General features: G+C 33.3%; 2 protein-coding genes and 1 non-coding gene across 7 annotated transcripts; 2 read left to right on the top strand and 1 right to left on the bottom strand.

The window, feature by feature from the left end:
• The first annotated feature begins 31,786 nt into the window (after positions 1-31,786).
• LOC110673705 (uncharacterized) lies at positions 31,787-84,166 on the top strand. Of its 2 annotated transcripts, none has more exons than XM_021836862.2 (21): positions 31,787-32,179; positions 32,271-32,355; positions 32,518-32,557; positions 32,642-32,890; positions 37,513-37,612; positions 37,695-37,769; positions 55,535-55,633; positions 55,987-56,103; positions 56,229-56,344; positions 56,482-56,581; positions 65,863-66,221; positions 67,132-67,462; positions 68,706-68,920; positions 69,233-69,451; positions 72,026-72,212; positions 73,239-73,489; positions 74,044-74,136; positions 74,272-74,373; positions 74,761-75,118; positions 82,899-83,036; positions 83,112-84,166. In XM_021836862.2, the coding sequence occupies exons 1-21, from the start codon at positions 32,048-32,050 to the stop codon at positions 83,721-83,723; spliced, it is 3,978 nt and encodes a 1,325-aa protein (XP_021692554.2). In that variant the 5' UTR covers positions 31,787-32,047; the 3' UTR covers positions 83,724-84,166. The 2 variants fall into 2 exon arrangements, with proteins under 2 accessions (XP_021692554.2, XP_057989197.1); XM_058133214.1 differs by having other exon boundaries at positions 32,157-32,185; positions 32,269-32,355.
• A 4,083-nt stretch (positions 84,167-88,249) lies between these two features.
• Positions 88,250-89,888, bottom strand: LOC110673701 (bifunctional dTDP-4-dehydrorhamnose 3,5-epimerase/dTDP-4-dehydrorhamnose reductase-like). 4 transcript variants are annotated; one of them, XM_058133217.1, is made up of 3 exons: positions 89,788-89,888; positions 88,968-89,442; positions 88,250-88,787 (listed from the first exon to the last, which is right to left on the bottom strand). In XM_058133217.1, the coding sequence occupies exons 2-3, from the start codon at positions 89,433-89,435 to the stop codon at positions 88,344-88,346; spliced, it is 912 nt and encodes a 303-aa protein (XP_057989200.1). In that variant the 5' UTR covers positions 89,436-89,442; positions 89,788-89,888; the 3' UTR covers positions 88,250-88,343. The 4 variants fall into 4 exon arrangements, with proteins under 4 accessions (XP_057989200.1, XP_057989198.1, XP_057989202.1 ...); XM_058133215.1 differs by having other exon boundaries at positions 88,968-89,439; positions 89,788-89,882; XM_058133219.1 differs by having other exon boundaries at positions 88,968-89,439; positions 89,736-89,881.
• A 21,300-nt stretch (positions 89,889-111,188) lies between these two features.
• Positions 111,189-111,293, top strand: LOC131173505 (small nucleolar RNA R71). Its single transcript, XR_009143821.1, has one exon. It is a non-coding gene; the product is annotated as a small nucleolar RNA R71 (small nucleolar RNA).
• The last annotated feature ends 32,886 nt before the right edge of the window (positions 111,294-144,179 follow it).

The raw sequence follows: 144,179 nt of genomic DNA on the forward strand, positions 1-144,179 counted from the left end.
ATGATGAAAAATTATATGACTGTAAGATGTAATAGGAGGCATGGAGCTGAATTATTAATTTCATGGCATGATCTTGAAAAAAAAATAATAATATGTTTTTTTGAGAAATTAATTTAATTAAATTTAAGTAAAATTTTGTTTTCTTTAAATTTAATATGGGTAGTTCTTAAATGGACCTAATTAAGTTTAATTAGGCCCTATGGGCCTAAGAAAACCTAGTTAGGAATTTTAAATAGGACCCATTTTGTAACATCCTCACTTTAGATAGTCCGTACAATTTACTGTTCCAATGACCAATGTCAGTCCGGGCAGCTAGAATGTTTGAAATTATAAATAGACCAGGGTGAGGAGTTATCAAGCAACTAAATAATGCTCATAAAAATCAAGAAAAAATTTTAGAAACCAAATACACTAAGGTTAAACAAGCCGAAACACCAGGGATGGGTAACCCGAAAGGGAAGTGACGGTGAAGGCTGTTAGCAACTCTAGACCTAGGGGAAAAATTCTAAAATAATTTTTGGGACTCCAGAGAAGGGTCATTGAGGTTCTTACGGCATTAGAATGCCAAGAAAATACATAGAAAAATTTTTCTATCAGTATACACAAATTTGGTTTGTTAGGCCAAACGGAGGGCATTTTGGTCATTTCGTCTTCAGAGATGATTTTTGGCCAACTTGTCCAATTAAATAAATAATTTATATAACATAAAATATGAATAAATGTTGTTAAAAATTTAATTGAAATTAAATAGACAAGAAAAGGGTGAAAAAATGAAAGAAATTAGAATTATGACATCATAATGATGTCATTAAAAGTCTCCCACCCAATCAAGTGTTGACACATGGTATAAATGTGTTTAAAAAGACAAAATGGGCTGAAAATGAACAAAAAAATTAGATCTTTCTCTCCCTTTCTTCTTCCTTGCGTGAACCTTCTCCATAACCACCATTTTCAAGCTTTTTCAAAGCTTGATTTTACAAACTTCTACCCAATAAAACCCTAACCTATCAACATAAAAATTTGTTCTTACATCCTAGTGAAGCTTTTGAGAACAAAAATAAGTAAAGTGGAAGAGTTCTTACAAACTTGAAGGGTGACTCCATTAGAGGTTAGTGACCTAAACCTTGAATTTCACTTTAATTTCATGTTTAAGAACTATAAATGTGTGCAAATGACAAAGAAATTTGATGAAATACCATTGGTATGCTAACCCTAAATTTTGGCAGCCATGGTTAGGGTAATATGGTGATGATTTTTGGGGAGCTAACATGCTAGTATGGCTGCCCTTAATGTGTATCTCATAAGTGAATTGATAAATGCAATGATAATGCATGGTTTTGTAATGTTGAGTTAGGGTTTGGGTTGAAAAATGAGACTTTGATCATGTGATGATGGAAGTAGGTTTTAATGGTCAATTAGTGACCATTTGGTTTGGTTTGAATCAAAAATGAAGTGAATTGTGTTGTGGGATTTGAGATGGTGTGGCTGCCCTTGGTGACCTGCAGAATAGGACATGAGTCTAGTAGGTTTGGGCAGCAATAACTTGAATTATAGAGGTCCAATTGGTGCAAGGCCAATTGGACATGAAACTAGACACATAATGGCACAACTTTAATGAAGAAACCATGCCCAGAAAACCAAACCAACTTGACCAAAAGTTTGCCCTAATCCGGGTGACTTGCAGTCTGCCTGGGCAAAATGACTAAATGAACAGTGTTTGGTCATTTGGCCATAACTCAATGTAGAAAGGTCTAATTGACCTGAAATTTTACCAACAATAAGCTGAGATATAGACCAAAAACTTTCATGAAGAAAGCTGACCCAAATTATGACCATAACCTAGTCAAATTGCCAACCAAACTTAGGTTACCAAATCTGGCAGAACCAGTTTTGCCCAGAATTTTGGAATCTGTCTAATCCGGCCAATTATGGTGTTTAGGCCATAACTTGAGCTACAAAACTCCAAATGGAGTGATTCAGAAAAGGAAATTCAACTAGACAAAATAAGGAACAACTTTCATGTTGATCATTTTACCAAATTCCCACTACAAAAATGACTAATGGAACAGTAAAATAATGTATAAAAACTAAAAATTCTGCTCAATTAACTTTAAACTTAGAAATGGTATTGGCAACCAATACCAACAAAATTTGAATGCAAAATGTGATATGTTGAGAGTATTAAAATCAATGTACCTATTGTCTATGCAAAAGTCAACATTTTGGTTAACTAATGAAGTGAATAGTAACACCAAACTTGAAATTCAAAAATTGTAAAACTTAAAAATGTAATATGTCCTAGTATACCTAGCAAGATTGGTTTGGATAGCTTGATATGCCAATAGGGTTCTGTTAGCAGTACTGCATATGGCTTCATGCCATTCTGTATTTCATGGCTTTCCATGCCATTCTGTGACATAATAGCCTTTGGCTATGATATTGAGTTGTTATACGCGAGTTTAATCCCCAATAATTATTACAGCTTATTAGTTGTTCTGTTGCACACCGAGAGACACAATGTGACCGATGGTGTGATGGTCCGAGGTACTTAGTACCCAGTACCAGTTTACTCGTTTATCCAGTCCAGTCGACTAGTATGGGTTACTCGGGCAATGTTAATAAATCTTATCAAACTTAAATCGAATAATACTGCAATAATATCAGAAATTAAGTCTACCAAAAAATGTAAACATACATTATGCATATTTTATTTTATTTTATTTTATTTTATTTTATATTGTCACAACTAAGCAGAATTGCTTAGCGCGTCGCTTTTGCCATGCGCAGGTACTGGAGACATAGCTGGGGAGTCCAGCAGGCCTCATATAGGATGAGCCTTCATATCTGCACTCAGAGTTCAGAGTCACCTCACATTGCATTGCATTTGGTAGGACATTAGGCTACTTTTGATATTTTGATATTTTGATATTTTGTATTTTGTAACCTTCTGTAATGTATATTATAAATTCATGTAATTATGCTTTTGATGTAAGTATCTATGAAATATGTTCAGTAATAAATTGAGCATTTCTCATTGAGTTGACTGTGTTTTGAATTGAATTAAATTTTGAGATACTGAAGTGAATTGAGAAATTGTTGAGAATATATTGGAGGTTGATTGAGAATAATATGATGATATTATTGGAAGTGTTTTTAACAGGTTCAGAAGAACTGTTTTTCCGATTTATAGCCGGCACTTTGCCGGATTTTCTATAAAATTTGCGGAAAAATTTAGATTTATCAAAAATTATAAATAAATGAATTAAAAGGGATTAATTGAAATTGAAACATGAATTAGTGTTCCGACACACTGAGTGGCATAACTTGCTCGGCTACACTGTAGACGGGTAAGGGGTGTCACACATTTAATTTATTTTCTAAAAATTAAAATAAGAAAATATCTTTTTCTCTATCCCTCTCCCATACAAACTCTCTCTCCCCCCTTGGCCCCACTCTCTTCCCCACTCCCTATTGGTGTCGCCCCCTTTCCCTCTCTTTCTATTGGTTGAAACACCTCACCAATATCCCAGTCTCACCCAAATTCTTCAATCCCAGTTGTTTAAGTTATCTGAACCTTATCATACTAGGACTCCAAACCCTATTACATCTATCTCTCAAAACCCTATAAATACCCTACTGGATGAGAAGGAAAAAAAAAAAAAAAAAAAGAGTGGGGAAGCAAAAAGAAAGGAGGAGAAAAAAAAGAGAAAAAAAGAGAAATATTCAGAAAATTCAGAGCTATTTAGAGATATTTTAGAGCTATAGAAAATTTAGAGATATTCAAAACTCTATTAGTTCTTTCTTATTTTTTTCTTTTCTTCAAGAAGATTTTCATGTAAGATTTCTTGAAAGTTAGTTTTTATTGTTTTCTTTTCAAGATCTATGCCACGTGATATTTAATTCTATGTTCTTTGTCTTTTAATTTATCTTGCATGTTCATGTGGATCATGTAATCATATTTAATTTGAGGGGATACACAACTCTGCACATATTTAGTTTTCCATCTCTCATATTTTTATTATTTTTTATTATTTTCTGAATCTGTAAAAATTTTAGGAAAATTATATTCATATTCTGCGCAAAATTTTATTAATTTTAGGATCAAGAATTACTAAAAAACTTTTATATTTTATAAGTTATGGCTATTTAAATTTAGGATTCTTGCAAAACCCGATTCACAGAATATCCAATTTGTGAAGCCCATATCTCCCTTGTTTTTTAATATTTTTGTGTGAATCTAGTGTCTAAAATTAGGTTCAAAATCTTGTGAATCTTTTCCAATTAGGTTTTCATTCATATCTATTGTGGTTGATGAGTTATGAATTTTACAAAAAAAGTAGTGTGATTTTGCCACTAAGAAAACTTATGATTTGTGTAGACCATTGGGCTAGGGTTTTGCTTGATCTATAAATTTTGCGCTCTTGTATGATGTTTTATCTGTCTTCTATAATTTTTTTATGATTTTTAGGCATGTCTAACTATTTTTTAAAAAATTAAATTTCTTACAACCGTCAATCTACCACAATCTAAGAATTGTATGTTTATGTATGTTCTTGTGTGTTCTTGGGTTCTAATTGATATTTCATCTATTTTTCTATGTAATTTTATTTCAAGAGGTGTTATAAAGTGTTTGGATAATATTAAAAGACTTAGACCATTAGGTAGTTGTAACTGATTAAGAATTTTAACCCCTTTAGGAGACTAGAGCTAGAATCCAATGTGAATTATTATTAGTATTTTCTTATTTTCTTTATTTCCTTTATTTTTTTTAGTTTCTTTATTTTTTATTACAAACAAAATTGATAAGTAGTCCTAAGGTAAGTACCAAAGAGGGCATTGACGTGGAGCTTACATGGAGCTAAACGGGAGTAAGCCAGGGATATCATTGCCATACTAAAAGAGAATGCTCATTTTTAAGGGTAGTTTGCCCCAATGACAACTACAATTACCAATAAGTAAGTAGCTCTAAATTCATAAAATAATTATTGGTATGAAAATAGAGTAATAATAGGATTTTTATTTGGTAAATTAAAATTAACTTCGTTTTTAATTTAACTGACTTTTGCATGTAATTAATTTAAATAAATACTTAGTAAATTAAAATTAATCTTGTTTGTAAATTAAATTAACCTTAAATTAACCTTGGCATGTAAAATAAATATAATTTAATACTTGATAATTGTAAAATAAATTTACATGTTAGAAATCTTTATTAGGTTGTGATTGTTTTGGCCTTATATGATATTAAAATAAATTACACATATACATAATTAATTTAGTTTAATTATCCTTTGGGTAACTTGGTAAAAAATTAATTAATTAGGTTAAATAGAAACTTAGAGTTATTTGAAATTGAATTTATTTGTAAATTAAATTCTCAATAATAAATTAATTTTAGTCATCTGGTAAATATCCTTTAAATAATTAGCAAACCCATAGATAGGAATTACTTGTGCATGAAAATTGTTTGTAAACAACAACCCTTTTGTGAATTACTTGCATGTGTAGGATTAGAATTCTATTTTTAGGAATAATAAATAAGACTTTTAGAAACATTAGTAGAGGACTAGCACTCAAATTAACTAGGTTAGACCAGGCGTAAGGGGTGCCTAACACCTTCCCCATACGTACCCACTATCCCAAGCTTAGACATTGGGCTATGGTAATGACGATTGTGGAAACTCTGCAAGGAGTAAGTTGCCATCCATAACTCTCGGAAGAAATACTGAATATATCCTGGTTATTACTCGGGTGGTGACTCCTGTCTATCTATGCCTTTGTGGCATAAATCCTTAATACCGTGGTAGTGTTATGGGAAGATAGTACTTACCAGTGGTTTGATTCTATTAAGATTGTATGAAGTGCATGTCTAGGAAATGTTGTTTAAGGAGGTGATACTTAAGTGAGACCATTATAACTCCACCATCTTTCCTAGGTATTATCTAGTGCATTTATATAATTCTAGTGGATGATATTTCGCCTCATGCCTTACTACCCCCAATCTCACAGTTTGGCGCCTCCACTGGGGACTAAATGGATAGTTACTCTAATATGTTTCTATTAGTCTAATATTATTCCTTTGTTAAACTTTTTGCATTCCAATACACGATCACACAGATCACCCTTACCCTTTTTAGCCCCACTAGTACTAGCCAAGGAGACCATGGTTCCACTCGAGCTATGACGAATTGGTGAATGCTAACACCCCATGCTTATACCTTCGAGTATATAAGAGCCACAGCTCCAACTGTTGTGCTTAATGGACAAGCTCTTGCATGGTTGACCCTTTTCCTACCCGATGAAGCCCATGAGCCATAGATTTTAGCCCTAGGCACCCCGTATATTTTTATTGTTCTGGATTTATAACCTTACTATTCAAACCATAAGTTCTAGTGGTAGTTGAGATGAACCTAGGTCTATGCATAAACCCAATACATGTATAGACCCAAGTCCATTTCAAAACCTGTGTTAAGCAAGAGGTTGCTTACTTATGGTTAAACTTTAAGGATATAAATCCCTTGTTGTGAGGGGAGGTCGTCCTGGACTACCCTCTGTTAGTGTGTCCAGTGTATCGTAGCCTAGGATAGAATTTTTTTTCTTACCCTACACATGATAGTTGGTGGTATAAGGGGGAGAAGATTCAGTTCTAGAGATGTTCTTTTAGGTTTTGATTCAGTCTTTGGTTGGACTTTAGTTCAGTTAATATGGTTTGATTTTGGTTCAGTTTTGGTTCTATTAGTATAGTTCGGTTTTGGTTTTGTAAAGGTAAATGTAAAAAAAAAAAATGGTTCATTCATGCATTGCATTCATGTACATAGCATGTTTAGGTTAACCCTTAAATCTTTTTTTTTTTTTAGCAAACATAGCCTCAAAACACACCAAAGAGACTTCCGATTAGGTGACTTGGGTTAGGAAAGGGAAGAGACTGGTAAGGATTTTACCTGTACTACTTGAAATGGAAGAAACTATAGCCATGCTTAATGAAAGTTACTAAAGTTTAAATTGTGTCTCGCAAGATTTTTCCAATTCAACTAACCCTTATCCATAGTTTTTTAGCGTTTCAAAGCTCAAGACCTCCTAGATCTCGTAGTACCTAGACTACCACCAAATCCACTCTCACGTAACTATGATATCAACCAATATTGCCATTTTCACTAAACCCACGATCATGACATCGACTGATGCTTTCAACTTAAACATGATGTTTAAAACCTAATTGATGCCAAAAAGATAACCGACCTAAAAAACTGACCAAACACCTATACTACTCCTATGCCTAACTAAATTTTCCACCTCCACCAGGTCTCTATATGATCTTCACCACCCCAAATAACCTTGATAGATTATTGACTTTATCTAACCCATCTAAAAGCCTAATAAACCTCAATCTATAATGGTTGTTGACATTTGTGACGATTTTAGCTTTGATGAGGGTCCTTTGGCTGTCTGGACCAATTCTGATGAGGAGGTAGTTGTATTACAATTAGATGGTTCAATTCCACTAGTATCTGGTTTTCAAGTTGTTAGAATCTATAAAAACTAGATGGATCCAAAAGTGGCTACTATGAAGAAAGGGATGAAGTTTTTTCCTAGCATGGGACTAGAAAATATGTGGATGGCATGGTAACTTTTCCTGAGATGAAGGGGCAGATCGTGAGTTATGGTTTGGGCTATGAGCCAACTAAAGAAGAAGAAGAGCCAAAGCCTCCTAAGTTCTTGAAAGAGAAGGCAATTACTTAGACATATGGTTAGGGGTTACCACATATGAAATAGCTAGAGCAAAAAATCAATACCATTGATATAAAGACTGCATGGAAAGCCAAGCACCTAAAGCTACACCCCTAAGTTTGAGTCTGTCTTTGGTAATGCTTACAGTAATGATACTGATGTTTCTATTTCTGATGTACTTAATGAAGATTTCGAGGAAAAAATTACCAATATGACTAGTCCTTTTGCTTATTTGTTTGATGTTTATTCTAACAGACATATGTATGGCATTCATAATCATTTAGAATCTACTTCTATTAATGCATCAAAATCAATCTCTATTAATTTAGGTAAACCAAATAATCCTAAAGACATTAAGTTAGCTAAAGATTTAACCTAAGAAGAAAGAGATAAATATATAGCCTTATTAACAAAGTACCAATAAGTATTTACCTAATCTTATAAAGATATGTCGAGAATTGACCAAGACATAGTATAACACAAGATCCCTACAGATCTGAATATAAGGCCTACATCTATGGCCTAGAAGCATTGATAGATGTCAGGGCAAAGAAAGAAGAGGTAATTGGAGATTCGATGCTAGTGGTCTCTTATATTAAAGTTGAATGGGAATTGAAGGAAGGAAAATTGAGGCCATACTTGGGATATATAAAGAAACTATTAGCTAATTTTTGATAAGGTGAATATAAAGCACATACCTTGAGCTTAGAATCAGATGACCGATTCCCAAGCCACATTGGTGTCCTTATAGGAAAAGGGTGATCAAAAGTTGACTTAGTTAGTTATCCTAACCATGAATAAAATTCCATGCTTTAAAGGATTAGTAGTAGCACATGTGGACCTAGAGGGTGAAGGAGGTATCTGGAAGTGAGGGAATACCCGCAATCAGCCAACAAAAGAGATAGAGTAATAATTTGTAGATTAACCACTCAGTTCACTTTGGCTGGGGGGCAACTTTACAAAATGTTCTTAAAAGGACTCTTGCTCTTCTATATGATAGAGAAATAGGATGAGCTGATAATGGAAGAAGTACATGCAGGAAGGTGTGGTCCCCATATGAATGGAAAGGTTTTGGCTAGAAAAGTTCTAAGGTTGGGTTACTACTGGTTTACTTATGCCAAGTTGGTCAAGAAATGACATGAATGTTAGATCCATGCAAACTTGAACCATCTACCGGTAAGTGAGCTCTACAGTATAACTTACCATAGCCATTTTCTGTTTGAGGCATAGACATTATCGGAAGATTTCTCCCATGCCTTCTAATGGCCATAGATTTATAATGGTGGGAACTACTTTACTAAATGGGTTGAGACTGAATCCTACAGAGTAGTGGGTGCTTTGACAAAAATGTTTGAAACATATAAGGATTGGCCCAAAAAAAAACTCCTTTATGTTCTTTAATGTTATTGCACTGCTACAAGAACATCCATGGGGGCAACCCCTTTCTCTTTAGTGTATGAGACTGAAGCAGTGCTACCCATTGAGCTAGAGATCAAATTCTTGAGAGTGATGCTAAAAGCTAAGATCTTGAAAAATGAGTGGGCCCAGAAGAGATATAAAGAACTAGTTTTGATTGATGAAAAGAGGATACAAGCTTTGTATCATATAAAGGCTTATCAAAGAAAGATAGCCAAGGCCTTTAGCAAGAAGGTGAAGACAAGAAAGATCAAAGAGGGAGATATGATTTTGAAACAAGCCCGACCTATCCCTTTTGATCCAAGAGGAAAGTTTAAACCAAACTAGGATGGTCCATGCATAGTCAAAAAGATCTTGCTTGGAGGTGCTATAAGAATATCAGACCTAGATGGGAATGAATTTCAAGTATCAGTCAACTTAGACAGGATCAAATGGTACTTTGTGTGAGATAAACTCGCTAGGCTGAAAACCTATAAAAGGCAGTCTAGGCAAAAGTAAAGGTCAAAAAACAAAAAGAAAAAAAGAAGAAGAAAAGGAAAAAAACTACTAGATTGAAAACCTACAAAAGACAGTCTAGGCAAAAGGAGAGATGAGAGAAAATCTTGATGAAAAACCTAAAAAGGCTATTTGACAAGTTATAAAGCTTATTTCTAACTTTGAAAGGATAGAAATTTCGCAAAACTAAATGTAAGAGGGAGTAATGGTGTACTTGAATAAATAAAGAAGTTTTTATTGTATTAACCAGGAATAGGTTTTATGATTGCGAATGTTTGTGTCTTGAGGGATACATCAAATGATTAAGCAATCGAACTGCATTGTTTAGATTTAATCTATGTCTTGTGAGCATGACAGAATAGGTGCTTGATATGAATGCCTTGGCAATTTTCTAATTTCAAAAAAAAAAAAAAAGAGCTCGCTAGGTGGAAACCTAAAAGGGCCGCTTAGGCAAAAGTTAGAGAAAAGCCACTGAGATGAAAACCCAAAAGGGCATTTCAGGCAAAAGTTAGGACACAAAGAATAGAGTTCATAGAAAAGAAATGAGTCAAGGCAAAATAAGATTTTAAAACAGCTTTAGAATAATGAAGCATGGGAGGAGAGAAGAAAAAGAAAAATCAGAGAAAAATTGTATTGTGACCTTAAGGAAGTCTTTTTTGGTGAACAGTTCTTCTCAAAAATTTTAAGGTTATAAGAAAGTTTTTACAAAAAGAGGTCCCTCAGAAGACTAAGTTTTTTTTAGAATCTCTAGCAAAATCAGCATGCCCATGATAGGAAGTAGCATACAAGAAGCACAAAAATCAGAGAGAGTTTTGAGACTCAATCATCCCAATTTTTTCAAATCATGAATTAGATATTTTTTGGTAAGTTCTTAGATGTTGTTTAGGGTGCATGACATAGTTGTGTAAAGCATAAAAGAACATGCATTAATAAGTCACTTGTAGGTGTTTAAGGTGTAGAAGAACATGCATCACCACAGTTTCAAGCGTCGAACTACAAGAACATGCATCACCATAGTTTCAAGTATCGAACTACAGGGGTGGATTCTTCCTCAGGATAGCGAGGGGAATACATAGGTAGTTTAGAACCGTGGTCCTAAATACAAACCCACAACATTTCAAGACAGATATTTTTTTGTAAGTCCTTAGACGTTGTTTAGGAAATATGGCATAGTTGTATAAGGCGTTGAAGAACATGCATTAACATGTCAATTGTAGGTGTGTAAGGCATAGAAGAATATGCATCACCACAGTTTCAAATGTTGAACTACGAGGGGGTTTGATTTTTTCTCAAGATAACGAGGGGGATACGTAGACAGTTGAAGACCGCGATCCTAAATACGAACTCACAACATTTCTTGATAGATTTTTTTAGTAAATCCTTAGACATTGTTTAGGGCATATGGCATAGTTGTGTAAGGCGTAGAAGAACACGCATCAACATGTCACATATAGGTGCGTAATAGTAGAAGAACATGCATCACCACGGCTTCAAGTGTCAAATTACAAGTGGGTCTGATTCTTCCTCAGGATAGCGAAAGGGATACGTACAACCGTGGTCCTAAATACAAATCCACAAAATTTCAAATCACACAATTGCCATTGTCATGAGACCATAGCTAGTCTCTTGACGCAGAGTGTATCGATAGAGCAAGATAAACTCAATTTTCACATGACACAGTTATCACGGTTATGAGACCGTAGCTAGTCTCATAACATAGAGTATGTCCACCGAGCAAAACGTATAGATCCTTATAGCTAACGTTTCATAGTTATTAGAAGATTGAGTTTCACTTTGACGAAACTTGAGCAATGCTTTCGCATTGATTTCAACTTTTGCCAAAGTGGGGGATAAACTGTAGACCCTTATTTTGTGATGAGTATGCGCATGGAGGCTGTAGGAAACTCGATGATAAAAATTATATGACTGTAAGATGTAATATGAGGCATGGAGCTGAATTATTAATTCCGTGACATGATCTTGAAAAAGAAAATAATAATATGTTTTTTTAAGAAATTAATTTAATTAAATTTAAATAAATTTTATTTTGTTTAAATTTAATATGAGTAATTCTTAAATGGACCTAATTAAGTTTAATTGGGCCCCATGGGCCTAAGAAAACCTAGTTAGGAATTTTAAATAAGACTCATTTAATTTATTTTCTAAAAATTAAAATAAGAAAATATTTTTTTCTCTATCCCTCTCCCCCTTGGCCCCACTCTCTTCCTCACTCCCTATTAGTGCTGCCCCCTTTCCCTCTCTTCCTATTGATTGAAATACCTCACCCATATCCCAGTTTCACCCAAATTTCTTAATCCCACTTATTTAAGTTATCTGAACCTTATCACACTAGGACTCCAAACCCTATCACACCTCTCTCTCAAAACCCTATAAATACCCTACTGGAGGAGAAAGACAAAAAAAAAAAAAAAAAAAAAAAAAAAAAGGGGGGGGGGAAGAAAAAAGAAAGAGGAAAAAAAAAAGAAACGAGGATAAAAAAAAAAGAGAAAAAAAGATAACTATTCAGAAAATTCAGAGCTATTTAGAGATATTTTAGAGCTATAGGAAATTTAGAGATATTCAAAACTCTTTTAGTTCTTTCTTTTTTTTTTCTTTTCTTGAAGAAGATTTTCATGCAAGATTTCTTGAAAGTTGGTTTTTGTTGTTTTCTTTTCAAGATTTATGCCATGTAATATTTAATTTTATGTTCTTTATCTTTTAATTTATCTTGCACGTTCATGTAGATCATGTAATCATGTTTAATTTGAGATGATACACAACTATGTACATATTCAGTTTTCTGTCTCTCATGTTTTTATTTTTATTTTTTTTGTTATTTTCTGAATCTGCAAAAATGTTAGAAAAATTATATTCATATTCTGCACGAAATTTTATTAATTTTAGGGTCAAGAATCACTGAAAAAGCTTCTATATTTTATAAGTTATGGCTATTTGAATTTAGGATTCTTGTAAAACCCAATTTGCAGAATACCCAATTTGTGAAGCCCATATCTCCCTTGTTTCTTAATATTTTTGTGTGAATCTAGTATCTAAAATTAAGTTCAAAATCTTGTGAATCTTTTCCAATTAGGTTTGCATTCATATCTATTGTGGTTGATGAGTTATGAAATTTACAAAAAAGTAGTGTGATTCTGTCACTAGGAAAACTTACGATTTGTATAAACCATTCGGCTAGGATTTTGCTTGATCTATAAATTTTGTGGTCTTGTATGATGTTTTATCTGTCTTCTATAATTTTTTTTATGATTTTTAGGCATGTCTAACTATTTTTTAAAAAATTAAATTTCTTACTACTGTCAATCTGCCAAAATATGAGAATTGCATGTTTATACATGTTCTTGGGTGTTCTTGAGTTCTAATTGATATTTGATCTATTTTTTTATGTAATTTTAATTCAAGAGGTGTTATAAAGTGTTTGGATCATGTTAGAAAACTTAGACCACTAGGTAGTTGTAACTTATTAGGAATTTTAACCCCTTTAGAATACTAGAGTTAGAATTTAATGTGAATTGTTATTAGTATTTTCTTATTCTCTTTATTTCCTTTATTGTCTTTAGTTTCTTTATTTTTTATTACAAAAAAAATTGGTAAGTAGCCCTAAGGTAAGTACCAAAGAGGGCATTGGCGTGGAGCTTACATTGAGCTAAATGGGAGTAAGCCAGAGATATCATTGTCATACTAGAGAAGAAAACCCTTTTTAAGGGTAGCTTGCCCCAATGGCAACTGTAATTACCAACAAGTAAGTAGCTCTAAATTCGTAAAATAATTATTGGCATGAAAATATAGTAATAATAGGATTTTTATTTAGTAAATTAAAATTAACTTTGTTTTCAATTTAACTGACTTTTGCATGTAATTAATTTAAATAAATACTTGGTAAATTAAAATTAATCTTGTTTATAAATTGAACTAACCTTAGCATGTAAAATAAATATAATTTAATACTTGGTAATTGTAAAATAAATTTACATGTTAGAAATATTTATTAGGTTGTGATTGTTTGAGCTTTATGTGATATTAGAATAAATTACACATGTATATAATTAATTTAGTTTAATTATCCTTTGGATAACTTGGTAAAAAATTAATTAATTTGGTTAAATAGAAACTTAGGGTTATTTAAAATTGAATTTGTTTGTAAATTAAATTTTTAATAATAAATTAATTTTAGTCATCTGGTAAATATCATTTAAATAATTAGCAACCATATAGATAAGAATTACTTGTGCATTAAAATTATTTATAAATAACAGCCCTTTTGTGAATTACTTGCGTGTGTAGGATTAGAATTGTATTTTTAGGAATAATAAATAAGACTTCTAGAAACATTAGTAAAGAACTGACACTTGAATTAATGAGATTAGACCAGGCGTAAGGGGTGCCTAACACCCTCTCTTTACGTACCCACTATCCCGAGCCTAGACATTAGGCTATGGTAATGACGGTTGTGGAAACTCTGCAAGGAGTGAGTTGCCATTCATGACCCTAGGAAGAAATACTGAATATGTCCCTGTTATTACCCGAGTGGTGACTCTTGTCTATCTATGCCTTCGTGGCATAAATCCTTAGTACCGTGGTAGTGTTATGGAAAAACGATACTTACCAGTGGTTTGATTCTATTAGGATTGTATGAAGTGCAAGTCTAGAAAACGCTGTCTAAGGAGGTGATATTTAAGTGAGACCATTGTGACTCTATCATCTTTCCTAGGCATTACCTAGTGCATTTTATATAATTTTAGTGGATAATATTTCGCCTCATGCCCTACTACCCCCAATCTCACAGGTGCTACTTCTATGGTGTTGTGATACTGCAAAGAGGCAGTGTTAGTCCTTAAGGATGGAAGCACTCAAGCACATGCGAAGGAAGAAAATAAACTTAAAAGATAGAACTCTATAGTGAGGAAGAAGTGGGTAGAGAGCAAAAGAAGAAATAAAAGATGGGGAGGTGAGCGGTAGCTGGCGTGCAAAGAAGAAATGAAAGGCAAAGACCGAAAGAAGAGGAGATGGGGAGGTGGGTGGTTGGGAGAAGAGAAGAAGAGACGTAGGGTTTTGTGAAATGATGTTTATAGATTAGGGAATGGATGACTGAGATTATTTCAAGAATGGATGGCTAGGATTAAAGAGGTTTAGTAAAACTTAAAGAAAAAAAAAAAAGATTAGGCTGAAGATCGAAACTAAGTACTCTAAGGCTTTGGACACGCAATTCACCACTGAACTACAACAAAGGAGAGTGTTTTATTTCTCTTCAAATTTTATTTATATCAATTTGGTTTGGTTTTACCAAATTTATTTCCCTCAAAATTAAACCAAATCGAATAAATCGAAATATGTAAAAATAAAAATGAATTGAATCAAACCACATAAAATTGAACTGAATTATCGAATTAGGGTGGTTAAGTTCAATTTATTCAGTTAAAATTGAATGATGCTCACCCCTACTCATAATGGATTAAATGTTAACATTACGGAGACTAAGTCAACAATTACCCTCTTTAGGTATAAATTATCTTTTAACTTTCTACTAAACACATCCGTTTTTTTATCTACAAAACAATTGCATTTACAAGGCCCCATCGGTATTCTAGTACAAGATAGACAAAAGCTTATTAGGAGTGGCAATGAGCCAATTACAAGCAAAAGCCTTCATGAAAAAGGATTTAGCTACAAAGTAAGCTACTCTTTTAGCCCATCTCCTAACAAGAGAGAAAATCACTTGATCAAAACTAGGAATGAAGGATCTTATGGCTAGAATAGAAGACTTGATTTCCCATCTATCACATCCATGGGAAAAAGATACAGTATCAAATTACAAAGTCGAGTACATTTCTAGAATTATGGACCTACATCCCCCGACTCTTACTAACTTAATAACTTGTAGGAGAGCTGAAGCTTCCCCAGCCAAAGGAGAAGAGGTACTAAGGAAGGAGGTTGCTCCATCCTTAGTAGTTTAATTTTATTTTATTTGTATTATAAAACTATTTTACTTGAATGCTTATTAATTATTATAAGCTTTTACAAGCCCATGCAAATGATGCGTGTGTTTTTTTTTCTTAATAATATAATTAAAAAATACGTCGGATTCTGTTTTATAATAATATAAACTATTAGACTTACATCTTAAAAACAAAACTACATCAATAATTATTAAAATTATTTAATCAATTTAATTTAAATAAAATTTTAATCATTCACTGAGTATATTGCATATTAGTTATGTAGAACAACTAATACTAGTAATAAAATATTTATTATTTTTATTATAATACATTAAATAAAATATAATATGATAATAAAAATTTTTAATTATAGAGTCCACATATAAAAAGACAATAGCAATATTGGTTAAAAAATTAAATAAATTAATTCATTTAAAAAAATCTAACACTATTCTTATGGTAATAGGTTTAGTATATAAAAAAATGTTGTTTTTAAATTTTTTTAATTATTAAAAAATAAATTAAATATTTTAAAATTAAATGAGAATTTAAGAGCAAAATAAATTTGCACATTTAATAGAATAACAATTATAAATAAATATTCTAAAAAGTCTATAAATATCATTTTTAATATTTTTAAATAATAATAAAATTATATTATTATCATAAAAGAATAATAATATCAATCAAAATTTTAATATTTTAAAATAATGCTTATAGAAAAAAATAAAAATAAAAAAAGTGGAAGAAATATTGTTAAAATAAATCAATAATTTATTGTTATTATAATTTCCCTGCAATAAGATGAAAGTCTGATTCAGGGACAAATGCAGGATTGTATATTGAGGGGGCTAAAAATTATTTATATATTTATTATTAATAAAAATTTCTAAATTATACATTTTTAGTATAATTAGTTTTGATAGAAATTTAAATTTGAGACCTCACATGGTCATAGAAATGATTCTAATATCACTAAACTAAAATTTATATTGATTCTAAATTGCACTTTTATCAAACAATATTCATTCTTCATTATTTTTTATAAATTATATATTTAATTAATTTAAATAATTAGAAAAAAAAAACTTAATAAAAAAGTTATATACTATGCACATATGCACCCTGTACACCCAATATAAAATCTAAAATGCTAAGTGAAATAATTTGATATGAAGACATAAGAATATAAAACAAGATATAAGAAGTTTAAAGGCTCCTCAAAAAAAAATTTAAGATTAACCGTAATAACCGTAATAATTTGGCAACCCTCGCCTCGTACACCATGCGTGGGCAGCAAGGAAGGCGCACCATGTATCTAATTTTTATTTTGGAAAAATTTTGAGGGGACGCCCTAGTCTTATTTATTGATGTATAAAGCAAAATTCATTATATCATAAGATAAAAGTTATTTTAAATTAGTTTAATAAGGATAATAATAATAAATTTAAATTTAATTAAATAGTTAAATAATTCAAAATATTTATTAAATTCATGATAAAAGAAAAATAAAATAGTAGAAAAATAATTTGAACTTTTATTTTAATACTTAAGTGGTTTAAAAATTAAAAAAAGTAAAAAATTTGAAAAATTTTAATTAATATGTAACACCCCTGATTTTTTATATATTATTATTGGGCTTCGTGTAGGTATTCTCAATTCGCGGAAATTCGGCGGTTAATGGGATGCGTGAATTCCGGCGAACAGACCATTCTGGAAAAGTCTCCGAATTGGATCGAGGTTTTGGCTACCCCACCATTGTCGGGCATCGGCGCGTTCGAAGTCGGAATCGGCAAAGGTAAACCCGAACCTTGCTTTTTCGTAATTTTCTAGTGCTTAAATAGGATTGAAAATCCATAAAATATTCGTGGTAGCTTAGAAAATTACGATTCTTTTTGCAATAACTTAGTAATATTTCTAAGGACAGCGGGGCAGAGTTTTATAATTTTTAGAGCTTATTTGAGCAGTTTTTGCAAAAATGATCAATTACAAGGACTAAATTGAAATTTTACATATTGTGATGAATGATTGATTTGATGGGCCCAGGAGGGGCTGTGTGATGTGATTGAGTTGTGGATATATGGATTGTGGATATAGAAGTGTGTTTTGAGCCCTTTTGCAGGTTGGGTAGGTCCTAGGTATAGGGAGACTCTGCGGATTTTAAACACGACTTAGGGCGTATTGGTCTTTTCTTTGTTTGTATTGAGTCATTTGTATTAAATAATTGTAATATAATTGTCGGGTGGCCGAATGACCTTCTTCCTTCGCCCGGCCATACGGTGATTGCCGTCAAGTGCAGTGAGTAAAATATTAATTTTAATTGTAATTTCGATATTATTATATGTCGGCATGCCCATGCATCACTTATATGCATATAATTATGTAGTTAAACTCTAGGCACGATTTATGTTGCATTGATAAGCGTTAAAGTGCCATGAATGTTGTTGCGGTAATTTGGAGGCGGTGTGCGTGCGTTGGCGTGCGTGTGATGTGGTGTGGACTATGGATAGGGCGGGTAGTCACGGCTTGAGTTCTTCATGGGACCGATCCTTGAGGGGTAGTCACGGCTTGAGTTCTTATTTGGGACCCTCGATTTGGTTATTAAGTGGAAGTCAGAAATGAGTTCTTGGCACGGGTTGGATTTAAGAGAGTGTATAGGGATCGGCTCCATATATTATGATTGATGTTACGAGTGCGTGAGTGCTCCAAATTTACCTTTTGATGTTATGATGTGAAAATGTTGTTGATGTTGCATTTCACTCTACGAGTGCATTAGTTTTAGATAGTTATAGAGATTATGGTTAAAATTGATATTTTACTCTACAGTCGACGCTCACTCTGTTCAAAAATTTTCTGAGCCACGGGAGGATATTTTATTGCAGGTTAACACGCTTTTCTACTTAGCGGGTTGTTTATCAATATTTGTGTAATTTTATTTACTCCTAGAATTTTCGCATGTGTTAGAAGTATTTATAGATTATGATGCAGTAATATTATTATCATGTTGGACACATAAGCGTATAATGATATGCATGTTTGATGGATTGGATGAGGCTGAGCTCCCATTTATTATTATGAGGATATGAGTATGTGGAGGGTGGTGAGCTCCCAATTGAGTATTTATTGTGTTTACAGTCGGGTGAGTCGAAAACTCCCGTTGGAAAGTCCATTTATGGCGGACTCTGTCCGTTTGTTTTCTTGATCTTGGCCCAAATGGGCCTTAGAGTTGGGTTAATGAGCAGTTAGGCTTACTACGGGCCTCGGGGCTTTAGGTGCCCTAGGTCCTAGTCTTGGGTCCGCCCATAGGTTGGGTCGTGACAAATGTGGTATCGAGCTTAGGCTCAGTTCATAGGAAAAATTATCTAAGTGTTGGGAAGAGTCTACTAGGAGTCACATGCGGAGTATAGGATTACATTTCGTCTTTTCTGTAATTCTTTGTTTCTAGATTCTACATTATACCTCGGAAATATAAGATTACCTCGGTTAGTGTCTTGATTTTCGTGGAGTACAGAAATGTGAAATAGAGTTAGTAGACATGTGAGATCTATCATGAGGATCGTACTCCAAGAAATGTTATATTTTTGTCGTATGGGTTTAAATGGTGTGCCCATTTCGTAAGACACGAGTACATAAAAGTGAGTCTTAAAGAAATGCAGTTGCCTAGATAAGGATGAGGATACCACTCTTGGCGGTCATCGGTAGATGACCCGGTCGAGAATAAGTTTGTGATAATAGAAGATTCGGAGAGATAAGAAATTAGGAGACCTGATGCATGGGGCGTATCGTAGTAACTATACAATGTTCTCGATATGCGCTCTGTAAGCTGCAGATTCTGATGCAAACATGAGATTATTGTGTAAGCTGCGTGCATCCCGTGGTGCTCCATAATGAGGTGTTTGAGATGGCTTGTTTTGAGTACGATTATGCGAGCGAGTTCTATATTTGCGAGGAGTTGGGAACTCTGGCTAAGAGTCTAGAGTTAGAATATTGAAAGGTCACGGTTGGGTGATAACTAGAGTCGGTGACTCGATTACTGACATGAGCTAGAGTTACATCAAGAGTTGCCATCAGACCAGAGGTTTCGGACTAGTTGCAAAGTAAAGGTGACACTTATAGAGTGAGAATAGTATACCTTGTGTGTATCAGTATGGAATAAAGTACAACTCTACTACCTAGAGAAGGTCGAAACTATGAATTGATGATTTATAGAGCTATGATATGATAAAAGAGTCATTAACTTGACATGGTTACGGCAAGGTGGTAGATGTAGTACCTTTGTTGCGACAAGTTAGGATATAGTCCTATCTTTTGAGAATGGATCGAAGGTTATTCGATAATGATGACTTATGGAATAGTGTCCCAGATGGGATTGTAGAGTGTGGTAGAGAGTAGTTGGCTCGGGTATCCTGGAGAGGATACAAGTTCCATTATAGGAATCATATATAATCAGATCACGATGGATGTAAATCCTTTGAATTGGATGACGGGTTTGGGTGCCCGAAATCTTAAGTTTTGGAATTGAGTAAACATGGAAAATAATAATAATAATAATAATAATAATAATAAATAAAATTTCTGCAGAATCAGTTCTCGAGGGAGTAAGGGTATTATGTAAGCTAAAGGATAAGAATAGAGATCATACAATAAAAGTATGACTGTAATTTGCTGAGTTCCTTTCTAATTTCAAATTATTCAAAACAATAGTATAATCTAATTATAATAGTGTTAAGAGTAATAAATTAGCGAAGATAAATCACGAAGGCCAATGGATAAAGAAAGTGCAGAATGAAAGTTTGGGCAATTGATTGCGGATGCAATATAATCTAAATGCTAGTGGAAGTACTAGCTAGAGTGGTCAAAGGACCAAATCTGAGTAGCAGGACATATGATAACGCGATAGAGACTCTGAAGATATAGTTAGCAAATGCGGCTATTATGTTAGGAAGAAGAATGGAACCGAGGATAGAATAGTCAAGTTCTATTTTGGGTAAGACAAAGGAAATAAATGAAAGGACAACCTAAAGCGCGCATAATAAAAGGAACAAAGTTAAGATATAGGATAGGCTAAGTGTTATTCTTGGCAAGGAGAGTGACAAGGATGGAAAACCCAAAATGAGACCACATTAGTGAGAAAAGTGATGGAGGTATGGAATACAATAATAATGAGTAAATGTTAGAAGGTGTCCGATGGTATTGCGGACTACCTAAATAGGTAGAGAAAGAGAAGTTAGTAAGCAGTAAGTTTAATAAAAGTCGATCTAAGGGATCAAATAGGTATGATGAGAGGAAAGAATGATAGATAATGACACATAGGTTTTAGGTTAGACTTTTGAGATAGTGAGAAGGTAGTTAGAGGTTCGTTATGAATGTCAGGCAAACATTTTTAGTGTGATCAACAGAATCACTTTGTAGTGAAGCAATAACGACAGGACAATAGTAGGGTAGAACGAAAAGTGACAAGTCTGGATGGTTATAAATCACTAGAAAGTTCAAGGATCAAATTAATGACCCTAGATAAGGGTGGAATTAGTGTTGGAAGAATTTATTAGTGAGAGAAATCTTTCAGGAATCAACAAAAGTTAAGGGCACAATAAAAACGATGATAGATATGAATCATAGGTCGAGTATAAGTAAAGTTAATAAATTATAAAATATTATGTCAAGAAGGAAAATGGTACGGTAAAGGGTTCATGTAGATGATACCTTATAGGTAGAGCATAATTGTGCTAGGAGATGATGAAATTTGGAGAGAAAGACCAAGAAACTTAGGTGAAACGTTATAATATGACAATCGGGTGTAGTTGAATATAAAAGGATATTTTCTTTCTTTTCAAGTTTAGCTTGTCTTTTGGTTCTAGAAGGTTATATAAGGATCAGAAACTGAGTCAAGGAGACCTAGTTATTGAGAGTTTAGTAGGCACAAATTCATACATAATTTCCTGATATGAGAATGACAGTAAGTGCATACCTAGTATTAAGTATGAAAGAATGAGCAGTAATGAGGAGTTAAATTGAGTTAGCTACTAAGGCTTGCAATTGTTTTAAACTATGAGTGGAGGAAGTACTATTTATGGTTGAGATTCAATAGATGAAATTGTTCTTTGATGGGTAATTTGAGGTTGAAGTTTAGAAAGCTATGGGCGTATATATGATTATATTAAGGAGAATGAACACGTGAAGTATCTTGTTTGGAATTAAGGCATGACACATATTTCCTACAGTAGTGTTAGTTCGGATGGAACTTATAGTTTATGGGGCTCATATTCATCCGGGATAAGCAATTTCCTACTAAGGTGATAGGGAATGATAATGTTACGATAGTTAAGTTGGAAAAAGGGGATACAAGAAAAAAAAATTTTCTATGGGTAATTATAAGTGTTACATAAGGTGAAGAATGTCTTTGGTAGGAGTAAATCATAGGGTTAGAATTCTTGAAGTAATGAAACTAGTATTCAAGATAAGACTAAGAAATAAAAAGAAAGTTAAAGTTGATGATGGGATAGACATCTTTGAAGGAAAAGGTGTAAGGATGAGATAGGACTAAAATTAAGGAATAAGTATGCAATGAGTTGAAATGATACCAACAATACCAAAAATAGGAAAAGGGAAGTGGATAAGATGCAAAGGCGGAAGAGAGCTCGATAAGTCGGTTATAATGATGAGGATAAGGAGTGTCTAACCACTTGCCCCTGTGTTAACACTACCTATGAGCGGTGAAGGATACATCGTGTCTTGTGGCGCCTCGAGTTGGCCTAGGGTGTGTTTTGATGCGGAATGGAAAAGTAGTGGCTTATGCTTCAAGGCGGTGAAGAGGCATGCGAGAACTATCCCACCCATGATTTGGAAATGGCGGTGTAGTCTTTGCACTAAAAATCGGAGACACTACTGTATGGTGAAGTGTGCGAGATATACACCGACCATAAGAGTTTGAAGTACATCTTCCAACATAGGATTTAAACTTGAGGCAGAGGAGATGGATGGAGCTTACGGAAGACTATGATTGCCCCATCGGTACCACCACAGGAAGGCCAATGTAGTAGCAGATGCTTTAAGCGAGAAAATCTTACAGCGGTTTGGCGCACATTTGAGAGAAGAGAGGCGTTGATTCGGGAGGTACATGAGTTGATGGATCAAGGTTTAATCCTAGATCTTTCGGATGAGTGGGTATTGTTGGCTCACTTTTCGGTGAGGCCGGACTTGAGGGACGAGTTAGAGTTTCCCGGCACGAGACCAACAATTGATGAAGATTATAGAAAGAGTACTGCAAGGTGAAGGTGGTGAGTTGGATTTGCCAATGATGGCGCCCTAGTGCAAGGTTCTAGGATATGTGTGCCCGATGTGGACAATCACAGGAATGAAATCATGCGAGAGGCACACTATACCCTGTACAGTGTCCACCCAGGTTCCACCAAGATGTACCATGATGTGAAAGATAGCTATTGGTGGAATGGCATGAAGAAAGACATAGCGGACTTTGTGTCCAAGTGCTTGACTTGTCGGAAGGTGAAGTTTGAACACTAGAGACCGTCGGGAAGCTGCAAGAGCTCCCTATCCCCGAGAATGGAAGTGGGAAATGATCACTATGGATTTTGTGGTGGGTTGCCTCGTACCACGCGAGTATATGATTCGATTTGGTTAATTTTAGACCGATTGACCAAATCTGCTCAGTTCTTACCTGTGAAGACTACATACTACGTAGCACAGTATGCGGCTCTACATTAGAAATAGTCAGATTGCATGGAGTTAGGCTTCCATAATATCGGCAGAGGCCTGATTCACTTCCGGTTTTGGAGAAAGTTGCGGGAGGCACTTGGCACCTGATTGAACTTTAGTGCGGCTTTCCACCCTCGACAGACGGACGGTCAGAAAGGACAATCCAAACAACGGAAGACATGCTTCGCATGAGTGTTTTGGATTTTGGAGGTCAATGGGATCAGCTAGCTTTGGTGGAGTTTGCCTACAACAACAGTTATCACTACAGCATAGGAATTGCACCCTATGAGGCACCATATGGAAGAAAGTGTAGGTCTCCTCTGTTTTGGGCGAGAAATGGGAAGCGAAGGTGCATGATGTAAACCTAGTGCGGTACACTTGAGAGATAGTTCCTTTAATCGAGGAGAACGAGCTTGACTTTCGATGGCGGAAGAGTTATGCGGACCCAGACGGAGGATGTGGAGTTTGCGATGGCGACTATGTATTCTGAAGGTTTCTCCAATGAAGGAGTCATGAGATTTGGAAAGAAGGGCAAGTTGGCACCTCGGTATATTGGACCTTTTGAGGTTCTTGATAGAGTTGGGCGATTGCCTCTGGTTGGAGCTACCACCCAACCTCTCTCACGTTCATCCGTGTTTCACATCTCCATGCTCGGAAATACATTCCCGATCCTTCTCATGTCTTTGATAGGATGTGATAGAGCTAAAGAGAACTTGACATTTGAGGAGCGACTGTAGCCATAGTGGACTACCAAGTGAGGCAGTGAGATCAAAAGCAGTCCCTATGGTTAAGGTTTTGTGGAGAGTCGATCGGTGGAAGAGTGCACAGGAGTTAGAGCGGGACATGCGTAGCAAGTACCCTTATTCAATGTATAATCATGTGCTTTATTACGCCTTGTGTAAAATTCGAGGCGAATTTTCTATAAGGAAGAATGTAACACCCACGATTTTTATATATTATTATTGGGCTTCGTGTAGGTATCCTCAATTCGCGGAAATTCGGCGGTTAATGGGATGCGTGAATTCCGGCGAACAGAACCGACTATCGGAAAAGTCTCGAATTGGATCGAGGTTTTGGCTACCCCACCATTGTCGGGCATCGGCGCGTTCGAAGTCGGAATCGGCAAAGGTAAACCCGAACCTTGCTTTTCGTAATTTTCTAGTGCTTAAATAGGATTGAAAATCCATAAAATATTCGTGGTAGCTTAGAAAATTACGATTCTTTTTGCAATAACTTAGTAATATTTCTAAGGGCAAGCGAGTTTTATAATTTTAGAGCTTATTTGAGCGGTTTTGCAAAAATGATCAATTATAAGGACTAAATTGAAATTTTACATATTGTGATGAATGATTGATTTGATGGGCGGGAGGGGTGTGTGATGTGATTGAGTTGTGGATATATGGATTGTGGATATAGAAGTGTGTTTTGAGCCCTTTTGCGGGTTGGGTAGGTCCTAGGTATAGGGAGACTCTGCCGGATTTTAAACACGACTTAGGGCGTATTGGTCTTTTCTTTGTTTGTATTGAGTCATTTGTATTAAATAATTGTAATATAATTGTCGGTGGCCGGGACGACCTTCTTCCTTCGCCCGGCCGCCCACGGTGATTGCCGTCAAGTGCGTGAGTAAAATATTAATTTTAATTGTAATTTCGATATTATTATATGTCGGCATGCCCATGCATCACTTATATGCATATAATTATGTAGTTAAACTCTAGGCACGATTTATGTTGCATTGATAAGCTGTTAAAGTGCCATGAATGTTGTTGCGGTAATTTGGAGGCGGTGTGCGTGCGTTGGCGTGCGTGTGATGTGGTGTGGACTATGGATAGGGCGGGTAGTCACGGCTTGAGTTCTTCATTTGGGACCCGATCCTTGAGGGGTAGTCACGGCTTGAGTTCTTATTTGGGACCCTCGATTTGGTTATTAAGTGGAAGTCAGAGCTAAGTTCTTGGCACGAGTTGGATTTAAGAGAGTTGTATAGGGATCAGCTCCCATATATTATGATTGATGTTACAGGGTGCGTGAGTGCTCCAAATTTACCTTTTTGATGTTATGATGTGAAAATGTTGTTGATGTTGCATTTCACTCTACATGGTGCATTAGTTTTAGATAGTTATAGAGATTATGGTTAAAATTGATATTTTACTCTCTGAGTCGAGCAGCTCACTCTGTTCAAAAATTTTTACAGCCACGGGAGGATATTTTATTGCAGGTTAACACCTTTTCTACTTAGCGGGTTGTTTATCAATATTTGTGTAATTTTATTTACTCCTAGAATTTCCGCATGTGTTAGAAGTATTTATTGATTATGATGCAGTAATATTATTATCATGTTGGACCTGTAAACGTATAATGATATGCATGTTTGATGGATTGGATGAGGGAGCTGAGCTCCCATTTATTATTATGAGGATATGAGTATGTGGAGGGTGAGCTGAGCTCCCCAATTGAGTATTTATTGTGTTTACAGGTCGGGTGAGTCGAAAACTCCCCGTTGGAAAGTCCATTTTATGGCCGGACTCTGTCCGTTTGTTTTCTTGATACTGGGCCCAAATGGGCCTTAGGGTTGGGTTAATGAACAGTTAGGCTTACTACGGGCCTCGGGGGCTTTAGGCTGGCCCAGGTCCTAGTGCCGGTCCGGCCCATAGGTTGGGTCGTGACATAATAAAACAAAACACCCTAAATAAAATTTGAATGAAACTCATGAAGCGTTTTTTTTTTTAATTCAAAAGAATCAAATAATTAAAAAGAAAAATAAAAGTGTGGTAGCATTTTTAAATATTTCAATATATATCATGTAAAAAATAAAAAATAAAATCTTAATTTTTAGTAATAAAAAAAATTTGAAAAATAAAGAAATTGCAAAATAAGGAACAATAACTGAGCAAAATAATCACAGCACTGTTAAAACATTGGATTACAATTTATTAAAAAAAATTACTTTAATGAAAATAATAATAATATACATGTATATGTATCTAACACGCGCATAGAAAAAATTTAGGGAAAATATTCTTGCAATGCAGAGCGTGTGGATAAAATAAAATCAACACGTGTATATAAGCTGAAATAGGACTAAAACCCTAAAGGAAAAAGGGGTAAATAAATACTTTTACTGTTCTTAGCACAACAAAAGTGAGCTTTTTTGTATAATATAATAATTATTTTTAGTTTTAGGTGAAATTACTAAAAAAATCTTGTACGTTTAAAATTTTTTTAATTTTATCCTATATCTTAAAAATTTTCTAATTAAATTTCATATTTTCAAATGTTATATAATTCTACTCATCATTATTATGTCTGTTAAGTGACTAACAGATACGTTACGTCACGCTATGTCAATTGTCACGTCATGTTAATAATAGGGTAAACGTGTATAACATTGAAAAGTATAAAATTTAATTGATAATTTTTAAAATATAGGATAGAATTAAAAAAATTTTGAAAGTACAAGACTTTTTTGATAATTTTTTCTAATTTATTAATTATAAATATATTTATATAGATTATTAAGTAAAATATATAAATTTAATTACTAGTTAGATTTGGTTAGAATGATTTTAATAGGTATTTTATACGTTGTTATTCCTAATAAAATTTAAAGATGAAAAAATAATTTTCTTTAAATATTTACTATAATAATTATATATAATTAATTAAATTATATACAACAATAATAATAATTAAATCTCTTAAACTATTTAAAGTTGGTAATTTATCCTAAAATTACTCATAATATATTTTAATTTATACAAAATTAAAATGAATGGCAAAAAAGGATTATAATCTTCAAATATTAATGTGAAATTGATTTCAAAGATAAATGAATAATGAAAAAGGATTCATATAGCTAACTTTAACTAGTTTGAGAGACTTAATTGTTATTTTTGTATATAATTTATTAATTATATATAATTTTTATAGTAAATATTTAAAAATTATTTTTTGGTTTTTAGTTTATGATAAGGATAGTAATGTATAAAATACATATTAAAATCATCATATTCGAATCCAATTACTTTCTTAAATACCTAAACCTATCCTAAAATTGATATGTATTGCCTAAATAATATTCGAAATCATTTAAATTTATATATTTTATTTAATCATCTACATGAAATATATTTATAATTAATAATTTATATTTTAAAATTTAATAATTGTAATTAATAAATTTGAGGAAATTACCAAAAAAATCCTATATTTTTAATTTTTTTTTCAATTCTACTCTATACTTTTAAATTTATCAATTAAACCCTATACTTTTGAATGTTGCACAATTTTACCCTACTAATGTGCCATGTGGCATTTGATGTTGCATAACATGGCAGCTGACATGGTATCTCTGTTAGTCATTTAACGGAAATAGATACCATGGGGTAGAATTATGCAACATTTGAAAGTGTAGGATTTAATTGGTAATTTTTAAAATATAGGATAGAATTGAAAAAATTTTAAAAGTACAAGATTTTTTTATAATTTCTCCAGGTATATATCAATAACTATCCCTGAACTTATATGGTTGTAACACTATAGTCCTTCAACTTTAAAACGTAACATAAAACTCCCTAAACTTTCAAATTTTACACAGTAAAATCCCTCTAACTTTCAATTATTGATTTTTCAGTTAAAAACTGATGTGAACAGCTCTCGCATGGCTCTTAGTCAACATTTCTCTCTCCTCTCTTATTCAAATTGTAAAATTATTCTCTCTGTACCTGAAAAATCATTCTGTTTACAGTGAGAAAAATGATTCAATTTACACATAACTTGAGAGAAAAAAGAGAAATATTGACTAAGCTCCACGCTAGAACTGTTTAGGTCAGTGTCTAATTGAAAAATTGACAATTAGAGGTTAGAGAGATTTTACTGTGCAAAATTTGAAAGTTGAAGGGGTTTTATGTTACATTTTTAAGTTGATGGACTATAATATTATACTAGATAAGTTCATGGACGATTGTCAAAATTTATCATAATTTCTCCTTAGTTTTATGTTCGTTAAAGTTTGATTAAATATTTACACTTATTTGACTTTTAATGAATTTTTTAATTTTTTTGCCTTACCTCACTTAATCTGACATAATATATAGTGCTGAAAAAAGGATCGTCAAACAAATAATCCCTTGAAATAAATGAGATTTAATCCAAAACCTCAATCAAATGCAAGATTCAATTCAGAATAAGAGATAAATTAAAGTAAACTCAACTTTATTGAAGAGAAAATATTAATGAACAAAGTCTAAAATCTATAAAATATAAAGAATACATGGCCGATATAGAGTTGTAAATTTTAATCTAAGTAAGAATTAATTTAAAAAACATAAACTAAATTGGAATAAAGTTTAAAGTCCTAAATGAACTGGGAATTGCAAATAAAACTATATAGGAAGTTAAAAATATAGAATAAAGAAGAATCCAAGCAAAATAGGAAAATAAAGCACTTGGAACGTGTCTTTTTGATCATGACATGATCTGTGCTCGTAATTTGGATGTGTCACATGGCTAGTCTGTGTGAGCTTTTGGATTGATTGGCCCACTTAACCCTTGCACATGGCTTAGCTATGTAATAGATTTCATTCACATTGTTGGGCTGTGTGTCCTTCTGTTTGATGCGAAGAACCAAAGGCGATCACCGAGATGATAGAAGCAGACCACTAAGCACAACAACACATAGGAGCTTAACCTAGAAAGATGGCACATACACCATCATACCACACCCCCTAATAAAGAGACCCACTCTTCGTAGCAACTACTTTGGCTGAAGGGACTAAAGATGGAGATGTCCAAAGAATTCAGAAACAGGCATGGCAGAGCTCAGCTTCTTGGCTTCTCGTTCTCCTGTAGCCACATGGAATTGAAGACCCAGACAGTTCCCTTCCTTAAGAGTACCAGCCAAACGAGATGACCCATAGATCAACAACTAAAACCTTTACCCAGATCTGATTTATAGGAACCTTTGCCAAAGAAAACGCATAGATCTGCAACATCACACAAAGTAGATCTTCAAAACTATACACCCCTAAATCCGAAAAAGAGGAGAGGGAAATCCTTGTTGCCGGTTGGGAAATAGCCATCCCCAACCCCTAAGGGCTAGGAAATGGCCACTGAATAGACTGAAGAAAGACTAAGATGAGGCATTTTTTCCCTCTCACTTACAAAGGAGACGAGAGCTCCCACTACTTTGATCTGTGTAATCCATTTTCAATATTAGAAAAAAAAAATTCAACATGTAAATCATGCTCATTATTTTAGTTTTTGGTAATTTAAATTTATAAGTAATCCATTTTAATTATAAGGAAGCATTTGACATAAGGTTAAAAAATTAAAAGTTAAGTGTTACTTCTATATAATAATGACAATGAGTCGGGTATTGCAGGTACTTGACTCAAACGAATCCTAATAGAACAAATTTAAATTGCAGGTATTTTACAAACGAATCCTAATAGAACAAATTTAAATTGCAGGTATTTTACTTAAACGAATCTTAATAGAACAAGTTTAAATAGTATATAATCAGATTTAAGACGGGTTCAGGTTTGAGGAATAATACATGTGGTGGGTTCTGATTGGGTTTGAATTTTACATATTGAGTACTCATTATCCAAACTCGATTATATTAATAATTAATTAAATATAAAAGATATGTTTTTATAGTAATATACATATATTTTAAATAAATAGAATTTAAATATTTTATAGAATTATTAAATTTTTAAAATATAAATTATTGAGTAAAAATATTTTTTATGTGGATTACTAATTAAAATATATAAAATTAAATGAGTTTAAATATTTTTCGGGTAATAATAATTAGGTCTAAAATGGATTCAAGTAGTTAAAGATAAATTTTAATTGGGTTTAAAATGTATTCAGGTAGTGTAAATATTAATTAAGTTCGAATTCAGGTAAAAAATTTCCATGAGTACCTTACCCATTGTCATCCTTACTTCTATAAGTTTTAAAGGAGTAACTATTAAAGGGAAAATAATTAATTGAATAAAAGTTGATGATGTTTGGTAGGAGAAAAAACTCAAAATGAAAGTATATAAATATCTATCATCATATTTTATTAAAAAATATCAAAATTATTATTTTTTTGTTTATAAATAATTTAATTTTCAAAAAATTTATTAGCTCCATTTTTACTATCGACCATGATAATATTACATTCAATAATTAGCTTCCAACTTATATACATGGGCAACTTGAAAAAATATTGATGAATGTGCAAAATATGACCTAACTAGTGGATTAATTATTTAAATAATGTGTTTTTAAAAACTTTTTACAACTTTAACTTGAATTTAAAACTATTTATAAAATAATGTTTGTTTTAAAAAATGTTAATTGAAAAAGTATATTCAAGGTTCAAAAATTAAACAAAAATCTGCTAATTGAAGAAGTGCTTTCAATGGTAATTTCAGTTCTCATGTTAGGGTGTATTGATACTCACAAAATAACTAATTAAAATGGTATTGCTAGGGATTATCAGATTACTTAAGAAAATACAATTTAAAATAACGTTTTCTTTAGCATACATCAAAACATATCAAATCATAACATATGAAAATGCAAACAATTTATTCTAGAATTTAAACTTAATCCATAAAGATGTGATAAATGTTAACTTTTTCAAAAACTAAAGTAACCTCTAATTAGTATCAAACAATAGTAATAATTAGTTAAAATTATAAAGGAAATAATTAGTTCTCATTAACTTTTGACCAAAGATCCTACTAAAGAAAAGGTCAATTTAGATATTGTCAGAATAAGTAGTTAAGAAAAAAAAAACTATTTTGTTATTAACATATTAAAAAATTTATTTTTTAATAGTTATTTTAATAAAAATATTAAATAGGCTTCAATTTAGTTTTTTAATTTTTAAATAAATTTAAATATAATTTTTAAATAATTAATAATTTTTTAGCAGCAAGGCAAATAAGTCTTATGCCTTTAATTTTTGAAGTAATGAATAATTAAGCTATATAATATTTTTCAAAATTTTAATTATTTCAAAAAGTAGAAAAATTAAGAATGAATCAGTTACGCTAATTTTCTAAAAAAATTGAGAAATGAAGTTTTATGTTTTAGTTTTTCAAAAAAAGAGTTAAAAAAAATTAATTAAAAGATTTTTTTTTGTTTTGTCAAGAAATTTGATTAAAATTTGAAATATAATTGTTTATAAGTTATTTTTTATTAATTAAAATTAAATAATTATTTAAAAAATATTTATTTAAGACAAAATAATAAATAACTCACTAAAAATATCTAAAATAAAATAACTCATTAAAAATATTTTAAAATAAATAAAATTTTAAAAATATACTTTATAATTTATTTTTAAAATGTTAAAAAATATGAGCAAATTTTTAATTTTTAAATTAAAAATGATTTCTTATTTTTAACGGATAAATACATTTTTTATATTTTATATTTTATATTTTTTCATAAAAAAATAAAAATAAAAATTTTATTTAAAAAAAAAGAAAATGAAAAATACACAAAGCAGAGATGAAGGCAATGCTTTCTCCCGTTTTTTGGTAGAAAATGAAAACCAGACAACTGCACACAATTGAAACACAGATCGCTGTGGGAGAGAGAGAGAAGTCGAAGAGCAAGACCTGCCAAATCTCCTCCAGCACCTGCAAGCGTCGACTCCATTCTGTATAAATCAGATCGTGAATCCCAAAGAAAAGATTGATTGAAGAAGAAGAAGAAGAAGAAGCAGAAGCAAAATGCTGCGTTTGAGGGCATTCAGGCCGAGCAGTGAGAAGATAGTGAAGATTCAGTTGCATCCAACGCATCCATGGCTTGTTACTGCCGACGCCTCTGATCGCGTATCTGTTTGGAATTGGGAACACCGCCAGGTTTTTAGCTAAACCCTTCTCTTTCTTTAAAATTTTATGTTGATTTTATATGTAAATTTCTGACTTATGATTTTACGTGTATATAAAAAAGATAATATACGAGCTAAAAGCTGGTGGTGTTGATGAGAGGCGTTTGGTCGGAGCTAAGTTGGAGAAGCTTGCCGAGGGTGAATTAGGTTCTGATCTGCTTTTACTCTCTACTTCGCTCTACAGTTTGTTTGAATTTCGTTTTTGTTTGGTGAAAAGTGTGATTGATTTGTTTGGCATGCCGAGATATGTTGGGATTCAAATTTTTATTTATTTATTTATTTATTTTTTCTTAATTTTGCCTTTGGCAGATTCCAAAGGTAAACCCACAGAAGCCATGAGGGGAGGCAGGTAATTCCTCTTTTTATATTCTTCTTCTTCATTTATTTTTTATTTTTAAATTTATCTGTTGACCCTTTTCTTTTGTGGAAAAAGTGTTAAACAGGTTAACTTTTATGATGATGATATACGGTTTTGGCAACTTTGGTGTAACCGATCTGCAGCTGCTGAAGCTCCCTCTGCTGTAAATAATGTTACTTCAGCTTTTACTTCCCTGGCTCCATCAACTAAAGGAAGGCACTTTCTTGTCATTTGTTGTGAAAACAAAGCCATTTTTTTGGACCTGGTTACAATGCGTGGCCGTGATGTACTCAAGCAAGAGCTTGACAACAAGTCACTTTTGTGGCAAGTCCCACCTTGAGAAATCTCATTTTCTTGTGATATTCATTTCGCGTTCACACACACACAAAATTCATATACTTAATATGCTCTGAATTCTTATTTGCTACTACTTGCTGATACATATGGCTCCTTACTTGAAAATCAAATATGGTAAATTCCATTTGCTAGCTATACAGTTTTTCACTGTATGCAGCTATGCAAAAATATGGCATTTTCACTTTTTCTTATGTTACATATGATATAAGAAGTGTCTACAAAGGAAATCAGTGGTTGAAAATTTGTGTAGAACTCAAGTTTTACATGTCTAAGTGGATCATATTCATATCTCTTCAATAGATGTTGAATCTGCACTAGGAAAACAAGCGTTGAATACACATAAGGAAGTCTCTAAGAAGCGCCTATATCAATTATAGATAGGGTGTAGTTGTTGTAGTTGTTCCCTACATAAGTGTCTATATCTATCTTTAATTCCTTTCTCTTTGCAAAGCAAAAGTCTATGATCCTTCAAATGAGCATGTTGAAATCATGGCCCAAGGACTGTAGATTAATAAACAAGTAGGCCTCTATGCTAGTCTGGGTTGAAATTGGGCTCCCCAACACCTTAAGCCATGTTAGTTTGGTTTGGTTTGGTTTGGTTTGCCAACACTTATATGCCTTTTTATTTTCTTGTACATTGCCAATGTGAGCTTATTCTTGCAAGCCATATTCTAACAATTCCCCTCAAGTGAAAGTGAAACTGGGTTTGACTTAGATTTCACAAGCCCAGTTGTCACTTGGAATTGTATGGTGGCCCATCTAACTTGGGTTTTGGCTTTCCTCTTGGCTTTGTCCTCAAACTCTAGCTCACTGGGCTAGCTCATGGATTCACCTGAGTTTGTTTCAATTAGCTCAATTCACGGGTCTTGGTTGCTACGGCTCAACCCATTAAGCTTTTAGGCTGAAGCCTATTCCCTGATCTATGGTCGCTAGGCTGAAGCCTATTCTCTGATCTATGGTCGCTAGGCTGAAGCCTATTCTTCCCCATAGGTATAGGCCTAACTTTTGGGCCAAGCTTGGGTGTCCAATTTGACTAATATATTTTTATGTCTTAAGTAGGCTGCGCCTTAAGGAAATGAATGTGCAAGAATGGGTTGATTTGTTTGTCAAGTTTGGCTGGGCTTGTTCAAGTCTAAGGGGAAAAACTCTAGTTTAAACTTGGCAATTTTGTAGGATTGATTGGGTGGGGATCAAGGTTTATGAACAACTTTATAGGATTGGTTAGGTGAATCTTTAGGAGTATTTATTTGGCATGTGTAATATTGGGACACTAACAAGAAAATTGATAGAGCTTGTGGACACAATGAGTTTTAGGGGGGTTTATATTTTCCACATTTAGGAAATAAAATGGGTAGGAAGGAAAAGCTGGGAGGTTGGGAATACAATTTTGATAAGTAGGTAATGAAAATAGCATTAATGGTGTGTGATTGTCATTAATAAGTTTTTTAAAGATGAAATGGTTTGGGCAAAGACGATGGGAAATGGGATTATCTTGGTTAAGTTAGTCCTCCAAGAAGGGAATTAATTTTTTCAATCTTGTGCTCTATAGGTTGAATTGAACAAGGGAAGTAAATAGGAATTCTTAGAAAAAAAGGATGGAATTATTCAAGGGACACTTAATGGTGAAAGTTCCTTTGTTTGAGATAATAGAGCATAGGTTAACTTGTTAAAATATCTAATATCCAAAGTTGCACAATTTGTAATTATATGGATAAAGTTACTAAACTTTGGAATTGTGGATAGAGTAATAGAGCATAGGTTAGGTTAAGGTATGAAAATATCTAAAATCGCTTGGATTTATGCTAGCAAGTTCAAACACAGAGGTCATGAATGAATTAACTGAGCGTATATAAGAGGAAATACATTGGTGCTTTTTTTATTTTGTTGGTGACAGTTTTGGTAGATGAAACTCGACAATAATGTTAGACCTTATAATGTAGGTTTGAAGTTAGGAAGAATTAGAAGAAGCTGTGCAAAATGCTCACCCATGATGCTTAGGTATATTATATAACTAGATAGTGAGAATAAGGAGAATATCATATGACTAAAGTAGGATTATTGAAATGGGTGTTTAGATTGGAAAAATTTTATTAAGTTGAAGGTGAAGTATTATCATATTGCAATTGTGTAGGCTTATGGTGAATAGTTGAGTGTTGGGTGGTAGAAAAACAATATGTTCACAAAAATGTCCATGATAGAAATGGTGATAATAAACTAGACTTGTGGAAATATGAGAAATGATTGGACACAATTGAATGCTTTTTTAGAAAGGTGAAAGTTGCACTAGTTGAAAATAAGTTGAGGAGGGGCAATTGAAATATTTGGTTATATTTAGTATATATTGACAAATGAACTTGAAAAAGATTCATCATATCAAGCTTACAAGAGTGAAGAAGACCAAAGTTATATTAGAATTAAGATTTAGTGCAACTCGATAGTTGAAGCGCTAAACTGAGTGGAGTCGATGAAACAATCCACACAATAGTCTTAACTAGATTGGGATTAAAATTTAGTTGTCAGGGTTGTAATGTTAATCTAGTTTATTAAGTGATTTATTGGCATATTTTGGAAATGATCAAACGAGAATATAACTACTTGAGTTTTGAGCGTGAGAAAGTCATATGCTTTCCTCTCTATAAATTATTCTAAGGAATTCCACTGGTGTTGTTGCTAGTTGTTTTTCAAATTTTTCTTATTCTCTGTTGTTAGATTTAGACCTTAGTTTCTAGGTGTGGAGCTAGAAAAATCATTTAGGGGGGCCAAAACAAAAGATATCATTGAAATAGTTTTTTGTTCACATGATTGGGATCTTTTTCCTTTCTCTTCAAAAATGAATCAATAGTTGTAGACTTCAACATTTTTTAACTTCATAGAAGAAATTTAAAATTAAAATCTTTGAATAATGAAATTGATGTCATTGAAATTAAAAAAGTACATTAATTTTAACAAAATATTAAACAAGTAACTAAATATGTAAATTAAAAATCTAAACCTATTCAATCAAAGGATAATCTCAACTTTCATCAGTTATTCTCCAAACATTAAATTCTTGTTATTTGTATGAGTGGATGTTGAAATGGAAATCTATAAATATATTAACTCACATGATGAGGGAAAGAAAAATAATAAACTCTTAATTTTTGTTCAATTGCATAATAATAGATAAAAAATAGTCTTATACGTGTGAAATTGAAAATCCTAATTTTAAAATAATAAGAATAAAAAAAATGAAGAATATTTAATTCGAGTAAAACAGATTTACCCATAGAATAAAAAAAAGCAGAAATTCTAGATTGGAATTCAAGTGTGGATGGACCACTTTTCCTTTAAGAAACTGGAGATTGAAAGATGAGAGAAGAGAGAGGCCAAGAGAGTGTTCTTTGAAGGAGAAAAATTAGACCCAAAGACTTGATTTTAATATTTCAAAATATGTATTATTAAGGTTTAATTGTTGCCCATTAATTTTTTTTGGGGGTGGCAATAAAAAAATGAAAAATTATTAATCAAATAGTATGTATATATAATAATTTTTTTTATGAAGTTTGTGGGGGGTGGGGGGGAGGAGGAGAAGGCAAGGCTCCCCTTTGCCCCCTTCCTTCATCATTGTTCAGCAATAGCAACAATAATTGAGCCTGAATCCTAAACTAGTTGGGGTTGGCTATATGAATTAGGGATGGTAACGGGTTAGGTATTTGTGGGTACTCGACTCGACCAAACCTTAATAAGATGGGTTTGGGTAATACATAATTGGATTTGAGATGAGTTTGGTTTTGAGTAATAATATTCGTGATGGGTACAGGTTTTGCATGTTGGGTATCCGTTACCTGAATCCGTTTATATAAATAATTAATTAATTATAAAATATATGTTTTTTTTATAACAATGTTTATAAATATTTATATTTTTTTATTTTAAATCAAATAAAATTTAGTTATGTTATCGAATTATTAAATTTTAAAATATAATTATTAATAAAAAATATTTTTATATATAAATTAAATGGGTTTGCATATTTTTTGGATAATAATAATCGAGTTTGGGATGGGGTCGGCTATTGAGAACATTAATCGGGTTCAGGTTCGAGTATAGTGATTTTTGTAGGTATCTTACTCGTTGGATCACTAATATGGATTCTTTTTCGTCATGCAGCTCTGTTTGAAGCCAATTCTTCTTCAATATCCAAAAATTGTAATATTTTACTTTCCTCCACTTCATTTTAAATCTCCCCTTTTCCCTTTTTAGTCCTTTCTCCACCGTTAGTTTCTAAATATTCAAACCCTAATCCTAAATGCAGTCACCAAAAGATTTCCCCATTACTCTTTGCAAGCTATTTTCTAAATTATTTAAGAGATCGTCCACATAGTTAAAAGGTATTGCCATAAATATTGTTTTAGCAATAGCTAGTTGCCTAATATCATGGCTCTTTTGTAGGATATTTGATATTTCCCTTTTTGCTTCTCCCCTAATGAATTTATTGTTTGTCTTGAATACAAGGCATGGATGTCCTTACTTTTTTTCTTTGCACTCTTATCATGTTTGTTTTTATGTTTATAATATAATATGGTGATTTTTGTTGTCCTTTCCTGTAGTATGGAATTTCTTTGTAGATCTACTGCTAGGGATGGTCCTTTGGTTGCTTTTGGTGGATCAGATGGTGTCATTAGAGTTCTTTCAATGATTACATGGAAGGTTTGTGCGTTTTTTCCCCCAAAAGGTTCTTCAGTGTTGTCATTATTGTTTCTCATGTTTTGTAATATTTGTTTTTCTGCAGCTTGTGCGTAGATATACTGGAGGTCATAAAGGATCCATTTCTTGTTTGATGACTTTCATGGCAGCTTCTGGTGAGGTACTTCTTTCGTTCTCACCTAGTATTTTCATTCAGCTAGCTTTAACATTAAACTTGGTTATCTGGTTTTGAATGTTTGTGCAACCTACTTGAATAGGGTGCTTTCTTGCTTTTCAAGGGATTTTGTAAAATTGATGAGTTGTTCCCTTTTTCTGTAATTTTTGTTCTTTGGTTAATTTTATTAATGATAAGTATCATAATGGGTAATTATTTTTCGTTGCAATAAGTGAAAATTTAGTATAAAAAGTTGAAAAGAATGTAGAGAAAATGGATCGGGTCTAACTCTACCCCAAAAGCGAGCTCCAGGGGAGGAGGTTTGCCTAAGTTTTATATATAGCTCAAATACTTTATCCCAAACTAAAGTGGGATAACATACCCCTCTCATGTTCAGGTATGAACATCTGGAGCTTGAAGTTTGTAGGCAAACACATCTGCGGGTGGCCCAACATTGAAGCAGGTTAGGCAAACACTCCTTCAACCACGTGGTTGCACTTGAGGGGGAGTGTTGGGAATTCAAGTCCCACATCGGGAATGAACAAAAATTAAAGGGGTGAATATAAAGTAGTTGAGTTGCAACATTGAATTGACTAGTCATTTTAATGTGTAAAGCAACTTAATTACATATATAAGCTCGAATTGAAATGAATTAATATGTAATTTGATAAGCACTCTTTCCAAATTTAACATGGTTTCAGAGATCGGATTGGGTTATGGGTTTCAGCTGCCTATAAGGTTGTATAATTGGGCCCATATTGGGTTAAAGATACAAACTAATTGTCAAGTAATAACCATGTGGTTGCATGCACTTGAGGGGGGAGTGTTGGGATTATAAATCATTCATCGGGAAAGTATAAACATTATAAATGGTTAGATTGTAACATTGATTTAGCTAGTCATTTTGATGTGTAAAGCAATCTAATCACTTATAAAAATCCGAAATAAAATGAATTAAATTGTAATTTGACTAATACTTTCTCTGAATTTAACAAAGAAAGGAATGCATGCAAATCAAGCACACAAGATTTTACTGATGTGAACTATGTATGTTTTTCAACGGAAATGTGCAAAACAACATATATAGAATTAGTGCCCTTTTAGGTCACTCAACAATTTTTGCATGTTATCATATGATGTATGTTCTCGGAGTGTTTGAGATGGAAGTTTTAGAAAGATAATTATGCCCTAATATTGGCTCAACATCATGGCTACCTTATAAGCATCATTTGCTCTTGTGGATAGAGACATATTAATTAGCTAATGAGGGTCAGTTCAATAGTGTGCATTGAAAGTTCTCGCAAGACTTTATAAGGAGGTGTCAGATGGTATAGTAATGTTATATATGTGTAGGCATTGGTTTTTGACATAGTTATTAAAGGCGTGTCTCGGGCACACCTCAAGCTCAAGGCTTACCAGGCTCGAAGCCTAGCGTCTTATGCGTCTAGGCGTGTGCCTTTGTTTCAGGCACAAGGTTCTAGAGAGATATGCCTTCTTTATTTCAACCTTTAGTGACCACTTTCATTGGCAAAAAATACTACCACTTAAACTTGATATTTGTCAATTTATAAGAATTCTATATTGACACAATGGGAAGTTTCTAGAATTAGTATTATTGGTTATAACTAGTCATCAAAATCTCATAAAATCAGCACACCCAACATCACAAATATGCCAAAGGAAAAAGGAAAAGCATCACTTTTAAATTTTATGAATTAAATTTCTTTTTTTTGCTTTTGCCCCTTATTGCGCTCAGGCATGCGCCTATGTCTTGCGCCTTGGCGCCTATGTCTTGCGCCTTGGCGCCTATGTCTTGCGCCTTGAGCCTTTAACAACTATGGTTTTTGAAGGGGTATGATTTTGATGATCGCTAGAAATAGAGCTATACATGAGTTGGTTTGGGTGGGTTCACTGTATTTTACCAAACTAAGCTGACAAAGTAGGTTTTGATAGTATTCAAACTGAAACCAACCAATTAAATTACAAAATCACATATATTCGGTTTTCACATTAAGCAGGTTAAGTTTGATTTGGACGGTTTTTATTATCTTTTAACGCTTTTTAGTCTTTTATAATTTAACTTTTATTAAACCTTTTTCATATATATATTATCATACATTAATTGAAAAATAAATATTATATGGATTCAAATGATATAAACGTTGGGGCGTCCTCTACTAACGACGCGCTATATCGGAGCCCGGGTGTAGTGAGAAATATGCAAGGGTGTAGCGCGTCACCGAAAGCGACGCGCTATGTCCGCGCCCGGGTGTGGTGTTAAGTGAGCAAGGGTTCCCGCATCATGGACGGGTGTGGGTAAAGAAGTTAGTCCATAGGACAGATAGTAGAATAAATAGTGGAACAGAACACAAGATAGACGTAGAAAACAATAGAAGATATCATAGAAGGAGACCAATTAGGAAGGAGCAGGATAGGAGGAGGATCAGGGTTGGTACTTGGAATGTTGGATCACTTACAGGAAAATTAATGGAGCTTGTGGATACCTTGGAAAGGAGAAGGGTGAATATTGCTTGCATTCAGGAGACTAAATGGGTAGGAGAGAAAAGTAAGGAAGTGGGTAATTCAGGGTACAAACTGTGGTTTACAGGAAAGGAGAGAAACAAGAACGGAGTGGGCATAATCATAGACAGGACATTGAAAGACGCAGTAATAGCTGTGAAAAGAGTAGGAGATAGAATTATACTAGTAAAGCTAGTACTAGAAGGAGAAATAATAAATATAGTTAGTGCTTATGCCCCACAAATAGGACCAGACAGTGAGAGTAAACAAAGGTTTTGGGAAGATATGGATGATTTAATGCAAAACATACCGAATGAAGAGAATGTTTTCATTGGTGGAGATTTGAATGGGCATGTAGGAAGTGATAGACAAGGTTATGAGAATGTTCATGGAGGTTTTGGTTTTGGCAGTCGAAATGAGGAGGGAAAAAGCATCTTGGATTTTGCTATGGCATACGACCTAATACTAGCAAATTCCTACTTTATAAAAAGAGTCACATTTAGTGACTTTCAAAAGTGGGCAACATAGAAGCAAAATCGACTTCCTCTTAACTAGGAAGACAAATAGAGCTCTATGCAAGGATTGCAAGGTCATTCCAGGAGAAGCTTTAACAAGTCAACATCGGTTGGTGGTCTTGGATGTCAAGTTTAGGAACAATTCAAGTAAGGTCAGAAGAAATAGTGTAGCTCGAACAAAGTGGTGGGAGTTCAAAGGAGTAAAGCAAGTGAAGTTCAAAAATGAGCTTCTCGAGTCCGAAGTATGGAAGCTGGATGTGGAGGCCAATGATATGTGGATACAGATGGCATCAAAGATTAGAGAAGTAGCTAGAAAAGTACTTGGAGAGTCTAAAGGACATGGACCACCCTCAAAAGAGAGATGGTGATGGAATGAGGAAGTACAAAAGGCAGCGAAGAGAAAAAGGGAATGGTATAAGAAATTACCTAAATGTGATAATAATGAGGTATATGAACAGTACAAGATAGCAAAGAAAGAGGCAAAAAAGGCAGTTAGCCAAGCAAGAGCACAGGCCTTTGAAAAATTATATGAGAAACTTGGAACTAAGGAAGGGGAGAAAGATATTTATAGATTAGCAAGGAGGAGAGAAAGGAAATGTCAAGATCTCAATCAAGTTAGGTGCATTAAGGATAAAGAAGGAAAAGTGTTGGTGAAAGATGAGGACATTAAAGAAAGATGGATAAATTATTTTAATGATCTCTTTAATAATAGTCAAAATGGTAATAGCGTGAATATAGATTATAGAACAATATAAAAGAATGTGAATTATACTAGAAGGATTAGATTTTTAGAAGTAAAGGAAGCACTTAAGAGAATGAAAGTGGGTAAAGCCTGTGGACCCGATGAAATACCAATTGAAGTGTGGAAGTATTTGGGAGATATGGGAGTGGCATGGTTAACTAAATTATTTAATAAGATTCTAAACTCAAAGAAAATGCCTGATGAATGGAGGAAGAGTATTTTAGTACCTATTTTTAAAAATAAGGGAGACATACAGAGTTGCTCAAACTATAGGGGAATTAAACTCATGAGCCATACTATGAAGTTGTGGGGGAGAGTTGTGGAGCATCGACTACGTCATGATACTTCTATCTCTCTCAATCAATTTGGTTTCATGCTCGGTCGTTCAACTATGGAAGCGATCTTTCTCATTAGAAGCTTGATGGAGAAATATAGAGATGTGAAGAAAGATCTACATATGGTTTTTATTGATTTGGAGAAGGCTTATGATAGTGTTCCAAGAGAGGTCTTATGGAATGTGTTAGAACAAAAGAGGGTATCTATTAGGTACATACAAGTATTGAAAGATATGTATGAAGGAGCAACTACTATTGTGCGCACAGTGGGAGGGGACACGAGATTTTCCGATCTCAATTGGATTACACCAAGGATCAGCCATAAGCCCTTACCTTTTTACATTAGTTTTAGATGAACTGACGAAATATATACAAGAGAGTATTTCTTGGTGCATGATGCTTGCGGATGATATTGTTTTGATAGATGAGATACGAGAAGGAGTCAATAGAAAGCTAGAACTTTGGAGAAGTACTCTAGAGTCAAAGGGTTTTAAGTTAAGTAGAACGAAGACAGAATACATGCATTGCAAGTTCAGTGAAGGCCAAACTGGTGATAGGGAAGGAGTTAGTTTGAATGGAGTGATACTGCCCCAAAGTAATCACTTCAAATATCTAGGCTCAGTCCTTCAAGTAGATGGGGGATGTGAGGAGGATGTTAGTCATAGGATTAACGCCGAATGGTTGAAGTGGAGACGTGCCACGGGAGTTTTATGCGTAAGATTCCCAATAAATTGAAAGGAAAATTTTACCGTACAGCTATACGACTGGCTATGTTATATGGTAGTGAGTGTTGGGCACTGAAAGAGTCGTATGCATCTAAGATAAGAGTTGCAGAGATGAGAATGTTAAGGTGGATGAGTGGCCATACTAGACTAGATAAAGTCCGTAATGAGAGTATTAGAGAAAAGGTAGGAGTGGTGCCAATTGAAGATAAGTTGAGAGAAGGGAGATTGAGGTGATTTGGTCATGTGAAGCGTAGACATACGGAGGCTCCAGTTAGACAAGTAGAGCACATTAGGTTAGAGGATAGAAAGAAAAAAATGGGTAGACCTAAATTGACTTGGAGGAGAGTAGTACAACATGATCTAGAATCATTACACATTTCTGAGGATTTAACCCAAAATCGTTCAGAGTGGAGAAAGCGAATCCATATAGCCGACCTCAAATTTTTGGGATAAAGGCTTAGTTGAGTTGAGTTGTATTGTTTAGTAAAAATAAATAAGAATAAAAAATAAAATATGGTTATTCTCATCTTTCTTTAATACACGCATATTCGGTTTGTGTTAAACTTTTATTATGTTAACCTAAACCCAAACTAAAAATTCGATTTATAATTATTTTCAAATTATAATCAATATTTAAATATATAAAACCACTAATTTCATTTTTGATTTATTCGGTTGATCGGTTTGACGGTTTCTTTATACGCCCCTAACTAGAAGTAAAAGGATATATGATGTAGAACACAACAACACACTTAAAGAGGATGAGAAACAATTCTCATATTTTGTAGTAGTTCTCAATATCAATTATCAAATTGTCAATAATAAAAGTCTACAAAACTACTAGAGGACATAGGTATTTATAATACAATTAATAATCCTACTAGTATTAGGATTTGGAATCCCATACAAGAAAATACTAATTAGAAATCCCATTTCAACTCAACTTATTCAATAGCATAAAATACTATTTCCTAGATTTTTTCCTAAAATAAGCAGTCCTAAAATCTTTAGAAGACAATCTCGTATCATTCCCCCTTGGTTAAAACTAAGTTGATTCTGGAGAGTTGAATTGCAAATAAATCAAAGGGAGAAGGTTCCAAAGTTTGAAATTCCTCTTTAGTAATCCAAGTAGCATCATAATTATAATGTCCTTGCCACTTGACAAGAAATTTGCAGAAATCACCTTGAAAGGAAGCAACAAATTCATCATCAAACACAGTTTCAATGCCATCTTTCTGATGACGAAGAGATGGCGACTTTGGCACACGTTAACCTACATAAATGGTAGAAGGCTATGTAGGAGGCTCAAAAGTGTCTTGGTAAAGTGATAAATCCCCCACATAGAAAACATCACTAATATTCATATAATTAGGCAAGTCAAGTATGTATTTGATCTTAGTTTTTGCAAAATGGAGAATGGGCAATAGCTTGAGCATGCAATTTCTTTAAGGATTTTATATGGCATCTTTAAGGGTGAACATAAAACATGACACAGTTACCAAATTTGAATTCTTTATTTGTGCGATGCACATTAGCAGCAAGTTTATAATTTTTATTACATAAAATAATTTTTCATCCAATTTCAACATGCAAATCATAATTATATTGGGCAAAAGATTCAACAGGTTGTGAAATGCGAATTTCAAGTGGAGAGGAACAAGGTCAGTGGGGTGGCGAGGAGAACAATCAATAGAATGTTTAATATCTCTCATAGGTGATAACTCATTAGGCTTATGTCACAAAATTGTCCTAGCAAGTGACTCACCTCAAGAAAATAGTCGAGATTAGATTCTGGAAAACCATGCTAAACTTCTTTACTTATCACAAATAAGCAATGCTTACTTTCCATCTTTACCTTTTCAAAAGCTCAATGACTTAAAATGTTGAGGTGCTTTGGAGCGGGAGGATTAAGGGAAGGCTTAGGCTTTAATGAGTTCCTTTTGAAAGGCTTGGGAGGTGTTAATGTGATTTTATTTCCTTTGAATTTGAACATGTGTTTTCCTTGCCATGGTTAATCACATCACGATCATAAAACCAAGGGTGATCTAAAAGGATATGAGCTATATCCATGGGTACTACATCATAATAAACCTCATCCTTACAATGACTAATTTAAATGGGTACAAGACATCTCTTAATGACAAGTACAGTCATGTTGTTCACCTAAGCAAATCGAAAAGGTTTAGGATGCGGCTACTGGCTTGGTTTTAAGGTTGAGTCTATCAATGGCCGATTTAGATATCACATTCATTATGCTTCCACTTACAAGACCTATCGCCACTCCTAATGAAAGTATGAAAAATGTTTGTATGCTTTCATTCGTCATCCATTATATTTGACTAGAGACATCAAACAGCATTGACATGCTTATCAACTAAATCTAACTCACCTCCATCCCAAAATATTCTATAGGTCCCGTAATTGCTTCCTCATTGTTAGAGGAATCATTATGCTCATTCTCTCTTATGTTCGCATGCTTCCTCTAAAGCTAATGCACAATGTGAACATTGAGAAGCAATGTGACCTCTATCTTGATAATGAAAACATTGCATGAAAGAGTTACTAACATGAGACCCACTAGATGCACCAACAAAATGAGAGAATTAGAAAAGACTAATATTTTACTCTTGTTAGTGAATTATTTTCTTTTACCATTGCCATCTTTAGAATTAGATACTGATTTTGAAAAGGATTTGGATTGGTGTGGCCTTACGGATTGTGAAGCTACATGAAAAAAAGAGGAAATTTTGTTGTACTTTTCTCTAAAGCCTTTTGATAGGTGTCCTTCATTGTATCAAGAGAATGATTCATCATTTCCCTTTTAATATTTGCTCTAAAGTCAACCCATTAACAAACCTATTAAGTTTAATAAAAGGGTCCTCCATCATATCACAGCTCAGTAAGAGTTCATCAAATTTATCCATGTAATTTGTCATAGTAGAATTTAGTTGCTTAAGATTTAACATTTCGTCTGCTAGACAAATATTCCTTTAGTTTTTGTTTCATGACCACCCATAGAGTAATGGGTGGTTCATTTAAATGCTCCTTGTTGTGTTGAATACTTGGTCAATACTTCTTAGTAGCTCCAGTCAATTTCATTTTGGCAAAACAAATACGCTCCAAATCTTACATATGGTAAAAAAACAAAATAATCCTCCATGCCATATAATCAATCAATGAAAGTATTAAGATCCAATTTTCCATGATAATCAGGAGCATAGTTGTCAAATTAAGATTCAAATTGAGAATTGAAATGTTCATTTTGTGAATCGAGAATTCAGAATCAAATCGTAAGATTCGATAAAAATAGTCAAAATTAATTAAAAATGGTGTTATGTTCTAAAAAATGAGGAAAAAAATGTCACTAACATATTTTGATAAATATAGAATTATCATTTAGCTAATTATAGAAGTATGCTTTATAATAGGATAATATATTCTTATTATGTTGGATAGTTTTATGTTATAAATTATGTTTGTAAGCAATGATTATCATTGTGTATGTGTTGAAACTATCACTTAAATTTGATCAAATAATTAAATAATAAATGAAAGGTCAGGATATATTAATATAAAATGTTATAATTTGACAACTATAATTAGAGGAGTAAATTAACAAAAAATATAAAAAAGAAAAAGAAAGAAAAGGGAGAGGGAAAAGAATGGATGGTGGAAGAAAAATATCTAGAAGAAGGTTTTATATGCACTTCTCATTGTAAATATAAAATAAAATCGTAAATTTTGAAGCTATAGGGTCTAACAACCCTTTAGAAAAAGAATCAATTGAACCGGTCTATACGTATCAATTCACTCGATTCATTATAGAATCGAATGATTCGGTCACGATTTAGGAACATTTGCGATTCACTCCATAGTTTCAAATCGCTGCAATAGGTAATTGAATCGAATCGAGTTGAAAATTATACGATTCTAACAATAGTGTTCTGGAGCATTAAGTTTGACCTTCTTAGTGATATCAACATGTTACTCATAATCATGTCTAGGATTTTGGCTATGGCTTCTATTAGAGGCTCTACCATAAGGACTAGCGATCCAATAATGGTGGTCTTGTATATATTGAGTGCGTGGTGCTTCAAGAATAGGTTGTCCATACCCAAAATGTGCCTTATCATCCTTATGAAGAGGAGATTATCGATAGGTGGAAATCTCACATACTTTGGTGCTACATTACTTGTCTTGTGAGATGCATTTTGTGTTCTTAGGGTGTAAACTACAGCTAGGGTAGACTCAACAGATTGAATTGAATCAAATGGTTGCCTAATTGACCCTTCTTCATCCATAGGATGCTTATCCCAAGCTTTGTGAATTTGATTAATTTGTTTAGCGAGTTTTGCTACTTGTGTCATAAAACTTAAGTTTGTCAGGTTAGGAGTCTTTGTGTGGAGTGGAGGTATGGTGTTTATTAGGGCTGTGTGGTTCCAGTTTTAGTTAGGTTCTTTGTAAGAATCAATACGAAAACCAAATTTCAGTTCTTTCATTTTTTGGAACCAAAAGAGGAATCAAATTTCGGTTTTGGTTCCAATTCGGTTCTAAGTGCTTTTGGTTTTGGTTCGGTTCTAGTTTCGATTCTATTTTTGGTTCTAGTTTGGGCTCCGATTTGATTCAGTTATCGGTTCTTATACTTAAAATTGTAGTATTATTATATTCCTTTTAAAAGAACAAAAACAATTATATATTTCATCATCAAAATATCAATAAAAATAATAATAGTAATATTAAAATAACAATACTAATATCAAAATAAAATATCAATGAAGTAACATAAATATAATAACTTAAGTGAAATACTAAAATTAAACTAATAATTCTCACATAAAAATACAAGATAACAACAAATATTCATAATGTTGGCACTGAGTGGGGATAGCTCAGCGGGTCGGCATCTTGCCCAGATCCTTTGGACCCATGATGCTTTGGTTGTTACGCTATGAGCGGTTAGAGTTGTGTTTCTGCTAAAAGTTTAAGCTTTTAGCACGGTGGTAAGTGCTCAATCCTACAATTGGTATCATAACCAAGGTAATGGGTTTGAATTCTTGGCAGGTGCTGGGGGTGGATTGTTGGCATTGAGTGGGGTTAATTCAGTGAGCTAGCATCTTGCCCAAATCCCTTCAGTCTATGGTGCTTAGGCTGCTATGCTATAAGGGTTTAGAGTTGCACCTCTGCTAAAAGTTTAAATTTTTGGTATAGTGGTAAGCGCTTAATCTTACACATAATAAGTTATATAATATTTCTATGTAAATTATAAAATAATAACAAATCAACGAAGATAATATGAGTTAGGATTAATGTAACCTAAACCAAGAGTACAAAACTATGTAACTTTGGCTTTAGATAAATTTTTTATTATATTTTCATTCAACTATTTAAAGTTAAAATTTTGTTGGACTATATACAATTTTTACTAATTTAAATTTTAATTCAAAATAATAAGTATTAAAAGTAAATTTAATTTTAATATAGTAAATGTTGTTTATAAAAATTTGTAAATTATAATTGAAACTTTTTTAAATTAAAATTAAGATAACTAATGTAATATTAAACTTAGTGAATTCAATTATTAGCACTGACTCTTAAATATTGTTTTGGCTCATATTCTCCACTATGATCACATGCCTCACAATATATTTTATTCTGATCGCACCACTGACATTTTGAGTGGGTTATAATTTAATCCCATGAAACAACACATACATAACTTAAGTCACTTCATCACATGTCTTAAAAAATATATTCTACTATCTTATATATATTTTTCAATTATATTATTTTTAATAAGAAAGTATACTACATGATGAAAAGGTGATTTACTAAGATAATTAATGACTATAAAGTGATTTAATGTATTTATAATTAAAAATAATAAAAGTTAATTTTGAGTTACATGTATATACTTATAATTAATAACAAATTAAGTTATATATATAACCATCTTAATTGCATATAATATATATAATTTTATTGAAATTATGTAATAAATCTAAAATATATAAAAAATAAATATGTAAAATCGATTTTTCGGTTTCGTTTTGATCTGGTCCCAATGTGGTCCAGAACCGAACCAAAACAGTAAAATAACTTTGGTTTGATTTGGTTATTTTCTTACAGTGAGGGTTCTTCTTTAGTTTCGGTTCAATTCAGTTCGGTTCAGATCCCCCAAGAATCGTACATAGCCCTAGTGTTTATTGTTGATCATGATGAACAATGAACGATGTTGAAAGACTAAAAATTGCCCAAACTAATGCAAATAACAAACTTGATGAAGACACACACACCAATAAAAATGTTAAATTCAATTTTAAGTGTCATGTCAAAGTTGTGAATGAATGGATTAATTGGCAAAATTGAGCAGATGTAAAATCAAAGGCAATAAATTGAATAAGGCTAGTGTTTGAGTAATTCAAAGCAAATAATTTCTTGGACCTAGAACACTTTTTCAACCACCCAATATATATATATATATATGAATTAAGTTTCAAGTAGAGAAGTGTACTTCATCGAAAACACAACTAAAAGGCAAAGCTCTTACTATTCTTAAATATTTGCTTTTGCCAAAATGAATTTCAAAATTGGACGGGTGAAGGATTCTGCCAAAAATTTGTAGACGTTTGCTTGATGTGGCATTTGCATGTTGCTTGATATGGCAGATGATGTGGCAGGCTCAAGAGTAGATGCACTCTTGCTTAGATATTTGGTTGAGAAACAATTCTCAAAATTTGTATTAATTCGCAATTGCCAAATTGTCAATAATAAAATCTACCAAAATAACTGGAGGACATAGGTATTTTTTATTGTAGAATTATTAATCCTACTAGTATTAGGATTTGGAATCCCAAACAAGAAAATACTATTTAGGAATAATATTACTTCTTATATTTCTCCTAAAATAATTAATCCTGAAATCTCTAGAAGACAATCCTGCATCAATATTGTTTTGGTGGGAAATTGAGTCGGGGGATCTATGTTCTGAGAGGTTGTTCAATTTCTGACTTGCTGCCTTGTGAAGTGGACTTAGCACTTTGCCATGCTCTTGACGTGGTGATAGATAGGTGTGCGGGTAGTTATGCATCAGATGTTTTAATTGAAAATCAGATACGACAGACAAGATTGTTTGTTTGTGATTGTAGAAAGAGATGATTCTCCTTAATTTCAATTAATCTGTACATGGGTATTTATATACAATTGATTCCTATAATTGTGTTATACTAATTAGGAAGAAATCCTAAATAAGAAATCCTAAATAGGAATACAGAATACAGAATATACACAGAAATAATATAATGATTGACTTTCCATAACACTCCCCCCCAAGTTGGAGCATAGATGTTAATCATGCCCAACTTGTTACAAATGTAGTCAATCCTAGCTCCATTCAGAGCTTTTGTGAAAATATCTCCTAACTGCTCTCCAGTTTTGATATGTCCTGTTGAGATGATCTGTTGTTGAATCTTTTCACGAACAAAGTGACAATCAATCTCAATATGTTTGGTCCGCTCATGAAATACCGGATTAGAAGTAATATGGAGAGCAGCTTGATTATCACACCACAATTTCACAGGCAGGGGGGTCTTAAAACCTGTCTCATCTAGTAATTGAAGTATCCATATTACCTCACATACTGATTGTGCCATGGCTCTGTATTCGGATTCAGCACTAGATCGAGAAACTACACTCTGCTTCTTGCTTTTCCAAGACACCAAATTTCCTCCAACAAAAACGCAATATCCAGTAGTTGACCTCCTATCAACCTTAGATCCAGCCCAGTCGGCATCTGAAAAACATTCAACATTCAAATGCCCATGATTACCATATAACAAACCTCTTCCTGGAGCTCCCTTCAGATAGCACAAGATTTGTCCCAAGGCTTCCCAATGAGCAACAGTTGGGGAAGACATAAACTGACTTACCACACTAACGGCATAAGCAATGTCGGGGCAGTGACGATAAGGTAGTTCAATTTTCCTACCAATCTCCTGTATCTCTCTGGATCTTCAAACAACTCACTATCCCCTGCTAACAGTTGTAAATTTGGAGTCATTGGTGCACTACAAGGCTTAGCACCTAATTTTCCTGTCTCTGTCAATAGATCGAGGACATATTTTTTTGAGACAAGAAAATACCCTTTTTACTTCTCATAACTTCAATACCCAAGAAACACTTTAACAATCCCAATTCTTTGGTCTGAAACTGGGTTTGGAGAAAGATTTTAAGAGATGAAATACCTGCATAGTCACTCCCAGTGATGACAATGTCATCCACATAGACTACCAGGAGAATTAGACCAGCCTCAGATTGCCTATAAAATACTGAGTGGTCACACTTACTCTTTTGCATACCAAACTCTTGTACTGCTTCACTGAATCTCCCAAACCAGGCCCTATGACTTTGTTTCAAGCCATAAAGAAACTTCCGAAGCCTACAAACTTTACCCAACTCCCCCTGAGCAACAAACCCAGGTGGTTGCTCCATATACACCTCCTTCTGAAGATCACCATGAAGGAAAGCATTCTTGATATCCAATTGGTGCAGGGGCCAATCATATGCAACTGCTAAAAAGATAAACAAGCGAACAGAAGTAAGTTTAGCTACAGGAAAAAAAGTGTCAGAGTCAACCCCATATGTCTGAGCATATCCTTTTACTACAAGGCATGCTTTTAACCTAGCCACAGAACAATCATGATTTACCTTTCATAAATACCCATTTGCAACCAATAGCTTTCTTACCGGTGGGCAAAGGCAGCATTCCCATGTACCATTAGCATCTAAAGCCTCTATTTCCTCTTTCATAGCGACACACCGGCCGAGGATGAGACGATTGCCTTACCAACGATATTAGGGATAGGAGCAGTCTAAAGAAGTAACAAAACACCGAGAACAAGAAGACAATTGATTATAAGAAACAAAAGAAGAGATAAGGTAAGTACATGAACGTTTACCTTTACGAAGAGCAATGGGTAAGTCTAGATCAGAATCATGATCGGTGTAAGTGCAGGATCTCCCAACGAAGTAGCTTGTGGAGGATCCGAGTCGGGAATCTCAATCTCTGGAATAAACATGAACAACGGGAGGCCGAGTAGGTCTAGAGACGTAAGAAGCAGTGTGAGAGAGGACTAGACATTGGTTGGACAGTATATATTAAGATATCATCCTCCTCCCCCTGACTTTCATACACAGATGATTGAGAAAAAAATGGAGTGGACTAAAAAAATGTGACATCTGCAGAAACAAGATAACGATTAAGAGTAGGAGAGAAAGCAGGTACCCTTTTTGGATCCGGAGTACCCAAGGAAGACACATTTGAGAGACTTTGGATCCAATTTAGTAACTGCGGACGAACATCACGTACAAAGCAGTACAACCAAAAATACGGGGTTCAACAGAAACAAAGATTTTGTAGGGAACAAAGCGAGATAAGGAATATCCCCATTAAGTCTGAGAGAAGGCGGCATACGATTGATCAAAAACAAGCGTAGAAAGCGCATCCGCCCAAAAGTGTTTAGGAACTTTCATCGAAAAAGAAGAGCACGAGTTACCTCAAGAAGATGCCGATTTTTCTTTCGCCACGCCATTTTGGGATGGGGTATCCACACGGGAAGACGATGAAGAATGCCATTTTGTGTCATATAAGATGAAATTGTCTTTGAAAAGTATTCTTTAGCATTGTCACTTCTTAATATGCGTACAGAAATATTAAATTGAGTTTTGATTTCATTACAAAAGGCATAAAAGATAGAAAACAACTCAGAACGATTCTTCATTAAATATAACCAGGTAACACGAGAGTAATCATCAACAAAAGTAACAAAATAACGAAATTCAGTTTTAGAAGTAACTGAACAAGGACCCCAAACATCAGAATGAACTAACTCAAAAGGGGATGAAGCCGTTTATTGACTCTAGACACAGAAGGCAAACGATGATGTTTTGCAAACTGACACGACTCACATTCTAGTACTGATAAAGACTGAAACTGAGGACACAACTTCTTCATGGTAGACAAAGAAGGATGACCCAATCTACAATGAGCTTCAAGAGGTGTTAAGGTACTAGAGCAAACAAGCGACCGCGGTACATGATTTTCCAGAATATAGAGACCACCTGACTCACTTCCTCTACCAATAATCGCCGTCGTAAGATCCTGAAACAAACACCGATCGGAAAAAGGAAATCGAACAATTTAAGGTACGAGTAAGTTTACTAACAGAAAGTAGATTAAAAGAGAAATTTGGTAAACACAAAACAGATGACAAAGAAATTGTGAAGTCGGATTCGATTCAGAACCCATGACACAAGAAGTAGAACCATCGGCTAAAGTAACGATGAGGAAGTGGGATTAGGTCAAAGCGGATAGAAGACTAGAATTACGTCATGTGATCTGTTGCACGAATCAATAACCCATTTGGATGAGGAAGACACAAGGCATGTAGTGGATTTACTCGACTCAACATCGTAGTGATAGGGGAACCGTAGGCTTTAGAGATGCACGACATCTGGGAAAAGCGTGCAAAATCGTCTGCAGATACCAAAATAGTTTTCAGAGGAAGATATCGTAAAATCCTCTCACGCCATATTTGCCATCTGTGATCGCCGATTTTTCCTCTGAATGCGGACAATTATATTTTGTATGGCTGTGCTCATGACAATAATAACAAATGACTCATCTTGAGTCTGATTAGAACTAGCCTCTCCATTGCGCTGATTACATTGCTGTAATTCCTCCTCTACTTCCTCTTCTATTACCTGTTGTCCATTTGGATTACGGCTAATAAGAGCACTACCGCGTGTGACGATTGGGTACTCTGCACGAAGGACCCGTGTGAATGTTTCATGTAGAGAGGAAATCTCGGAATCGAGAGAATCGAGATTTAGCGATCTCATACTACGAAGGAAGGCTGCAAGAAAACTCATAACACCAGTTGTTCCGTTGGGCTCTTTGAACTTTCACATCAGAACTAAAAGGCAACAATACATTAAGTTCCTTATATACCCGTTTAAAATCCATAAAATAAGCCGTGAGAGACTTATTCTCTTTCTCAGCACGGTAGAATGCCTTACAAACATCATAAATACGGGAGATATTCTCTTTACCAGAATACAGAAAATCTAAGTAATCCATCAATTCCTTAACAAATTCACAGTGATTAATTAAACTAATTACCTCACTGTGAATCGAGTTTCGAAGCTGCAAAAACAACCGAGCGTCCTCCCTTAGCCAAGTTTGTTGTGTATCATCAGTAGGTGGATCTTTGGTAAGGTGATCATCCTTATCAATGCTACGCAAATAGACCCTAACAGTCTTACTCCACTCCAGGTAATTCGAACCATTAAGTTTGTGTTCCGTGATCTTAGTCATCATCGGAATCACATCAGAAATAACATTCTTATTGTCTGCCATTTGTTGAGACAAAGAAAACTAACCGAAACACTAATCCAAAGTGCTTACAGCAGCAAAATAATCCAAAATCACAAATCAAGCAAATACCGAAATAGGATCTGAGAGCTAAACCTCAGAAGTCCTTTAATGGTGTACTGGATCAGGCAACAGCACACAGTGGTGGAATGAGGGGATTGAGGCGACGCTGGCGATGTTGATCGGAGTCGAAACGGCCGATCGGCGGCCAAGGTCTCTCCTGAGTTGGGTGGTGAGAACAAATAGTCACCCTAGATAGATGACCTGCTCTGATACCATGTAGAAAGAGATGATTCTCCTTAATTTCAATTAATCTGTACATGGGTATTTATATACAATTGATTCCTATAATTGTGTTATACTAATTAGGAAGAAATCCTAAATAAGAAATCCTAAATAGGAATACAGAATACAGAATATACACAGAAATAATATAATGATTGACTTTCCATAACAGTGATCATAAGAAGTTAGTTTGTGTACATGTGAGAGATAGAGAAAGAACTTGTTTCAAGTGAGAGATTATATAGGTCTGAGTGGGAGAAAATAAAGCAAAATTTGTCTTGGGGATAAAGTAAGGAGTTCAAGTTTTAGAGGGATACAGATGGAAAGTAGATGCATTGTGCCATCACACGGGGAGAGAGAGATTACTAATTTTAAGTAACAGCTGTGTATCTTCTAACAGGATATTCATTGACTTATTGTTGGAGCATATTTTGTTTGAAAATCATCAACAAAACAAGGATCTTTATAATTTTATTTGACTTCAGAACTGAGTGTGTGTCCTCAAATATTTGAATTTTGGGCCAGTTGGACCTTAGAAATGCAATTGTTGTGGGTATTTGACATCGAGCATGCATAGCATATATATTGATGATATTTGGATGCTACTTGATTAGAAATGACTCTGACTAGTTTGTTGTGGATGAATTCAGTGCTGGTCATATCAATATTGTTGCAGATGGTAATGAGAAATTGAGATGGATCAATAGGGAGACTGATTCGATGCATCACAAAGAGAATTCCTTTGATATCAGATGACAATAGGGTTTTTGTAGTAGGCATCATACTTAGGATTTGGTTGCAAGTTTTCTAACATTTGTGCAGTAAGTTGAAGGTATAACTAAGCTGTCTACATAGTTCATGAATCCAAGTTTAGTCATTGAAAAATTTCTACGAATTTATCTTGTGAAGGATTGTTTCATCGTATTCTTTCTACCATTTACGGGATCACTTTTCTATAACATGCTTCATTAGAAGTTTGGCCCCTATCGTATTGCATCTAACACGTTCTCCCTTATTTTTGTTATTGTGAAATAATAAATGCTTATCATTATGTACATGCATTACACATGCTTTTTACTTATATTTATCATAATGCTTTTTTAGTTTGCATCTAATATTATGGGAATGTTCCTTGTGTATGCACATGCACATGCATGTTCTTGCTTATGTGAATTTGTCACTACTTGCTTTGTCTAATTTTATGCTTAAATTGGATTGTAGGCACTTCTTGTCTCAGGTGGTAGTGATGGTTTGCTTGTACTTTGGAGTGCAGACCATGGTCAAGATTCACGAGAACTTGTGCCCAAGCTAAGCTTAAAGGTTGACCTCCTTCATCTTACCATGTGCTCCACTTTCATTATCTAATGAAGTAATTCATTCCTTGGTATGGATATTCATACATGTTTATCTTTCCACTATTTGAAAGCACTCATGCTACACTGATGTCAAGACATGTTAAAATGGCTTTTCTGTTTAATTTCTCATGGTACTTTAAAAGTTGCAATAAATTTTACCTAAAATTTCTTTTCCAAGTCTTTTTGTGTATTGTAGTATATGTATGCATGCACCAATTTAATATTTTTCCAATTTATAGATGTGAAATTCATTCTGCTTCTTTATTTTGTGAAATTGAGGGCAAATTTTAATACTTTGTTTATATACCATACCTTTAGGCACATGATGGTGGGGTCGTGGCTGTTGAGCTTTCTCGAGTGATAGGAGGTGCTCCACAACTTATTACCATTGGTGCAGATAAGACATTAGCTATATGGGACACAATTTCTTTCAAGGTATTGTATTTTGTGAAAGGACTTCATATTGATAGCTTTGACATTTATATTCTTTCATTTTATTATATACTTGATCTACTTTTTTCCTTCTTTAATCTTGATTATGTATGTGTCGATGCATGCAGGAGTTGCGGCGTATTAAGCCTGTTCCAAAACTGGCTTGTCACAGTGTGGCCTCTTGGTGCCATCCTCGAGCTCCGAACCTTGATATATTAACTTGTGTCAAGGATTCTCATATATGGTATAATTTTGTCTCTTAACAATGTCAGTTGCAAGTTTTGTATTTCTTTATGGCTTTGGCCTTTGGGCAGTAGGGTATTGATGATTGGATTTGTGTGGTGGATGCCAAAATGTAAATTAGTTTGTAACTTCTTGCAGGGCTATTGAACACCCCACCTATTCAGCTCTCACAAGACCATTATGTGAGCTTTCTTCGCTCATCCCTCCTCAAGTTCTTGCACCAAACAAGAAACTTAGAGTATGTAATTAATTTCAGTCTTTTTTTTTTGTCTTATAACTTTAGTTTGGCCTGTAACATCTCTTGATAGTAGCACAACAAAGCCTCCCAGTTATTATGATTAGTGGTTGGAGAGATAAGAAAGATTCTTTTCCCAAGAAGTAGCTTTATTTTAGATTTAGTTATTTTGCTTTTCTCTTATTCTTGACTCTCCTACCCCCTTTTCCCCAAAAATAAAAAGAAAAAAGAGATTTGTTCTTGGTCGACTATGAATTCAACACTCATCATCATGGATTTAAATTGCAATTGTGGCTGTGTTCCTAGTTGCAGTCACGGATAACAAAAATAAGCATGTAATGGCTGTAATGTAATGGTAATGGCTTAGCTATGCAAAATTTTTTGGGTAAATTACAACGTAGTCCCTCAAGGTTTGATGCATGTTGAGAATTTCGGATCCAGGAGTTGAATCATCAAACTGACAGGGTTACAAGCTGAACTAGAGTTGAAATTGAGCTCCCCATCATCAAAATGGCCTAAGCCATTTTGATTTAGTTTACCAACACTCATGTCCTTTGATTTTCTTATACATTGCTGATGTGCAACTTGTTTTTACAAGTCATATTCTAATGCTCCCTTCAAGTGCAACTGGGTTCAATTCAAGTTCACAGGGCCAATTGTCACTTGGCTTTACATGGGGTGGCCCATCTTACTTGGTCTCGCTCCTCTTGGTACCGCCCTCAAGGAGCTAGCCTATGGATATAGACCTGGCCAATGGCCGATTCTAAGCTAGAATCGGCCTGGTTTCAAACAGTTTGGAATGGTTTTGGTTCATTGGCAGTTTCGGTCCTATTCTTGGCCTGTTTTAAAGTAGTTGCAGTTTTGGTTTTTGACAGTTACAATCTTGGTTGGACCTTAATTCAACACGGTTTGTTCCAGTTTCTGTACGAATTTGGAGTCAACATGAATGAAAAATTTAATACAAAATTACAACTAAAAACTAATGAAGTAAATGTGTGTGTGTGTGTGTGTGTGTGAATAAAAAATGAACATTAAATTTTATTGATATACTAATATTTATTGCAAAGAGTCAAAATAAAAATTAGAGAAAAATGAAACTATACAAATAGATATGAAGAGAATATTTTCTGTGTATTTTCTTGAATGAGATACAAGGTATTTATTTACAAAGAATCCTATAATTAAGTATTCTAATTGGGAAGATATCCCAACAATTATGCTAATTAATTAAGAAAGAATATTATGTACATAATTATAGGATTGACTTTCTATAATACTCTCCTTCAAGTTGGAGCATAGATATTAATCATGCCCAACTTATTACAAATGTAGTTAACCCGAGCCCTATTCAAAGCTTTTGTGAAGATATCTCCTAATTGCTCCCTGGTTTTGACATGCTCTGTTGAAATGATCTTCTGTTGAATCTTTTCTCGAAGGAAATGACAATCAATTTCAATATGCTTAGTACGCTCATGAAATACTGGATTTGAGGCGATATGAAGAGCGGCTTGATTGTCATACCATAGTTTGGCAAGAGATGAGGTCTCAAGACCCACTTCTTCCAATAACTGACGTGTCCACATTACTTCACACACAGCTTGGGCCATAGCTTGATATTCTGATTCAGCACTTGAACGAGACACTACAGTATGTTTTTTACTTCTCCAAGGTACTAAGTTTCCTCCAACAAATACAATATCCTGTAATGGATCTTCTATCAATCTTTGAACTTGTCCCATCTGCATCTGAAAAGCACTCAATATTTAAGTGCCCATAATTGTTATATAAGAGACCACAACCTGGAGCACCCTTCAAGTAACATAAAATAAGTCCCAAAGCTTTTCAATGGGTAACAGTAGGAGAGGACATAAACTGACTTACAATACTAACTGAATATGCAATATCTGGACGAGTTACTGTGAGATAATTAAGTTTGCAACCAATCTCCTATACATCTCAGGGTCCTCAAATAGTTCATCTCCTGCTGTGAGCTGAAGATTGGGAGTCGTTGGTGCACTGCATGGTTTGGCACCTAATTTACCTGTTTCCACCAATAAATCAAGGACATACTTCCTCTGAGATAAGAAGATGCCTTTCTTCCACCTTGAAACTTCAATGCTTAAAAAAATATTTCAATAAACCCAAATCTTTTGTTTGAAACTGAGTCTGAAGGAATGACTTGAGTGAAGAAATGTCTGCAGAGTTATTTTCAGTAATGATAATATCATCAACATATATTATAAGTAAGATTAGTCCAGCTTTAGAATGTCTAAAAAATATTGAATGATCAGACTTGCTCTTTTGCGTACCAAACGGCTGAACTAGCTCATTGAACTTGCCAAACCAAGCTCGATGACTCTGTTTTAAGCCATAAAGGGATTTTCGAAGCCTACAAACTTTGCCTAACTTCGCTTGAGCAACAAAACCTGGTGGTTGCTCCATAGAAACTTCCTCCTGGAGATCACCATGAAGGAAAGCATTTTGATATCCAACTGATGTAAAGGCTAATCATATCTAGCTGCCAAGGAAACAAATAAGCGAACAAAAGCTAGTTTAGCAATAGGAGAGAAAGTGTCAGAGTAGTCAGTTACATAAGTCTGAGCATATCCTTTAGTTACAAGGCGAGCCTTGAGATGAGCCACAGTACTATCAGGGTTCATTTTCACTGTAAAAACCCATTTACATCCAATGGCTTTCTTATTTGGAGCCAGATGCATCAATTCTGAAGTACCATTAGTATCTAAAGCCACAATTTCTTCTTCCATTGCGGCACGCTGGCTAGAGTGGGACAATGCCTCAACAACAATTTAAGGAATGGAAATAGCGCCCCCATCCGTATATGGACCCCGAATCTAGAATCTCTGTTTTCAAAGTGGATTTTAATTTTTAAAAAATGGTTTTCTTTAATTTCCCTCAAAATTAAAGTGGCGTCTCCTCAGTTTTCCCACTTTGGTGAGAATTCGTCCGGCTATCGCAAAACCCTTGTTACAGCTTGGCGACTCCACTGAGGATTTTTCACCTTAACCCTGGTTTAGAGGTCCAAAAGCAGATTTAATTTTATGCTCATGTAAATTAAAACAGTAATTAGGGGGCTTGACTTACAAAATTCGAAATTCTTAATATATTGATTATTGTTATCATTTCTAACCATTTTGCTTATTTTGGTTATCTTATTTGTTACAGCAATTTTCGTCTAAATTCCTCCCGGTACTGGAAAGAGGTAAATATGTCCCTTCACACACTAATCACTTACACGATGTCCTCACACACTTTAGCCTTATACCCGGGCTTTCTTACCTTTTTAGGAAATAGGAGGGAGTCATGTAGCGGTACCCGTAGGTTTTACCCTGTTAGTATCCGTGAAGGCTTCTGCTCAGATTGGAACTTGTTCCATCTACTGTGGTACCCGTGGAATTCTCCCGTTAGTATCATAGTGGTGGAATAAGGCTCTACTGTTTATGGTAGGGACGATTTGGGAACTTGTGACTTTAGAAAATTAGACTTGGAGCTAAACTATCACATTAGTTGAAAGCCATAGCAAACTTTCTCGTAAGATAGAACTATCCGATTAGATAGTATTCACCTGGTATTAGGACTCTCCCTATTCATAGGACAAAAGGAACATACTTGCTTTCACCTTACTCTATTTATATTTTTAAATTTTTCTTAAATAACATACAAAGGAAGAGATGGGATAAGTACATTGATGCTTACCTTTGCGAAGAGCAATGGAAAGATCTAAGTCAGACTGAGGAGCAGTGGATGAAACTGGATCTTCTGACGAAGAAGCTGGTGGAGGATCTGAGTCAAGAGTCTTTAATCTCCAGGAATAAACATGAACAACAGGCGGACGATGAGGTTGAGTAGGTGTTGGTGCAGGAGGATTCTGAGGACTTGGCTGAGGACTTGACACTGGATGGGCAGAATAGACTAACAGATCATCTTCCTCCTCTTGACTCTCATAATTAGGAGAGAGAGGAAAGAATGGAGTAGATTCAAAAAAGGTAACATCAGCAGACACAATATAACGATTAAGGGTTGGAGAAAAACATTTGTACCCTTTTTGAAGTCGAGAATAGCCAAGAAAGAGACACCTAATAGACTTAGGATTCAGTTTAGTTCGATTCAGTTTAGTAACTTGTGGATGAACATCTCTTACAAAACAAGTACTACCAAAGATACGAGGTTCAATAGGAAACAAAAATTTAGAAGGAAACCAAATGGTATAAGGAATGTCATCGTTAAGTACAGATGATGGTATACGATTAATCAGAAAACAAGATGTAGAAATTACATCATCCCAAAATTGTTCAAGGACCTTCATTTGAAAAAGGAGTGCCTGTGCCACCTCAAGAAGATGTCTATTTTTTCTTTCAGCAACCCCATTCTGGGATGGAATATCAACACAAGATGTTTGATGAAGAATACCCTTTTTTGACATATAGGCTTGAAAGTTGTCAGAAAGATATTCCTTAGCATTATAACTTCTCAATATACTCACAGAAGTATTAAATTGAGTTTGAATCTCGGCACAAAAGGCACAAAAAATAGAAAACAATTTCGAACGATTCTTCATTAAAAATAACCAAGTAACATGAGAATAATCATCAACAAATGTAACAAAATACTTGAAACCAGTTTTAGAAGTAATAGAACTAGGACCTCATATGTCAGAATGAACTAACTCAAAAGGGGACGAAGCCCGTTTATTAACTCTAGGTGTAGAAGGTAAATGATGGTGCTTAGCAAACTGACATGACTCACACTCTAAGGTTGACAAACACTGAAATTGAGGACATAACTTATTCAAGGTAGCCAGGGAGGGATGGCCTAAACGACAATGAATTTCGAGTGGAGTTAAGGTGCTAGAGCAAGTAAGAGATTGTGGTACATATTTATTTAGGATGTAGAGACCGTTGGATTCATATCCTCTACCAATAATCTGCTCCGTTGTAAGATCCTGAAACAAAAAATAATAAAAAAAAAGGAAACCGAACAATATAAGGCACGAGTAAGTTTACTAACTCAAAGCAAATTAAATGAAAATTTAGGTAGACATAAAACAAATGATAAAGAAATAGATGATGTTGGGTTTGCAGTGCCAGAACCCATGACACAAGAAGTAGAACCATCAGCTAAAGTAACTGTAGAGGAGGTAGGATGAGATTGAAAAGATGATAGAAGACTAGAATTACCTGTCATATGATCTGTAGCACCAGAATCAATGACCCATTTGGATGAGGAAGATACAAGGCATGTAGTGGATTTATCTGACTTAGCGATAGTAGTGACAGGGGAATTAGAGGCCTTTAAAGATGCCTGATATTGGAAAAATTGTGCATATTTCTCTGCAGATATTAAGATAGTTTTCTCAGATGAGGGTGCAACTGTAGACTCATCTATTGCTATGTTTGCCATCTAAGACCGTTAATTCTTTCTCTGAAGCTTTAGACAATTATATTTTGTATGACCAGACTCATGACAATAATAACAAATAGCTCCTTTTGAGTCCATATTAGAATTGGTTTTCCCATTACGCTGATTACTTCTATTGCTTGAATTTCCTCCTTTATTTCTCTATTGTCCATTCATATTTTGACTAATAAGAGCACTACTAGTAGCTTGTGGAAGTTGGGTACTTTCTGTACAAAGGACACGTGTGAATGTATCATGCAAAGAGGAAATTTCAAAGCTAGATGAGATTTGAGATTTAGCAGTCTCATATTCTAAAGGAAGACCTGCAAGAAAATTTATAACAGCTATCTGCTTTCGTTGAGCCTGTTGGACTTTCTCATCAGGGTTAAAGGGCAATAAGACATTAAGTTGTTCATATACTCTTCTTAAATTTCATAAAATAAGCCATGAGAGACTTATCCTGCTTTTCAGCATGATAGAATGCTTTGCACACATCATAAATACGAGAAATATTTTCTTTACCAGAATACAGGAAATCTAAGTAATCCATCAATTCCTTAATAAATTTACAGTGATTAATTAAACTAATTACCTCACTATGAATCGAATTCCGAAGTTGCAAAAACAATTGAGCATCTTCCCTAAGCCAAGCTTGCCTTGTATCATCAGTGGGTTGATCTTTAGTTAGAAGATCATCCTTGTCAATACTTCGTAAATAGACCTTGACGGTCTTAATCCACTCTAAGTAATTTGAGCCATTAAGTTTGTATTCTGTGATTTTAGTCATCATTGGAATCATATTAGAAATAATAGCCTTGTTGTTTGCCATTAGATGAAATTAACAAAATTCTAACACAGATTAATAACCAACTCTATCCCAATATTCAAACAAACTCAATAAAACCTAGAAACAAAAGAATTCCGTGAAAATAGAACTTGAAATTGCTCAACAGTGAACTGCCCGAAGGAGAGAAATATTTGAAATCTAAAAGAAATGCCTCAAACTGAACAATGAACCACGAAACTAGAATCACCAAGTCGAGGCAACCGTGGGACAAGAGGTGCGACTGTCGCACGTCGCCGGAGGACGGCACATGTGCATTCACGCACCGGCGCGTGGAATAGGGATCAGAACTTAAGAATGGCGCGTGAAGGCGATGCGCTTCAAGTCCGGTCACCGGACTTCCAAGGGTGGCCAATCGGCACCTGGGCCTTCTCCTGAGATGGGTGGTGAGACACTCTGATAACTCTATTAAGTTCTCCTAGAATACAACACTTGTCGGAGGAGAAGAACCAGAGAAAAAAAAAATTCAGAAAGAAAAAAAATTTCAGCCTAGGGAACCTAGCTCTGATATCATGAAGAGAATATTTTTGGTGTATTTTCTTGAATGAGATACAAGGTATTTATATACAAAGAATCCTATAATTAAGTATTTTAATTGGGTGGATATCCCAGTAATTATGCTAACTAATTAAGAAAGAATATTATGTATATAATTTTAGGGTTGACTTTCCATAACAAGATAAAAATTGATCAACATAAAAAAATAAATAATGTTGTTACTATTTAAGGGAAATGAAATAGATATTTTACAAAGTTAAAGGAAAAAAATTAAGAAAGTTAAAGGAAAAAAATTAAGGGGCTTGAACTTAATTATTTGGTAATTAAGTTGCCTATGTATTCTCTTGGGGGTAGAAGAATCAAAGCCCTCATAGTTCACTTACCTTAAATACAATTGGTCTCCACTAACTTTGATTGTCTGGATGTGGTTGTGCTCTGCCTTGTGAAGTCCTCATTTGTGGTCTCCATTATTTGATCTTGTTAATGATTATCAACTCGTCTAATCTTTCAAACAAGTTTTGTGCCTTTAAAGATTTGGTAACCATACTATGACGTTTTTCATCTAGTATGAAACTACTTGCACTAAAGATTGTTTGACTGCTACTGTTGATACAGGAACCACCACTTTTTTTGCCAATTTTGATAATACTAGAAAATGTGATTTATACCGTTTTTGCCATTTAAGTATGAAAAGGATGAAACATTGCTGTCAATAAATTTAAAGTTACTTGATAAATATAAATTAATTTCAGTGAGACCACCCGTCCCAGTTTGTACTCCGTTTTGTCTTTGCATTAAATATTGTGAACCTCTCTTAGATTGTGTTATACCTTTTCACTTGCTATGATAGTTGCTATGAAAGATTCTCCACCTACAGTATGAGACTCACACTAGTGTTATTAAGGTGAGAGGCGATAGGGTAAGGTACCTTATGGCCTTAGGTGAGAGGCAAGGCGAGGGTATTTTTGAAGTGAGTTTTGGTGCCTAAATGTAATCGATTCAAGTATTTATATTCTATCATATAGAATGATGAAACTTTAAATGAGGATGTAACCCATAGGATCAATATAGGATGTATGAAATAGAGGAGTGTGATGGGTGTATGATGTGATCCCTAATAAAGTAAAAGATAAGTTCTATAGGACTTTGGTCAGATCAGTTATGTTGTATGGGAGTAAATGCTGGGCATCTAAGGTATGACATATCCATAAGATGAATGTGGCAGAAATATGGATGTTAAGATGGATGTATGGTAACACGTTAATGTATGCAATCCTGGATGTGGTGGTTTGATGATATTTGGGAAACTAGTTATTATCACTAGCAATACTAATTTGGAAAACTTCCTAGTGCGTCAGTATTGGATTGTAATAGACCAGTAAATTTTGAGTCTAGTGGTTGTACTTTTTGCCAATGGAACTGCTCGCCAAAGGTGGAAATAAAGAAGTTGCGCCTTTCTAGAGCCTTGTGCTTGGGATAAGGCACATGCCTAGGCACATTAGGCAAGTGCTTGGTGAATGTCGCTTGCCTTTCTCTTGTAAAGGTGTTACGGATGGAGGCTGGTGAGCCTTGAGCTTGATGCATGCTCGAGGTGTGCCTTTAGTAACTGTTGTGTCTAATAGAGTTGAATGGTGAAAAAAGATCCATATAGCCGATCCTATTTAGTTTTGGATTAAGGTTTAGTTGTTGTTATTGTTGTTGTATCAACACTTAATTATATTATATTTTTACTCTTTTGTAATCTTGCTTTGCTTTTATTGATTTTTCACTTTATATGTAAAAAGGACAAAAAGCTCAATGAGATGCTTCAACTTTTTATCAATATCAAATTGTAGCTAAATTTAATGTTTGGCTTATGTTAGAATACAACTTTTATTTAGATCTAAGTTTAGTTTTTTAAGGAAAAAAATTAATTTCCATTTTCTTAAAATAATAAAAACTTTATATTTGTAATAATAAAATTTATGCTGAAATTAAAAAAAAAAAAAGGCAAATTAAAATGTCTCCCTATGAGCATGAGCATTTGGGATTCATGAAAGCGAACCTACAAATCCCAAAATAAGGAATCAATCGATAGTGAAATGCAACCATGTGACAGTTATCATCGCATGAACAAAATTTACCTGTCAAATTTTTTTGGTAATTAAATAATATTTGTTAAAAAAAAAAATCCTATAATGTTAAGTGCATAGCAATGGCATGGGCAATTTTACTTTTATGATGCAAACCTGTATTTTTTCTTTTCGTGCCTGGTTCACACTAGTATTTGGTTTGATATACACTCTTGCCTCCAAACTAACTCTAGAATGATGGAAATCTTAATGTTTTACAATTCAGTATGTGTTACAGTTTAGCATTTGACTACTAGTAGTCTTTTGCATGTTTGTTTGTAATGAAGGCAATTGTATCTCATTAAATCATGCTTCTTTACCTGTAATTTTTTTTCCCATGCTTTGTCGAATGTATAATGATATCTTGGACCAAAAGAATAAAAATGTTTGATATGCATAGGTTGTCCACATTGCAGGTTTATTGTATGGTTGCACATCCTTTGCAGCCTCACCTTGTTGCTACTGGAACCAATATTGGTGTTATTATTAGTGAGTTTGATGCCATGTCTCTCCCAGCTGTAGCTCCTCTGCCAACGCCATCAGGAAATAGGGAGCATTCAGCTGTCTATGTAGTTGAAAGGGAATTGAATCTACTAAACTTTCAATTGTCCAACACAGCAAATCTCTCTCTTGGTAGCAATGGTTCCTTATCTGAAACAGGAAAGTACAAGGGAGACTCAGCTGAAACATTGCATGTCAAGCAGATTAAGAAGCACATTAGTACACCTGTTCCACATGATTCATATTCTGTTCTTTCTGTAAGCAGTTCAGGAAAGTAAGTTTCTTTTCTTTAATGCTATTGATGTATTAGACGTGGACATACTTTTGCAGTGATTTGTTTATTATTTCTTATTTGTTATTTTGAAATATGAACTGCAGACATCATCATTGTTTATGCAATTAGCAGGCAGCTATGAAAGTGGACTATTAATGGTTCTAAATAACTTTTGATATGACATTTTATAGTTTTCAGCTAATTATTCTTATTGATGTTTTAGAGATGTATGAAGTTGCATTTATTTATTTATTTTTCCTCCCTTGCAAAAGGCCTATTGTGGCCCTTAAAGTATGAGCCAATAGTTATACAAGTCCTTAAACTTTTTTGAGATTTGAACAAGCCTTTCAAATTTTAAAAAGGATCAAATAAGTCCTTAACAAACAAATAAGCCCTTTAAATTTTAAAAATAGATCATATAAGCCTTTTAATTTTTAAAAATAGATCAAAAGGGACTTGACTTTATTTGCCTCTAATATAAATCTAGCCAAGCTCGGTATCTATTGCAGCTTGGAGTAAATTGATAAGTTGTTCTTTGATGAATGGTTCAAGAAACTTCTTTATGGGTTTATCATCTTTGTCATAATTTTTGTAGAGAAATTTTTTTGAACCATTTGATAAAGAACAGCTTATCAATCTGCTCCAGGATATAGTAGATATCCACCGGGATGTTGCAAATCGGATATGCAAGATAGCTGATTAGGACATAAATAGTGGTGGCTATAAAAGTGGATCTACTTGTGCTGTTTTTCTGCATGTCTTAGCTTCTTGCATTTAGACTTTTCAGCTGGGGCTGCTGGGATGCTTTGTCATCTTTTATTCTTCCATTAGTGGGTTTGGCATTCCTACTTTGTAGCTGGAAATCATCGTGGCAGTTGAGTTGCTTTCTAACCACAAATGTCGTTTGCAGATATCTCGCAATTGTGTGGCCTGATATTCCTTACTTCTCTATATACAAGGTTAGTGATTGGACCATCGTAGATTCAGGCAGTGCAAGGCTTCTGGCTTGGGATACATGTCGTGATAGATTTGCTATACTGGAATCTGCATTAGCTCCTAGAATTCCTATAATTCCCAAGGGGGTTTCCTCAAGGAAAGCGAAGGAAGCAGCTGCAGCCGCAGCACAAGCAGCAGCAGCTGCAGCTAGTGCTGCTTCTGCTGCCAGTGTGCAAGTTCGTATCTTGCTTGATGATGGTACATCAAATATCCTGATGAGATCCGTTGGAAGTCGTTCTGAACCGGTAATTGATGTCTCTCTCTTGTTCCATAGTGGATTTGAGTGGCACTTAATCTATGTTCATTTTTTGTGAAATTGTTCCTGCAATCAAATGCAATAGGATTCAGGCTTATGACTTATTTGTCTCATTCTTAATCTTTTTACATTGGCAGTCACTGTTTGTGTTAATATCTGCTGAATTGCTATTGTATCTGCATCACATACAAAATGGATAAAGGTTCAATTTGCCCCTTCATTTTGGCAACAAGGTTCAATTTAACACAAAATGCAAAAATTGGGTCATTTAGACCCTGAAATTGGCAAATTGGGTCAATTTTCCACAAAATGCATTGCAAGTGCATGAGGAGACGGAATTTAGATGGTAAATTACATTATAAACCTCAGGTAAATTACTATTTAGTCCTTGAAGTATTTAAGTAAGTCCTTATATTTTTTCAAGAATATTTTTTAAAACTATTTTTTCCAAAGAAATTATTAAAAAAAGGGAGTTTTTGATGTTGGAATGTTGAATGTTTGTTCAATTTGTTGATGTTGTTTTTCAATTTTGACGTGAGATTGAGAGAGGCAAAAATGAACTGATGGAGATTTTTTATTTTCATTTTCGACTGAATTTTGTTTTCCACCATTGTTGTGGTTTTTTTGGGAGGCAAGGAGAGATGGAGTGGTAAGGAACAAAGAGTAGAGAGAGAACACATAGAGAGAGGACCAATTTGTAGCTTTTTATAAACTTCAAGGATTAAATCGTGAAATGCCAAAATACGGTTTTATTCTTTCTGTGAAGCGGGTTCTGCACAGCCCAAATTTGTGGCAAATTGACCTAATTGGCCAATTCCAGGGTCTAATTGACTCAACTTTTGCGTTTTGCCTTCCTGTCAAGATAAGAGTGCAAAGTGGACATTATTCCCATTCAAAAATTTCCCAGTTTTTCACGGTAATCCCAAAAAGTAAATACAAATGGAATTGACACTTTATTTTCAGAATTTCCTATAATAAAATTTATAGATGTTTTGCAGTGAAGCAACAGTTCCATGATGCCTCTTGATAATTTTACTGAATTTACTTTTATCATTTGTTAATAATTAAAATGTTTCAGATCACCACGTGCGACAGTGGAAAATCATATGTACTTCACGTTGTATGTCTCATTGATTTTTCTGCAGGCTCCATTGTAATTTGAAGCAAAGATTGTTCATTATTGATCTTCCCTTGAGTAAAGTTGTCCTTTAACTGAATATGAGCTCTTCTAGGTCATTGGCTTGCATGGGGGGGCACTACTTGGTGTGGCCTATAGAACTTCCCGGAGGATTAGCCCTGTTGCAGCAACAGCTATATCCACAATTCAATCTATGCCATTGTCAGGATTTGGCAGTAGTGCTGGTTCTTCATTTAGCTCTTTTGATGATGGATTTTCTTCTCAGAGATCTCCTGCTGAGGCAGCCCCTCAAAACTTTCAGTTGTATAGGTGAGAGTCATAGTACTTTTCTGTTGTTAATTACAAGAGATTGGGACACCAATAAGCACTTAATAATACTACCTTTTCAAGTATGTACAAGTTACATTTTCCTTAGGTTGCTTCGTTGTGTAAGTGTTGTGCCATCAGGTTTCTAACATACATTAATTGTGTATTGAATATGAAAGTGCGACTGCTGCTAAGTGCAGCATTTAGTAATTTGTCTCCAAGTAGATTAATTAATTTTTTCCTTTTACCTTAGGGTAAATAAGATCTAAGTCCTTTTGAACCTTTTTAATGCTTGATTAAAGTTACAATTTGCAGTTGGGAAACTTTTGAACCTGTGGGTGGTCTGCTTCCTCAGCCAGAATGGACTGCATGGGATCAAACAGTTGAGTATTGTGCTTTTGCCTATCAGCAGTATATTGTCATATCTTCTTTGCGGCCTCAATATCGATACCTGGGAGATGTTGCAATTCCCTACGCTACAGGAGCTGTTTGGCACCGGAGACAGCTTTTTGTGGCTACACCAACTACTATTGAGTAAGTTTTTGTTATTGATTAATGATTTGTCTTTTTCTTTTATTATTATTTTTATTTTACTTTTTTTTTTTTAAGTTGGACTCCTGGTTTATTTAGAAGACGCTAGATTTTTCTTATATCTCTGATTAGGAATTCAAACCTAAATTAGTATTGCTTGTTGTTTGAGGGAAATAATAAGTTTGACCAAGCTTAGTTGTTATTCATATTTCTCTGGATCATAATAGTGTATTCCATATATCCACTCAAAGGAAAAATGGAGCTTGAAACAATTACCTGTTGATTTGCAGTGGAGATCCAGATAATTAAAGGAAGAAACATCAAATATATGACAATATATCAGTTTCAACTTGGCTGGTGACTTGAAATATGATTGCTTATATTCCATGCAGTGGAGCATTTATAAATATGAAGATAAGGACAATATTATGTGCATAACAATTTTGGACAACTTCATCTTGCACCAATGTAGCATTAGGTGACTGATTTCATGATTTTTATGCTGTATACAGTGGGAAATTGACACGGTAAATAAAATTTCTTCAAGGTAGATGGAATTATGGATTGAATTTTGTATATTCAATCAATTTTGGAGGAAGATTATGCTAATAGTTGTTCTGGTGCTATTGTAGATTAGTACTCAGTAGGGCCTCTGGTACAGTAATGCATTAGTAGGTTATCAGGAATTCAGGAATAGGATTCCATTTTCTGGTTTCTAGTGCCTGGCCCCATGTTGGTGTTAAAATCAGGTTATTAACCCTTTTGATTCCTGTTTTCTTCATTCTAGGTCAGTAAAAACTCAGGTAATAGTAAAAGCTCTATGAGAAAGTTCTTCAGTTGACAGTGTCTATAAATTCTTATTTATTTTGCCACACTTGGGTCTTGGGAATTGGTTGGCATTAGTTGATAAACAGCCACTTCATGTATAGGGTCCAAGAGTCTTTTGGAGCCATAAGTAGTTTTAGATTAGGTACAGATATGGTTTAGGTGCTTCAACAATAATCTACTGGTGGATGTATTTTTGCTTGTGAGCTTGTTTAGTCCTTTTAACCTTTAAACGCTTTTCATAATGGTCTTGTGAGAAGTAGAGTTCTTTAAGGCTTGTTTCTAGCTCTAGTCCTGTTTAGTCTGAGCAAGTCAAGTTGGTTGATAAGTCAGTTTACTGCAACTAGCTTTTAGATGAAACTTTTCTTCTTCCATGCCCAATAACCTAAATAATGGATTTTTATTTTATTCGTTGAACAACCTTTATAGTATCTATTTCATATCCTCCCAGTCATTTTGTAATACAGTTCAATAATAGAATTCTCAAAAATGTGGTCACATCATGAATTTCTCTTGGAGTTCAATGCCCATTTCTCTAACTTATCATGCTTTGTATTTTTCTCCGAAGAAGCTGAACAATTATGAGGTTGAAATAAGTATGACTCAAGGTGCTCCAGGTGTAAAGAGCACCATCCTCTTGGGGAATGTGAGGTATACATTTACCAAAAGTGCCTAAAATTACATAAAAAAATTGCATAAAATTCTTTCTATTTTCCTTTACATATGTATATTGTTTCACTCATTCTTTAGTGATTTCAAAATGATTAGATCATTGATTTTTTTTTCAATGCCAATTGCTATGCAGTAATTTCATAAAAATTCGATACAAAAGTTTAAGTGAATTCGCTATTTTAGAAGTAATTTTCTCAATCGATATCAATTTTCTAATGATATATATATATATATATATATATATATATTTTTTTTTTAAGTAGATAATTGCAATTTGGTTAGTGCCTGGTTATATTGTCTTACTTCATTCTTAGCATTTTTTCATTACCACTCAACAAGTTAATAGAAAAAAGGAAAGAAATTTTCTTAGGGATTGTAATTGTGGCACTGTGGTGTGTCTAGATGGGGACTGGTGCTAGAATTTTCAAGGTCAACATTTATATGTTATGTTAATCTTGGATAAGTATTCTTCTTCTTCTTATTCTATAAGTTTATCTTCTGATGAAGCTTTGCTTACTAGAATATTTGAAAAAGAAAGGAAAAAAGAATCAGTTAACCTCAGTTTTATAGGGCAAAGGTCTTATGAAAATGCTGCTGGAAGCAACTGAAGCTAGCTAACTGCATTCTCTCCTCCTTCCCTGGCTTATCGGCCTTTGGAAAATACATTTGCGATTCGTAGCGGCTGGCTGAGGAAAAACTTAATTTGAAGTGAAATTTATATTCTTCCGAGTGATTGAATTCCAAAGAGGGCCATGTAACAACAACAGCAGTTCTGTGCAGTTGCCTTCCATCATGTATTCAGCTGCCACAGCTTTTTCTTAGTTCTTAGTGTTCTTGAAACTTTATTCTTTAGGCATTGGTGTTCTTTGATTGTTTATCTTGATGCTCCTTGATTATTCAGTCTCCTTTTTTCCTGTTCTTTTTCTTTTTCCTGAAGATATAGATTTTGTGTATGGGCATGGTTCCCTTCAGTAATTATTATCATTTACTGTCCTTCGAATTTTTATTTTAAAAAAGAATAATTGAAGAAGGAAAAAGAAGAAATGTATAATAAATATCTAACATTCAACAATTTTCCAGATGTGTTTTTGTGGATGCTGGAGTTGCAGCGATTGATATAGAAACAAGAAGAATGAAAGAAGAGATGAGAATGAAAGAGGCACAGGCCAGAGCAGTCGTTGAACATGGAGAGTTAGCCCTAATCACAGTAGAAGGTCCACAAACTGCTACACAAGAGAGAATAAAACTAAGGCCACCTATGCTACAGGTTGAGAATTCATAGCATACTTTGTGCTTGTTGATACTGATAGACATTATTTATTTGATTCTCAGGAGGGATAGGGTAAAATAGAGGTTTGAATGAGGGTTAAAAAAAATGACATGGGATTTGATGTCATGTCCATAATGGAACAAATTGGATGAAACATTTGATATGCACCATATAGAGCTTTATTAGCTGGGCATTGTCTGCAGGAAGATGCATCATCATAATCATCATCATCATCATCATCATAATATTTTTCTTCTTCTTTCTTTCTTTCTTTTTTTAAATAGCCTAATGTGGCTTCTGTTTTTTTTAAAGTCCTAAGTGTTTAGCTACCTTTCTTTTATTTTTATTTTTAGATTTATCACTGCAGCCAAGAGGAGAGCCAGACCCAAGTATGGGTCACCCATTGCACCTTTTTTTTTTTTTGGGTTGGGTGGGGGGGTTTCGGGGGGTGTGGTGGTGGAGTATGTCTTACATCGATAGTGTACAAGAAAATTAAAGGGCATGGGCGCCAGTGTACAAGAAAATTAAAGGGCATGGGCGTATAAATGTTGGCAAAAAATGGATTAGGCTATTTTGGTGATGGAGAGCCCAAATTTAGGCCCTTGCCCATTTATTAATGCACACTTCTTGGCCTGTGATTTCAACTGGATTAAGTATATATAAATATGTATTCAATTGTTGTGAGAATATATTAAAATTCAGATTCTTCTCCATGGACCAGTAGTCCTTAAAAATCTAGGAATTGTTTAAATACTTTGATATAAGATGAAAGTCAAACTAGGAATTGTGTAAAGATCTGTCAATGCTGACTGAGTTTACCTGGGGTAATGGTTTAATTACTTGAGTTGAATTTGTTTGCTTTAATGTATATTTTGGCAGCAAGAGATCTAGTGCTAAATTCTTTTAGTTATGTACTTATATATTTATTTTTATAATTTTCTGGGCTTAAAATATCATAAATAGATCTCGGTTGAAGAATTTATCACCTTCTCCCTTATCTGAATCAATGCGTTTTCTTTGCAGGTGGTTCGTTTAGCTTCTTTTCAGCATGTTCCTTCTGTGCCACCTTTCTTGACATTGCCAAAGCAGACAAAAGTTGATGATGGTGATTTGGCAATGCCAAAGGAGATGGAAGAGAAAAGGGTTAGTGAGATAGCAGTTGGTGGTGGAGGGGTGTCTGTGGCAGTTACTCGTTTTCCTAGTGAGCAGAAACGACCTGTTGGACCTCTAGTAGTGGTGGGTGTAAGACATGGGGTTCTTTGGCTTATTGATAGGTAATCAGATGATATTTGTTCAAAGTCGTATTATATTTTGTATTAAGGAAAGAAGATAAAATTGTTGTTTCTACTCTCATCTTTCTTTATCATTTACCTGCAAACGATATTAGTTTCAAGTGTTAAAGTTTGATCATCATGCCTGAAGTTAATTCTTTCCCCTACATCTCATAGTTTGCCTCTTCATTCCTATAAAGTTTATTGGAGTATACAAATGTCTCAGCTAAAAAGATTATTATGTTTTGGCTGGTTATTGATGGGTTTTTTTTTTTTTTTTCTATCTAGTTGATGATAGGAAATTATTGTTACCAGGTCATCAAGACAAGTAACAAGTTTACTAGTTTCTTCATAATGACAATTTACATGTATTTTGTGCAAAAGTACTAAAGCTTATATAGAGCTTGAAACACAGCTTCTTTTTCATTTTGAAATGAGGGAGTTCCTCTCTTCATTTGTCTTTAACTTTTTTTTTTTTATTTAAATTTTTGCAAATTTATGATGCGTTATTATGTATTGCAAGAAAAATTGATACGAAACAAGTTCTTTTTTGGTAGATATATGTGCGCGCATGCCTTATCCCTAAGTCATCCTGGTATTCGTTGTCGGTGTCTTGCTGCTTATGGAGATGCTGTTAGTGCTGTTAAATGGTACTTTACTCTTTCAACTTTCTCATCTTACGTTACTACAAGAACTGGTATTACTTTATGTATCATCTCAAAAAAAAAAAAAAAAAAAAAGCTTACATAACCTTTTTTCTATTGTGGATGCACTTTCTTGCACAGGGCAAGTAGGCTTGGTAGAGAACATCATGATGATTTGGCACAATTCATGCTGGGGATGGGCTATGCTACTGAAGCTCTTCATTTGCCTGGAATATCTAAGAGGTCTGCTGTGCATAATTTTACTTTCTCCACTGATTTAGAATCGCATTGCACATGGCTTCTTTTTATGTTGGTGGTTCAAACCTGTTGATGGTATTCTTTCTAGGAAAATTTGTCTTCGCATACAAATTTTTGTCCATAAGATGCATTTTACATGTGTGCATGTGAGCATGTCTGCATGCAAGCATACACAATTGCATTGTTGGTTGGTACATCAGACATCTTTTATGTGTCGGGTTAAATGCTTATAAGTTCTTATGATGATCAATAAAGTTAAACTAATCCCATGCTGTATCTGCATCCATTAAAGTGCATTAAGAGCACTTTATTGTTGCATTCTAATGCATGCTTTTCTTGTTGGAAATCTAATTATATTGTCTTTTTCTTTAGGTTGGAGTTTGACTTAGCCATGCAGAGCAATGATTTAAAAAGAGCACTTCAGTGCCTTCTTACGATGAGCAACAGCAGGGATGTAGGGCAAGATGGTACTGGTCTTGGTTTGAATGACATTCTTAACTTAACAGCAAAAAAGGAAAATATTGTTGATGCTGTTCAAGGAATTGTGAAATTTGCAAAGGAGTTTTTGGACCTCATTGATGCTGCGGACGCCACTGCACAGGCTGACATTGCTTGTGAAGCTCTCAAGAGGTTAGCTGCTGCAGGTTCTGTAAAAGGAGCTTTGCAGGGTCATGAGTTAAGAGGACTTGCTCTACGCCTTGCAAATCATGGGGAGTTGACAAGGCTGAGTGTATGTTTTCACGCTATTATACTTCCCGTATCTTGACTTTTGGAACTTTTTGATGCATGCTAGAAACTTTAAGTAACCTCTATGCTTTGTGTTGTCTGTTGGCCCTTCCATTTTGAAAATTCATGGTTTATTCTTTTATAAATGTATTTGTGATAAAAAAAGTTGTAGTGATTCTGCATCTTTTGCATACTGATTCTTGAGTTGTTTAACACATCCTAGGAAAATTTGAAGAATAGTTAGAATATTTAGCTGGCATATTGTTTAATTATAACTATCTATAACCATAGGGATTAATTATGGACTAGTTTTAGAGTCTAAAAAATAATCCTTGATTTGTGGGATGATTAGGGAGAATTTGAATCTCTTGACCTTTGCTAATGGGGTTGAATGCAATTAATATATATTTGAAGACATTTTGGGCTTTCATCTTACTTTTCTAATGCCTAGAAAACCTATCCATCTGGGATTTTCCCACATGGCGTTAGATCAATGTTTCATAAGCTATCATTTTCACTATAGATGCCTCTGATATTTCTTTTGATGGATTTCTTTTGTTATATTTTTTCAAGTACACACACACACACACACACACACACACACAACAGTTCCCTTGCTCAACTCTCATTTGGATATCATCCGATGCTTACTCATAACATTCCTCACTCCTTGAAGTCATTATTGTCCTCAAGGATGAAGAAAATGCTGGACATGGAAATAAATTTGAGGTGCCACCTTCTCATAAACTGAAAAGAATGTGAGAATCCCACATAGCATCTTTTGCTTGCCAGTTAATCCCTTGAATTTTCAGCTATCAGCTCAGCTCAACTGCATCTTCTTATTCTGCTCGCTTCACTATACAATTACAGCCATTATAACACTGAGAGGAAAGACCAAAAATCTTGAATTGGTAGATGAAAGCATGCCCATATATGAGTAATTTCCTTGCTATTTTTATTATAAAAATGTTGCCTCCATATCCAGAAAATGACCATATATTGTACCAAAAATAACTAGAAAGAAAAGAATTAAAATTTTTGAGTGAATTTTTTTTCCTTCTCCAAATTTCCTACGCTTGTTCCTTCTAGCTCACAATACCGTTTGATGGCCAAGCTTTCTTCCTTTCGCTTCTTGATATTTCCTATTTATCTTCCATGAGACTTATAGGATTCGAACAGCTAGACTCACCATTTTGGTTCCTAAAATTTTGCCACTTGCTGAAAGTATCCACACTTTTTGTAACTCCTTTATCTTTTTGGTTTTCAAGAACATCCCTAAGAATTTTTGTAGCAAGAAATTTGGGTTTGACTTCTGCATTCCCCATAGCAAACTCTAGTTTCCAATCATCACCATCTTCATTCTTCTCCTCCTCATATTCCTCTCTTGCATTACACAAATCAGAAATAAAATTCTGCCTCTGCTCCATGTTAGTGCACTTGTCTTTCTTATTGGAAGTTCATCAAGGGCATCTTGTTCTGCACTTGACTTTTCAAGAAGTAGATCCTCATTATCGAAGACTGCAACATTCTCCTTTGCCGCTTGAATTACTTCAACCAATTTGTCCATTCTCTCTTGAAATGACTTCTCATATTTCTCTAATTTTTGTAATAGCAATTCTTCCTGCCCTTTTAATCCTCTATCGACAATTTCCATAATTCTATTATTTAACTTTTGTTCCCATGGTTGGTCTTCCATGATTATCTTGCAGAAGGTTGGGTAGGATGTCGAAAAATTTTGCTTTTAAGAGAAGAAAATTATAGGGACAAGGGAAGAAAAGTTGAGGCAGAAATAAAGATTTCAAGAATTTCAAGAACATCAAGAAAGAATAGAGAAAAGAAACTCTAACAGAGCCCAAGAATTGGAAAATTGGGAATAAGAATTTAGAAGTAATTGTTGCAAAAGATTGTGAAGATAGTCGCAAGAAAGGAAGAATATATGAGAAAGAGAAATTAAGAAAAAAGGAAGAAGAACAGAAAAGAAAACCGAACATAGAAAAAGGAAAGAGAAATAGAAGGAAGTAGAAATTCAAGAATTTTAAGAAACGGGTTTCTTGAAATGCAGCAAGTAAAAAAATTAAAGAATTTCAAGAAATAGTTTTCTTGAAATGCAACAAGTAAAAAATTAAAGAAGAAAAATAGAAGGAAGAACCAAAAATTAGCAGAAGAAGAAAGAAATTTGATTCAAGAATTTCAAGAAAGAAAGAAAGAAGAAGAAAATAAAGGGAAAGAAGGAAGAAGAATTAGAGGGAAAGAAGAGAGAGAGAGAGAACATAGAAAAACCTATAATTTTGGAATTTTGAAGACTCCCATGAACTTTAAGAGTTCTTTAGAAGCTCTTCAGGGTAAGAATTCTTATACCATTCCTCTAAAAGTCTTTGGTTGTGTTTGTATTGTTCATAAGTCACATATTAGAAAATTAGAACCTAGAGCTGTGAAATTTGTGTTTGTAGGTTGTTCTGGAACTCAAAAGGGGATAAGTATTATCATCCTCCTTCAAGAAAATAGTTTGTCAGCATGTATATCACCTTTAGAGAATCTGAACCTTATTTCCAGTATCCTCTTCAAGGGAAGAATAAGAAGGAAGAGTTTACTCGCCCTACACCTATACCTTTTTAGGGGGAGATTATTAGACTTGAACCTAATCTGAGTATTTAGGATAAGGACCCACTAGTTACTCCTCAGCCCAAAGAGAGACTGAATAGCGTGGATTTAAGAACTTATACTTGTGAAAATATAGATACAATAATTAAGCATGATACGCTTGATCAGTCAAAATCTCTGGATTTGGCTCCTGAACATCCTATTCCTGAAGAGGTATGTTGTGAGTCCCCTTCCAATTCTCACTCTAACCCTGATTCACCTGATAATAATCTTGATCTTCCTATTGCTTTTAGAAAAGGAGTTAGGACTTGTACAAAACACCCTATATCCCATTTTGTTTCCTATGATTGTCTCCCTCCTATGAGGCCTTTGTGTTATATCTTTTTTTTATTTTTATCCCACAGAATTAGGAGAGAGCATATCTTAATCCAAAATGGAGAGCAGCTATGGAAGAGGAGATGAAAGCTTTGGTAAAAAATGAGACGAGATCTTGTTACTTCTCCAGTGGGGAAGAAACTATTTGGATGCAAGTGGGTGTTCACAGTATTGCATAGGATAGATGGTTTCATTTAAAGATATAAAGCTAGATTAGTAGCAAAAAGACCTATGGGGTGGACTATCAAGAGATTTTCGTTCCTGTTGCAAAAATGAATACTATCATAATCTTGTTGTCATGTGCAGCAAATCTTGAATGGGACCTGCAATAGTTTGATGTAAAAAATGGTTTGAGGAGGTGTACATGGAAATTCCTCGAGGATTTGATGATGAAAAAACCAAAGGGAAAGCCTGCAGTTTAAAGAAGGTATTATATGGTATGAAGCAATCACCTAGAGCATGGTTTGATAGGTTTAGTAGGGCTATGATTTCCTTTAAATACTATCAAAGCAATGCTGATTATACCCTATTTATGAAACATCGTAGAGGTATAATTACACTGCTTATTGTTTATGTTGATGATATAGTTGTGACAGGGGTGACGAGGAAGAGATTGTCACTTTAAGAGAGCTCTTGGCCATGTATTTGAGACTAAAGACTTGGGTAAATTAAAGTATTTCATTGGAATAAGGTGGTTAGATCAGACAAAGGAATCTTCATTTTTGAAAGGAAGTACATATTGGATCTCCTAGAGTAAACTGGCATGTTAGGTTGTAAACCTGCTGAATCTCATATTGAAACTAATCACAGGCTGCAAATAGGAGTTGGAGAATTAGTTAATTTAGGAAGATATCTGAGGTTGGTTGGGAAACTAATTTCTCTCTTCATACTAGACCTGATATATCTATGCAGTTAGTCTAGTCAGTCAATACATGCATGATTCTTGAGAATCTCACTTAGAGGCATTCTTTCATATCTTGAGGTATTTGAAATCAACTGGTGGAAAAGGACTTTTTTTTCCAAAGCATGATCATCTTCAGATTAAAGTCTTTGCAGATGCAGATTGGGTTGGATCCCTTGATGATAGAAGATCAACCTCAGGTTATTGTACCTTTGTTAGCGTGAATCTAGTCACTTGGAGAAGTAAGAAGCAAAATGTGACAGCAAGATCTAGTGCTGAGATAGAATATAGAGTCATTATACAAGGAACCTATGAGCTATTGTGGTTATGAAAGTTGATGGAAGAGATGAAGTTGTCAGAAACAAATAATTTATCCTTAGTTTGTAACAATAAAGCTGTTAACAATATTGTGCACAATCCAGTTCAGCATGATCGAACTAAGCATATAGAGATTGACTAACACTTCATAAAGAAAAAATAGTGGATGGATCTTTGAGTGTCTCTCATGTGTCTTCAAAGGAGCAATTTGGCGATGTGTTCACCAATGGTCTAAGTAGCAAATTATTCCATACTTTAGTTTTCAAGTTAGACATGTGCAATATACATGAACCAACTTGAGGGGGAGTGTTAGAACCCTGTTAATTTTGCATATTCCTTGTTTATTGTGTTGTATTATAGGTTTTTATTCTTTCCTATTTATGTTTGGTCTTCCCTTCTAAATGGGATTACCTTTCCTTGTGTATTTAGGATTCTTTCTTTAGATTTATTCACTTTTATATAAATACAACATATGTATACAGATGATCTCCCAAACTCATTATTTCAACAAGTAGCAAGAGAAGGATTTACGTGGTTTGGCTATGGAGATTCTACATTCCATAAACACAAAACCTTAAAAGGGTTGCATTTTATTCACTTGTGTTTTGTGTCTTACATAATACATAAAACTTCATAGTTATAATGGAAGATACATATAATATCGTTCTATAAATTACTCTTATCCCTTGAATTATAGAGACAACTCATTCCCTAAATTAAGGAGTAATTTTCTCCTTGAATTAAGGAAAGTCTCATCAATTCTACCAATAACCTACACAAAGGAGATGGAATCCCTAGTGGGAATGGGAAATGAAATATACTAGTCTTGCTTTTATGGGAATATTAAACTCATTCTTGAATTTTGTTAATTCCTATCATGCATCGTGCTAATATTGTTGAAGCTTTGAAATTCTTGTGCAGTTAAGCACATAGGATACTTGGAAGCCTAAAAAATAATTTGGACTAGAATTGTAATGACCCAGCTTAGAGGCTGTTACCGGCTCTAGGAACGGTCAGCTTATAGCTGCTAAAGCGCATAGCAAGCCCAAAAACCTGATAAAAACATCACCTTATTCCATTTTGATATATAACTCAAAGCAACTCAGAGAATACTACGCTTTAGCATTTGTTCTATAGCACAAAATATTTCATTTAAAAGTAGCTCCAAATTTGAGCCTTTCTACAACATAAATGAGTGCTGAAGTCTGGTGCCATCATTCTTAAACATATAACATAAAGAGTGCTTAGAGTTTAAAGAAAAACATAAAGGTCATTCAGGTTGACATATTACATAGCTCATTATGAAACTAAAGCCAAGCACAGTAAACTAAACTGTTAATAATTACATGTCCACTAACAAGGTCCTTAAGTCATACATATATTTAGTTTGCTAAAACTCCGTAGTTTGCTGACCACTCTGATGATGTCTTTAGTACTACCCCTCTTCACTTGGGGTTAGAAAAAAAGGGGTTAAGCTTGGGAAAGTTTAGTGAGAAAACTAACAGTTAACATAGTCTTTACTTTCATTAATTTCATACACATGGAATGCAAAAGGCACGAGTTATCACAGCATAAACTGTTCACATAAGATAGATTTGTCACAAGTGATTTTCCAAAATCAAGTTCTTGGCTCATAAAGATACTCCTCAGAACTTACTCTTATCACACATCATTTACTAGCAAGCTCGGCCCATAAAGATACTCTTTGGAACTTCCTCTTTACATAACGGTGCGGCATAGACATAACTAGTCCTCACTTGGACTTAATAGTCTCATAATATGAATGAAGATAACATATTCGTATACATAGGGAGGGAATTCAATGGGTCATCCAATATCTATCAAGCATGACTAAGAATTTTTGTATTAATGCAACATCTTCGTGTTCTAGATATATGCACCTTAAAATAACATGAAATCATGCATGAGAATGATCATAGTGCATTTACAGATAATTAAATTCATTATTGCTCACTAGGGTTAATTTTACTCATCTCTTGTAGCCTATCAAACACCAAGCATGTGCCGTAGCTTTGCTTTTAGTTGCGTTCTTCGGGTCCCTCAAGTCTGATCCCATAAAAGACGAACCCTAATGAGTTCTTCTCAATAGGTCTATATGTACATTCTACCATTAGTTCTAGGTTATGGTGGCTCATAAAAACAAGTTTTGGAGCTCGAAAAACAAAAGGAAAAGCTAGTAGGCAGAAGCAATTTCGGCAACCAAAGTCCAAAGCTCAAAGTGTTCTTGAGAAACACTAGCTACTTTGGATGCTGAAGTGGGGACTTTCAGCAGTCGAATCTGGGAAAATACAGAGTGCAGAGTCGACTTTTTACAGCCCCAAAATAGACCAAAACCTGCTCCTTTTCCTTTCCCAAGCTCCAAACTTAACTCCAATCATATATACAAACCATAAATTAACTTACTCCAACAAACCTAGAATCACTTCATGCATCCATCAATTTATATAAGAAGACTAAAATCAAATTCCTTGAAAATCAACAGATGGCACCCTTGACTCGTAAGAAAACCTAGAATTTCCCATAAATTTTTATAAGGTTGTAAAAAGAAAATTTATCATAATAAATTCCCAAACTAGCTGCTAACTTCTCATTTGCACATAGACTTGAAAATATCTACGTGCAAACTCTTAAAGGTCAAATTCTCCCCCAACAAACCTTCTAGAAACATGAAATTTTTCATTGCAACAAACCAAAGAACTACCAAGAGAGGGACACAAATTCTAAACAAAAGAAAGGGCAAGTGCTTACCTCTAGAAGTAGGATTTGGCAAACCAAGAACGCCCTTTATTGCATGCCCTAACTACTAGCTATCTTGAAATTCTAGGACCTCATTTGCACTACTAGCCTGGAAGACCCAAAACTTGATCAAAACTCAGCTTTATATTTAAAAGAGGAAGGAAAGAAGGCTTTTGAGGTCCACACTTACCGAAATAGAGATAAATGGCAAGCCTTGCTTCTAAATCTCGTATATTACTCCCTTTTTGTACCGTCAAGTTAGACTGAAAGTCTTTTTGGTTCCCCTTCTCTTTTAGAACTAAACTCAAAACTGATAAGCCCGACATTCTAACCCTTTAGTACTCCACTCAAACACTACCAAGACCCTTATCATCATGCCAACTCATCCCCGAAACCCTAGGTTTCGCTGGAGTTTCCATGCACGATAGGAATTTCCAACACTAGAAACTTGGAGGGTGTTGCAAGAATCCATTACCCTTGGTTGTCCTTAAAAATTGTGACTTATCTTCTATCCTTTTTATTGGTTTTCTTTATAGATAATATTAATTGCATTGGCGTTTGCCTTGAACATTTACCTAAATAAGTCGTTGGGCCTCTCAAAAAAGGAACTTTTGTGCTTTTGGAAATTACCAGGTGATCAGAAATGAACACCAAAATTTTGAGAACAACGTGAAGTCAAATATTTTGATTATGAGATACAAATATATCAAATGAATTACATCAAACATGTATATGTGATGTTTACTTATTTCAATATCAATGTCCTTGTGATGTCTTTTTTTTTTTTTGTCTCTATTTTCAAAAAGTGATTCTGTTCTGTGTATGGCTGCAGGGTTTGGTAAACAATTTGATTTCAGTTGGCTTGGGACGTGAAGCAGCATTTTCAGCTGCTGTTTTGGGAGACAATGCTCTCATGGAAAAAGCTTGGCAGGACACAGGGATGCTTGCGGAGTCCGTACTGCATGCCCATGTATGCATTGTTTTATTTACGCAGGTTATTTCAAAACCTGAAATTAGCATCTAACTAGCTCATATGTGTCTCCAGGCTCATGGGCGACCTACACTTAAAAACTTGGTTCAAGCTTGGAACAAAATGCTACAGAAAGGGGTTGAACACAGCCCATCAACAAAGACAGATGCTGCAGCTGCATTTCTGGCTTCCCTTGAGGAGCCCAAGCTTACAAGTTTGGCAGATGCAGGGAAAAAACCAACTCTTGAAATTCTTCCTCCGGGGATGCCATCTCTTTCTGCTTTAGCTACTAGTCAGAAAAAACCTGGTCCTGGTACACAAAGTTCACAGCAGCAAGCTAGCAAGCCATTACAATTAGAGGCACCACCTGCTGTTATTTCTGAACCAGCAACTGCATCAATTACTGCCACAACTACTGCTACAGCCCCAGAAAATGCACCTTCTAGTTCTATGGCAGATGTAGAAATTGCTCCACCCCAATCAGAAGCAGGTGAACCCCATGGTTCTGTTGATGATAAAGCCCCTATCCCATCCTCAGGCAGTAATCCTGATCTGGTTACTTCAGGAGAAAACGCTGCACCAACATCTACGGGTAACACAGAATCAACTGAGGCAACACCTCAAAAACTAGATAGCCAGGGTTCACACATCACAGGTACCGTGCCCTTGAGTGATGCCTTTGCTTGATTGTCAAGTTTGAAACTCGTTAGAGGAAGAGCATGTTGGAAATTCTTTGATGATTCTTTCATCTCTATATGAATTTTGAGCGTGGACCATTACTGTGTCTACAATGCTAAAAGAATAGAATTTGGACCCAGAGATTAGTTTCATTGTAAGTTGAATCCTTATCTGTATATTGTGTTGGTGTTGAGATCTTGTATGCTTATGTGATTTTTCTTAGAACTACTTCATGGCATTGAACGTTGCACTTAGTGTTCTTTTTCTGTAACTATGCCAAAGACAAAATATAGCCTTGATCTGCCAGTGTTAAGGTTTACAGTGTTGTACTAACGAATTTTACCACGTTTTTTTAGTTTTACATAGCAGCTTAGAATTTATAAACAGGTTGAGTTGTAAGGTGTCTGATTTGTTTACGATCCAGATAATGAAAATTCTTTTACTCTCCTTTAGCTGGGAATGGAATGTTCTTTAATTCAAAAAGGTAAAGTGAGTTTTGAAAGTGTTTGATGAAAATTCATTCAAATTTGATGGAATTGAACATCATACCAACCATATTTTTCTTTTGTGAAATTGTAAATATGGGGAGAAAAATCTTTTTTTTTTTTTTTGCAATTTTTTCTTAATTTCCATTTTCCTCTTCCATTTTCTGGTACAGTTTTGTTTAATTTAGAGGTTCTAAATTCTCATGAGTACTTACCAGATATTATTATACAGTGGAAAATGTTTGTCATTGAAAATATTTAGTAAAATCTTTTGGTTATTTGATTGTAATATTAAATTAATGGTATGTATTTATTTTATTTATATATAAATATTTTCTTATTTTAATAAATTATTAAAGTTTAGAAAATAAAAAAAAATATTTTTCTTAAAAATAACATAATTTTTTCTTTGATGAATAAAATATTTTTGGTTAATCAATATTCCGGAGTGTTCCAAGCATTATTACTTAAATGTTTTTTCACTATTGCTATGACTTGCAAATTGCAACCAGAGGAGATTAAGGGGGTGTTTGGTTTACTTGTTGGGTGCAGCTGATAGTTAATGAACACCTAAATCGGTAAATTATAGTGTTTGGCAAGTTTAAAAAAATAGAGCTGATAGCTGATGGGCAATTGATATGATACTCATCAACTGCAGTTTATATCAGCTCTATTTTTAGAGCCGTTTTTGATCAGCTGATAGCTGATTTGATTTTATTTTTTATTTTGATCATATTATTCTTTTTTATTTAACTTAAAAATTAATATTATTAATGTTTTTATTCTTTATTTGTAATTTTAATATTTTAATTAACGTATTTTAATTTTATTAAAATATTTTTTTATTAATAATATAAAATATAAAATATTTATTTATATTTAAAAACTTAAAATTAATTATAAATTTTTCTATTAACAATAATAATTATTTTATTTTTTTATCAATATTTTTAAAATTATTTAATTATCTTAAAAAATAATTATTTTCTTATTTCAATAATAAAATAAATGATATAATATAATAGATTAATAATTATATATTTATTTAAATAATATAATATATTACTTTAATAATTATATATTTAATTTAATAATAAAATAAATAATATAATGTAATAAATTTATAATTTTATATTTATTTAAAAATTAAATAAATTATATAATATATACCCTTATTAGTCATTTCACATAAACCAAACAGGCCTCAAGTAATTATTTAACTTGCACCTACTGAGTAATAATAATTCTCACTAAAAAAATAAATGTCACTATTATATTTTTTCTGTAATGATAAACTATAAATAAAAGGAGTTCATGGAATCTTTGAGTTCGTGTGGCATTAAGCATTCGATCACTACATTAACAATACAATATTTATTTATTAGGGGTAAACATTCAATTCAAATTGAATTAAACCAAATTGAAACAAATTAAATTATGAAAATCGAATTATAAATTTTAGAAATTGAAATGAACCGAAATGGATGAAAATCGAATCAAATCGTTTTATTCGATTCGGTTCGGTTCAAACTGATTGGTTTTGATTTTTGATTGATTTTTTAATTTAGATTTGATTTTCAAGTTATTTGGTCTGATTTTAATCTTGATTTGAACCAAATAACTATTAATCAATGAAATTAAATAATTTATATATATAAAAAATTACATATAATTCATAAATTACCCATAAAAATAAATCAAATAAAAAATTAATAAAATTATTAAGTTCGGTTCGGTTTAACTGATTTTTTTCTCTTCAAAATCGAACCGAACTGAAATAATCAAAATTTTTATTATACAAAACCGAACCGAACTGAATTATTTTAAAAATTAAATCGAATTACTGAATTAAGATGATTTAATTCGATTTATTCGATTTGAACCGAATAATGCTTACCTCTAATATTTACTCATTTAATTATTTTGCAAGTAGTAACAACTCAACCTTATTATTTTGACAAACAGGAGGAAACTCGCTAACTGATAAGTTCTCTTGCTAGGTTCAAACACATACTTATGAGGGAATCTTTAATAGATAATAACTCAGGAAACTCTTTCTTCAACTTAATGCATCCAATTGATTTTTCTTTCACTGTGAAATAAACCAACTTGAAATTAGAATCAACACAAGTCTTATATATATACATCTCCAAAATCTCATTACGCCTAGATTTGTGAAGTTCCATATTCCGGTCAAGCTCTTCTTCACTATCTCAATTGAAAAGGGAATGAATTATAGCCATTATAATCCGTTGTTAATTCTTAGTTAAAAAAAAAAAATGAATTTTGGCGACAAATTTTAATGCATCACTAAATGTATGAGAGACATATAGCAACGGATCAATGACACATTAATCACTAATTAATATTATTAGCGACAAAATTTTAATCTATCACTAAGAGGTGGATGATCAGATTATATTGTAATCATTTTATTAATAAATATAAAAATAATATAAAATAAAATATTTAGTATGATTAAATAGGGCTACATAAGTGTCAGGGAGAAAAAGAGAGCAGCAGAATACATGTGATCTCTTCTGCCCAAGCCAACCCATATTGTAAAAGAAGGAAAGGTGGAATGGAGCTATAAATATATATATAGAACATATTTGGTAAATGTAGCAGTTACTTGAGTTTCCAGCTGATAGTAAATGTAGAGGTTGAAAAAGGCTTTTCAAGTTTCTTGAAATTAACAACACTACAAGAAAGAAGACATAGTCGAGAGGTGAATAAGAGTCCATCAAAATTAAGTTATTTTAAATGAGGTACTTAGAGATCACAATGGTAAACTTTTTTTGTTTCCCTTGCCCAATTGGGGTGGATGATACCAATTTTGCGGAGTTGAAAGCTCTCCATAAGGTTTTGGAATTATCCATTGCATTGCCTTCTGTATGGTTCTGCCTTCTTTTATCTTCATTGAATCAGATTCTAAAAATGCAATGTGGGGCAAGCTACCATTTTAACATGTGAGTGAAACTTATTTTGTATTTTATCAACTGTATATGATCAGATCCAAGTAAAAATTATTCATTACATGTATTTTATGGCTTATTTTTATATTTTTGTTGTATATTTCAATACCAGATCTTCTTATTTTTTCTGATAAGTTTAATTCTATTTAGCTCATATCCTCAGTATTAATTACCCTTGATATTGTGCTATATATGCTCAAGAAACGCCTATTCTCATAAAGGAAGATCAATTTGTTACGATTTTTAGCTCCTTGAATAATTTTTCTAGAAATTCATACGATTTTTGTTTTCATTCAAAATAATAGCAGGAAATATAAGCTCATTAATTTTCTTCCACACTATTAATTAATTCTACTTATAACCCTTAGATAGGAATAGCAACGGGACGGTTCGGGGGCGATTTATGCCATTCCCATTTCCCCTTCTTTACTAATAAATGTGTCTTCGACTCTGCTCTATACCCCGCGGAGTAATAAAATCATTACCCATCTCCGCCCTTTGAAAAACAAGAATCCCCGTCCCTATCCCACCCGTCCTCGCCTCGCCAAACCCCTTTTATATATATATATATATATATATATATACGGGGTGGATTTGGGGTAGGTTTTGGGGTAGGGTGCTTAAATATCGACCCTGCACTAACTCCGGTGATATATTTTTTGGAATACCCGAAACTCGATCTGAAATCCGATTAAACGTTGGAAAACTCGCCCCGATCGAAATGGGTGGGGCGAGTCCCATGGGTTTGGAGATTTTGCCATCTCTAACCCTAGAACTTAAAATTTGTAATTTGATGAGATTAATTACTTAATTTACATTTATTATTGAATAGTAATATCTTTTACTATAAAATGATAAATGTAATAATTATATAATTTTTTAATACAATAATGGAGTTTGTCGAAGAACTAACTCTTTGAGCTCATGCACAATAAAATAACTATACATAATAACCATCATGCTGATAGTTTAGTAGAGAACAACTTATATAGATGAAATTTATTATAGAATATGCAAGAAATAAATAAATGGGCAGTGTTTTAAGTTAAGATGGATCAAATTTAGAAAATATTTTCCTAATTAAATATTTATATTTTATTATTCTGAAATAGTAGCAGCAACATGACAACCTTAATATTTTGCCAACATGAGGAAACTCCACCAACTGATTAATTTTTCTTGTTGGGTTTAAAGACATACTGAATGAGTGAGTCTTTAATGGACAATAACTCAGGAAACTCTTTCTTCAACTTAGATGCATCCAATTGATTGTTGCAGCGGGAGGCAACAATAACTTTGGCTTGTTCTTCCACTGTGAAATTAACCCACTTGAAATTGGGATCCACATAAGTCTTATACATCTCCAAAATCTCATTGTGACTCACCACGCCTGGGTTTGTGAAGTTCCATATTCCTGTCAGGTTCCTCTTCGCCATCTCAATTGAAATTGGAATGAGTTCGTCCAAGACACTCATGCTGTTTGGAATGTTAACAACTCTTTTGTATGTTCTAATCTTAAAGATGAAGTTGCGAGGATTGTCCAGATCTGATGATATTGGCATTCTGAGTCTAAGGTTGCAAACATTGTCATATTGTCTCACAAGCACATCAACCTTGCACAAAAAGTTCAGGAATTCATAAGTTATGCATCCAAACTAACCAATCCCATGTAATAATTTCTCAAAATCTTGAGTAAACTCATTTTAAATTGACAAAAATAAATGGAGGGACGAAAGTGTATGAATAAATTAAAACTTAGTAATTTATCTTAGGAGTTAACAATGTATACGTACCATGGCTTTGGTTAAAGAAAAGAAAGAACCAGAGTAATTGGATACGTCTTCCTCAGTGAATCCCATACCTGATCCTAAAGGATGAGAATCATCATAATCGAAAATACAACCACTAGTATAGTTCACCATTAGAAGATTATGCTGTTTGCAAACGTCAGCCAGTGTTAGAGCACCAACAACATTGCTGCGAATTGTCTCTAACTTGTGAAATTCACACCAATCCACATTGGGTCTACCAGTGACTCCAGCAGCATTGAAAACATGAGTAGGCCTAACAGCTTGAATATCTTCCAAGATCTCTGATCTGTTCTCCAATCGACCTTTTCCATAACTGTAAGGTATTCCCTGCTTCTCGCACAGCTTTCCAAGCATTCCCCCTATCCAACCTGTTCTTCCGTAAATCAAAAATTTCAGTGATGGCTTCTGTCCTCCGGAGGTATTGTTGGTTTTTGGCACTGCTGCCATCATTATTCTGCTAAATGATCAAAGCAAGTGAAAGTTGTTATGGATAAATTAATTAATTAACATGGTGGCATCAAGTTCTAACAATTAATTAATATTAGCTTTAGAGTCCCAAATTTTGATCCGACGTAGTTAAGCTTTTGGAAAGCATGCATATGATTTAGAACTATGATTAGCGGAAAAGTGTAGCAACGCATGATTAGAGAAGGCCATGCAGCTACAGGAGCTAAAGCTGGAAATTAAGCATGATTTATGAAACCATATTGCAAAAAGAAGCAAAGGTGGAATGGAGCTATATAATATTACTGTGGTTTTGAAGATTAAAAGAGCATAGTTGGTAAATGTAGCTGTTACTTACTTGAGTTTTCTAGCAGATAGTAAATGTAGAGGTTGTAAATGGGTTTTTCAAGTTTCTTGCAATGAACAGCACTATAAGAAAGAAAAGAGAGTGGAGAGATGAGGAAGGATGTTAGCCAACTTGCGTTATTTATAGAGGAGGCAATTGAGTCCAGGAAATTCAAGTTATATTAAACTTTTCTTTCTTTCAAAACTTAATTAAGTTAGTTATGCAAGTAAATTCTTATTTAGATCTGATCTATCATGAATTCAAAATAAATGATGTATGTGAGATCCACCTATTAAATACATAAATTTTTATATATTTATATCTTAGGTTCACGATATTTCGAATTTAAACAAGAAAAATTCCAGTTGTGCAATGTATTTATGAAATAAAAAGTGTTTCAACAATTATTAACAAAGTTTATGGGCAGAGGCAGAGCCTCTCAGGGACCTAGGGGCCATGTCCCCCTAAAATTTTCATAAAATTTTTAGTATATAATATATTATAATATTATATAATTATTTTAATATATTTTTATTAATTGCCCTTTAAAATATCTAATTAAAAATATTATTGTTGTTTTATTTTATATTTACTTTAAATTGGGAAAAATATAAATATTTTTACTATAATGTGTAGATATAATGCGTAAAATTCAATTTTAAATTAATGTACTCTAACTCAATCTATTGGTTATATATATATTTCAACATTTAATTATGAATTTAATTTTTTTAAAATAGATTAATAGTATTTTAATTTATTTTACTAGTTATTTATTAATTAATCCAAGCTTTACTCATTAAAAAATTTGTAAATTCTTGATTACAATATAATTATATTACGATAAAATTTTTCATATCACTATAATCATATTATATTTTTCATTTGGCCCCTCAAAAAATAATTCAAACTCCGCCGCTAGTTATGAAAATGATGATATGCAAGACTTCAAGTTCGAGTATTATCAATTGTCTCTCTTTTGATGGGTAAATTGTAAACTTCAATATAATCACTCATTAAAGTTAATAGTATGCCTAACCTTAAGCTGGGAGTCTCTCTCACCTAAACTTTCATTTACCATAAAAATTTATACATTTTGTAGAAGGTCAAATCCCTCATCAATAATTTTTATACACTTTTTGAAAAGAAAATTCTAATTAACCTTTTAAATATTTTTTTGACTAAATTAATCAGCACACAAAAAGAATATACAAGTTTTCAATCCACAATGTACAGTTTTTTAATATTAACTATTTAATAATTTAATATAAAAGTATTTAATTTAAACAAAAAAATTTGATAGCCTCTTATCACACATCGCATGCTTATAGACGTTACAATCCCTTACAACCTATCATCTCTTTAATTTTAACATCTGGGTTACAAGATAGGATGTATCAATTCTCCTGAATTTTCAGGTTGGAATTAGTTTCTAATAATTAGCGAATTTGGCTGCAGCAGTCTTATGGGAGATCGAACGAGAGAGCAACAGAGTACATGTGATCTCTTCTGCCAAGCCAACTCATTTTGGATTTGGACCCGTCAAATATAAAGAACATAATACCTTTGTTTGTTATAGAAAACAAAAAGAACATAGCAATCGCAAAGTGGGGCAACCTACCATTTTAACATGAGTGTGAAACTTGTGTTGTATTTTTGATACAAGTTAAAATTAATCTCTTCATAGTTCATGACCCTCCTTGACCCTCCTAATAATATCTTCTTCATTGATCAAACCTGATTTATTCTTAAAAACAAAGTGGGCTTTACCACTGCACAAGCCATTTATTGATTCAATTATATGTACTATTAATAGCTAAGAGATTTAAATGGACATTTAATGGATTTTAATACTCAAATTTTATATATATATATATATATATATATATATATATATATATATATATATATATATATATATATATATATATATCCAAATGGGCTGCTGACGTCTCGGGGAGAACATGAGAGCAGCAGACACATGTGACCTTTTCTGCCCAAGCCAACTCTTATTGGACTCAAGTTCATGCCTTGCATTTGCTGCAATTTTTATCGAGAAACTTCATTTGTTGAGGTTTTTTTTTTTTTTTTTTTTGAATAATCTGAAGAGTAATTGCAGGAGATTATTAGAATTTCCTTTCATTTGTTAGTCACAAGGCATGCAATAAAGCTTAATAAATAAAAAAGAAAAAAAAAACCTAAAAAATTTGATTAAATAATACAATTAAAAATACTTAATTATAACTTTCAAGATAACTTATAAGTGTGTATATATAAAAAAAAGAAATTAATTAATATAATATTTTATTTGATTTACTAAAAATGATAATCAATTTTAGAATATTTCTAAAATTGATTTAAGAGACAAAAGGATGGGCTAATATTGATAATATAGGAAAATGTCTGAATTATATTTTTGTTAATTGAATCATCCAAATTGATAATGTAGGAAAATGTCTGAATTATATTTTTGTTAATTGAATCATCCAATTTAATTAATTGCCAAAATAGAAATTAATATGAAAGTTTGAAGATTAAATTAATAAAATCAAAGGTTTAGTTAAAATTAAAAAAACTTAAAAAAGTTTGAATTTTTTTGGTTATTTAGCTTAAAGATAATATCAAACCAATTAATGGAAAAATTAAAAAAAAAATGCATTTAAGGGTTTTATGAGAAGAAAATCAGTGAATTTTGGATCACATTCTTTGGAGAGAATGTGTGCAAGAACAAGAGTTCTTCGGAGATAATTTCACCGCTTTTAATCTTGTTATTCTTAGCCTGTACATAATTAAAAGCGTATTACTATGTTTGGTTGATTAAAATTGCTTCTGGTTTGTTTCCGTGCATTTTTTTACTCATTCTTGAATTTTGACTTAGTAACAATCAGCTTCTATTCTTTTTAAATTTTGACTCATTCTTTGAACTAATTCAATAACTTTATATGGTATTAATTTCTACAATAAATGTGGATGGAAAAGATAGCCATTTGGAGCCATTTACTCCTTAGTGAATTGACAAGCATAAACAGAATTATTCTTAATTCATTAGACTGAGAATACCTATGAAATAAATAAAAAAAAAAAGAATCTACAACAAATGCAGTATTTTTTGAATAATTTGTAAAATTCACTTAAATTTAATTTAATTTTATAAAAATTACTATAATAGGAAATTGAATGTTTTCCAGGAAATTGAAGGCTTTCAAGTTAACTTGTTAACTTGTAAATTATTTTAAAAATAAGATTACCTTATTTATTAGTTTCTTAAAAAAAAAAATAAGATACATAAAAATGTATCGAGCTATCCCCCATCGTCAAATCTCTCTCTTTTCTCTGTTTATTCTCTATCAGCAACTACTAATTAGGTAATTTTATTTTTAAAATAATTGACAAGTTACTTTTAATTTTCAGTTAATAATTTTTATGAAATTAAATTAAAAATTAATAAATTTTATAAAAAAATTAAAATTTAATAACTTTTATGAAAATATTTAAAAATTTGAGTACCCTAACATATATTGTAGGCCTTTTGAGATAATAATGCTAACTCTTTTATTATGTGAACTGCCATATATATCATATCTTGAATTTATAATAACCTAATCTGCATAAAAATTTTCCAAAATTCATATACGTTTTATTTGAACTTTGGAGCTGCTAAGTGTACTTCTATCCATTTCCCTGTTTTTTGGAAAAGGACAATGCCAAAATAGTAAATAAATGTCATGTGTAAATGGATATGATATTTTATTAATAGATATAAAAATAGTTAATAAATTTTAATTTAATATATAATATATATATATAGTATGATTGAATCGCCCAAATAACCTGCAGAAGTATCAGGGAGATCACGAGAACCGCAGACACATGTGATCTCTTCTGCCTAATTCAACTCACATTGGACCCTATCAAAATGAACATAATTCCTTTCCTTGTTATATTAACAAATATATATATATAAAGAACGTAGATATCGCAGTGTGGGGCAAGCAAGGTTTTAGCAAGACAAAAATGTGTGCATGTATGTCTTTTTTTAGAAAAAAAAAAAATCATATTAGACTTTTCTTTCCTATACTGATTTAGATGGGTTAAAAGTATATAATACATGCAATGGCAGATTTGTATGTAACAAAGAGGGGTCGATTTGCAATTAAATATTGTCTCCATTTGAAATGGATGGGTAAATCAGCCACTGAGTGATCTATATTTGAAACTCTTAATGGACCTACTATGATTAAGTAGTAGGTCCCTATAAAGAGTTAAATTAGGGGCTAATAAAACCGTTTAACTGTGGACCTTAAATTTAAGAGGTAATGACCATCACGTTTGAAAAACTCTTTCTTTTTTGTAATTAAAAAAAAAAAGTTGTGAAAAGCTTTAAATTATATATATATATATTGAAGTACCATCAAATAATAAAAGGACAAATTAAAAAGATTTCTTATATTTGGGTAGAATTTTAAGTCAATTTAAACAAAGAAAAATCTTCCTAATATTTTATTTCAAGAAAGGGTGAATTGTTCTTTCCAATATTATTTTATTTCTTTCTCATTATTATATTCGTAAGAATCACTTTTTTTTTTTTTTTCCTATTGGCGCGGCTAATATGGTTACTGGTTAGGATGATGATGATAACGATCAAGATCAACGCTTGTCTAGATTATATTCTCAGGTTTGAATAATTTTTGGAGGAATGTTAGTGAACTCATTGTTTAGGGAATTGAAAAGCGTATAGTTGTACTTTCAATTTTGAGTGTTATTTACAAAGCTTCGGTTTAGATTGTGATTATTTTGTTCTCAGTGGCTATTGAATGAGAATAATTAGACGGTGTTCCTTCATAACTATGCTTTTTTTGCAATAGTAATGTGTTTCCTCAATTACTAAAAAAAATGCTTTGTTTTTTTCTTTTATTATTTAATGGTGTTTTATTATAAAAAAAAAAAATATGAAGAAAAATACCAAAGAAATTTGCCTATATCTCTCTTACGTAATCAGAATTACCAATAAATTTATCAACGTAATTTTTTTTTGCCTATAAATTCATGTGTAGGTCAATTTTACGGAAGAAACATGATTGTTGCTAATTTTATCGACCAAATACTTCATAGGTAAATATTATTTTTTTAGGTAATTTCGTAGGAAATCGTAGGTTAATAGAATTACCAACAACTTTACCTATGAAACGATGCATCTATAATTACCTATGACAAAAGCTTAGTTGGTAAAGTAACTATAGCGATGAAAAGTGTAACAAGTACCGATGAATTTTATAGTCGGTAAATATTTTTAATAATTTTTCAAAATGTTTACCTACTACTTTATTTCGTAGGTAATTATTTAACAATATTTTAAAAATTTTTACTGTTCAACAACTTTACCTGTGAAATGTTACATCTCTAATTACCTATGACAAAAGCTTAGTTGGTAAAATAACTATAGCGATGAAAAATGTAACAAGTACCGATGAATTTTATAGTCGGTAAATATTTTTAATAATTTTTCAAAATGTTTACCTACTACTTTATTTCGTAGGTAATTATTTAACAATATTTTAAAAATCTTTACTGTTCGTAGGTTTTTTTTAATAAGTTTTAAGAATGTTTACCTATCACTATCATTCCTAGGTAGTTTTTTTCATAATTTTTAAAATGTTTATCTACCAATTTATCTTGTCGGTAATTTTTTTTTATTTTATTTTAAAAATATTTACCTATTAGATGATGCCATTGGTAATTACTTTTATGATTTTTTTTAAATGTTTACCTACCAAATGGTTTGGTCAGTAAAATTTTTTATAATTTTTTAAAAGTAATTTTATACTTGCAAATTTAATTATTAATGGCTTAAAAATAAATAATATATAGCATATAATAATAATAATAATAATTACATTATTAATAATAATACTTAATCCATATGATAAAATAAATATAAATTCCATTAAAATAAAAATACTAAAATTTAATATGTTAAGGTTCAAATACAAAACCATCAATCTTGACTAGTTGGATGTGGAGGCAAAGTTGGAGGTGGAGGTGTTGGCAAGTCTCTGCCTAATCTTATCATCTCTTCCATCAATGAGTGTCTCATGTCTTCCAAAAGCGTATCAAATTGCTTTATGATAGCTTGCTTCTCTACTTGTCTCTATTGCTTCTCTTCTTCAAGCTGCTTCTTCAATTGTTCTACTTGTTATTGTAAAACAGCGAACTGAGAATCGTGTGATGAAGACACCCTAAAAGAAGATGCTCCACGTGAAGAGTAAATGGTAGATGATTCTGATCCAAGCCCATACACCATCTGTCTCTTTTGATCGGCCCCAACAACATCCAGATAAATTTGATTCTCATTGAAGGTGTCGGGTGTTGTTTGTTGGAGCTTCTCCCTTCTGGCCACTGCCACTTCATGAAAGTAAAAAATAGAAAAGTTTTTACAAATTCATGATATGATACAATAAAAAAATAATTTATTTAAAATAAATAATAGAGCACCGTACATTTATTTGGCTGAACTTTTCATCCACAATTTTTTCCTTGTCATGATTATGGGTATGAATTTGGACAAATAACTCATACGATTGGGCTTTCGACCCAAAATTTTCTTTCAAAACATATTAATAAACAGTTATCAGAAATAAACAATAATAAATTTAGGAAGTTTATTTCAAAATAAAAATGGAAGTTTCCTCTATATTTTTTATATTTTCTCTTGTTAGAAGTCAACAAAAATATTACAACTCAATCTCACATCAATCCAAACAATATATTCAATGAAAATTCCATCAACAATCATATTTGCTTATATATAATAATTAATGAACTAAATATGTATATAGGCAAATAACGTTTAAATTTAGATGTAAAATTAAATTTTTGATGTCTATTTTTGAAAAACTCACCATTCTATCTGACTATTCTTAAAATGATATACATCCACCTGTGTGGGTGAACGGCTTGGACCATCTACAACACCAGGGTGATTTCTAGTATTAGTCTCAAACAATTGTCGAATGACAAAAGGATCCTCCCAATGCTACTCAAATTGAGCCCATGCTTCTTCACTGACATATTGGGGCCTTTTTCTCTTCTCTTTAAAATCAGATACCATGCCCCTGTACTATTTAGTAGCCTTTGATTGCTAGCAAGCCCTTACCCCTAGTTCCTTAGCAGTAGTCCAGCAATATTTTTTTCTACAGTATACACTAATACATATTTTTAGTGATTTCTATATTTTAAAATATATAAAAAAAAATTAAATATATGTTTCCTTGAATTCCTCCCAGTAAAAGTCCTTAGTTTCATATGGGACAGTCTTCCACGTGACACCTACAGGGTATATCTGCTGCTTAAAGGTGTTCATGATCACTCGAGCCATAGCAGATCCAAGGGTTGGGAATTTATCCTTAAAAAAAAAAAAGAAAAATCAATGGTCAATATTAAAGAATACTAATTTTGTCTTTTTTTCTTTAACAAACTTTAAATCTAAGGGTTAAAATTAATATTGTAAGAAATAACCGGATGAAGCTTACCGCCGACCACCTTAGGCTTGCCACCATTGGATATGCTAACCGGTGATTGAAACCAGTCGCACCACCAATAATAAAAGGAGCATAAACACCCATCTTAGCCTAATAACCCACCCAAATAGCACCAAGCTTCAAATTTCTCCATAAACACAACTCAACTCTACCACAACCAAAGGATGCTGCCACATAGCTCAAGGGCCTTTAGGAGGTCCTTAAGCTGTGCAGAGTCGATCCCAAGACCTGGACCAAGCACCATAGCTAGATCGATGGCAAGCACAACACAAAGGCACTAAGGACCATGGCTGCAATGCAGCTCATCTCTGAAACTACCCTCTCCTTATCGCCCAACCTACAAAATTAGAGCCAAAACCACTATAACTTTCCATCCCAGGTGAAGGAAGGTTAAAACTTTGTGAGAGAGAAAGATATTGATTTAAACGTTTGTGAGAGAAGGTATGTTTTAAAATTTTATTTTTTATTTAAAATTGTACGATTTAAGCTTTTTTCAATTTTATTTTTTATTTTATTTTTAATATTACTGACCAAATATGATTTTATTGGTAATGTAATACCCTCACTGTAGCAATTATGTACATTCTACTGTTCCGGTGACCGGTGTCGGTCCGAACAGCTAGAACGTCTGGAAAAATAATTAGACTAGAGTGAGGAGTCATAAATAACTCAAATATTAATAAGAAAAATTTAGGAAAAATTTTAGAAATAAAATACAACCAAGTTAAATTAGCCGGTGCCCAAGCGATGGGTAACCTAGTAGGAAGTTGCGGTTCTCGCAACTAGGAGCCCTAAACCTGGGGGAAAATTCATAAAATAATTTTTGGGACTCCAGAGAAGAGTCATTGAGGTTTCTATGGCATTAGAATGCCAAGAAAAGGTTTAGAAAAATTTTTCAATTGGTACAGACAATTTTGGCCCGTTAAGCCAAACGGAGGGCATTTTGGTCATTTCGTCTTCAGAGATGATTTTTGGCCAACTTATCCAGTTAAGCAAATAATTATTATGATCTAAAATATGAATAAATATTGCTAAAAATTAAATTGAAAATGAGTAGAGAAGAGAAGAAAAGAAAATGAAAGAAAATGCTAATTATGACATCATATGATGTCATTTAAATTTCCTCCACCAATCACAATTTGTTAAACTCATTAAAAGAGATAAAAGAGACCAAAAAATTGAAAAACCAATTTGCATCTTCAACCTTTGGGCAGCCAAAAAACGTTGAGAGAGAGAGAGAGAGAAGAGGTTCCACCATTAAAGCTCCCTTACGCTTCATTTCCCACTTCAATTCACCTTAAAACCTTATCCTCCCTTCACTAAAAATTATACCCACACCAAGGAGAAGTATTTGGCAGCCAAGAAAGAGTAAGAAAGTAAAGAAAAATTAAAGTCTTGGTTGGCTTGGATTTGAGCTACAAGAGGTTAGTGCCCTAAACAATTTCTTTTCTTTCTTTAATCTTGTAAGCATGCTAAATCAAGTAGAAATTGTGTGAAATTAAAAGAAAAACTTGAGTAAATGAAATCTCTAAATTTGGCAGCCATGAGAAAGTTTAAGGATTGTTGGTTTTTGATGAAATTAAGTGGCTTAATTATGTTATTGATGAGTATAGATGATGGATAAAGTGATTTGGTATGAGTTTGGTGTGTGTATGCCATGAATTGGAAATTTGAGTTAGGGTTTGAGCATGAAATTGAGACTTTGATCATGTAATGATGAAAGTGAGTTTTAATGGTCAATTAGTGACCATTTGGTTATTGGTAAACAAGAAATGAAGTGTGTTTAGTGATGGGATTTAGGTTTAGTGTGGCTGCCCTAGGTGACCTGCAGAATTGGACATGAGTCCAGCAGGTTTGGGCAGCCATAACTTGAATTGTAGAGGTTCAATTGGTGTTTGGCCAATTGGACATGAAACTAGACACATAATGGCACAACTTTGGTGAAGAAACCATGCCCATAAGACCAAACCAAGTAGACCAAAAGCTTGCCCCAATCCGGGTGACCTGCAGTCTGTTTCTGCAGAATGACCAAATGAACAGTGTTTGGTCATTTGGCCATAACTCAGTGTAGAATAGTCCAATTGACCTGAAATTTTACCCACAATAAGCTGAGATATAGACCAACAACTTTCATGAAGAAACCTAACCCAAATTATGACCAGAACCTATCCAACAAGTGAGTTGAAGTCACTGTTCACTGCACTGTAGATATGGTCAGTCCAGAAAAATTCCAATCCGGCCAGTTGTGGTTTTTGGACCATAACTTGAGCTACAAAACTCCAAATGGAGTGATTCAAAAAAAGAAATTCAACTAGACAAAATAAGGAACAACTTTTATGTTGATCATTTTGCCAAATTCCCACTGAAAAATTGACCAATGGAACAGGAAACACAAGGCATGAAAACTGAAAATTCTGCCCAATTAACATTAAGCTTGGAAATGGTATTGGCAACCAATACCAACAAATTTTGAATGCAAAATGTGGTATCTTTGAGAACTTAGGTTCAATAAATTTATTATGTAATAAAAAGTCAACAATTTGAGTGAATAGTAATATGAATAGTAATACAAAGACACAAAGTATAATAACTAAATTAGTAGAGGAAATTAAGGTATGAAATTTGGAATCCATGAAACATTCATGGATTACTTGAAATAGAAATAGTAATTCACCTAAATGACTTAATGAACATTTAAGTTATGTGAGTATATAGTTAAGATTTATTCCCATTACTAGTAGGTCTAATAAAACATAAATAATACCACTTGAATATGAAATGACATTAACCTAGATGGATTGTTGAGTATAAATGGGATGAGGTTCACATTAGGATTTATGTTTTCATTACAAATAAGATAATAACACCTTGTATGAGTTATGAATTCATATAAATATTGTAATGAATAAATGAATCATATGAAAATATGAATAGAACATTAGTTTTCTTTATAAGAGAAAGGAAAAATGTTTTGAGAACAATGGTATATGAACACCATTGTTGTGAATTGTGATCAATATGAATGATGTAAGGAATGTATGAATATTATGATGAATGTATAAATTATGAAATTTATCATGAAATAATGAAGTCATAAAACACAATATATTAATATATAATGATATTATGTGCCCTTGTATTGCCTAGACATGTGTGTCAGATTGGATAGTTTGGCATGCCAATAGGGTATTGTTTTAGCAGTACTGCGAAAGGCTTTATGCCTGTATTCATGGCTTTATACCCGTATTCATGGCTTTATGCCCGCATTCATGGCTTTATGCCAACATTCATGGCTTTTATGCTCGATTATGTGTTATCATGGCTTTTTAGCCATACTGACTGCATACGTGGTTGACGTTCTGCGTCCCATGGTATGAAGGCCCGAGGCACTGCGGTGTCCAGTGCCAACGACCCGTTATCCAGTTTAGTCAGCCTGTCATAGGTTACTTGGGCAGTGAAATTTATTGAGATAAGTTAAGAATATTAGCAATTAAAAATATTAGAAATTAAATAAAATAAATGAGTAAGATGACCTAAAATAAATTAGAATAGTTATTTATTAGAAAGAATCGAAATGAACTGGACCGATATTAAAATTTACTTATTATAAGATAATCTGAGACAACCTAGCAAGTATAGAGAAAATGCTAAAAGATTAGCAAGGAAAATTATAACATAAATAAATATTGCAAATGTGACCTATATAATAATATAAGCATAAATTTATTATTTTAGATCATTTTTCTATGTACATTATTACTGTACATTGGCGAAATAAATACTTCCAAAGAAGACTAAATTAGGATAAAACATATTAAATTTTAGAAACCGCATGTGAAGTATAAATAAATCTTAATTATTTGAATTATGTTTTATTTCTATCTTTATTTGTATATTATTTCCTTGTTATATTATTGCACCACTAAGCAGCAATGCTTAGCGCGATGGAATTGTTTCCTTCGCGCAGGTACTGAAGCTAGAACCCAATGGACGTTTGACTGGGAATTTTGGGAGTTCTGATCTGCAGAAGTGTCTGAAGTATTCAAGGTTGTCACCTCCTCAGCAATGCATGTAGATAGGGCCCATATAGATCATATTTTATATTTTGTATAAAATGCTTAGATATTGTATTGTAATGTATATTATGAACAGGTAATTAATAGGAATGCGATGTAAATTAATAAATTAGCTTTTTCATATGTAATTAATTTATATATCATGTAAATTATGAAATTTTGTAATTATTTTGTAAATTATGTAAATTAAGGAAATTTGAAAATTTTGCTCATGTAATTTGAGAATGTTTACATATGAATTGAGTATGAATGGAAATGTATGGAAATGATTATGAAATTGAAATGTATGGATGAGATTTGAAATATGAGAAAATTATGAGAATGATTGATGAGATCATTATGATTAGCAAGGATAAGATTTTATTTTGAAAATATTATTGAATTTCAAACAGGTGAATATTGAAATACGCCAAACGATAATAAAATAGGGGAAACTTCGTTGGTTTCTCCATCGAAAAATAATTAATATTAAATTAAATGAATTCAAAATTATTAAAAAAATAAAGTAAGATAAGTTAGGGTGCTCCGGCACCGATTGTAGCACTTCTTGCTCGGCTACACTGTAGTCAGGTGAGGGGTGTTACAGGTAATTACAGACAAAAAGGTTTTATAGGTAAAGTTGTTTAAGCTTTTTATAATTTTATTTTATTTTTAATATTACCAACGAATTCCTATCATAGGTATATTTTTAAGCTTCTTACAATTTTATTTTTTTATTTTGCTTTTAATATTACCAACGAAATTTATTGCCGTTCGTAATTACTAACGAACAAATTTTGTAGGTATAATTGTTTAAGTCTTTTAAAATTTTAATTTTTTTAATTTTCCTTTTAATGTCACCAACTGCATACAATATCATTGGTAATTACTAACGAATTCCTATTATTAGTAACATTTGTAAGCTTCTTATCTTTTTATTTTTTATTTTCTTTTCAATATTACCGATGAAATACAATGTCCTTAGCAATTACTGATGCAATGATTTCGTAGGTAAAATTGTTTAAGTTTTTTAAAATTTTATTTTTTATTTTCTTTTTAATATCATTGATGACAATGTTGTTGGTAATTAGATATGAAACTGTTTTGTAGGTAATATTGTTTAAGCTTTTTACAATTTTATTTTGCTTCTAATATTACTAACTAACTACGTGTTTGTTGGTAATTGTCGAAATTGAAAATAAAAGTTTTAAGCTTTTTACAAATTTATTTTTTATTTTCTTTCTAATATTACCAACGAAATACAATGTCATTTGTAATTATTGACGCAATGGTTTTGTAGGCAAAATTGTTTAAATTTTTTGAAAATTTCATTTTTAATTCTATTTTAAATATTACTAACAAAATACAATGTGGTTGGTAATTACCGACAACAAGAGTTTGTAAGTAGAATTGTTTTAGTTTTTAAATTTCTATTTTTATTTTGTTTTTAATATTACCAACAAAATAGAGATTTGTCATTAATTACCAATAATTAGTTTCATCGGTATATTTTATATTTGGTCGCTAACATTACTGCTTGTATTTGGGACCATATTTACCTACAAAATTGTTTCGTCAATATATTTTGCCTGGGTATGTGGCCGGTAAATTTGTCAGTACAAATTGATTTAAATTTTAATCATCTAGGCTTTCCTTTTTCATCGGTAAAGTGTCGGTAATTACTAATGATCTTTTATTGTTGATAAATTTTGTAGCTATTTTTTTAATTTATTGTAGTGACATTTGTTGAGAAAAATATTTTCAATAGCATTGATAATGAAGTAATCATACAATGTTTCTAGAAAATGATAACTTGTCAGAAATAATTGTAAATTTAAGATTATTGCAACAATTTATTATTTTATGAAATCATGTTCATTTAATTTTTACTCTATTCCTGTTATATATAAAAAAATTTGTATTATTATTTTTTTCTCTCATTAAGTAGTTTATTGTTCTATACATTATTTTTTTTTATTTGAATTGAATAATTTTTTTTTATCCCATTGACTCAACTTTCTGGCTCCACCTTTACATGTGAAATTTGTGATATATAAATAAGAATTTGTTTCTTGTTTTTGTATTTAAAGAAACATATAGGCCTTTGTCCACAGGCAAATTACCAAGAGGGTGTAATTGGAAAAATAAATTTGCAAAGGGGGTAAGATATAAATTATTTGCCAAAAGAGGATGGTATTTGATGACTTGGTACAGAGAGAGAGGCAGACTCAAGTGTAGCTAGCGTCTAGGTTTGAAAAAAATTAAATAAATTTTTATTGGATTGAAGTGTAAAAAAAAATTGAAAAATAATGTGGCAGGGGGGATGCTACCTAGGGTAGCGACCAAGTCTTGCCCTGGCAGCTGACAGAGATTCTTGCGTGGACTGAAGTGTAAAAAAAAAAAAGAATTAAAAAATAATGTGGCAGAGGGACACTACATAGGGTAGTAACCAAGTCCTGCCCCTAGCATTTGATAGAGATTCTCGCTTGGATTGAAGTGTAAAAAAAAAAAAAGAATTAACAAATAGTGTGGCAGGGGGACGTTACCTAGAGTAGCGACCAAGTCCTGCCTTGGCATTTGATAGAGATTCTTCTGTGGATTGAAGTGTTAAAAAAAAAGAATTAAAAAATAGTGTGGCAGTGGGACGCTACCTAGGGTAGCTTCCAAGTTTTGCCCTAATGTCGGGTGGCAGCTGATAGATATTCTCATGTGGCGTGACAGGTAGATGCTGCCTAGGATAGCAATTAGGTCCTGCGTGCCCATCTAGTCATGTCCTACCCTGCATTTGTGGCTATCCATGCTTGCCTTTTACAGATCGACACTAGTAATGGTTGCGTCTTGCTGACTATTCTGACACGATTCCTCCTCACGCGGTGTGCCTGGCAATGCGTGAGATTCACAGTTTTTGTTCGCACACAGCAACTTAAATTCACTCCAAACCTTTCCAATATAGTCTTCAACCATAGAAAAAAAATTGCAACACTTTTTTAATTTCTCCCTCCCTTTCAGTTGGTGTAGAGAAATTTTGAAGAAAAATTTTTTAGCACTTCTTTATTTTATTCTCCCTCTTTAGCTGTAGACAATGGTTGCGTTCTCCACAAGTATACGGGTCATTCAAGTAGTAAAGAAAAGATATCGTCCCATAGAGATTTGTTGTTTGAGTACCAAACTATAAAAGTCACGATTATTTGGGCTATCGATAATGTGTTCCAAAAGTAAAGTAAGAGATGCAGCAAAATAAATTGGGAAAGTAAGGAAATTATAATGAATTAAGCAATTAAAATTCTAAGCACTATACTAATTTACTAAAATTTCAGCAAGTGACAAAAGATTTAATTAATTAATGGTAAAAATTGATTCCAGAGTTGAGGTTCATGAAATAAATTTCATTGGGATTTGGATAGGCAAAGCCAAGATTAAGGAAAATACAAGTTTGAAGGAAGTTGATTCTGATTTCCTTTAATTTCTCTTTCAAGCAAACTAAAGAGTGTTTTAAAGGAAACTAAACCCCATTCTCATGCGATGTTTAATTACCCAAAACCCTTTAAGCATTTTAATCAACTTGAAATTCCTCTTAACCCACTAGTTTATTTCTAACACTAGGTGATTAAGTTCATTATCTTGATTATCTATCATAGATTTTCACCTCTCGGTCCTTCAATCTAAGATTAAGAACAAAACCCAAAGGGTACCAACAATGGGTATGTAAATAAGCACACAAGATAAGAATCAAAGCTTATATATACTAAAATCTGGTTAAAACTAGTCCAAATCCACAAATAAAACTTAAATCATTACACCCAACTCTGAAATCTTAAGTATCTACTCACTCATGCTTGTATTTACAAGTAGAAAATATGAAATAGAGCAAGAAAAAATTATAATAAAATTAAAAATGAAAGAACTCAGAAGAAGAAAATCCAAATATCTGAAAATGAAAGCTGGAAAACGTCACTCTGCTAGTGTTCTTCCTCCAAAAATGGCGTGATTCCCTCTTTTCTTTCTCTTTTGATTTTTTCTCTCTCTTTCTCCTTATGGTAAAAATGAGAATATGATGCTTATATATCCCCTCAAGGTTTGCCCTTAAAATAGTCTCTAAAGGGATAAGGACAAAAGGTGTAAAAGGGGTGAAAAGAGAATTTTTTCATGTCAACAATCTGCCAGTGCCATCCCACATGCCTCATGTTGATTCAGGTTGTTTTCCACATGCCTCATGTTGATTCAGAGGAAGACCCTTTAGATTCTGTATGACCAGCTACACGGGGCAGGTGGGAGTCCCTAAAACTTTCGACGTGTTTTGCTCTAAAATCTCTGTTTACACAACCCGCCACACGGGGCATGTGGGAGTCCATGAAACTTTCGGCATGTTTTGTTCCGAAATCTCTATTTACTCGATCCAGTGTGAATTTACATGCCTCATGTGGATTCCTGTTGGTTAACTCTTATCTTCACATGACCCTCAACATGGGGCATGTTGAGGCCCTTGAAAGTCTCGGCTGGTTTTCTTCTTTAAGCGAATTTTCTTCATTTTTCACACTACTTTAAGCTTCCAAATCACTTTGAATTTCTTCTATATGGACCTTTTTGCCTTTAAACCTTAGTAAAACCTATAAAAAAACATTAAAATTCCAAAAATCAAATATAATGAAACTAAAATTAACAAATTAACTAAAATAAGCATTAAAAGCTTAAAATTGCTAAACTAAAAAGGCAAAATGGATGCAAAACTGCTCTAAAATACTCATATAAAATGAGTTTATCAAATTCCCCTAAACTCAAATCTTTGCTTTTCCTCAAGCAAATTAAAAACAATTATATGCAATTGGGATACCTTTTTCTTAAATTCATGAAAATCATTCGTTCAAGCTTTCAAACTTACCTCTAGCCACCAACAAACCATATACCCACCTTCAAGATATAAGGAATTCAATTCTCACCAAAGTTATCACCGCTTAGCATTAGGTCAATTATTCATTCCATCAAACCCAAACCAATCAATTACATAGAGAAATCATGCTAAAATAGGCTCTAAAACAATCCATAAACTAATGTGTCTCAAATGGTGATGGAAATAGTTTAAGTGGATGAATAATGTGCCAATCCCATAGGCAAACCAACTAATCCAATCTCCACTAATGTAGCAAAACACAATCAAGAAATCAAAAGGACTTTTAATGGTTGTAATGGGGTTAAGGGGTAATAATGTGGCTAACAAAGAAAAGGCAAAAGGGAAGCAAAATATGAGAATAATTAAATTGTTAAAAAGATCAAGATACACTTTTATTTTTTTATTTCTATTATTATTATTATTATTATTATTATTATTATTATTATTTTAGAATCAAATGGGAAGAAGAACTTTACAATAAATCACTAATGTTAGCATACAATTGTTCCTTTTTAATCCACCCCCAAACTCATTTCTTTGTATACTTGGATGGTAAATAATTTTTTTTTTTCGCAACATGATATGCTTGCTAGCTAATTTTATGTTAGTACTTCTCCCACTTGATTGTTATATAAAACCCCCCCCCCCCCCCCCCCCCTCTCCTTTTTTTTAAGCATATCTATCACTTAACAAATTATTCTCATGAAGGGCAAGTAAGAGTTTAGGTTTATGGCTAGGTAAATTATGGGTGCCAAGGAAATAAGGGGTATAAATGAAGGCTCAAATTGGTTTCAAAGGGAAATTTTTAAAGTAAGGTTGGTTAAGGCTAAAAATGTGGGTTTAAAATTCAAAGAATGCCTAAATCATCTCTCTTTTCAAGTGAATGCTAAGATTTCTCCTCGAAAGTTTTAGAAGGCTTGTTCTAGAATTGGTGAGACACAATTAGTTATTTCTTATTCTAGAGTTTTCTCTAAGCACTCAAAACTCGATGTAATTAATTGGGTAGCCCTTGGCTAAGAAGATATAAACCTAGATAAGAATCTCATAAGCTCATACCAATCTGGAACTTTCAATTCGTCAAACCCTTCTAGAGGTAAGCTCAGTTGCTTTTCAAAATGATTCTCAATTTTCTAAGAATTAGGTAAAAATTTATTTACTTATATATTTTTTATGTATGCATGATTCCTAAAATGAATGCAAAAATTAAATAAAATAAAAAAATGAAATAAAAACTATACATGATCTATATGATATCTATATGCAAGTGTATATATTTACATGGTGTAGGTGTATGGTGTATGTGAACTAAGTAACTAAGTATAAATGAAATGCAATTTAAGTAATGTAAATAAAAAGGATTAAAAATTTTGCAAAAATTTTGCCCAAAAATTTTGCCCTCCCCCAAACTCAAATTAGATAATGTCCTCATTGGCTTAAATGAATGCAAAGATGGACAAATAGTAAATAAACTAATCAGCTCATACAATATGTACAATTGGGAATTAAAGCTAAATAAGAACAATTAATTCAAAATTAAGCTCAAAATAATATGAACAATGTAGCTCAAAGAAAATATGTGCAAAAGTATCCCAATTATATCAAATTAAATAGAAGTGAGTGAGGTGAAAAAGGGAAAAGTGAATTGGAAAATTTTAAAGTTCAGGTTTTTAGGTGAACATGTGCGCTGATTGAGTAGCATGAGACATGTTGAAGTAAAAGTAAATTAGCATGCCCTATGCTGAATGCTAATCAATTGACACTGGGTACTAACATGGGGCATGTCATGCCCCTTGAAAATTTCGGTGGGTTTCAAAAATTTTGCAATTTTAAGCAATTCAAATAGCTCACATGATAGTATAACCCTTAATATGAGGCATGTCATACTCAATGCTATCAGACCTAATATAAAACTCAAGATTTCACTCTAAAAATCCTAAATTCTAAAAATACTCTACCAAAGAACAACCAAATTAGTATGAATTATTTTCCAAAACACTTCAAAATATATATCAACCATAGTTCACACCTCAAAACCCAAAAGTTTAACTCAATATCATGTATTGTCAACCCATACACTCATACCATCAAAGCATATTCAATATATCCAATAAAAGTCAAGAAAGTACTATTCATATGAAAAAAATATGCAACAAACTCAATCTTTAATGCATGCGTGATACTCAAAATAACAAAAATCAATACCTTGACACTTTATATTAAATTTCCACCAAATTAACACTTCAAAACACATAGATCAACCAAACTTCCTCATTTCATCAAAGTATATTCAACCTAATAGCAATTTGGCATTAAAAAAAAAAACTATTTACAATGAGATAAAAGTGCAGAATACTTCCCCAAACAGCAGTTACCTTTTCTTCTTGCAGCATATTACTAACTCCAAATTATAGTAATCATCCCTTCAAGAATAACAAATTTAAAATAAGCTGAATTGGCCAAACTAACACATATAAACATAGCTAAAACACTGAAATAAGCCAAAATTAAATATAAACATGTTAAGCATCATTACACAATCCTAAAGCACAATTTAATCCTTATCATAAATTTCTCTCAACTAAATTTTCTGATTTCATTCTAGCTCAAGCAACACATCATCATGGAAAAAAATTTACTGTTTACCAACAAATTAAAAGAAACATAGAAAACTTCCCCTAAATCAGCAACATGGTTTTCTTTGCAGTAATTTCCAAAACATCTAATCTTTGCATTTTGCCGACAAACTAAAAATTAGACAAATATCAAAATTTGAGTTATAAGGGATGAAATAAGAAAAAGAAAATTAACAAACTACTAAAAATAAACTTGGGTTGCCTCCCAAGAAGTGCTAATTTTAAGTCATTAGCTTGACCCCTTTTCAGTTCATGGTGGTTGGAATTGGAAAGTGTTGCCTCCCTTCTCAACAGGTGATGCAATAAATTTGTACTTCAACTTTTTCCCATTGACTATGAAAGTACCTGTTGCTTTGTTTAGAATCTTAATCACACCTTGCAAATTACTCTTACAAACTTGAGATGAACCTTCTACTTTGAGTTGTTTAGATGGAGCCTTAAGTTTTACTCTTGGAGTTTCATTCTTATAAAAAGGAAGTGGCAAAGGAGACTTTTTCTTTTGCACTGTATGCTGATTACACTGAGAATGAAGAGTAATTTGACTTCCCTCCAACTTAATATCTTCCATTCCAGTATCATTTTCTATAACATCCACCCTATAGCAAGAATTTACCACAGCTGATTCCTTGGAATCTTGGAATATATTGAATTCTATTTCCTCTTCTCCTACCTTCAAGTTCAATTTCCCATTCTTCACATCTGTATTAGCTCTTGCAGTAGCTAAAAATGGTCTTCCAAGTATAATGGGCGTTCTTACATCCTCCTCCATCTCTAGAACCACAAAATCCACAGGAATAAAAAATTTTCCAACCTTCAATGGCACATTCTCCAAAATTCCCACTGGATATTTGATAGATCTATCAGCTAGTTGCAAAGAAATGGTGGTGGGCTTCAAATCTCCTACCTTCAACTTTTCACAAATGGAGAGTGGCATCAAACTTACACTAGCTCCAAGATCACACAATGCCTTTTCAATACTTGTCTCTCCAATGTGACATGGAATAGAGAAACTTCCTGGATCTTTAAGCTTAGGGGGAAGCTTATTCTGCAATATAGCACTGCATTCTTCAGTAAGTGCAACAGTTTCATAATCCTCCAATTTTTTCTTGTTTGACAAGATTTCCTTTAGGAACTTAGCATATGAGGGCATTTGAGAAATTGCATCTGTAAATAGAATGTTGGCGTATAACTTCTTCAAAACTTCCAAAAGTTTCCCAAATTGCTTATCTAGCTTTGCTTTCTAAAACCTCTGAGGATATGGCAATGGTGGCTTGTATGGTGGTGGAGGTGCATACTTTTCCTCTTCTTCTTTTTCAACTTCCTTCTTCTTGTTTGCTTCCTCATTAACTTCACCATGATTTGAAGTGAATTCATTCTTGTCTTCATCTTCTTTCTTCTTTTCCTCTTCCACCTCATCTTTCTTTTCTTCTCCCACAATTTTCCCACTCCTTAGGATCACTGCCTTACAATGTTCTCTAGGATTCTCTGGTTGACTTGTAAGTTTTCCTTGTGCTTTGCTGGAAGAGCTTGCTTGTTGAGCTATTTGGTTTTCCAACATCCTATTATGAGTGGCAAGCTGGTATATCCTTGAAGTTAATTGTTGAATCATTTTTCCTTGTTTCTATTGAGCAGTTAAGAAATTCTCCATCATAGACTTAAAAATTGAATCTTGGTCTGAAGACTGAACTGGTGGTTGTGGAATAGGTGCATTTTGATTCCTTTGTGGTGGAAATCCAGGTGGTACTCTGTTTTGCTGAAAATTCTGCTATTGTTGCTAAAAATTAGGAGGTTATTGATAATTCTGTTACTACCCTTATCGACCTCCCCAAGAAAAGTTAGGGTGGTTCCTCCATGCTGGATTATATGTAGCAGAAAAGGATTATCAACTAGTTTCTGATTGCAATTCCCAATAAAATCAACTTGCTCATTTCCAAACTCTTGCCCATAGGAAGGAAAATCATTGATACAATGCATATTTCCCACACCAACATCTTCTGTATGACTAGATCCAATTGATGAGTCAACCTTCATGCTTAACTTATACATTTTTCTCGTCAAAGCATCAAATTTGGCATTGAACATACTCATGGCATCTAATTCATAGACACAAGCTGGTGGCTTCTTCATTTCATTTCTTTCACAGCTCCATTGATAATTATTATAAGCAATTTTATCCAACGTTGCATAAGCTTCATCTTCTGACTTTTTCATAAGATCACCTCCTGAAGATGCATCAATTATACTGCTAATTGCTGGAGAAACACCATTATAGAAATGTTGAACTAGCATCTATTTAGGGATTCCATGATGTGGACATCTCCTTTGAAGATCCTTATATCTCTCCCAAGCTTCATAGAGACTCATCATCCCTTGGTCTGAAAGAAGTTAATTCATTTCTCAATTTTGCAGTCTTGTTAGGAGGAAAGTATTGAGCCAAGAAAGCTTGTGACAACTCATCCCAAGTAGTTATTGAACCCAGAGGTAATGAATGCAACCACTCCCCAGCACGATCCTTCAAAGAAAAAAGAAATAATCTCAGCCGGATGGCATCATCTGACACTCCATTTATCTTTTGCATGTTACTAATTTCAAGAAAATGTGCAAGGTGCAGATGTGGACTCTCAGTAGGACCTTCCCCAAACTGTGATTGTTGAACCATTTGACAAAGTGAAGGCTTCAACTCAAAGTTGTTTGCTTCCACTCTAGGTCTTGTAATATTCGGTTTAAAATCTCCAAAACTAGGAAAAGCATGATCCTTAATTGATCTGTTGTTATTGTTTGCCATAGCTTCTATCACTTGTTGCTCTTGATGTTGCTTTTGCTGTCTTTGAATTCTGAGTTCAGCTTTTCTTCTTTTAGACTCTACTCTTTAAAGCTTTAGCTGTCTTTTCAATCTCAAGATCAAAAATTAAATCAATTTCTGCACTTTTTGTTCTTCTCATATAAAAGATATGTACCTGAAAAACCAAAATAAGAAAATCTCAAAGTAAAATGATAAAGAAAAGAAATTAAAATCAAAAATAAAATGCCCAAATTAACCAAAGAATCAATCGTCTAATATCAAACAAAACAAATCCCCGGCAACGGCGCCAAAAACTTGGTTGCGTACTCCTCAAGTATACGGGTCATTCAAGTAGTAAAGAAAAGATATTGTGCCACAGAGATTTATTATTTGAGTACCAAACTATAAAAGTCACGATTATTTGGGCTATCGATAATATGTTCCAAAAGTAAAGTAAGAGATGCAGCAAAATAAATTGGGAAAGTAAGGAAATTATAATGAATTAAGCAATTAAAATTCTAAGCATTATACTAATTTACTAAAATTTCAGCAAGTAACAAAAGATTTAATTAATGAATGGTAAAAATTTATTCTAGAGTTGAGGTTCATGAAATAAATTTCATTGGGATTTGGATAGGCAAAGCCAAGATTAAGGGAAATACAAGTTTGAAGGAAGTTGATTCTGATTTCCTTTAATTTCTCTTTCAAGCAGACTAAAGAGTATTTTAAAGGAAACTAAACCCCATTCTCATGCGATGTTTAATTACCCAAAACCCTTTAAGCATTTTAATCAACTTGAAATTCCTCTTAACCCACTAGTTTATTTCTAACACTAGGTGATTAAGTTCATTATCTTGATTATCTATCATAGATTTTCACCTCTCGGTCCTTCAATCTAAGATTAAGAACAAAACCCAAAGGGTTCCAACAATGGGTATGTAAATAAGCACACAAGATAAGAATCAAAGCTTATATATACTAAAATCTAGTTAAAACCAGTCCAAATCCACAAATAAAACTTAAATCATTACACCAACTCTGAAATCTTAAGTATCTACTCACTCATGCTTGTATTTACAAGTAGAAAATATGAAATAGAGCAAGAAAACATGATAATAAAACTAAAAATGAATGAACTCAGAAGAAGAAAATCCAAATCTCTGAAAATGGAAGCTGGAAAACATCACTCTGCTGGTGTTCTTACTCCAAAAATGGCGTGATTCCCTCTTTCCTTTCTCTTTTGATTTTTTCTCTCTCTTTCTCCTTATGGTAAAAATGAGAATATGATGCTTACACATCCCCTCAAGGTTTGCCCTAAAAATAGTCTCTAAAGGGATGAGGACAAAAGGTGTAAAAGGTGTGAAAAGAGAAAATTTTTCCATGTCAACAAATCTGCCAGCGCCATCCCACATGCCTCATGTTGATTCAGGTTGTTTTCCACATGCCTCATGTTGATTTAGAGGAGGAGCCTTTAGATTCTGCACGATCAGCTACACGGGACATGTGGGAATCCCTGAAACTTTCGGCATGTTTTGCTCTAAAATCTCTGTTTACACGACCAGCCACACGGGGCATGTGGGAGTCTATGAAACTTTCGGCGTGTTTTGTTCCGAAATCTCTGTTTACATGACCCAGTGTGAATTTACATGCCTCATGTGGATTCCTGCTGGTTAACTCTTATCTTCACATGACCCTCAACACGGGGCCTGTTGAGGCCCTTAAAAGTCTCGGTTGGTCTTCTTCTTTAAGCGAATTTTCTTCATTTTTCACACTACTTTAAGCTTCCAAATCACTTTGAATTTCTTTATGGACCTTTTTGCCTTTAAACCTTATTAAAACCTATAAAAAACATTAAAATTCCAAAAATCAAATATAATGAAACTAAAATTAACAAATTAACTAAAATAAGCATTAAAAGCATAAAATTACTAAACTAAAAAGGCAAAATGGATGCAAAACTACTCTAAAATACTTATATAAAATGAGTTTATCAGACCAAAAAAGGTACATAATTTTATTTGATGTTATTCTTTTATTATTCATGTTATATAAACATTTTATAATATAAATTGCTATAGTATAATTTTTTCGCACTGTATCAATATTTCTCTCTCTCTCTCTCTCTCTCTCTCTCTCTCTCTCTCTCTCTCTCTCTCTCTACTTATAGATAAAGGCACATTGCATTTTGAGATCATTTTTATTTTTAGAAATTTTTTTTATTATTCATGTTATAAAAAATTTTTGTAATATAAATTACTATAGTATAATTTTTTTCACACTCTAACAGTATCTCTGTGTGTGTGTGTGTGTAGATAAAGTAAGTGCATTGGATTTTGAGGTAATTTTTATTTTGAGATATTTTTTATTATTATTGATGTTATATAAAAATTTCATAATAGAAATTACTGTAGCATAATTTTTTTAACACTCTAACAATCTCTCTCTCTCTCTCTCTCTCTCTCTCTCTCTCTCTCTTTATATGTCTGTCGATAAAGTAAGGTGCAGTGCATTTTGAGGTAATTTTTATTTTGAGATAATTTTTTTTGTTATTGATGTTATATAAAAATTTATAATACAAATTGTTGTAATATAATTTTTTTTAACACTCTAACAATCTCTTTCTCTCTCTCTCTCTCTCTGTGTCTCTCTCTCTCTCTTTACCAATAGAGAAAGTATGGTGCACAACATTTTGAGGTAATATTTATTTTGACATAATTTTTTCATTATTATTCTTATGTGAAAATTTAAACAAAGATTGATATAGTAGATTTAAATACAAAATTTTATTTTTAGAGTTGTAGATATATGGTGTTAGGTTGGTGGTGGGTGGTTGGTAAATTTTTAAAAAATGATAATATAATGGATATTACTTGATTATAAGAGTAATAATTAAAAATGAATGTTTGTTTATTTTTTTTGATAATAGAAGAAAAGTGAAGAAAATTATTTCATTAGTTTGAAATATTTTATGAGCATTATGGAAAATTTTTTTATTATTGAAGTTATATAAAAATTTTATAATACAAATTATCGTAGTATCATTTTGTTCAGACTCTAGCGATCTCTCTCTATCTATCTCTCTCTCTCCATCTCCCCACCTCTCTCTCTCTCTCTCTCTCTCTCTCTCTCTCTCTCTGTGTGTGTGCCTATAGAGAAAGTAAAGTGTAAAGAATTTTGAGGTAATATTTATTTTCACATAATTTTTTAATTATTATTCTTATATGAAAGTTTAAACAAAAATTATTGTAGTAGATTTAAATGTAAAATTTTAGTTTTAGAGTTGTAGATATATGGTGTTAGGTTAGTGGTAGGTGGTTGGTAATTTTTTAAATAATGGTAATATAATGGATATTATTAGATTAGAAGAGTAATAATTAAAAATAAATGTTTGCTCATTTTTTTGATAATGGAAGAAAAGTGAAGAAAATTATTTCATTAGTTTGAAATATTTTAATTTATTAATTAAATGAAAAAATTGACATTTTTTATATATATGACATTTTTTATGTATATGACATTTTATGAGTATTGTGGAAAAAATTTTAATTGTTATGAAATAGTATTAATTGTAGTGCAAAAATTATTATATATAATAATTAACCAATAGGAAATCATATGTTATTAAAATATGAAAACTATGTACATTGAAACTAGAGGTAAGTTGCTATGTAATTTTAATCAAGTTTTCAGTACTTTGTAATATTCCCTTACATGTTGATAGTTTGGACATAAAAATTTTTGTTTATATTTTATACTTTAAACGTTTTAATTTTCCATTATACAATGACAGATTAATAACTTTATCATTAACCTTGATAAGAATGGAAGGACAATAAATGCACAGTAGAAATTACCTCTGGCCAGGTCCATTAGATCCATCAATACTCACATACCAGAGACTTTATTGGTTGGAGTTAATTTTGGAAGGCACAATACAGAAAGAGGTGTTAACCTACAGAAGACATGTAGATGTTCTTCACTTGGATGCCCCTCCAGAATTGGTCGTTCCTTATTTGAGGGACAATGGTTTTATTGGAGTATCCCAAATGAGGTTTTTTCGCATTAGATTGACATCTAACTCCACTCAATAATGGAAAGCTGATCCCTCGACTCCTTTATCAAATAGATGACCTGCATCAAACTTCGCTACAACAAGGTGATGGTCACTGGGCAACATTTCATGCCCAATATATTAATAGGTGGAATAGATGCCATCAATTCATTGTCTTAGGTAAAGCGACTACGAGGCCACTCCACCATCATTTACGTTACATGGAGTGGTATCATCGAGTGTCTAGATGATGGATCTTAGTAACAAGAGCTGCTATAGGTTCCGTGGTAAAATATCATTCTTACATTTTTTTAAATATTTATTTTCTTATTTGTAATAAATTAAGTGTGCAATTTTATTATATTCAACATTGTGTTTTATAGAAGGATGGCCTTGAAGAATTGATGATTACAATGGAAGACGCATCCCCACAGAATGTTACATATAGCAAAAGATTGGTCCTAAACATGCTATGGACCTTGGAGGAGGAGAAGCATCTTATTAACTAACGACCACCATACCCGGATTCGACCTCACCAGCGCATGTTTTTAGGGAGTTATTAGAAGATCCACCAATTGCATAATTATAGCAACAACAGAGAAGGCGTAGGGGTGGTCAAGCAAATAAAGGGAGTCATTACATCCATCTACAACGCCATTGACTGAAGTGTTACCGCACCCTATCTTTTACCATCTGTTCGAGAGATATGATGCATGGGCTTAACCTCCTACCTAATTTCTTAACACTAGTCCATCAACATCCATTCTAACATTCACTGAATACTTACAGAAACAATACACTGATTGGACCCTTTGTCCATCCATGCTAGGCCCTTCTGGACAATGGATGCCATTGTCCCCACATCATATGATGCAGCAAGAAAGGACATCATTCGACTTCATTGAGACTCAGCATGAGAGGACACCATTTGATGTAATGTTCAACCCTTTCTCTCCACCATACATAGATGTACCTTTGATATCACTATATGGGTTTAGCGGTGTAGATGCTTCTGAGATGTATTTTATACCTCATGATTCTGGACTGGGGACTTTTGCATCAGGTGTGGGACTATTTGGGCATTATGATATAGTTACATGCAAAATGAGCAAGTCCATCTTCAAGAACGCAGTAAATGAGACCAGAACTTCAACTGATGTCCACACATAATGTTGATGAATGTGAAGATCAAGGAGAACATCACAGACACGGGAGGTGGGCTGGTGCGTTGCGTAATGCAGGATAAAGTAGGCGTCTGGATGTGACACGTTGCCTTTGTACTTTTATCTTCTTGTATTTTATTTATTACATGTATGAAATATGTTTCGTAAATGACATTGCCTAAAACAATTTGCATCTATTCTATTATCTAAAATTAATTTTTTAATTATGTCATTAATTTCTCAACTGTAAACCATGTTTGTACAACAATGTACTGATAGATATAATAAACATAAGTATTAAAATTTAAATTATCCATCAAGTATGTAGTTAATATTTTGACTAAACATAAATCCACGCAATAGTAACAGTCTTAAAAATTAAAATCTCCATCAAGTACCTAGTACGTAGTTTTAAAAAAAATACATCCATATAATATTCCCTACAGTGCATACTTATGAATATCATGACTAGGCAATTTTCTTGCAATGCCCGTATTTTTCACCTTCAATTGTGACCTTGGCAACTTTGAAACAGTGATGATTTTTCAGTTGTCTCATATATTCATATAATTGGAAATAGTTATTCTCAAATTCTTTCCTTGCACGGACTGTATTCACATATTCAAATATAATATGAATGCAACAATATAAATTAATTTATAAACCATTTTAAGTAACACTATAGTTATAAACATAACTGATCTTTTGGTGTTTTCCCTATGACAATATATCTCTTGTGGAACAGGTAGAGTTTCCATCCATGTTAATGAACTCTCCAGATATGAGATGACTTCCTCAAGGAAAAATGTTAAAACTAGTTCATCATCAGTGTCAACACCTTCTTGTCCCTAAATTCGGGATAACGAATGGAAATATCAAAGGGGAACAATTTTAATCAGGACATTGACTTTTTCAATTTCTCGTATCTGGTAGCTAGGATCGATAATTTTTTGTAAGAAATTATTAACCTCAATAACATGCTCCCTTATGCATCTTCTTGGCTTCCATTTTAGTTCATCAATGTTATGCAGCCTAAACCTAACCTTTTGTATTGCAATTTGCCCTCTTAAAACGCTGGGAGTGAATTTGATAATGACTATCTTAAAAAATATATGTTTGATAGGACTAATAAAAATGCAGAAGGTTAACAAACTCATAACAATGAATAAAGCAGAAGATTGACAACAAATAGTCAAGTCCAATGCGGGTGAGTGACAACACATAATAATTAAAAATGCTGATGATTGACAACACATAATATCAGCAACCATAAAAGATTGACAACATATAATAATATAATATGCATATGATTTGCAACACATAATAAAGTCCAAAGCAGATGAGTGACAACACATAATAATTAAATTTTCAGTTGATTGATAACACATAATATCAACAACCACAAATGATTGACTGCACATAATAATGACATATGCAGATGATTAACAAGAGGACACCATAATAATGTAATTTCTATAGAATTGATATCACATTTATCGCAAATATTAATGCACTAACCATTACCCAATATCTCAAATTCTTTGAGAATATACAATGTGATTCATTTGCTATCTTAGAAATGGAAGGAAGTTCATCAACTAGCAGATGTAGGAAGTGGGCTCTTCTAAAGTTTCACGATGACTATCACAAAGAGAAACATCGTGATCAGAAGGAATAGTATGCTGGACTGCGGCATGGAGTTTTCAACTTACTAAATCCGATAAATTAATTGAAGCTGTACGAAACTTAGGAGGTAAAATTGTGAAATGACAATCAATTACAATGCAGAAGACAAACATAAAAAGTTATGAAGCAGCTGTCAGGAGAATTTGTGAGGAAAATAATAGGCTCTTACTTTGTCAAAGTAGGTACCATATGCTAAAGTTGTTAAGAGATCAAGTAATAGTAGTTGGTCGTGAACTCTTAACCAGTGAGGTCGACAATATCCTAACATCACCTATGTATGCGTCGAACTATGAAATGTCAGATGAAGATGTTTAGATTTACATTCATGCAGAACTTAAAATTGCAACATCTAAATGAATTGTGTTGGATTTATGATTTTACTTATTAGATAAATTTTCACTACCTCCATCCTTATTCTATATAAAGAAATATTAGAAATAAATATGCTTTAACATTAGCACAATAAGTTTCGTACACATACAATTCACCGAATGCTCAATCTGAGTCAGACATTGTAATATCTGATAGAAAATCGGGTTCAGAGATCATATTCAAAAAAATCCTATGTTATAACATATCTCCATCTTTAAGAAATTCCAAAGCTTGTCTCTTGAAAAATTCCCGATTCAAATGTATTTTAATTTGATTGTTCTCTTTTGTAATGCGATACACTGCATTACAAATCTCTTCAATATTCCCTCCGGGCATAGTTATATCTTTAGACTTAGAGACTTTAACTGATAATTGTTGTGCTTTCGCACGAAGGGCTATTGATTGATTTAGTTGATAATGACATTTATTTAAAAGTCGTTTAAGTACAATATCACTATTATGTAAGAGAGGGTCAAATGGATAACAAAACTTATTATCGAGCACCTATGTAACACCCCTATGTTCGGTAGTGCATTCTACTGTTCCGGTGACCAGTGTATGTTCGGACAGCTAGAATGCCTAAAACTACATTTAAATGTTAGTGAGGAGACATAAAATAATAAAATACAAGAAAATAAAATACAAGAAAAACAAAGAAAAAATAATAGCAATGAAATGTAACTAAGTTAAATGAGCCGAGAATCATAGCGATGGGTGACTGCACCGGGAAGTTACGGCGTGGACTGTTGACTAGCCCTAGACTGCAGGGAACCCTGGAAAATATTTTTAAGACTTAAATGAACATCTATTGAAGTATAAATGTTATTAGAAATATCAAAGAAAAATTAAGTAATTAGTACAAAGAAAAACGAGAAATCGAGAAAACGACAAAACTCGGTGTTACCGAAACATCGGGAATGCAACCCGAATAGGGGCATTGTGGTCATTTGACACCCTGAGTTGCCTTTTGACCTAAATGTCTATTAAAAATAAATGATATTGAACTTTGAAAATAGCATGAAAAATTAAAATGAGATACATTATGTAAATAGTGAAAGTGTGGTGGCCAAATTGCAAAAATTTGAAAGTTTAACATTAAAATAGATTTTTAATCAATTAGTGCTCCCCTAACATCTTCAAAGTGGACCTTTAATCAGCATATGGGCAGAAGATTCTACCTTCTTCAACCTTGGGAAAATCCAACCGAAACACCTTGGTAGAAAACCTCCATAGCCGTCCATGGTGAGAGCTCTATGCAAGCATGCTCTAGCTACTTTTTCCATTAGGTTCCTTCACTAAACTTGACCACCATATGTAATGGCCCGGCCCACTAGTGATATTGTCCGCTCTGGACCGAAGCCCTCACGGTTTTAAAACGCGTTAATAGGGGTTACGAACCACCAACTTATAAACCCAGCATCTCTCCCGTGTTTTGCTGATGTGGGATTTGCCTAGGGTGTTACAATCCACCCCCCTTATGGGACTCAGCGTCCTCGCTGAGGTTTGCCCCACCATCGTTCAAGGTTGCACGCGGAGCGGCTCTGATACCACAAATATAATGGCCCGGCCCACTAGTGATATTGTCCGCTCTGGACCGAAGCCCTCACGGTTTTAAAACGCGTTAATAGGGGTTACGAACCACCAACTTATAAACCCAGCATCTCTCCCGTGTTTTGCTGATGTGGGATTTGCCTAGGGTGTTACACCATACCTTGGACAGCATACTAGGAGCAAGAAAGTTAAGTTTTGGTGAGGTTTTGAAGAACTTCAAAAGTGGTAAGTGAGTGTTTTCAATTCTTGTTTCATTAAAAGTGTAACCAAGGTTGTGGGTAGTTGATTTATGGAAGAATTTTTGAAGTTTGATGTTTTAATGGAGATGTACATTTTGGCAGCCATGGAAATTCAGTATATGTAGCTTGTTTTTACTTGTTTATGGTTGTTTAAGATGTTGTTATTGAAGGCAGCATGGATATGTGTATAATGGTTTAGAATTGGGTATGTAAATGGTGTGTACATGTGGTTAAATGGTGTAAATGGACTTTGGAAAATTCTGTGTTATGGTGTGCATATTGGGAATGGTTACAAGCTGTCCAAAATGACCAAAATGTGTTGCTAAATGTGTTAATGGTAAGGTACAAACCAGAATTGGCATGAAGTAAGTAATTTGGTAAGTGTTGAATGTGTAATTGGTAAGGGATGAACAATGTGTAATAGAGCAGTGTATGTTTTGGCTTAGAACCTTAAGTGTGTGACTCCAATTGATATGAGACCAATTGGAGGTGAAACTAGGCACAAAAAGTGCCAACTTTCATGAAGGAAGCTTACCAAAATTCTGCCTAGAAGGTGACTTGAAAAATGACCAGATCCGGGTTAGTGAATTGAAAGCCTGAAAATTGACCATTTGGGCAGCAGTTGGTGTTTTGGCCATAACTCACTCAAAACAGGTCCAATTGACCTAAAATTTTTACCATGAATAGTTTAGATATATATATATATATATCTACAATTCTTATGAAGACACCAAAACCCAGAAATGACCATAAGCAAGTCCAATAGCTTGCACAAGTTCGGGTATAAAAACTGGCCGAACCAAAAGTGACCTAAAAATGACCTAAAGTTACCATTTTGGTACATTATGTCCAGCATTGGTAAATTGACCATAACTTGGTCTACACAACTCAGAATGACCTGAAATTTTGCCCTGCATGCAATAAGACATAGACCTACCAGTTTGTAATTGGGACCAAAACCCGAAAACCGAGGAAACTAGGTCATCCGGCTAGGTCAAATTAGTATACCGAAATCAGGCAAATTGCAATAAAATGCAATATACTTGAAAATGAATTTGGTAACATGTACCAATACTAAAAGGCTATAAAATGTGACATATTGGTAACATTAAAACCTAATTCACCTAGAGTGCATCGGGGGTCAATATTTTAGGTTGATTAAGGAAAATAATAGAATTTAATAAATTAATTATTAAACCTTATTGTTAGAGATAGTATAAATGAGTATTGAAACACTTCAAATTGTGTGTTTCAGTTAGCAAAGACTCAGGAAAAGGAAAGGAAACACTGAGTCAGGGCCAAGAGACATTTATCAGAGGTTTGTGCACAACTAGTTTTTAACTGATTTTGTTCTGAATATCTCATATGATTCAATGACATATTTTTCTTATGTATTATGTTTAACAAGCATTAGATTTAATTCAATGATTTTTGAAATTGTTATAGTATATATGAATTTAGCTTTGTGAAATGGTATTTCCACAAGTATTAAGCATTGTTGTGAATTATATAAATTATGTTTTAGAAAATTATGATATAACATGTTTTGAATTGTGATGAGCAATTTGCATGGAAAAATGCAAATTTATGATTTGAATTGTGATGAGCATAAAAATTATTGGATATTGGAATTAACGTTGAATCGAATTGTATTGTGATTTATGATTACTAAAAGGATTGTGATATTATTTTATATCTCACTATAGATGCTTGACTAGGTTGTTACCCGTCTCTCTCATCTGTTGAGAAGACAATGGAGTTAGTTGTGTTTTGATTATCATGATACGTGCACAGGCTTAGATTCTCCTCTTATTAGAGGTTAGATCTAAGTTTTTTTTTTTTATGTTATGGCCCTTTCGGAAGATTCATTACTGTGATGTGTACTGTGCACGATGATTCAACCTCCCCGACCATATGGAGTTGCAATCCCCCCAAAGATGGCCCTTTTGGATTAGTCTTGCATAGTTAGTGAGATAAAGAATAGTTTTTGAGATAAAGAATGGTTTTTAAATAGTAAAGAATTGTGATTTCAATTATGATTTATGTATAACTGATTTTGTTGGAATTACCTTAAATAGTTAGTTATGATTTGATAAATTGAATTTCATGATCAAAGTCATTTTATACAAATGATTTATATTATTAGCAATGAATATTTTGAGTTTTAGAATTTGATGAGTATTTAGATTTTTAAATTATTTGCTGAAATTTTTGTTAAAACATATTGTACTATGTTTTAAATTATAGTTGTACACCACTGAGTTCACCACTCAACGATAGCTTTGTATGCTATCGCAGGTGAAAAGAGCATAGAGCAATTGAGTAAGCTTCTTTGAAGACACATTCAGATCAGCTTCAGGTATATCATAGGTAAACCTATGTACATAGGTTTTGATGTATGCATGTAATAATATATATGTAAATTATTTGAGCAGTTGTATAAAAACTCTTATAAAATATTTTGGTATGTAATTAAATGCAAATTATGGTAATGTAAATTTGGGATTTCATTTACCTGTATAGTTCTGTAACATTAATTTTTGAGTCTTGTAATCAATAAAATGTTTCTTTTATGATGAGGCTGGTTTGAAAATGAATTGATTTGCTTATTGAGATTTGAATAATGAGATGAAATGAAGTTTATTGAAGTTGTATTTGAGAAAACATATTGGGAGTATTTTCCTTTGCAGGATTGAAGAACTGTTTTCTCAAAATACAGCCGGCATTTTGCCGAAATTTTGAAAAATTTTTATTACACCAGATTTTAAGCAATGATTTAAATTTTACGAAAATTATTTTAAAATCCCTTGTAGTATATTTAATGGGCTATCGGTAGGCGAAATACGATAATTCATTAGGTGTACTACGAGATCATATTACATCTTACGGGAAAGTAGGGTGTGACAACCTAAGTCCATCCACTTGCTTGAAACATATCTCCAGGTGTATAAATTTTTGACATGGTCCTTCAAAATAAAATATAAAAATGCAAAGAAATGTCTTAGAAAAAGAATTGTTATGAATTTGTTACAATAATATTGTATTACTAATAACATGGTGATAGAAAAGACGAAAAAAAATTTTATCACTATCGTCACTATCACTAAAATAAAAAATTTCATCATAATCAACAATTAATTATGACGTAGTTAGACTTTTTTTTTCACCCACATTTTTGTATGGACTAGTCTGATTGTGATAATGTTCATGATAACTATCCATTTTATCTATCTCAAGTTGTACTTGCACTTTAACTTTGCATATTTCTTCGTTAGTGTTCCGTTTTAATTCAGCTGAGCGAACTTTCGGGATTGGTAAATCGTGGAATCGACAATATGCTGCTATCTCACAACATATCTCCCATAATCTCTCCCATTCATTTTGTGGAGATATTGTAGCTCTACCAAGATTAACAATATTCTTAAAATGCTTCCCAATAAATATATAGTTTGCCTGGCCTTTCTGAATGTACATGTAACTAGGCAAGTTGACAAAAGGTCTTTTATAACCATACCATGTGCATCCATTGGGATCAGTATATTTGTCTACAACATCACCACCTGCATTAACACGTGACCATCTAATTTGTTTCTTATTTGATGTTACACCAATGTTTATCCTACTCATATTACCTATTATATGAGCGACAAAATTGCAATAAATTTATATTAGTACATTGTGGTAGAAAAATATATATATTGATGAAATATATAAACAACAATATTAGTAATCTACAATCTTCGTAGGACAACTTTTTTTATTATGTCCTGGTTCACGGCAAATTGGACAGTGGATCATTGATCTCTCCCCTAATTTTCCCTTAAGCCTCTAGTCCATTTCATTTTTCCTTCTAGTGGACTTTAGCCTGCCTTTTCGCCTTATCATTATTGAGTCAAGAGCAAAAGGATCACCATCTGCTTCTAGCCAATAAGCTGGATCTCTAAGAGCATGGAACATTAACTCATAACATTTCATTGTTCATTCCAACTTAGAATAATCAGACACATATTGCTTATAATCTATTGCTCTAGACTGGCATGCTGCAATGACATGAGAGCACGAGATTTAGATCTCTTGGAATTTTTTATAACTGTAAGTTTGATCATTCAGCTTGACCATCTACTTATGACCTGACCTACTAGTCCTCAGTTCAAATTGACCAGAATTGGTGTTGAAGACAGAGACATGATGTCCATTAGCTTTTTGTACATTTTCTTGCAAAATTTTACTACATAATTCCGTGAACTTAAAGCCCATTTGTTTTTATTCCCAAAACATCGTGCATCGTGCATCAAAATACTCCACGCATTGGTAAAATATTTTTTTCTACCATTACAGTTATTGGTAATGCACGTAGTCCTTTAAGCATTCCATTCACTGACTCCACAGTGTTTGTCATCATTGAACTATACCTTTTGCCTTCGTCATGAGACCGAGTCCATTTTTGCAATTTTATCTTCATTGCCCAATCACATGTTTCTTGATGCTGTTATACTCATTTCATATAGGTATTTTAGGGTAGTGTTGCATCCATTTTGCCCTTATATTTTAGTATATTTTATGTTTTTAGCTTTATTTTAGCTCATTTGTTAACTTTAGATACTTTATATTTGATTTTTGTAATTTTGTTGTTTTTGATAGGATTTTTGTGGCAAATCAAGGATCAATGAGTGCATTAGGAAGTGATTTGAAGAAATTTGGAATCCTTTAAGCATGGAGGAAAGTTGAAGAAATCAAGCCTTGAAAGAGCAAGTTAGCCGAAATTTGCTTGACACTTTGCTTAAGATCCTGCTTAGGGTAAAGCGGCAGTGCTTAAGGTGCAGCACAAGTCAAGCATGAGCAGAAAAGTCTATTTTACTCTAAGTCTGCCGAGATTTGCTGAAGGTCTGCCTAACCTTAAGCAGACAGTGCGACCAGAAGCTGAAATTTCCTAAGAAGCTGCTTAGGGTTAAGCCGAACCCTAAGCAGACTGCCCAGAACGTGAATAGTGCTGCTGACTTGGATAATTTTACACCTCATTTCCTATCCACTCCTTGGCCCTTATTTACTTTTAGGGCAACTTTTTAGGATGATATAAATTCATCATTTCCTAGTTTGTGCCACAAGGGGAAAGGGAGGAAAAACAAAAAGGAAAGAAAATTTAATAGAGAGGGAGAGGAGACGCCATTTCTTTTGGGGAGGAGCTGCTGCAACCATTTTTGGAGCTCCAAAAACCAGAGTTTTGGGTTCTTCTACCTGGGTTTTTCTATTTTAGTCCTCTTTTCATGTTTTTCTTTACTTTTCCATCAATCTTTCTTGTAAATACCATCATGAGTGAGTAAACTCTAAAGATTTCAGAGTTGGGAAATATGTTTTAGATTAATTTGTGGATTTGGACTGGATATTTCCTTATTTTACATAAATATGAGATTTGATTTTTTTCCTTGTGTGCTTGATTTACTTGCCTAATGTTGGTACCCATTGGGTATTGTGTTAATCTTTGATTGAAGGACCGAAAGGTGAAAGTCATTGATAGATAATCAAGGATTGGAACTTAAAATCACCTAGATTTAGAAATAAACTAGGATTTTAAGAGGAATTAATGATTGGTTACAAAACTTAATGGGTTTTAAAGTAATCAAATAACATACGAAAGTAGATTTGGTTATTTTAGAACACACTTTGGTTTACTTGAAAAAGAAATCAAAGGAATTTAGAATTAATTACCTTCAAACTCTATTTTTCCCTAAAAATTGGAATGCCCAAGACAAATCCCAAATAATTTATGCATAAACCCCCAACTCTGGAATCATTTTTAATAAAATTAGACTTTCATTTAAATTACCCATTGTTAATTTAGTTTAATTGCAAACTAGATTTAGAATTTATTTGTTGCTCTTTACCTATTTCAAATAGATTAATCAATTTACCTTGCTCATTTACATTTACCATTTATTCATTAATCATTAGCCCAAATAATCACTTCATTCATAGTTTGGTACTCAAACTGCAAATCCTCGTGGGAACGATACTTGATTCATCACTTTATTACTTGAAACGACCCGTATACTTGCGGATTAGTCACATCAGATGCATATCTCGAATTTCATTCATTGATTCTTAAAATTTCTTCTTTTTGTTTGATGCATTGTAATCATAAAGAACGTCAAATTTTGTTATCAGTATAGGGCGATATTTTTAATCTATTTACATGTTTAAAATAAATCACAGTTTTGTACTAACCTACCTTATGTAGTGCTTCTTTCACAACTGGATTCTTGAACTTGGTATTATAATTGGTTAAGATGTGTCAAATGCAAAACTGGTGATGAGTTACAGGTAGGGCTGAGCAGAATTTGATTCAAACCGAAAAATCGAACCGAACCGAGTCAATTCGGTTCAATCGGTTTGGTTTGATTTTACATTATAAAAATTTCCGTTATTTCGATTCGGTTCGGTTTTGAAGAGAAAAAAATTGGTTAAACCGAACTGCACCAAATAGTAATTTATATATTCAAATCGAACTAAATCGAACCGAATCGATTTTTGAATTTATTTATTTTTATGGAAAATTTATAAATTATATTTAATTTTATATATATTAATTGTTTAATTTCATTAATTAATGGTTATTAGGTTCAAACCAAAGTTAAAATTAGACCAAATAACTTGAAAATCAAGTCTAAATTAAAAAATCAATCAAAAATTAAAACCGATCGGTTTAAACCGAACCGAAAAAAATAAAATGATTCGATTCGATTCGATTCGGTTTTTCACCCATTTCGGTTCGGTTCAGTTTCTAAAATTTATTGTTGGGTTTTTATAATTTAATTCAGTTTGGTTCGGTTCAAACCGAATGCTCACCCCTAGTTAGAGGAGGTTGCCACCAAACATCCAACATTGCCTTTATAATCCCTATGTGTCCGTAGATATGATAGACATATCTTCCCAATTAGTAATAAATACTCTTAAACATTTCACAAACTAGTCCCAATTCCTTCAGTCTTCACTATCAATAATAGTCCATGCAATAGGAAATATATGGTTATTTCCATCCAAGGCTATTGCATAAAATAAATAGTTCTTATACTTCTCGTACATAAATTTGGAGTCAATGTATATAACAGGCCGACAATGCTTTGGTTAATTGTTTAAATGACCAAAACATTCTGTTAAAAACCCTGTAGCCCAAAGCTAAATGATTATTGATAAATAATTCCTTATCTTCAATGAGGATAAAAGATGCAGGATTTTGCTTGCATAATGCCATCATGAATTGTCTCAACCAACCATAAGATTCTTCCCAACCTCTATTAATCTTTACAATTGTCGTATGCCTTACCTTTTAAGTTTTCCTTCAACTTAGTTCATAACCAATTTAGCCTTTAAATTCAGCTTGTAAAGCTGAAATCTTTACATTTGATTGTTCTTGAACTATAGGCATAATGAAATGACAAATGAATTTTGAATCCAATTTGTAATGATCCTTTGAGATGGCTGGATTTCAACACGTATGGGGTCCATTGTAAGAGTAATTTTCCAAACATTTGGACCTTCCTGCTGGGAGACACGCATTCTCCACTTACAATTACTATTCTTATCACTGCATTTAATAGCATATGTTCTACTTTTGGTCTCTTTCTTACAAAAGTCATAGTGTCTTAATATGTGATATTTTTTAGCAGCATTTTTAATAGCCTCTCTTGATAGGAATAACATACCAATTTCAAACTCACTCGACTTGTCCCAAAGTGAAGAAGACAACGGTTTTGAGAATGTGTCAACGGTTAACAATGAAAAATCTATTTTCGAGTAAGGTGGAGGAGGCACAATTGGGACAATTGGGTTTGTCACACTAGTGTTGTAATAATTGGCCAAATTGAAATCAGCACCACAATCATCATTATCTGTATCATCATCGTAACACAAAAATTCATATTCATCTTCTGAATCTTGATCATCTTTGTGATTGATGCAATAATCACTATCATCCGATTCATGATCAATATCCAAGTCAATATCCAATTAACTTGAACCAACATCATGACATTGAATTTGAACATCACTTGTAGTGTTATTGACATCATCCAAAACCTCAAGATTTTCTGATGTAACATCATTCGATGGGCCAGCTTCATCTGCGATATTTACACTACCATCAGGTTGGTAAATGTCAATGTACAATTTTATAGATTCCATACCTCCTATTTTCTCAATGAAATTAAACATTATTAATATGTCATCATCATTTCTCAAATCCATACAAGCCTAATTCAAAACACCTCTACTTAGTTTTGGTTTCTTAAAAATGATACGCTCAATGAATCGCGTCCTTCTACCAGGGAAATTATACATACTATTCTCATCGCGAGATATGTATATTTTAATCTACTACCAATACTAAATATAGTTGATCTACCCCCATAATAATCATATCTGTCATCACCCAAAATAATATCGCCATCCTAGTACACAGTAGCATAACGTGGATTTGACATCTTCACATATAAAAAATAACATTTCTTACAATTTATAATATACCTTTAAAATATTACATAAACACAACATAAATATTAGAAATGAAAATTTCAATACCGTTTCAAACAATTGGACCATTTATTATATGAGGGCAAATCGAAATATAATATATTTTGCTTTTTTATTATACCAATCGGACCAATATACTCACTAATATATAATTTTAATATTATTATTTGCAATAAATTTTTTAATATTCACATATATATAAATTATCTATTAACTATGCAATAAATATAAATAAATTATAAAATTTAATTGATAACTGACCTTTTTTTTCCCAAAAATGATGATTAATTGCAATCCCTTCAAATTCAAAAGTCTGTTAGATCCAGCAACGTTAATGACTCTATTATTCTTTGACCATTGCCTTTATGACCTTCCGGTCCTCTTGCTATAACATTAATGACTCTGATTGGCCCCTTTTTATTAGGTTTTTCTTGATTTCTGCCTTTTGACCCATCTTGCTTCCCTTCTGTTTTATTCCTAGTGAATCTTTTGAGATTTCCTTGCCGAATGAGTATCATTTTTCAATTTTCAGCACTCATTTGTGGTATGTCTGTGATCGTCATGGAAATGATATTACTTCTTTCTATCTCTTTGGTTTTTAGTTCTTAGCTTCATTTTCTATGGCCACTTGATTTCATGTCCATTTTTCTATATCCACATCAATACCTGAGCTTTGGACTCTGTCAATAGTGTATAGTTGCTATATCAATCTCATCGAAGTAATTTTAGATCTGGTCCATAGGGTTATCGATCACTACATCTTTTTTCATACCTTCTTTCCAAACTTTGGACTATGCACTTTTCTTCTTTCAAGGCTATTCTTTCATCATCTAACATGATGTACTTTTGTGCTTTTTCCAACGGTTGTTCATAATCTGCTACTAGGTTCTTTATTAGGGAATCCACAAATTTGCTATTTCTAGACCCCTTCTTAATCACTTTTCAAGCGATTTCGTGGTTGAGGTTTTCAATTTGTATGGCTTCTGCATTGAATCTAGACATGTATTCTCTGAGAGACTCCCTTTCTGCTTGTCGAATCTTCCTCAAATCGGATGATAACTTCTTAGGTAGGATGCAGTTGGTGAATTTCTATAGAATCGATAGACAACCTTTGTACCAATTTAAGGGGAGTCCTATTACTGTCGTTGGGAAAATCTTGCATTAAATAAAATTATTAATTTTTTGTAAAAGCATTATTGTGTGAAAGTTTGCCAAATAGCTTCTAGGGTCAGAAATTCTATCATATTTTTCTAAAGTTGGTAATTTAAATTTTGGTGAAAAAACCTTTAACAGTATTTCATCACTCAAAGGTGAACCATCTCCCATCTCATAATCATCATTGTGAGAACTCTTTTGGAATCTTTTGATTGCCTAAGCGATTTTTTGACTAAGAGCACTTTGTTCAAAGTCTGATTCTTTATCACCTGAATGTTCTCTTTCTGCTTTGCCTTTACTGTTGCTAGATTTTGATTCTCTAGTTGGTTCTTCGGATGGTATTATGATTACAGGAGGTGGAGGTGGCAGTTTGATTACTGATGTGTCTATCATACTGCTCTTAATGTTTTGCTCGTATTCTTTCTTTAATGATTCCAACATGGCTTCCATTGTAACACCCTAGGCAAATCCCACATCAACAAAACACGGGAGAGATGCTGGGTTCATAAGTTGATAGTTCGTAACCCCTATTGACACGTTTTAAAACCGTGAGGGCTTCGGCCCAGAGCGGACAATATCACTAGTGGGCCGGGCCATTACATTTGTGGTATCAGAGCCGCTCCGCGTGCAACCTTGAACGATGGTGGGGCAAACCTCAGTGAGGACGCTGAGTCCCATAAGGGGGGTGGATTGTAACACCCTAGGCAAATCCCACATCGACAAAACACGGGAGAGATGCTGGGTTCATAAGTTGATAGTTCGTAACCCCTATTGACGCGTTTTAAAACCGTGAGGGCTTCGGCCCAGAGTGGACAATATCACTAGTGGGCCGGGCCATTACATTTGGAATGTGACGCCCCTTACCCGTCTATTGTATAGTCGAACAAGAAATGCCACATTCGGTGCCGGAGCACCCTATCTTGTCTTGTCATGTCTATTGTAAATTTTAATGGCATTTAAATCAGGTAATTTATGTGTAAATTTTTTTTTTTTTTTTATATACCTTATTTCTGTGGAGACCCGGACAGATCCTCCTCTGTTTTATTAGCATCTGGTGGGTTCTACTATCACGTGTTAACATATTCATATTCATTTCACACATTTCCATATCATATTCTCTTGTATCATATCATTTACAATTATTTATGAGATCTAAAAATGAAGTATCATCTATTGCATTCATATAGAAATTCATAGATAATAAATTACAAGTTTTCATTTCAATCTCAAAGTTTAATTACAGGTCCAAAATGAAATACATCATGACTAAACATAATGAACCAAAATACTAGTCTATACATGGGCCCTACCAAAATACAAAAGACTGGTGAGGTGACTTTGATCGGTGGCAGATCTGGTCGGAACTCTGTCCGAATACTACTGTGGCGGCTGCTGATCTTCAGTACCTACGCGATGGAAAACCAACGCGCTAAGCATAACGCTTAGTGGTGCATAATTTATAATAACAATAATTTAATAATTTGAAACAATATAGGCAACTCATAATTTTTGGGTCTTTTACATTTTTTTATTACACTTTGAAAATAATTAAAATTATTGGGATCTTTCCTGTTTACTTATTGTATATTCAGTATTAATTAATTATTATCAATGCCCAAGAAACCTATAACAAATTATAAAAGCTGGATACACGGGAGTATACGGGTTAGACAGCCATATATCTACCCTGTATACATCTGTCAGGCACGAGGCCAGCTGTCGGGCACGAGACCCGCTGTCAGGCTTGTAAAGCCAGAAATAAAGTAGGCACAATGGCCAGTAAGTAGGCATATAGCCTGTAGAACAATCATACCAGACATATATTGTCAGTTTATGATTTTCTCGGTAGGCAGTACTGCTATCTGTAGTCCCTAATTGGTATACCAATTTATCCAACTAAATAAATAAGTCTAGGTATACTAAGGGCATTTAATTTAGCACTATTCACTATTACTATTTTTATTACTGTTCATTGGTACCATTAATTTCATATAAATAGGACATTAGTCCTAATTTACATATTCATATCATTTTTAATATTTAATTTTCCTTATGAGTATTTTAATTATCATATATAGCATTTTTCCCATGAACCTTTCTTTAGGTTCATGTTGATGTGTTATCTTTATCTAGGAATTTGACTAGGTTAGGATGTCTACTTAGTCACACTTCCTTCATAACAATTGCTCCTCTATGTTTAAACTTGAATTTCAGTTTTTGAATCACTGAATTTGGAGTTATAGAACTCAAGTTATGGTCAAATTACCATAAATGGTCCCTTTGCCTCTAAGCTGTCCAGAATTTACAATTTCTAGTCAATAAAATTTGACCAGTCATTTGATCATTTTATTGTCATTTTTAGACTTAGGTTCCTTCGCAAGATATGTTCCTCTATGTCTTAGGGACTCCCAGGTACAATTTCATAATTTTTCAAGCTTGGTATAGTGAGTTATGGTCAATGTATTAACCTGGACTCTCAATCCTATAAGGGCAAAAATCAACTTCAGGGCAGTATGTTTGACCCTCTTTTTAGGGTCTTTACACTTAGAATTTGGCAAAGCTGTCTAAATCAATGTTGTAGCCCTAAGTATCATATTTCTAGATCATATTGGCAAATCTCAAATGGAATTTCCTAGTGAGAGTTATGACCAAATGAACACACAGGTATCAAATGGCATTCTGGGTTCAACTTAACATTTTCTAGATTTTAATTCCTAACTTTGGCTAATATTTTCCCTAGGATGCAATGGTTTCTAGAGCTTGGTCAAAACATAAAAATTGTTGTGCTATGCCTTATAAAACTTTTGGCACTAGTTTCACTCAATTTGCAGTTTTGGAGACCAAGTTATGGCATTTTTGCCAAAACTGGTCAAGCATACCAAAGGAACAGTATTTTGGGACATTTTCTGGGTTGGCAGTTTCAGTGACCCAATTTGTGCTAACAATTTGAATTGGTTAAAGGCAAAACTGGGTTAAGTGGTCCTCATGAAAAGTGTAGCCCTATGTCTAAACTTTCCATGGGTAAAATTTTAGGTCATTTGGACCAGTATAGAGAGAGTTATGACCAAATGAACATGTACTGTTCATTTGGTCATTTTCTGGGTTGGCAGTTTCAGTGACCCAACTTGTGCTAACAATTTGAATTGGTTAAAGGCAAAACTGGGTTAAGTGATCTTCATGAAAAGTATATCCCTATGTCTAAACTTTCCATGGGTGAAATTTTAGGTCAATTGGACCAGTATAGAGAGAGTTATGACCAAATGAACACATACTGTTCATTTGGTCATTTTCTGGGTTGGCAGTTTCAGTGACCCAAATTGTGCTATCAATTTGAATTTGTTAAAGGAAAAACTGGGTTAAGTGGTCTTCATGAAAAGTGTAGCCCTATGTCTAAACTTTCCATGGGTGAAATTTTAGGTCATTTGGACCAGTATAGAGAGAGTTATGACCAAATGAACACGTACTGTTCATTTGGTCATTTTCTGGGTTGGCAGTTTCAGTGACCCAACTTGTGCTAACAATTTGAATTGGTTAAAGGCAAAACTGGGTTAAGTGGTCTTCATGAAAAGTGTAGCCCTATGTCTAAACTTTCCATGGTTAAAATTTTAGGTCATTTGGACCAGTATAGAGAGAGTTATGACCAAATGAATACGTACTGTTCATTTGGTCATATTCTGGGTTGGGTTGCAGGGAAATCCGAATTTAGGCAGAATTTAGGTCAAGTTTTGGACAGAATTTGGGCATGGTTTCTTCATAGAATATGGGCTATTTTGGGTCTAGTTTCACCTCCAATTGACCTCATACCAATTGGGGTCACACAATTTTATTTATGGCCTAAAATGTACACTGCCCTCAACAAACACAACCTGCAGAAAATTGACACTTCCAAAACTCAATCTCCTCCAACTTCCTTACTTCAATTTGCATGTAATACACTTCTATAAGCAACAATCTCATCCCAATTAGGTCAAATTTCAAGCATTTACACAAAATCTCCAAGTCATGTACACAAACCCTAATTTCTAAGTTTCAAACTCAATCAATTCAATCCCTTTTCACTTCTCATACATATAATCATATCAATCATCATCTCTAAACTCATTTACATTATTTGAAATAAAGCCCAATACATTTCATGGCTGCCAAAATTTGGGAACATCATGGGTTCATGAATTTCTTGTTAATTTCTTGAAATTTCCACTTATCTCAAGTCACTTTCAAGTATTAAAAGAAGAAGGAAGGGAGAAAAGCACTAACCTTTTTGGGTGTCTTGCCAAACTTCAATTTCTCTTCTTCAAATGGGTATCTAAAGCTTCCTTATGGAGTGGGGAGAATTATTTGTGAAGAGAGCTATGGGTTTTGATGGGTAAATGAAGAGGAAATCAAGCTTTAAGCTTGATAACAATGGTTGGGAGGGAGAGACCAAGGGAACGGCAAGGAGAAAGAGAGAAGAGGAAGAAGAATGGTTGGTGGGGTTTTGTCTTCTTGTGTCTATTTATATACATTTATGTGTACTTTATTTTTTTTTAAATTTCATAAATCTATTTCCTTTCTTTTCTTTTCTTTCCTTTTCTTTTCTTTCCTTTTCTTTTCTTTTCTTTTCTTCTTCTTTCTCTTCTCATTTTTCAAATTCAAATTCATAAAATTAATTTATGTTAATTATTCTATTTCCAAATTTTAATTTGACATTTAAGTCAAAATTCACCTCTAGGGGTGAAATGACCAAAATACCTTTCATGGTGTTTATCGGATTATTTTTATTTTTTATACCAATTAATAAATTCTCTAAATTTTATTTTATTTCTCAAAATTTTTCCTATATTTTTTTAATATTTATTTCATTAATTTATGCCTCCTCACTATAGTTTAAGTGTAGTTCCAAACATCATCATTGTCAGACGGACATTAGTCATCGGAACAGTAAAATGTACGGACTACCTACGGTGAGGGCGTTACAATTCTTCCCCTCTAAATAAAATTTCGTCCTCGAAATTTACACAGTGTAATTAATCGAGGGACCGCTATCTCCTTGTCTTTTCACCTTTTTGTGTTATAATACTTTACCTTTTTCTTTAGTCTGTCTTATTAATTCTAGTTCTACAATCTTATCCTTATCTCGATTTACTATTGGAAATACGTAGCTCTATACAATAGTCCCAAGTCGGTACTGTAATCTGCAGCTTACAGCACAAACATCAAGAGCATTGCATAATCACCACGGTATAATCCCAATAAACTAACTCTTTTTTTTTTTTTTTCAACCAGTTCTGTACTCATCTTCTTTCATCTCATATACAGCCTCCTTCTCATTTCCATCTATTATCTTTAACACGATCCTTTTCGATTGATAATCTACAATCACCTGGTGACCTAAAGGGTTGGTGACAAGTATGTCATCTTCTGACCCATCTATCGGTATCCTCTTTCAACAGGAGGTACAATGCATGTATAGGGGTGAACATAGTTAGGGTCTATCAATACATACTTAAAGGTATTATAATTAGGAAATGTACCTCTGATAACATCTACCGGATTTGGCTCCTCTCGAGCCATAGCGTACACGCGGGATGCTACTTTAGCCTCGGGGTGTTCTATAGTCTTAGAAGCTCTGTGATGCACCAGCTACCTCTGGTCTCATCGGTCTTCTACCCCTCTGTACTGTCGGGCGGACTTACGAGTCTGTGGTGGAGCTGTGGGAGCACTCCTCCATGGGCAATCTCTCAAAAAAAATGCTCTATGGACCCACATCTGAAACATCCACCCGTTAGTAATCTACACTTTCCTCTATGGTTCTTCCTATAATGTGTACAAACTGGCATCGGGATTGATCTCCGTGCTATAGGACCCACAGAATTGCCAATTGATACACTCATCTGACCTCCTCTCCTCGGGGTAAATCGGAACATCTGCCTCTGTTCTCTGCTCTGAATCTAACCTTGAGACCCCCTGGGTCTCTTGCTCTCTGTAGCAGTTGTGCTGGACTGGCTAAGTCCAGACCCTCTCTTGCACTACCTGTCTCTCCTAAACTGCTCATCATTTCTAACTCTCTTTACTGGGGTCCTATATACTAGCTGGGAGGTGGTGGCATAGCTCCAGTGACCTGACGGAGCAATTGAGTCATTTACTCTAGGAAGGCCAGTTGTGTCCTTACTAAAGTACCCAACGATGGTTCTACTCTATTGCTACTGCGCCCCTAATTAAACGCAGGTGCAGGTGCGTGACTCTCTACTTCCTCCTCTATCGGTCTTGGAGGTCCGTGCTCTGAAGGATCAGATGTCATCGATCCTATAAAACAGACAAAGAACAGATCTGCATTAGTGTCACCTCGACTCTATCTAAAGGCCCATGCATGTGATGCAACTATTTCTTTCTATCTATCTAGGTCTAGGACCGCCTAAACCTCTGCTCTGATACCACAAATGTAATGGCCCGGCCCACTAGTGATATTGTCCGCTCTGGGCCGAAGCCCTCACGGTTTTACAACGCGTCACTAGGAGTTACGAACCACCAACTTATAAACCCAGCATCTCTCCCGTGTTTTGTCGATGTGGGATTTGTCTAGGGTGTTACAATCCACCCCCCTTATGGGACTCAGCGTCCTCGCTGAGGTTTGCCCCACCATCGTTCAAGGTTGCACGCGGAGCAGCTCTGATACCACAAATGTAATGGCCCGGCCCACTAGTGATATTGTCCGCTCTTGACCGAAGCCCTCACGGTTTTAAAACGCGTCAATAGGGGTTAGGAACTATCAACAAATGTAATGGCCCGGCCCACTAGTGATATTGTCCGCTCTGGGCTGAAGCCCTCACGGTTTTAAAACGCGTCACTAGGGGTTACGAACCACCAACTTATAAACCCAGCATCTCTCCCGTGTTTTGTCGATGTGGGATTTGCCTAGGGTGTTACAATCCACCCCCCTTATGGGACTCAGCGTCCTCGCTGAGGTTTGCCCCACCATCGTTCAAGGTTGCACGCGGAGCGGCTCTGATACCACAAATATAACGGCTCGGCCCACTAGTGATATTGTCCGCTCTGGCCTAGCCCATACTAGGCCTCACGGTTTTAAAACGCGTCAATAGGGGTTACGAACTGTCAACTTATGAACCCAGCATCTCTCCCGTGTTTTGTCGATGTGGGATTTGCCTAGAGTGTTACAATCCACCCCCCTTATGGGACTCAGCGTCCTCGCTGAGGTTTGCCCCACCATCGTTCAAGGTTGCACGAGGAGCGGCTCTGATACCACAAATGTAATGGCCCGGCCCACTAGTGATATTGTTCGCTCTGGGCCGAAGCCCTCACGGTTTTAAAACGCGTCACTAGGAGTTACGAACCATCAACTTATAAACCCAGCATCTCTCCCGTGCTTTGTCGATGTGGGATTTGCCTAAGGTGTTATAATCCACCCCCCTTATGGGACTCAGCGTCCTCGCTGAGGTTTGTCCCACCATCGTTCAAGGTTGCACGTGGAGCGGCTCTGATACCACAAATGTAATGGCCCGGCCCACTAGTGATATTGTCCGCTCTTGACCGAAGCCCTCACGGTTTTAAAACGCGTCAATAGGGGTTAGGAACTATCAACTTATGAACCCAGCATCTCTCCCGTGTTTTGTCGATGTGGGATTTGCCTAGGGTGTTACATCCATTTCCTTGATCTTCATGATCATCAAATTAGGATCAGCAAAGCCTAATAGTTAGATTCCCTAGGCTGGTGTATTCTAGTGTGGATCTACTGCTATTAGTAGATTACTCATATCCCCTAAGATATCTAAAGGTGTTTTTCTAAAATTTGAACCTTTGTCAGCCATTAAAAATGTTGTGAATGAGGAAACAACAAAATTCCAAAAAAAAAACCACAAATAGTGTTTTGATAAAAAAATATAGAGGAAAAATAGTCAGTGGTTTTTCTCACAGATGATGCCAACTGATGCTGCCATGGGTTTCCTTATGCTGTTTAACTAGATCGAGGGTCACTTAATGACCAAAAATTAAGGGTCAATGGATGATTAATAATCACTCTGACACTCAAGTCAGTAATCAAGATTAGAGTAAAATATTGAATACTATCAAGAGGAGTGTTTTCTATTGCTTACCTATTTCTGAAGCTTTACTTTATTATATAGTGATTGGGATGGTAACTATATGAAATCTCAAATAGATTTTCACAAATTACTCATTTAAGTTGTAACAGAATGCGTCTTACAACTATGTTGGTGGTTAAGCGTGGCTAGCAGTGTGATCTTTGATTGATCCGAATTCAAGAAGTTACCTAATCTCAAGAAATAAGTTTTTTGATAATGGATTGCTTTAGAGATCGCCTTTGTGCTCGGACTCCTCAAGTGTTCGAACCTGAGCTTGGAGATGTAGATCCTATTCAGATCAGTTTTAAGGTCTTTTATATCAATGAAGAATACATAAAGTTGGTGTGTAATGCAGTTATTAACAAATTATATGAGCATTTTACAGACCCAGTTCAAGTCCCCTTTTTTGCACCTTTGAAATTATTTTTTAAGTAAGCATGTCACATGGGTCATTAAACAGGTTACATGGGTTATGTCATGTGATCTGTTTAACTAACCTATTTATTAAATAGGTTTAGCAGGTTGTGTCATGTGTCTTATTTACTTTGTCTATTTATTGAAAGGGTTACATAGGTCATATCCTATAACCTGCTTAATAAATAGGTAGTGTTCAAGTTGAGAATTTATGATATGATTAATGATCATGTCATATCCAGATTAAGCATGAGCTGTTTGAACGTGACTAAAAAAATATTATCACCTCTAATATAGATTTATTATGACTAGCTAGATTTTGATTATATTGACTGACATTAGCATAAGAAATATTACTTTAAAAAGATTTTTGAATTTATTTTACTATTAAATAATTTTATATTTATAGTATATTTATTAAACTATGTATAGATTGAGCAAACTTTCCATCTATATTTTATACTTTTTCTACCAAGGTTGATAGTGTGTTCATAAAAATCCATCTATATATGTTTTGAATGAGTTGATTTTTATTCTTTTGAGAAATGTGGTCATAATTTTTTTAAATAATCAATCAACTTAGTTACCAAAGTACAAAATTTCTTTAGGGCATTTGGTTATTATAATTGCAAGTTTAATGCATTTGATTAACATAATAATTGTCCTAAGATGATGATTGGACACTCTCAGCTCATTATCGCAATTAGAACAAGGCAGACATATGTCATATTCTATCAGATTCACACTAACTTTTTCTAAACTTTGAATAGCCTTAACTTTCTTCATTTTAGCTCCAAAAAATTGATACTTTAAAATGTTGGAATTTTTGTAACATCTACTTTCTATAGGGTCTCATTTTATTCACTAAAAAAATTCTATACAGAGAGACATTATGATTTAAATTAGGCACCCTATGCAGAACTAAGCTATTTTAATGGCAGATCAACAAAAAAAAATCATGCAAATACCTTTTTTCTTGCCAATAAAGCCATAAATACTAGAAAACAAGCAACCTAACTCTAATACCAATATAGGAAAAAAAAATAGAACTTCTTGGATCTTAACCCATGGACCTGTATATATCCATAAAACCATGGTACTATTGGCAAAATTAATCCAAACGTTTGTGTTTGTTGCTCATTTTATCAAAACATTTTAATTTTGGACAATTAATTAAAGAAATTTATCCAATACCCAAAATTTATTCCAAATTTTACTAAATAAATTACAATTAGTTCCTAAGATATAGCAAAACTTATAGCTTAGTCCTTCTATTTTCAAAATTAAGCAATTTAGTCCCTGAGATTTGGTAAAACCTACAATTTTGGTCCCTTTGTCCAATTTTCTGTCCAATTGATTGTTAATTATAGTAAAATAATCAAAATGTTTTTAACTCTATATATTTTATAGAGAGAAACAGGAAGCCACAAGCTTCCCTGCCTCAATCTAGTTGTCACAGACTGCGATCGAGTCTAGAACCATGTCTATCCACCATCCCGTCACTAAGATGAACCTATAACCATTGGAAATATGAAGATCGGAGCTTCAGGGAGAGATCTCACAGGTCGAGTTGCAACCTGTAAACCCAACCCGACTAGATCTTGATTTATCCAACACAAAAAAATTTTATTGTATTTCAATAAAATCAAAATTTTACGAATTAAAATCTGAAAAACATATATGGAAAATTTAAGAAAAATTCCAAAGCAATTCTAGAAATTTTTTGACAGGAAGAAAAATTAATTTTGGGAAGAATAATATATTTATTATACTATTTAAACATAAAATTAAGGGACTAAGCTTTAAGTTTTGCCAAATTTCATGGACTAAATTGCTTGGTTTTGAAAATATAAGAGCTATGTTATAGGTTTCACCAAACCTTAAGGACTAAATTATAATTTACCGAATTCTAATTTGAGTATTGGATAAAATTTCTTTGATTTTGAGAGGCTTGGTTTAATTGTCGAAAATTAAAAAGTTTGAATAAAATGAGCAACAAATGTAAATGTTTGGATTTATTCTATTAATAAACTTAAAACCATGCTTGAATCACTAGTAAGGGTATGATCATATTATAATCAAACTATACCTATTATTCTCTAGCCTAAATGTACCTCGTTTGCAAAAAACGCGCAAAGAATTGCTTTAAGAAATCAGTTGAGAGATGGGGCCACCAGTAGATAGCCAGAACACTAAAAATCCACAGAAAATTACTTCCTTGCTATCTAGCCCTTGATATTCTTAAGTGCAGTTCCTAGAGAGAAGATGGATAGAAAAATCATGTTCATTTTTTTGCAGTATTTTTTCATATTAATTTTTCTCTCCCCTTATCTGATAAAGTTTTATTTAATTTAGAGTTCTAAACTCTTTAAGATCTTATCATATTATTACACTATAAATATAATTACTGTGCAATATATTCATATTCTCTGATATGAACTTTGCTGTCTACTAAGGATGCTGGGTAAACCATAAAGAAACAAAACAAATATCCACAACAATAAAATTTACATGGTTCACTCTCTGAACATAGAGCTATGGGCATTGCCATCTTCTAGTATCTTCAAATAAATCATACAATTACAAGCTTAAAGCTATTTGCCCATAAATCAAATTTTATGTTACAACTACTCATAATAAATACATTTGTTAATCTTGTGAGACCCTCGAACCTAGTTTAGCATCATTTTCCTATAATACTACCACGATGCTAGGATATTAACGCGACAAAAAGTGAAAGAAAGAAGTCACCGCCCAGGTAATAACTAGGAAAAATTCATAAGGGATATGGGTGGCAACTCACCCATTGCAGAGGTCCACTACCCTTCTTTTACTATGGGCCCAATGGTCTAGGTTCAAGATAGTGGGTGCAAGAGAGGGAAGCTATTAGGCACTTTCTCCGCCTAAGCTTACCTTAGAACAAGGGTCAAATTTTACTAATGATTTCTAAAGTCTGTCTTATTATTTTTTTTTTAGTTAAGTTCTTATTTATACATTTATGCAAGTCTAAAGTTATATACACAATTAATTCAAATAAATCAATCATGTACACCACAAGTAATTCCTAACATGCCAAGTTGCTAATTTAGTAATATTACTCTTTTACCAACTTACCCTGCATGCATATTTAACTAAGTTAATTACGTATAAATCCATTTTCACACATATTACAAGGAAAAAAGAATTAAATAACCAAAGTCTAACATGCATATTATCTTTTATTAAGTCAAGTTACCTTATATATACTTTATCTAGTTCAATTATGCTTGTAGGGAACCTAAACATGCATTATCACTAAGTTAAATATGCGTAAGGATTTTTATCATATTAAATCAGATTTTAACTTACCAAGTTAACCTAAATTCACATAATTTTAATTTCTAAACAATTTACATGCCATGGTGACATTCAAAGGTAAAAATTAAACCATAGAAAAAGAAAGAATAAAAATAAACCAAAAACTAAACAAAAGGGGAGGAGAATTGAAATTAATCCATAAACCAAATTAAAAGGCCCTTTTGATAAAAATAAATCTACACTATTACATGGCTTTTTAGCCTCATGCAAGAGGCCTTAACTCTTATGCAGTCTTTTTGCTCCAATTTTCAATTTATGCCTTCAAGCTCTACTCCATTTTTTCTTTTGACCATATTTGATCTCCTTTTGTTTGCTTTGGTTCCTTTTAAAATTTCTTTGGATCCATTCATGCCTTGTTTAACATTTTCATACTCAAAAGAACAAAATATTAAAGCAAGAAGAACAAAACCAAAATTTAAGGCCTAAAATTAATGAAACTTGTTTGAAATCTTATATCTCAATTTTGGGACATCAATCCCAATTTCTCCCATCCGATATTCTAAAGTTATCAAAAGACAAACATCAAACTCATGTACAATAAAATAAACAAAATCAAAACAAGAAAAAAATAAATGCAATAAAGTATTAGGAACAAAACAAAAATGGGAATCACAATGTAATGTATGGGTCATCACTTTGTGTTCACATCTAAAATTAACCAAAATAAGAAAACAAATCAATTTTACAAGAAATGCTCCAAAATTTACAAGAATCTAGTTAACATTTCATATTAGCAAATAGGAAAATAAATCAATCACAAACATGCATGAGTTAATGTACAATGAGACAATAAAAATAAAAGATACACTACCAAAAACTGATTGGATCAATAATTGTATATTAATTTCTAAATAGTAAACCTTAATAAAAATTTATGAAATTTAATTATGTTATACCTAACATGTCATGTTAAAGAAATTCAGTAATATATGTTCAGATCAATAGAAATTAACATGCCATATGCGAAGACATAGCCCATCAACCAAATCAAATTTATATACATAAAAAAACTAAGGCTATTGCAAAACGAAAGACATGAGGTTAATGCTGACTTCCTAACAAATAAGTTAGAAGAAATACACACCGAAAAAAAAGACAAAATGAAAAAAGAAAAATATGTACCCAAGGCTAAAAAATTGACTCACAATATCATATTTCAATACATAAAGAAAAGCATAGATTGTCCAATCAAATATACAATGTAATTGTTTTTTAATTCTTAGATTAAACGTCCCTTAGATCAGTCAAGAATACCTTCAAATGATGGAAATATGTCTAGGAGCAATGGAGATATGATTTTGGTCAATTGGGCATCTAGAATGAACCTAAATCTAAAATCAACTAAGGTAATTTTCGCGTAATAATGGACAATTGTGGCTCTAATGGCATAAAAGACAATTTTCTAATAAATTTAGAATCTTCTAAAGTGCTATAGTAGATTATGTTTTAATTTTTTTTCCTCTTTTAGGTGATCTGGGTAGCTATTTATAGCCAAAAAAAAAAAATCTTAAAGCTTATCTAAATTCAACAAAAAAATCAATTTAAAAAAATAATTAAAATAAATGGGAAATAATTATCTATCTAACCAATCAATTATGAGGGATAATTATCTCTTAAATAATTTCAAAATTCTATTTAAAATAAATAAATATATAAATTGGGGGTAATTATTCCTCTAACCCACTGGTTATGAGAGATAATTATCCCTCAAAGATATACATTTTTTTTATTTTTTCATTTTTATCTTAAAAAATAATTACGAAAAAAAGAAGTTTTAAAAAGTCCATTGAAAGCTCACTTTTACATTATAATTAAAATTTAATAAATTTAATAGGTTTGAATATTTAATTAAACTCATTAATTATTTATTAGGCTCACATGAAGTATTAAAAATATTAAATTAAGCCTAATTAAA

This window comes from Hevea brasiliensis, chromosome 14, assembly GCF_030052815.1.
Source record: "Hevea brasiliensis isolate MT/VB/25A 57/8 chromosome 14, ASM3005281v1, whole genome shotgun sequence".
Taxonomy (NCBI): Eukaryota; Viridiplantae; Streptophyta; class Magnoliopsida; order Malpighiales; family Euphorbiaceae; genus Hevea; species Hevea brasiliensis.

Excerpts from the sequence above, each read along its gene's own strand:
- LOC110673705 (XM_021836862.2), top strand. The coding sequence starts at position 32,048 with ATGCTGCGTTTGAGGGCATTCAGGCCGAGCAGTGAGAAGATAGTGAAG. Across the intron at positions 32,180-32,270 it reads GGAATTGGGAACACCGCCAG|ATAATATACGAGCTAAAAGC; the intron begins GTTTTTAGCTAA and ends TATATAAAAAAG. Across the intron at positions 37,770-55,534 it reads TCATGGCAGCTTCTGGTGAG|GCACTTCTTGTCTCAGGTGG; the intron begins GTACTTCTTTCG and ends ATTGGATTGTAG.
- LOC110673701 (XM_058133217.1), bottom strand. The coding sequence starts at position 89,435 with ATGATGGCAGCAGTGCCAAAAACCAACAATACCTCCGGAGGACAGAAG. Across the intron at positions 88,788-88,967 it reads TTTCTTTAACCAAAGCCATG|GTTGATGTGCTTGTGAGACA; the intron begins GTACGTATACAT and ends TTTTTGTGCAAG.